At 38.3% G+C, this 122,501-nt stretch overlaps 2 pseudogenes; both read left to right on the forward strand.

The window, feature by feature from the left end:
• Positions 1 to 14,405: 14,405 nt before the first annotated feature.
• Positions 14,406 to 14,969, forward strand: LOC120236718 (annotated as a pseudogene).
• A 62,025-nt stretch (positions 14,970 to 76,994) lies between these two features.
• On the forward strand, positions 76,995 to 121,554 carry LOC120236719 (annotated as a pseudogene).
• Positions 121,555 to 122,501: the final 947 nt, after the last annotated feature.

The raw sequence follows: 122,501 nt of genomic DNA on the forward strand, positions 1-122,501 counted from the left end.
CAAGCAGCTGGGCATTTGTCTATTAGTCCATCTGCCAACCCCAAGCTAAATCACACAAGTATTTCCGAGGATAATACTGAGGCCAGTGCTAAGATAATGAGCTCAGATAATGAGGCACCACTTCCTCTCAGATATCTTAGTTTTACAAAAATGTTTTGATGAGAAAGTACTGTTTTGGCCTAATGGAAATACTGCTTATAAAATTTAACACAGAGACAATTCCTCCCAAAGAAAATACGATCTTAAGCTGGAAAATGCTCATAGAAAGATATGATCTCAAAATTGGAAGAGAAGATTTATGGTCATTTGGTTCAATTCCTCTGACATATAAATCGCTACTAGAACATTCCTGACAAGCGTTATCTAGTCTCCAGTATGAAGCTCTCCAGTGACAGAAACACAAGAAGTCATTCTTTTTTTGTTAGAGGTATATTGGGAAGAGAAGTAATCATGATGGCAATAACCACTTCAAATAAATGCTCCAGGAGACAGGGTAACAGGAAATCCATCACCACCCACCTTTCACCCCACCATGATTTAGGAAAAACTCCTCTTTCCTTGATATGAATGTTCTGAGGAAAGTTTGGGACAGAGTAAGCTTCGAGGTTTTCTGAAAGGAAAAGAGTCTAAGGCATCCAACAGCTTCTTCTTAAGATTTAAAATTAAGAAAAAAATAAGGAATTTTTGGGGTGCCTGGGTGGCTCAGTCGGTTAAGAATCTGACTTCAGCTCAGGTCATGATCTAATGGTTCGTGGGTTCAAGCCCCGCATCAGGGTCTGTGCTGACAGTTCAGGGTCTGGAGCCTGTTTTAGATTCTGTGTCTCCCTCTCTCTGCCCCTCCCCACTCATGCTTTCTTTCTCTCTCTCTTAAAAGTAAATGAACATTAAAAAAAATTAATTAGGACAAATTTTTATATGTGGATTCAAACAGCTCAGATCAAGACCTAGGGGAAAACATTACAATAATGGAGAGTCAACCTGTGCACATAGGTAGGTAAGTGGGGACTGGAAATGGTCACACTGGGTCTAGGAGCTGTTTATTCCAGAACTTGTTTCTGATGAGCTTTAGAACCAAGAGGAAAGCACTAAGCTGAGCACTAGGGATTTGAGTACATTATGGGATACATCTGGCAATGGAGGGTGGGAAGGGTGGGTAGGAGACACCATGAACCCCAACTTGAGGTATCTAAACTCTGGTTTCATTCAGATTAAGTCCTTTTCTATATTTTGAATCCACAGAAATCTGTCTGAACAGTGGCAGTCATTCATGAACTTGATGATGGCTCTACACTGACTTCTTCATTCTGAACTTTCTCAGCTCCTTCATCAAGGTCGTTCTTTTTATTAAGTCGTCTTCTCAGCACAGACCTTTTCTTCTTGATTCCTTACTTAAATACCTTTCCTTTGGCACTCAACATCCTTACTTAAATGTTGTTCTAGAGTCAAATCACAATGTGAACATTATCTTCTGGTCATGTGGAACATTTGGAATGTGACTGGAGAACACATTTTGTAGCCAGAGGCTCTGCTCCTTACTTGGTATGTGACTATCTTTAAATTACTGAACCTCTCTGAACATGATTCTTTCTTTATATTCTGGTTCACGGACTTTGGTAGATGTTGTCACTGTCCCACTCATATTCCTTGGCACTCAACTTTTAGAGTTCATGTCCAAGGCTTCCTTCTGCAAACCCCTGAGACTTTTACCCAAGGGCTTTCTTTCAGTGCAAGCGTGAGCTGGCCAGCAATGCTAAAACGTTAATATCTCTGGGGGTGGGCTTCAGGCGATAATGAAGAGAACTGGAGATTAAATACTTCAGCCTCCTCCCCCTACAGAGGATGCAGCTCTGGGTCAGGTGTCACAGTGTCTTCCAAAGTTGCCCAGCAGGCTGAGCCTCAGATGCCTCCACGGCAAAATGCACTGGAGAACACACCCTTTATTGGACTCCTTCCCTTTTCTCTCTCACCACTCACTTCCCTCCAATGTTGCTAGGTTACCTCCAAATTAATCAACATACACTTAAATACTCATTTCCAGGGCCTGCTTCTGCGGGGATACAAACTAAGATACCTAAGGTAGTGCCTGAAAATGTAAGGGAATGTAGATAGTCATCAGGAAAACCATTTTCTCTCCTGTGACAAGAAGAAATTATGTGTAATGTGCTTGAATGGAAAGCACCCTCACCTCTTCTGACTTGGGGAGCAGGAAATGACCCTACTAACATGCTAACATCTCTGTCAATATCCAGAGTCTTCTAATTTTCTCTACAACTTTGATAAGAGTGAGGGGTTAAGAGTCACGTATGACTTTTAGAACTCCCCTTTTACAATTCCTGTATCATAACCTTGCACTTCACTTTGAAATAAAGTATGCATTGACACGGAAACCATTTTAATATCCTGTTGTGTAGGGCACATGTTCTCTCTGCTCAAGATTCCTCAAACTTTCTGGAAATTCTATGTTCACACTTTCCCAGTATAAGTGGAAATCCTGAGCACTCTTGAAAATCATTAACAATATCTGAGAAATGCAAGCTGGGAAGGAAGGAGTTACATAGGACCTGCTAAATGGCTAAGCTGATGGTGGCATAGGCTTCAGACAGGAATCCCTCAATGTTACAAATGCCCTTATCAGACTAAATATTGATCGGATGCAAAGAACCAATAAAACAGTAAAATATACCCCCTATTGATTTTTAGAGCCTTCCTCAAATATGAACCCTTCTCTATTTCCTCCCCGAAGCACTTCCCCTCTGGTGTACGTAGGCAGTGTGAACGACAGAACCGTCTTATAAATAGCAACTTGAAAAAATGGATGCAATGATGGCAGTAATTGCCTTCGACAGAATCTAAGATTATTTAAATGGAAAATATAAGGTTTTGTGTTTCATATTTTACTTTGTACTTTGGATTAATTCTCATTTCTAGAGTTTACTACATTTTGGAAAAGAGGGGACTGCAAAGGCCACTTAATTCACGGTCCTCCACAGTGTCTTACTGCACTTCTGCTTTGACCCTCAGCCTCTGCTCAGACGCGATCGCGGTGAAGGTAATCATCATCTTGCTAGCCACCAACTCAGGTAACAGATAGAAGGAATTCAATCGTCGGATGAATGATTGGACTGGCTGGCTTTGGGGGTGCTCTACTGCTCTGGAATCTGCTTTCATACCCTTTGCATTTCCTACAGGAACTTTACTAGTTGAAAGATTATCTGGCATCTGCCGAGCATCATCGCTAATGATGATATTCTGCTATGCTACATACTTCCAAGGGAAATGTCACCAAAACATTTACATTCATAGAGGTCTGAAGCTATGGGATATTTAATATGAGATACGATAATCCAATAGAAATTTTCCACATGAGTGGGAAACATTGCAATGTAAATATGTTACCTTCAACAATTTGCACACATCCCAATACCCAAGTTTTGACCTTTAATCACAAACTCTGAGGTTCACAATAAGCAATTATGTCCTTATGTTTAGTTCATATATTTTATAAGCCAATAAATATATCTTTCTTTTAATCTAAATATGAGCTAATCTCCAAAACAGCATTTAGGGCACAAAGAAAGGCCAGAAGAGAGTCACCAGTGCAATGAGGAGATCAGGCGAGGAGTGGAGGAATGATTTCCTGGTTATTCTCATTTATTCATTTTCTAATTGGCTATATCAGCATTTTCTCCATTGTGTTCTACAGAACTCAGTTACTCCTCAAATTTTTTTTTTTGGATGTTAACAGATACTTTATGAAGAAAAAAAGAATTCTATTGTTTATTTTGAAACAAATACGCATACTATATCCGCACATAAAGGCAAAATGTCCTTGGCATATTGAAAGCATCGGACAGTCCTGAAGCAAAGAAATCTGTCTAATCTTCTGGTTGACCATGGAATCTCTTAGTCTCCGCCTGCCCCCAGAGCTATTAATAAGATATGTTTCGGGGCGCCTGGGTGGCTTAGTCGGTTAAGCGTCCGACTTTCGCTTAGGTCATGATCTCGCGGTTCGTGGGTTCGGGCCCCGCGTCAGGCTCTGTGATGACCGCCAGCTCAGAGCCTGGAGCCTGTTTCAGTCTGTGACTCCCTCTCTCTCTGACCCTCCCCTGCCCACACTGTCTCTCTCTCTCCTAGAAATAAATAAAACATTAAAAAAAAAATTAAAAAAAAAAAAAGATATGTTTCATGGAATAGTGCATAGGAACCCTGAGCTGCATCTTCTTTTTTTTTTTTTTTTTTTTAAATTTTTTTTTAATTTATTTCTAGGAGAGAGAGAGAGAGACAGCGTGAGCAGGGGAGGGTCAGAGAGAGAGGGAGATACAGACTCTGAAATAGGCTCCAGACTGAGCTGGCAGTCAGCACAGAGCCCGATGCGGGGCTCGAACCCACGAACCGCGAGATCATGACCTAAGCAAAAGTCGGACGCTTAACCGACTAAGCCACCCAGGCGCCCCTGCATGATTCTAAAATTTATATAGAAAGGCAATAGATCTAGAATAGCCAACATATTTTGAAGAAAAAGAGTAATCAAAATTAAACAGTATACTGTTATGGAATACAAATACAAATTTGGGTAGATAGTTTAGACAGATAGCGTTAATTAAAAAAAAATTTTTTTTTAAATTTATTTCTAGGAGAGAGAGAGAGAGACAGCGTGAGCAGGGGAGGGTCAGAGAGAGAGGGAGATACAGACTCTGAAATAGGCTCCAGACTGAGCTGGCAGTCAGCACAGAGCCCGATGCGGGGCTCGAACCCACGAACCGCGAGATCATGACCTAAGCAAAAGTCGGACGCTTAACCGACTAAGCCACCCAGGCGCCCCTGCATCTTCTTTTAAAAACATAAATTGTTCAGTTCTTGGGTGGCTCAGTGGGTTATCCAACTCTTAAACTCAGCTCAGGTCAAGATATTATGGTTTGTGAGATCAAGCCCTGCATCAGGCTCTGCACTGATGGCATGGAACCTGCTTGAGATTCTCTCTCTCTCTCTCTCTCTCTCTCTTTCTCTGACCCTCCCCTGCTCATGCTCTCTCTTTCTCTCAAATAAAAAAATTTAAAAATTAACAAAAAACATAAATTGTAATAATTAGATTAAGAAATACAGCAGGTGTGACCTAATCAGTAAAGAGAAGAGTGGATTATTTAGGACACAATTCTATTAATAGAGTAAAATAACACACTTTTTCAACTGCTCTAGTTGACTTGCACTAAGCCTAGTGTCTAATACAACTTCCAGGTCTTTTTTTCACAGGTTGTACTGTGTAGTTCTTGTTAAATAATTGTAAATATAAACAGAAAATCATTCATGTTAAATTCCAATCTACTAAACTTAGTTGATTCTTTACCTCAGCCACAGACACACACATTAAACAAGATGAAAAACACATATATAGTATGGTAGGTAATTTAATTACTTAATTATGAAAACTGTTCCATTTAATTTATATAGTCACATAAGATTTACTTTTAAAAGTGCCATGAAATGATATAAAACATTTAAAGATGCCATACTTTTCTTATTGAAAAAAGGAAATTATGTCCCAGAAAATTACTACAGTTAAGAAACTTATACTTGGCAGGGGCGCCTGGGTGGCTTAGTCGGTTAAGCGTCCGACTTTCGCTTGGGTCATGATCTCGAGGTTCGTGGGTTCGAGCCCCGCATAGGGCTCTGTGCTGACTGCCAGCTCAGTGCCTGGAGCCTGTTTCAGTCTGTGACTCCCTCTCTCTCTGACCCTCCCCTGCTCACGCTGTCTCTCTCTCTCTCTCTCCTAGAAATAAATAAATAAAACATTTAAAAAAAAAAAAAAAGAAACTTATACTTGGCAGTTACTGTCATAAAAGATGAAAGTCAGCCTCCCAGACTGAATTTGAGGAACAGCAGAAATGGAAATGATAGCACTGGTTTATTGATAAACTCTTTAATTTTCAGAAAGTAACCAGAGAAAATTCCAATTAACCCTAAGTGCTATCTAAAAGCCACACATTGTTAAAGCTAAAACAGAACTGTCATTTCTCATTTGGAAAGTGACATGGAAAATAGGACCTAAGAAAAGAAGGTGAAAGACATTCATATAGGCTGAAAAAAACTCAAGAGAAATTATTCATAACAATTAATTTACTTTTGCCCCACATAAGCGAAAGGATGTGGTGAGTAGGAAGTCCTTATGTTTAAATATATTAAATACTGGACATCAATGTAGAACAGTATTCTGGTAAGTTTGAGGAAACATTAGCAAATTATTTCCATATTGAGCATCCTTTTAAAACTTAATCATCTGAATGTGTACAACTTGACTTGTTGTTAGTGAAGAAATTATGTTCTACTGTTAGTTACCAGCAAGATGAAATTTCCTCAGATTCTCAGATGATCTTTAAGGATGAAATATTTTGTTGTATCAGTACCAGTTTAAACTTCTTTAAATTTTTAACTAAAGCGAGTTTACAATTACATTTTATATAAGGGAAATTAGGTTTTCAAAAGCAGTTAATTTGATGAGCTCCACTTTAATACTATTTTCTAGTTTAGTTGTCTGTATTTTAAAAATATGAGTCTATTATGATAAAAACAATCAGGTTATTTTGCACCCACAATTATTTAAATGTATGTCCTTTCGGTAGGAATGGAGCTTGGTTTTTAGGTAAACTTCTTACCTTAAATTATTATACTCAGAACCCTCAAAACAAAACTGTGTTACATGCACATTAAATAGGACTCTATTATTATTGTGATATAAAATCAAAATACACAATTAAACAAGAATAAGTTCAACGTACACTTGACCAAAAATATAGGGGGTGTTTATTTCCTTTTCCTGCAATAACCAAAGTAATGCTGTCATTGACACAATTATATTTTCACTCTGTGCAGATAAAGTTTATTTTTAAAAGATATACGTCAATTATTTGGAATTACTGGGAAAGAATATGAGCAAAATTACTTTGTGGGAGAACAGAGCAAAGAAAGACTCAATGGCAAAATGGAAAATGGAGAAAACGGGAAAGTGCCTAGAATTAAGGAAATTCTATTTTCAGGTCCTAAGCATCTGGTATGGAAAAGGCTGTGGAAAACAGAATGCGATTGTTAGGTTTAGGAACAGTGTTACTGCTTAAAAGGTTAGCTATAAATATCTGCAGCCAGGATGCAAAGATAGAATACAAGTTACACATTAGCCCATTCATTCCCATTTAACTACACAGGAAGTGAGATGAAAATGGCTTCAACATGATAGTATCTTTAAATATTAGAAAAATGCACTGGATTGATTGAAAAAAACCTTGATACCTCATTTCTGGAAAGTATTCTATATAGGAAATAAAAAGATGTGTATTCTATTTAGGGGTGGGGTGTGGAGTAATATAAAACAGGGAGAAAGGGAGATCATTTTTAACTTTTACTCTTGCCTTTAGAATGATAAAAAATGAAGAGAGAGAAAACAGTTTTCAGGGCATTCTAGAAAAATGAAGTAAAATGTCAGAATTTCCCAAGTTTTTCACGTTGCTCTAGGAAAACAAATTCTTTACTGCAATATCCCATCCAAAAATGTTACCTTCAGGAATGTACCTTCTCCAAAAGCACTTCTCCCAGGCTTACTGAAACCTTGTTGCATCTTCAGAAGACCTCAGTTGATGGCTACTGTTTACCTCTGAAGTCTAGATTTGTTTCTCAGCTTTGAAGCCTCAGAAACTTAACTCTTTAACATTCCTACCCACATCTCAGGGGCGGACCTGTATTAGACTTCAAAACCAACATATAAGACCTGAGTATTAACTTTTAATTTGAGGAGAGAAATAACTAATATAGGGATCAAAAATTAATTGTGAATGGCAAACACATTATTTTCTTGTAGGAAGAATTTTATAGAAAGCTAAAAATAATAATTAAAAGTCTGCTTAGTAAAACTAGATCAAAGCGAAGAAAGCTGGCTAGGTGAAATGATATTCAACAGAATCATGGACAGGTAGTCTCATGCACTTAGTCCCATGGCAGGGATGGTCTTGGGAATGATACCAAAATCCTTGGGATATTTTGGCTATGACACCTCCATTGGGCAGTGGTTAGATGGACACTACCAGTGCTGGATTCAGTGCCTCTCTGACTGGTTGCTCTGCTTTAAGAGAAAGCCTCAAGGACTGGTATGTTTACACAGGTCTTTGGTGAGTTGAATGGTATTCTTCTAGGGAGATCAGAAAAGGGCCAATAATCCCAGAGGGCAGGTAAGAAAAAAAAAAAATTGGCCAATGACCTATTCCATGACCTACCAGAACTACTGGATTGAAATAAAAAATTGTAATAAGTGTGCAGATGAATATCTACAATATGTCAGTCACTTGTGCAAGGTGCTCTAGTTATAGAATATTACAAATGAACATTAACCGTAATTCCCACCATCTAAGAAGGAGATCATTTCAACAAAGAGCTTAACAGAGGTAAATACAAAGAGAATCTGAAACAGCAATGGTCTACTGTAAGAAGAAAATTCTTACTTTTATATCCATTAAATCCAATCTTCTCCTTTCTACATGAAACCAAGTTTGGGTTCCTACGCACTTTTCTGAGCTTATCTCCTCCTAATCTTCAAGTTTAACAATCGAGGAAACAGAACAAGTCATACTGGGTAAACCCATTAGCTGTGTGCATATGAACCCAGAGTGTTAGAGCAGCCTGCGTTTGGTCTCTCACCCAGTGCTTCTTTCTGAGCTTAATCCAGTTCTGACAAGGCACATCTTCAGAGGAAATGATGCTCCTTTGCCTGACCTCTTACGCTCTTGCTTTGGGTTCTAAATAACTGAGTCAGAATAAGGTTGCTCTAGAAAGAAAACAAATCTATTTCTATTGAAAAAAAATGTATTATGTAGGGATTCTTTAATTAGCGAAAAGCCTGTGGCCCTGCTAGACAGACGCAGCGTGATTCACTTACTTATTCTGTGAACAGAGGGGACAGAGTTGCTCTCCACCCTACCCCCACCTTTTCCTCACTTTGTGGGAATATTGCTAAGAAGGCACAGCCATGACCTGCCACCTCGAAAAACTGCCCAGTGGGCTGACATCATGGGAATGCGCTGAGCCTGTTTTGAGGAGGTCATCTAATTCTTGGCATAAGGGTTCCGGGCAGGAAACCTATATTTCTTTGAAAATGAACCAAAAATCACCAGCCCAAGAAATTGAGACTGCATTTCATTAACACTGCTTCCCAGAAAATAGCGAGAGGCTAGGCTACCACTACTATTGCTTTTATGATCTAAGCTGGCTCGTACAACCTTTACGAAGTACTCTCCCACATGAGTCATTATCTAAAGCATACCTCCCTTCACCTGCAGTTTCAAGCAGTTTTCAAATTCTTCCCTAGAAAAAATGCTGCTGTTTCTGCATCTACTGTACATCACCTCTAAAGCCCTGAAATTGGGGAAACAGAGTTACAAATCCTCTAAGAAAGAGGCAAAATGAAAATTGTGAAATAGTGTGAAAACCTTATTATTAGTCATGGATTTAGAATACATTATTATTAGTATTATTGTGATTAGTATTTCTGTGTCAGTATCATATTGTGGGTAAATGTAAAACAACTCAAATCCTTTTTGTAACAAGGTTGAGTAGCTATAGCTATTATGTATTTATTAATAAATACATATCAGTCAATACTTTAATGCTTCATATATGTTAATTCATTTTATTCTTCCTTTTTATAAATGAGGACACTGACGAACAGACTGGTGAGGCAATCTGCCTATATCCCACAAATAGTAAGTAGAAGAACAGAATTCAAACTCAGATAATCTAGTTATGGACTCTGTATTCAATCTCTGTTATAATACTGTGTCAAAGTTCAGCATACACAGATTGCATAACAGAAAGAAAGTAGTAAGTTATTATTTGAGAAGTACAAACGAGTTTATAGAACACTGATGATACAGACATTCTCTTTAATATTTCTTTCAATGTTTATATTTAATATCCCCACTCCCCTTTTTTATTTGAGCACAGTTGACACACAATGTTACATTAGTTTCAGGTGTACAGTTTAGTGAAACGACAAGCTTAAACATTATGCTATGTTCCCCACAAGTGTAGCTACCATCTGTCTCGTTACAGAGCTATTAAAATATCGCTGACTGTATTCCTTATGCTGTGCCTTTTATTCCTATGATTTATTCATCCCATAACTGGACGGCTGTATCTCCCACTCTCCTTCCACGATTTTGCCACCCCCCACCCACTTCCCCTATGGCAACCATCAAATTTTTATTTGGAACCATTCACAGGGTTACAGAATAGTTGCAAGTCTAGTACAAAGAGTTTTATTTTTTTCCCTGAACGATTTGAATTGGGACCTGATGTCCTGCCATCCCTGAATAACTTAGTGTCTACTTCCTTCACTCTCCACCATATGTACAATATAGCCATCAAATTCAGTGAAACAGTTGGATGCAGAAATGCACTACTACTATATTTTCTAGGCTCCATTCAAATTCTGCCAGCAATGTCCTTCTTGGCAAAAGGACCCCGCTCAGGATCAGGTATTGAATTTAGTTATCATTGCTGTTTTTCATAAGATTTTTTGGTACCTATAGTCACAAGTAAAATTGGTTTAGATTTTTCTTTTCTTTTTTTAAAAAATTGTTTTACATTTATTTATTTTTGAGAGACAGAGCACAAGTGGGGGAGGCCAGAGAGAGAGGAAGAGATGATCAGAAGCAGGCTCCAGGCTCTGAGCTGTCAGCACAGAGCCCGACTCACCAACTGTGAGATCATGGCCTGAGCCAGTCAGATGCCCAACCGACTGAGCCATCCAGGCGCCCCATGATTTTTCTTTTCTTTACTTGACTGGCTTGGATGTTAATGACTAAACTTTCAATCTGGTTGCTGGCCCTGTTGTTCTAGGCTTTGAGGTTTTAAATTTAATATAAAGATTATTTGACTCATGAAAGTTGGTAAAATTCGTGAAATATACTGGCCTTATGTCTTTCGTGGTAAAAGACTGATTTCTACAAAGTGTTAGCTTTTTACTCTGTTGGTCATTTTTTTCCTGTTTCTGCAACATTGGCTTTGTACTTTTATTTCCTTCCTTCTTTCTACTTTATTACTTTTTTGTTTTGTTTTGCTTTGCTTTGTTAGCTTACTTAATAGAATGCTTAGCTTACTTCAAACTATGCTTTTGCTTTTCAGTGTGTCTTGCAATTTTTTTCTTGATAGTTGGACATGATATACTGCTAAAAGGAACTGCTGTCAGGTGGCCTTTGCTAATGTGGTGGAAAGGTATGCGTGTGGGGAGAAGTGTTCGATAGTCTTATGATGAGGTCTCCGTCTTACACCAGCCGGATGTAAGTGTGAACAAAAAGATAGATACCTGAGAAGCAATTGAAATTTTACATGAAGTGGACCTGAAAAGACGTAAAAGTAAGACTGAATTAGGTGAAAATATATCCTAAAGACTTCAAAGCTGCGTACCTCTACTACAGTTTGTCAATTCTCTATAGTTTGATATTTGTAGTTAACATGCAGATTAAAAACAAAAAAAAAACAAAAAAAAAAAAACAAAAAAAAACACCATGCACGTTAAGCTGCCTTAACAGAGGCCTAACAATGAAGGGGCTTAAATAAAATAGATGTTGGATTCTTTGTTATGTAACATCTCTTTCCATGAGGTTCCCGAAGACAGATGGGAGGCTCACCTTTGCCCTCCTCAAACAGTGGCTTCCAGCTCTAGGAAGTGGTGCTTCCAGTGCCTTCATCCCCTGTGCATCTCCAGCCCAGTCCACAGGAAAAGGGGAAAAAAGAGAGGACGTGGAGGTCCTGGTGCACAGATTCCTGCGTGGTGGGGATTTGGTGACAATGCCACAGCTGAATGCAGGTGAGTCCAGGGAATGCAGTCTAGCTGGGTGGTCTTGTGCCGGCTCAAACTTGTGTAAGGACTGTATGTGATTTACTAATAACAGGAAGAGCAGAGGGGCGCCTGGATGGCTTAGTCAAGTGTCTGACTTCAGCTCAGGTCATGATCTTGCGGTCTGTGAGTTGAGCCCCACGCCGGGCTCTGTGCTGGCAGCTCAGAGCCTGGAGCCTGCTTCAGATCCTGTGTCTCCCACTCTCTCGGCCCCTCTCCCACTCAAGCTCTGTCTCTCTCTCTCTCTCAAAAATAAAATAAGCATTAAAAAAAAAAGGAGGAGCAGAGAATAGTCCGAGGGTCCAATTAATGGTGTTTGTTATAATATTCATAAAGAATTTAGGATTTAAAAATACGCACACATGTGCACATGTACACAAACATACAAATAAATTGGGGGCTTATAAGTACCAGTTATAAGTAAAAGGAAGCGTGTTGCTAACCTGTAGAGATCGTTTAACTTTTAAAGGAACATAGAGAACCAGTTAACATAGAACTTGAGGTAGAGTCAAATAAAATGCAACAATGGGAAGAAACAAAAATGAATCTTTCTCTCATCTCTTCTTCCTGTTTTCCACATTCACTCCTCATCTCTCGCTCAATACAGAAACAAAAATAGGTCAGTAAAAACGTTTCCATGGTATCTGAATTTTGTCCTTTAAAATAAAACCCAAATACTGACCACTTTTGATGGTCAAGGTATCACCTACTTTAAGCAAAATGGTGTCAGATTTAAATTTACTGACATGTTGGTAGAGAGACCATCTGATAATCCTTTCCCTTCTCTCTCTCTCTCTCTATGTGTATGTGCATGTGTGCGGGTGTATGTGAGCGTGTGTGTCTGTCCTATAACACATTTTGTTGGATCAACTAACTATCTTTGCATACAATCTATGTATGTTTACAAGTAATCCATTTCCCCTAGGCTATGTGTTTCTGAAATACAATAAAGTATTTCTCTGGCTCCTTGTCTACATGCCTTTTTTTTTTTTTTTTTTAAGTCTCTAGTTTACCTTACATTTTTTCCAGGTAGTTCTGGGAGTTTTTAAATCATTGACAATGCATCTAAGCCCTTCTTTAATGGAAATTTTTGAAGTGCGCCCTCTCCTAAGAGATTGTTCCTGTTCTCTTATAACTAGTCTGCATATAGACCTATTATTTCCTTCCTTGTAAGCTAAGGCTTGCAGTCTCAAGTGTATCTTTCATAGACCATCATTAAGGAAAGATGAATCTGGAGGGCTCTGAAGGCTCATTTTCTCTCCCTTTCTAATAGCCTAGAAAAAAGCACAGCAGGTATGAGGTAGTTCAACTGATAAACAGGCTGAAACCAGCTACTGAACTCCAGAGACTTTCTTTTCCTAACAAGCTCTTTTTTGAGGGGTCAGAAAGCTTCTGCTGTAACATACTGGTCCAGATATATTCCAGTCCTATATACCCAGACCAGTGTCTGGGTAGGTTCCTCAAGGAGACTTTCTAATGACGTACATCCAATTATACCTGGCCTAAGCACGGCTCTATATGGGACCGTGATGGCTGAAAGGATCACGTCTGCTCTGCCATTTGGCTGTTTATAAGGTTCCCTCAAGTAAGATCCTCTTCTATTTATACACATTGGCATCAGCGGGATGTGTTTCTAAGGCTCCTTTGTGTGATAAACATCAACATGGCCACTCTCCACCAATGCCCATTAAACACACTACCATTTTCCTAGAATCTCCAGTCCAGGGTACTCTCTCGAGTGCAGAGGATCCTAAAAGCACCACCCTTGTGCTGATGTAGTTTTATCACAAAGAATAGCATTTATGTGATTGGAGACCACTAACACCTCTACTTTCATATTGATTGAAGTTATGGAAGGGAAGCACATTTAGATTTTATTCATTGTTTTTTAAAAGCCTTTTACCCAAGAACACAGAGTGGGTTCCAGAGGAGGCTGAGTCAGAGGATAATTGAGTAAATTGTTTCTTGGTGAAAACCATGATTATGCTTAGCCCCTCTATTCAAGGGTTCACTAGGACTTGTATATTCTACCTCCTAAGTATCCTTCCTATTTTCCTTCATTTCCTGTCTCCAACTCTCAAAGTTCTAGTTTAGGATATCACCATCTTACTAGTTTCTTTTCTATTTTATTTATTTATTTATTTATTTATTTATTTATTTATTTATTCCAGAGAGAAAGAGCATTAGCAGTAGGGAGGAGGGGCAAAGAGAGAGAGAGAGAGAGAGAGAGAGAGAGAGAGAGAATCTTAAGTAGGCTCTGTGCTGAGCACGAAGTGGGGGTTTAATCTCATGAACCATGAGAACATGACCTGAGCCAAAATCAAGAGTCTGATGCTTAACTGGTTAAGCCACCTAGGCACCCTGACCATCTTTCCAGTTTCTTACATAAACATATTTGACTAAAGAATAAAAGAAGTATACTTTTTAATACTGTGTTACTTGTTTTATTTGGGGATAGCCATCAAGGGCTGAGAGGCATCTTGGGAAGAAAGCAGGGCAAAGCCAGGGGGAAGGAGGGAAGGGGCTGATGAAGAGGCCCACAGGATTACTGAGTCAATTGGAGATAGAATTAGGAACCCTAGGGAGCCGTTTCATGAAGATGTTGTTGAAGATGAATAAGAAAGCCACCACCGCTCCCAAAGCCAAAGCCAAAGCCAAAGCCAAAGCCAAAGCCAAAGCAAAGGCTTTGAAGGCTAAGAAAGTGGTGCTGAAAGGCATTCAGTCATAAAAAAATGAAGATCCACAGATCACCTACATTCTGGCAGTCCAGGACACTGGTTCTCTGCTGGCAGCCCAAATATCATCAAAGAGCACCCCCAGGAGAAACGAGCTTGACCACTACACCATTATCAAGTTCCCCATGACAACCCAATCAACTATGAAGAAAATAGATCACAACAACACACTTGTGTTCATTGTGGATGTCAAAGCCAACATGCACCAGATCAAACAGACTGTGAAGAAGCTCTAGGGCACTGATGTGGCCAAGGTCAACATTCTGATCAGGCACGGTAGAGAAAAGAAGGCATATGTTCAATTGGCTCCTGACTATAATGCTTTGGATGTTGCCAACAAAATTAGTATCATCTAAACTAAGCCCAGCTGGCTAAATCTAAATTTTTTCAACAAAACAAAACAAAACAAAACAAAACAAAACAAAACAAAACAAAAAAACAGAAAACAAAAAACAAAACAAAACAAAAACAACTAACCAAACAAAAAATCCTGGGGAAAAGACCAGCCATTAGAGATCAAGTCCAGGAACCATATTTTTCATTTATGGCTTTATCTTTGGTTCATAAGATAGTACCTATCATATGGTAAGTGATCAATCAGTATTTCTTGATTGAGTTAATAAATTAACAAATGGTCAAGAAAATAAGAAAGTCATTTCTATAAGGTCCTTTAATAAAACTAAATTTCAATATTCCAGGCTTGGCTATTGCACCAATTGTCAACCTACTGCCTCTGAGCTCCAAACCCACCCTTCTTCACCCTGCTTTGTGGTACTGAAAGTCAAACTTGCAAATATGTCTTTGCCAGCAAGCACACTATTCGCATCACAAATAGAAAGCCCTGAGGGAAAAATGCAGGACGCAGGGGGCTTCTTGTCCTGGATATGGTATGTTTTCAGTTTTGTTTGTTTTTTCTGTATCATTCAGTGTGCAGCTGCAAGTGGCACTCAACCCTCCTCCCCCAATAAATCATACCACTACCCCAATCAGCAGCCATCCAGTGAGTTAGGAAGGCACTCAGTGCTTGGCTTTCCCATTGGAAAGCTTCATGGGCACCCCAGAGGGTGACTTTTTTTGCAAAACTCCTCATCGCCCCAGTAAGTGGCTTACAAGCAAGTTTTCAGTCCTTGCTAGTTCCCTGGGTGACTTTCCAATGAGTCTAATTCATGCTCCAGGGGCAGCTTCGTGGAGAGTGGAACCCTGGGTGCCAGGCTCATGCTGAGGAGTTCTGAAAAATTCTCTGCCATCTAGTGGGCCACATGGGTACCTTTTCCAATGGGGTCTAAACCTCCACCATGGATAGGGCTCTCTTCTCAGTTTTTTCCTTCCTGGGTGTTGTGTCTCCACCATAGAGTGGTAGCTCTCCCTATATCTGTTATTCCTGTAATCTTTAGAGTTCTCCTTGCCTCTGTAGGTAGTTAATATCCTGTTACTAGCTCACAGTTCTTTGTATTAAATTGCCCTGTTCAGATAACTAGAGTATTTTTTTCTTTCCTGGCAGGATGCCAATGACTCTAGCTATGGAGGGAGAATCTCCCACCACCATAGGAGGTCACCTGTGCCCGGTAGCCCTGGCTCTTGCTCTTTGCAGTGCATCTGCCCTGGAGAATCTTTTACAATTACTCAAGTCAACATCATACCAGCCTCAAGGCGATATCTCTTTAATAAGAGATCAATTATTAAAGATTAATTTCAGATCTGCTGATCGGAGGGGTAAATGTCAGTGATATACTGCCTGGCTGATGCTTCAGTGACTGCAGAAGAGAGGCAATGCAACCTATTAATAAATGGTTAGAGCTCCACCCCTCCAAACTGGGACCGAACTAGAATGGAGACACATCATCATCTTTCCAATAAAGTAATTCTCTCCATGCATGAGCTACTTAAACACATAGGAGTATGTCATTGTAGAACAAAGTAGCATTGCAATTTAAGGAAACAGAAAACACTCTTGCTATTGCAAATCTTGCTGCAGGGATGAAAGATAATTTAGTTGATAACATCCATTTTGTGCATTTAATTTATAAAGTCCTTACAGGAGACCAAGTTTAATACTAAAATAACAGAAATGGACCTTGCTATGTCCTTGATGCATTTGAAATAACAATTAGGTCATGCTAATGAGCAAGACTCAGGATGCTACCAAAGCAATCAATAGTACATGTACACTAAACTACTTTATTAATAATCTAACCGAATTTGTTTCCCATGCAGTCAAAATTCAGGACATGATTTTGTGTTGCATTTTCCTGATGGTTTTTAAATTAAGTTTTGTAGTCTGTCACAGCTGTCAGCATCCCCACCATTATCATTACCCACAAACATTTAATGCATACCCGCTGTGTACACAGCACTGTAGGGTTCGTTAAAGAGAAAGAGCAATAGGTCCCTTCCCTTGAGATAGCAGAGGGGTAATTATTTACTCTGAGTTCTCTAGTTCATTTAGCAGCGAATGAGCAGGAGGCCTTGGAACTGAATGACCTGGCATCTTTATACAGTTTTATCACCACTAGAACAATAACATTAAATTTTCTGGATTTGGTCCTCTTTATTTTAGATTATAAAATAAGGGTACCTGGGTGGCTCAATCGGTTGGGTGTCTGACTTTGGCTCAGGTTATGATCTCGCAGGCTGTGAATTCAAGCCCCAAACTGGGCTCTGTGCTGACAGCTCAGAGCCTGGAGCCTGCTTCAGATTCTGTGTCACCCTCTCTCTGCCCCTCTCCCACTCACATTCTGGCTCTCTCCCTTTCTCTCAAAGATGTATGAACATTAAAAAATATTCTTAAATGCTGACAAAAACTGAGGACTGATGGGTGTGGGGGGGAGGGGGGGATGGGCATGGAGGAGGGCACTTTGGGGATGAGCACTGAGTGTTATGTAGAAACTAATTTGACAATAAACTATTTGAAAAAAAAATAAAAAAAAATAAAAAAAAAATAAAAATTCACTGGATCTTGGGGCAAAAAAAAAATATATTCTTAAAAAATGCATTGCACAAGAGTTAAACAAAACAGCAGTTAAAGAGTAAAAACTAAAACTCTCCCTTAATTATAACAATGAATATTTCCTTCATGATTGGTAACTTATGTAATATTTATTATGTGCCAACTCTAAGCAATACTCACATGCATTCATACACTTTATAGATAAGGAAACTGAAAGATCTAGAGAGAATATACAGTAAGCAAGTGGTCAAGACCCACGCTTAGGAGGCCTGTCACCAAAGTCTATACAGTAGCACCCTTTATGCAACAGTGTCAGTTACCTGCGGTCAACTGCCATCCAGAAGCAGATGATCCTCCTACTGACAATATGGTCAGAAGGTCAGTCAGTGGTAGCCTAATGCTGTGTCATTCACCTCCCAGCATCCCATCACGTAGGCATTTTATCATCTCACATTGTCATCATAAAAGAGTGAATGTGGTGCAGTAAGGGATTTTGAAAGAGAGACAACATACACGTAATTGTTACAGTATATGGGTGTAAATTGTTCTATTTTCCTATTAGTTGCCGCTGTTAATCTCTTACTGTGCCTAATGTACAAATTAAACTTTATCATATGTGTGTACATATAGGAAGAAAGAGTATATATAGGGTTTGATACTACTTATAGTAACAGGCACCCACTGGGTATCTTGAAACGTGTTCCTCGCGGATGTGGAGAGGCTACTGTTCCCTTAACCACACTCCTCCATATGGCCCTTTTCAAATAATCCTCCCAGAGGTAATCACCACCAACAAGAGGTGTTTATTCTTATAGGGCCAATTCTATGCGTTGAATACACATTGTACATACGTGCATATCTTTTAAAAATTTAAGTGGGATCACGGTAACATTTAAAAATTGTTTTCATTAAAAAAATGTCATGGTTGTATTACCATATATACATTCAAGATTGTGTGTGTGTATATTTAGACAGATTTTAATATTCTGTAATACAGATGTACCATTTGGCATTTTAAATGTTTCCCTATTTTCACTCATATGTGATACGGCAGTCTACATCCTTCTGAAAATCTTTGTACATATGTGGGATTTGGGGGGGAAAGATTCCTAGTGGTGAGCTTGTTGGATCAAAACGTATGTATAGCAATGTTTTAGTCCTTATTTTTCTACTCCCTGAAATGCTATATTTTGATCACATACAATATAAATACAATACTATCAATAACATGTGTCATTCAATGGTTCACCTGAGATGCCCTTTCACTCTCTCACTCATGTAGTGGTGTCAGATTACAAATGGGAGAGAATAGTGACATTTTTTAAATGCATATATCAGTGTATTGCAAAACATGTTCTTAAGGTATTTTTTTTTTTAAGTATTTTAATTTATTTCTAGGAGAGAGAGAGAGCGAGAGACAGCGTGAGCAGGGGAGGGTCAGAGAGAGAGGGAGACACAGACTCTGAAATAGCCTCCAGGCTCTGAGCTGGCAGTCAGCACAGAGCCCGACGCGGGGCTCGAACCCATGAACCTCGAGATCATGACCTAAGCGAAAGCTGGACGCTTAACCGACTAAGCTACCCAGGCGCCCCAAGGTATTCTTGATAACTGTAATGACATTTTACATAAGGCCAGAGACCTACCTGCCTTTAATTATTTTTCAGTGCACTGAGTAAGATCTCGACTGATATAAAGTCTCAGTGTCTTAGTCCAGCTGGGCTGCTCTAACAGAACAAGCCTGGTTGGCTTACAAACAACAGAAATTTATTCTCACAGTTCTGAAGGCTGAAAGTCTAAGATCAACATGCCAGCATGATCAGGTGAGGACCCCCTTCTGGGTAGCAGTCTTTTCACTGTATCGTCACATGGCAGAAGGGGACAGGATCTCTGTGGGATCTCTGTGGGCACTACTCCCATTCATGAGGGCTCCACATCATCACCTAATCACCTCCCAAAAGCCCAACCTCCCACCTCCATCACACTGGGTGTTAGGATTCCAACATGTGAATTTGCGGGACACAGACACTCAGACCACAGCATTCTGTGATTTTGCTACAAGAATTCTGGAAGTCATCTTTGACTTTCTCTGTCCAAACTTATTACCATCTTTTTGCCATAAATTGATTGGTTTTATGACATATACTTGTGGTTTGTGATAGGTAAGGAATTTTTGCAGCTTGATTTCAGGATAAACAAATGATTCCAAATACAAATAAAATGTTTCCTAGACCAACCAGCGACCATAAGTAGTGAAGGTACTGCCTTCATTGGGTTCCTTGTGGATTTTTAGGCTGACTGCTCTGTTTCATTCTCTCATTATTTTCTCCTACTGTATGTTTCCCTCCGCCCCTGCTCCCCCAGATATCTTCCAGAAATAAAAGATTTTAATAGGCAGAGTTTTGGTATTAAAGCACTAGTACACTAGATATTTATATAGTTAGTTTGTGACCTTCAATGTCTCTTGGGGACATCAAAATCTTGGTACATTTTTTCTCCTGCAGCTTGTTGGATTATTAATATCTGTCACTTGAAATCTTCCTACATATATATAACTGTTTAGTAATGAATCTCTATTATAGCTAGCATCATACTTCAAGTCCCTAAAATTCAATAATCTCTTTAAGCTAGTTAAGAATGATGAAGAAAAAAAAATCAGTAGGCTTTTCCTCTCATTAGAAAGAATAGGCAATATCAAGAATAAAGCAACTGACAAATGAACAGCATGGATATTACGGAGCTTCCTTTTTTGTGTTTTGTTAAATTATTATTTTGGTCACAGATACACACAGATATAGGTTAAAGGTCAAATACTTTGCAAGTTTTATATTAAAAAAATAATAACAGAAACTCCCTACCCCAAACACACACACCTCTGTCTTTCACCACTTTAAGTAACTATTTTGGTATTTACCGCCATGTCCCTAAATAACATGCTTGCTTTGTCATTTCATGGTGTTTTAGTTTTAGGCTGTGCTTATTAACTTCTGTTTTGGGGATAAAAAGAAGGTTTTAACTCTCTTTGCTTTCCTTACCCTTACCTCCTAATGGTAGATATCCTGTTCATTCCTATTCCCCAGTGTAATTTTATTTTAATTTTAGATAAATAAGTATTTTGTTTTTATATAAGCATAATAATGCAAATACAATTTCCTTAAAGCTATGTGATAAGCCATGATCATTTTTGTCTTTCCTGCACATCTTTTGTTCTCTGGTATTTAGGGTTATTGTATCCTGTTACTATCTCTTTGCCTGGACTTCTAGGGACTTTCTCCTCGGCAAGTGTCTCACTCTGCTCTAAATGCATTCAGTGTCAGGTATTCTGTCAATTTTATTTATCTTTCTGAAGACATCACTTCGGGAACCTTTCGATAGGCTCCAAATGAGTCTGGGTGCCCCTGTGTTCAGTGCACATTTCTTATGCTAAAGCCCTCTTCACCTCTTGCGGGTTGGCTCTTCTATTTCCCACATTGCATTTCTTCCTCTGTACTTGCTCACTTTCTCATTCTGGTGGGGCACACTTCAGGAACTTCCTGAGATAGAATGAATAGGAGGTAAATATTCTGACATTTGCTTTACTGAAAATACCTTTATTCTATCCTGACCATGCTTTAGTGCCTTTTCGTTTCTTATGTTGATGCTGAGAAGTTTAAAGATACTGTGAATCCTAGTCCTTTACATGGATACATCTTCCTTTTCAAAAGCTTAGCTCTTACCTTTGTCTGGAGTTCTCTGAAATTTTCAAATTATATGTCTCCGTGTGGGTCTGTTTTCATCCATATAGCTCAACTAGTGGGCTCTAACAGTCTGAAAAATTACATGGACCACATATCTGGAAATTTATTTGAATTATTTGCTAATTCATTTCCTTTTCAATCTTGTTCTCTCTTGGGTCTTCCTGTTATATAAATGTTTGATTTTCTGAACTGGTTGTCAGATTTTCTTATTTCTGTTTTTATACTTCATAGTTCTATTTGTTAGCACTGTTTCTTAAAAGATTTCCTAAATTTTTTTTTTAATGTTTTATTTATTTCTGAGAGAGAGAGAGAGAGAGAACATGAGCAGCAGAGGGTCAGAGAGAGAGGGAGACACAGAATCTGAAACAGGCTCCAGGGTCTGAGCTGTCAGCACAGAGCCCGATGCGGGGCTCGAACCCACGAACCACAAGACCATGACCTGAGCCAAAGCCAGACACTTAACCAACTGAGCCACCCAGGCGCCCCATGATTTCCTAAATTTTTATATACCAACCTTTCTATTGAGTTTTTATTTACTGAAAATAATATATAGATATATTTAAAATGCCTCTTTATTTATTTGAGTATTACTTAAAAGACTTTTTTTTGTTTTATTTATTTTTGAGAGAGAGAGATCACGAGTGGGAGAAGGGCAGAGAGAGAGAGAGAGAGAGAGAGAGAGAGAGAAAGAGAGAGAGAGAGAGAGAGAGAGAGAGGGAGACACAGAATTGGAAGGAGGCTGCAGGCTCTGAGCTGTCAGCACAGAGCCCAATGTAGGGCTTGAACTCATGAACTGTGAGATCATGACCTGAGCCGAAGTCAGACGCTTGACTGACTGAGCCACCCAGGCACTGGGTATTGCTTTTTAAAATAGTATTATTGTTTCATGATTCAAATATCTTCTGTTACCTATTAAAATTTATGCTTGTTTGGTTCTCAAACTTTCATTTTAGTAGTTTTCCTCATGCCTGATAATCCTCATCTATTTGTTTATATTTATCGATAGGGAGTTGGTTGTAGACCCTGAGCTCATGGTAAGAAACAGTGGTTTTACTGCAGGTGATTGTCTGGGCCATGTAGTTGGGAAACCCTAATGTCAATAACTCTCTAAGTTTTTCCTGCTGAGTCTATCGGGATCTTCAGAGAAGAGTCCATCTTCTGTCTAGAAGGTGGAGTTTTGGCTGCATTATTGAGTTTTAGAGATGAAAGAGGGTTGGATGAGGAAGGACTCTTGTCTCAGCATCCCAGTATGTTGACAATTATCTATTAGTCCTCTTTTTGGTTATATCTGTTTGCATCATTAATTTGGGGGATAATTACATGTTTATCATAGAGCTGGGGTAAAGTTGAAATGAGTCAATAAATGTAAATGCTTAGAAAATACTGGGCACACAGCAAGTTCTATGCAAGTATAGCTGTTATTTTTTTTCTCACGTTTGGCAGTCTAAAGAGCCTACATTTGAAAATAAAATTCAATTATTTATTTGCTTATTTATTTACTTAGCTGGAGATGATGGATGTGAAGACCTATTTATTACTCACATAGATTCCTAACCATTTTCCACTTTCACAGGATGGTATCATTAATTTCCAAAACTTTAAAGGATTTAAAGATTGTTCTTGACTTTCCTTATGGCTAGTTTAGAGTTCATTTTTGGAGAGTTTGCTAAATCTTCTTATTCATCTTCTTTAGGCCTTCCAAACTTTTGTTACTGTTCTTTTTTTTTTCTGCTATTCATATCCTTGGGAGTATATATTTTTAAAAGTCTCCTTATTATTGTTTCCATGGGATTAGGAGGAAATAAAAGTAGATACTTGCATTCAATTACTTTTTTATTCAATAGTCCCTGAATAGTTTCTCTTAATGAATAAACTGACACCAATCTTGAGTGATTTAGGCCCAGCCATTCTTTTTCCAGATATTTTCAGATTACAGAAGCTGAGGATGTATATTACTATATTTATATGTGCTATGTACTATACAAGTATTATAAAGATACATGTGTGTATGCATGTGTGTATATATGATAATACATGTTATGTGAACATAAAAAAAGAACGTAAATGTTGAGATTGTTTGAGGTATGATAAGATTGATCTATAGATAGATATAGACAGATATAGATACAGATAGTAAAGATATATAGCTGCTACTGCCATAAATAGTATCCTGTTGGGGTACATTTAAGATAATTCTTCTCCTGCTTTCTCTTCAGTTTCAAAGAAACCATAAAAAATTTTTGGTTAAAATTTGGAGTCTTGAGGCAGATCAGTGGAAGAAACAAGGATAACATATTCCACCATCTGTAAACTGCTTCAACCTTTGTTTATACCACATTATAGCTCTGATCACACTGCAAAGCGAATTATTTTTACCATGTCTGTTTCTAGTCAAATGAGAGCTTCTCCAAGGTAGGGGAACTTTTTCCTTCAATTTTGAGTCTTCTGAATCTTGCACACTACTTAGCAGGAGGTTGGAGCACACTGAATCATGCTGACTGAAAAGAAAATCAACTGATGGTTACAGAGGGGAGGTGGATGGAGGATGGGTGAAATGGCTGATGGGGATTAAGAAGGGCACTTGCTGTGATGGGCACTGGGTATTGTATAGAAGTGTTGAATCACTACATTGTAGATCTGAAATGAATATCACTCTGTATGTTAACTAACAAGAACTTAAATAAAAACTTAAAAAAGAAAAAGACTGAATATGTAGCATCCCCAAATATATCGTTTGCAGGATTGGACAGTTGTCATTTTTTAACAAGTTGCTTGATGGCAACTGATATTGTCAATATCAATACGTGCTGAAGTGCATCAATTTCATTTTAGCCAATTCATCCACTTCAGAACATTTAAAAATTGGTATGACTTACCACATGACTGATTCAGATGTGACCATCATGATTTCTTTTATGGGTAACAAAAAAAGAATGGATTAAATGAGTCTACTTGAAATCTTGGTGAAAGAAATTTATGGGAGGAAGTAGTGGATGGGGAGAATTCTCCAACTATGACCTTGAATGCCTGGTCATATGATAACTTTCCATTCAAAGGAAGGGATATCATTAGAAGAGAAAAGCTAGAAAAAAATACATACAGGGTGGGGGGAGAATCAAATGATATGAAGAAAATATTTTGAATGAATTCTAAGAGTGATAATATACTTTTTGAAAAATGGAGGAACAGAATTCCTTCTGCAAAAAAAGGATAAATTCTCTTCCCGCCCCAACTCTCTCCTCCTTGGGTCCTCACAGAGGTTTCAACAAAACAATATCTAAAATCTAGAATGACACCAAGCGTTAACCTTGAGAAAATTCATGAGGAAAGATGCTTCCCCATGTAGTTAGAACAGATGCTAGTATGTGAGCTGGGAGCATTGCTTACTCAGTGGTTCAGCAAATGTCTTCCAGGCAGAAGATTCTTGGAGAGAGGAAGGTGGTATTGATTAAATATTAACTATTAGTTTTGTTCTCAGGAAGTTCAGCACTTTCTCATAAGATGAGAAAAGTAGACAACTAGTATGTAAACACAGGAATAAATGTAATACACCTAAGCCATAATTAAGGAGAAAAACCTAGTTTAGGAATTTTCTAATGCAACCTCTTCTGAATAAAGGAGTTCCTTTTTAAATTTTGGAGCGAGAATTTATCAATCTATTTTTCTTCTCTTTTTTTCCCTTTTAATAGTTTTATATAGCTGTCTATATACCAAACAATTTGCCCATTGTAAATACACAGTTTGATAGTTGTTGGTAAGGTTACACACTTGTACAATAATCACAGCCACGTTGCAGAACACTTTCATCACCACTTGGAAGATCCTTTGTACTTGTTTACAATCAATTGCAGCTCCTATTCCCAGCCACTGTTTTTTCTTTCTACAGAGTTAGAATTTGACTCTTCTAGAAATTGTAGGCAAACGGAATCACGCAGTATATAGATTTTGGGGTCTATCTTCTTTCACTTAACATGATTTTTGAGGTTCAGTCTATGGCTGTATGATCAGTTTATTCTTCTCACTGGTATTGTTCCACTTTATAACCGTTATACTGCAACCGTTATACAGTGTTGTGTTTATCCTTTCACAAACTGATGGATGTTTTGATATTTTTACCTAGGCTTTGGCCATGATGAATAATGCAGTGGTGAACATTTGTGCACAAGTCTTTGAACAGTCATATGTTACCACTGCTCTTTGGTAGATACTTAAGAGTGGAATTATATTCTTATTAAAAACTGGAAACTGGAATTACAAATTCCCATTCCAAGTTAGTTTTACCACATGTATATCAACTTCCTATTACTATTCTAGCAAATTACCATAAACTTAGTGGCTTTCCACAACACAGATGTATTACCTTACAGTTCTGGAGGTCAGAAGATGAAATGTGTCTTATGAGGCTAAAACCAAGGTGTCAGCAAGGGGCTGCCTTCCTTCTGTAGGCTCCAGGGGAAAACGTGTTCCTTGTCAAGGTGCCCGCCTTCCTTGACTCCTGGCCTCACACCATCCCAACCTCTCCTTCTGTTATCATGACTCTTTGACTCGAAGCCTCCTGCCTCCCTCTTATAAGGAACTTTGTGATTATATTGGGCCCACCTTGACCCAAGATAATTTTCCCATTTTAAGACCCTTAACTTGTCCATATCTGAAAAGTCTCTTTTGCCATACAACATAATACATATGCAGGTCCGGGGGATTAGACAAGAACATCTCTGGAGATGGGGGGGGAGATCATTTTCCTGCCTATCACAACATCCTGACTACCACTCGGTATTATCAGTCTTTTTGAATGGGGTGCCGGACCCATTCTCTGACTTCACTGTCATTTTGTTGTTTCCCTAGTGACTAGTGATGTTGAACATATTTTTATTTGCTTATTAATCACATATATATTTTTGATAAAATGCCCATTTAAATACCTTGTTGGTTTTTATTCGTTATTTTTTGTTATTTAAAAATGTTTATTTATTTATCTATTTATTGAGAGAGAAAGGGAGAGAGAGGGCGCCCACACACAAACAGGGGAGAGACAGAGAGCAAGGGGGAAAGAGAATCCCAAGCAGGCTTCTTACTGTCAGCGCAGAGCCTGACGTGGGGCTCGATCCTAGGAACTATGAGATCATGACTTAAGCTGAAATCAAGAGTCAGATTGAGCCACCCAGGCGCCTCCCCCCCCTTTTTTGTTATTATTAATTGATGTGCTCTTTATATATTTCAGATACAAGTCTTTATCAAATATGTGATTGCAAATCATTTCTCAAAGTCTTGTCTTTTTCTTTAATTTTTAATGTTTATTCTTGAGAGTCAGAAAGAAAGAGAATGAGAATGAGAATGAGAATGAATGGGGGACAGGCAGAGAGAGAAGGGGACAGAGGATCCGAAGCTGGCTCTGTGCTGACTGCGCTATGAGGGGCTGAAACTCATGAACCATGAGATCATGACCTGAGCTGAAGTTGGACATGTAACTGTGCCACTAAGGTGCCCTTCTTTTTATTTTCTTAATAAAGTCTTTAGAATAGCAAATATTTTAAATTTTGGCAAAGTCTAACTTCTCAATTTTGTCTTTTGTAGAACATGGTTTTGGTGCCCTATCTAAAAAGTCTTTGACTAACCTAAGATCAAAAATTTTTCTCCAGTGTTTCACTCTCAGAGTTTTATAGTTTTTAACGTCTATGATTCATTTTGAGTAAAATTTTTGTATGGTGCTTGAAACGTACTAAGTTCCCTTTCATAATGAATATCTAATTGTTTTAGAATGTTTTGTTGAAAAAAGAATCCTTTCTCCATTGAATCAGCTTGGCACTTGTATCAAAATTCAATTGACCATGAATGTGTAGGTTCATTTTTAGATTCTCTATTCTATTACAATGATCTGTATTCTTACCCTCAAAACAATACAATTCTGTTTTGATTGCTATAGCTTTATAGGACGTTTTGAAGTTAGATAGCATGAATTCTTTTTCTTTGTTCCACTTTTTCAAAATTGCTTTGTTTATTTTAAGTACTTTGTGCTCATATAAATGAATTTTAGCTTGTTCATTTATTTAAAAGAGTGGATGGGTCTTTGATAGGGACTCAATTGAATCTTCATATCTCTTTGAAAGGAACTGCCATATTACCATTATTGAAACTACTAATCCATGACCAGTTTGTCTTCTCTGAATACTTACGTCATTTTACTGACTTCTGATTTCTATAGTTTCAGCTGTTAATCATATTGCTGTTCCTTGCACATGATGAGTTATTTTGTTCTTGCTGCCTTCAAGATGTTCTTTTTGTGTCCAGCTTTCAGTAGTTTACTGTGATGTGTGGATCTCTGTGTTTATAAAGCTTAGAGTTTGATGAGCTTCTTTAATGTGTACATTAATGGTTTCCAACAAACTAGGGATGTTTTCAGGCATCATCTCTTCAAATATCTATTCTGTATTTTTTTTTTTAATTCTCTCCTCCTGGAGATGCAATTACATGTATATTTATGTGCTTCATGGAATTCAACAGATTTCTGAGACTTTTTTCATATTCTTCAATCTCTTCTAAGTGTCCTTTAAATAAGACAATTTCTGTTTATCTACTTTCCACTCCTGTTTCTATATTGTCCTATATTCTCTGATGTGCTTTCAAACCCATCTTGTGAAACTTCTATTTAAATCATTATACTTTTAAATCTAAATTTCAGTTTGATTTTCTTTCATATTTTTATTTCACTATTGAAATTCCTTATATATTAATTTTATTTTTTGAATATAATTGACTTTAATTCTTTGCACCTATTTATAATGGCTACTTTGAAATCTTGTGCTATTCTTACTTGAAGTGCTAGCAGTTTGTCAAGAATAAAAATTCAATTTATCTGCCTTTGGTTGATTTCAAGACCTTTGGCTATTTTTGTCGGAGTTTTTTTTCCAGATTTATTCTTATTTTTTATGGAGAGGATTTGATGACCTTTTCATGTTACAGTAACTGAAGGTTTCATCTGTTCCTTGTTGATTAATGGAACCCATGACTTACTCACTCTATAACTGATTTGGTTCTTTCCTGGGCCAGCCCATTACTTTAATTTACCATATAAGCCTTTGGTGGGGGAAAGAAGTATGTTCTTGCTTGTGGTCCTGCTTTACTGGCAGTGACATTGGCTGGAGAATGGGAAGCTAGAGAAACTCTAGCCATATTAGTCCTCCAACATCTCTAAATATTGGATGAGTCTTTTCCTTTGCACCTAAAAAACTATATGTATATAGTTTTTAATAATACATATAATAATATTACATATAATAATACATATTAATAATAATACATATTTTAAATTCTGAAACCACTAACTGAGGAAATAAAAATGTTTCCAAAAACATGAGAAGGGGGGAGAGAAACATAGTGAGGATATTAATAATAGGCAGTATGGCAGATTTAGGAACTCGTTGCAAAGTTCTATTTCATTACTCTGCTATGAATCACTGTCCTCATAAAAACATTGATAGATACATTTAATAAATTCCTTGAAATAGGATGATAGTGAATCATCATCCATCATCTCTGGTGGGGCCTACTAAAGTTCTTAGACTATAAATATAACAAATTACTCCCCTCAACTAATATAGAATCTTATTTTAAAATATGTGTGCCTACATCTCCTTTTTACATCATAAAATAACTTCCTGAAGGACAGGAACTTATGCTGTCAAATTTACTTTTTTAAAGCATCTAATAGTGCCATATACAACTGAGTGCTTTAGTTTTTTTTGATGATGACAGATTTAACAATACTTTTTTAATAGAAACTCAAGCATATATGGAAATACAGTACTTTATCAATAACAACAGTGTCATTATGGAGCATACAAAGTATTCTGGGCAAAAGAAAAAAATAAACATTGTTTCTAATGGGTAATCAAGAGATTATGCTTGGGAGTCAGCCTGGGGGGTATTAAATCAAAGATCTGGGTAATACCTTGGGAATATAAATATAGGAACAAAAGGTGAGATCTTCATTTGAGTCATGTATGAGAGTGTGATGGGGGCACAGTCAAGAAGAATAAACTGGGATACAGTGAGTGATACACAGGCAGAACTCAGTCCAGGATTCAGACCATCTACAAAGGTGAGACAAGAGTAGGTCATCATCAAGTAAAAGATCTAAGTGGAGATCCAGGCAGTGGATGGTCTAGAATGTAAGACAATATGTGCCAGAGTCACTGGCTGAGATTTAGGATCAGGAACACCGGTCACTGGAGATATTCTTTTGTTACAAGGACTGGAATCAGCCAGGAGCTTCACTAATTGAAGAATTATGGAACCTTGGGGTGCCTGAGTGGCTTAGTCGGTTAGGCATCCGTCTTTCGCTTAGGTCATGATCTCGCGGTTCGTGGGTTCGAGCCCCGCGTTGGGCTCTGTGCTGACTGCCAGCTCAGAGCCTGGAGCCTGTTTCAGTCTGTGACTCCCTCTCTCTCTGACCCTCCCCTGCTCACGCTGTCTCTCTCTCTCTCCTAGAAATAAATAAAACATTAAAAAAATTAAAAAAAAAAAGAATTATGGAACCAGATGAGTGAGCTTTGTGGCAAAAGTGATTTGATGCTGAACTGGGTATTACAGAAATACTTTTAAGTGAGTTCAGTCTCAGCAGCTATAAGGATGGATTTATGAGCTTACTCAGCTGGACAGGATATAACCACTACAATCCAATTTTCTCCACATTTTTAAACGTTGGTCCAGTCCATAGTATCAATTCCATCTCTCCAGCTAGTGTCATATATATTGTGTCTCAAAACTATTTTTGACATAACTCAACCTAATCATACCAAGACCTTCCTAAAATAGGAGTTTTGGTCATTTATCCCCACTTTTTGGTATTAATGGTGATGTCTAGTCATTTCTTTGAGAGGTAAGAGAGATCATGGGAAATTTTATGTGAAGCTAAATCTTGTAACCTAACATCATTTTGAGCCTTGGTTCAATTATTTTTCCTGAGCAGAAGCATCAGTGTCATCATATAATGATAATACCTTTGATTTGGCAAGGAACACAAGAAAAAATAGAAAGTTTTGAGTTCTAAGCTTTGAATCAAATAACCTGAACTACAGTACTAGTCTCTGGACTACTACTCAAAATCTTATGTAGTATATAGAGATATACTCTTTACTATATGTTACATAAGAACATTAGAGGGAATGACAGTTCTAATTATTACAACAACCGATAAATAGATTGCAATCCTTCTAAACAACTAGTATTGGCATTTAAGAATAATATCAATTTACTTTTTCCAAGGTTCACGATGTCTGTGTATACTAAAAAGGAACCTCTTATTAAGAATATTAGAAAACTTGTCTTTATTTGGAGTATTTTTATTAAATGTGAACTATGATTGACGAATTCACTTTTGACTTTATACAACTATAAGTGTTAAAATGATTTTGTGGCTTTTATTATCAGCAAAACAGATTTCCATTTTAAAAGTGACAACCACTGTATTCCCCCAAAGCAAATAAGGGAGAGTTTGACATGGCCTTGTCAGGAAGCCTGTCTAATCTAAATTGGATGTGGGAAACAGAAGGACAAAATGTAACAGTTAAAATACCACAGTTCATGAGAGTCCAAATATGTCAAAAAAGTGTCTGGTCTTCCTGATGGTTGATTTCCTGGCAGTGCATATAGTAATTTTTTTCCTTATGATATCATTCCTTAGCTTTCAGAAGATAATGACTCATGCAGAAACTATTCTGTTCATCACGATTTATAAATCACGGGGCTGTGGCCTAAAAGATGAGAGAAAAGATGACCAAGGACCTAAGTGTAACTATGTCTTTTCTACCAATTACAACTTTTGAAATTAAATGATAAAGTTCAGAGTAATAAGGAGACGGACTGTGTCTTGACTATATACTTAAATCATTTAAAACATGTTTCTTAAGATTTAAAAGGATTTGAACTAGAAGCAAAATTAGATTGTGAAGAGTATGCAAGTTATTAAGTTCCTTTTCAAACAAGTTTCTTAATATAAACTTCATCCTAAATATTTGCCTTCTTAGAATTTAAAGAATTAATTCCTTTGGAATTAGTCCAATGGCTACTATATAGGACTAATGATAATTTTTTATTACAAGTAGTAATCTGTGTATTCATAAACATACATTTCATTTTATTTTAAAAAATTTTAATATTTTATTTATTTTTGAGAGAGACAGAGACAGAGCATGACTGGGGAAGGGCAGTGAGAGAGAGAGAGACAGGCAGAATGCAAAGCAGGCTCCAGGCTCCAAGCTGTCAGTACAGAGCCTGATGTGGGGCTTGAACTTATGAACTATGAGATCACGACCTGAGCCGAAGTCGGATGCTTAACTGACTGAGCCACCCAGGCACTACTCAGGGAAACTTTTACCAGTTCTTCTGTCAGAAGGAGGCACAAAGGAGAGCTCTGATAACCCCCTGAAGAGTGAGCAAGCAGTGTCAGCACGTGTGGAACCCTTGGAGCTCCCGGCTTTTGGAGGTCACAGGTAAGTCCCTTTCAGATCCTGGATTCTAGCTGTGCACCTTTTGTATTATGAACTTTCAGACTCTGTTTGAACATTTCTTTTTCAGGACTGGGTCAAACCTAAAAACCAGACCAGAATGCGTCCAAGATAGACTGGGTCCAACATAAACTAGATTGGGTCCAGTGTGAGGCCTCAGGTGAATAAAATTTTGCTTTACGGTTGAACAAGTAGATTAACCTTCTAGAAGATACTCTTTGAATTACAGTGGCCACAGTGGAGAACATTTAACCATCTTAGATAAGCTTGTCCATTTACAAGATGCCTTAGAGGAAAAGGGTCTCAGCCAAGCACTCACTTTAAAAGGTACAGGGAAGATTACGTTTTCTTCTGTACAGTTTCTGGAGACCAGGATGAGACCTCCCGGACACCACCCGCTTCTGTCCAGAGTCCACAAACAGCATCCTGGGAAAACTGGCAGAAGCCAGCACAGGCTGAGAATTCTTATCAAAGTCAGCTTTCCCAGATCTCTATCTATAGTGCTTGGTCGAGAGAAAGGTAACATTTCACATTGTCCTTTCTTTTCCAAGTTCAGATATGCAGGAAAAAATGTTGGTAATTAATCCTTTCTCTCCCAGAACAGCTAATGGCTTCTTATTTGCTTCAGAACTTTGTTTGGAAACCACCGAGTTGGAGGCCCCAAAATCTGGCCGACAGAAATGTGACTCGCACCCCATTTGTGACTAGATATAGTTGGACAGACGTGGGTTGACTTCCACTGCAGCTAGATTTCCAACTGTTGTCAGCTCTCAGGAAGAGTTGTCTCAGTCCTTTTCTGTTTAGTTTAGTTTTTTTGTTTTGTTTTGTTTAAAATCTTTGGGCATAGTCCTAGATCTTGAAATGTCTTTTGTACCTTCTTTGGGTACCCCTCTTATGGCCACGTGGTAGTTCGATATTGGCAGGAATATTTACTGTTTGTCCCAGAAAACCTAGCAACACATTCTAAAGGATCCCCTCAATTTTATTGAGATACAGTTGATACACATCACTGTGTAAGATTAAGGTGTAGAGCATAATAGTTCAATCATATATTGTGAAATAATTATCCAATTTTAGTTAGCGTCCCTCATCTCATACAAATAACCAAAAAAGAGAGCAGAAAAGAACAGAACTTTTTTTCCTCATGATGAGAAGTCTTTAGATTTCCTCTCCTGACAATGTTCTTGTGTATCCTGCAACAGCGCTGGCTGTAGCCATCATGCTGCATGCTATATCTCTCGGACTTATTCATCTTATAACTGCAAGTTTGTACCTTTTAACCACATTCCTCCACTTCCCCTCACCCCGACCCCACTTCTTGGTATCATCCTCCTAATAGATACTCGAGTGTTCCTGGGGCTTGATGCTCCCTCAAAGGTCTTAAATGCATGCTCACAGCCATGAGCGGTTCATCAGATAGTCTCACCATGCTCGGAGGGACAGAAACGAGATGAGCAGCGAGATGAACAGCAAAAATAATTCTGCCAGGGATCTTACATCATAACCTACGAGTTTCACAATGGAACAAGAGCAATTTAACTCTGATGGTGACTGAGAGTGGTGCTAACACCAAATTTCTGGTCACTTTCTCATGTCTTGAGAGGGGGAATTGTTATGTTCATTAAACAAGGAGGCACTTAACTGCTCTGCCTCTAATGCTCCTGAGGTGGCCTACGGAAGCAAACCCAAATCTTTGTAACTTGAAGGTTACAAAATCAAAACCCTAAGGACAACCCATTGTAAAACAGCAAACTAGGCTTTCAGCTTTGGCCAATCAGTAACTGCCTTGCTTTGCTTCCACTTGTTCTCTAGAGAAAAGTCCCTCCCAGGGCTCCTGCTGGTAGAGCACTTCCAAACACTTGTAGTTTGGTGCTTCCCAAGTGGAACTGACTTTTGCTCAAATAAACTCTTAAAATTTAAAAACAACAATAACAAAGTCATTATTAAAACAATATTTCCCATAAAACTGATAGCTATCCCAAACAAAATGTTTCCTGATTGAAAAAAGTAGCCTCTAAGTAAGCAAGTAAGTAAATTGAATGGAGAAAATGGCAGAAATAGAAAACCCAAAACACGTATCATACACGTATTTCTTTTTTAAGCTTATTTGTTTATTTTGAGAGAGAGAGAGAGAGAGAGAGAATACCAGGCAGGCTCCATGCCACCAGAGCAGAATCAGACACAGGGTTTGAACTCATGAACCACATGGTCATGACCTGAGCCAAAATCAAGAGTCAAATGCTTAACTGACTGAACCACCCATGCTCCCCTCATTGGCCTATTAAGTATGGCCTCTGGCTGTTTAGAATTAGGGGTTGCAGAACTTTATTTAAAATACTTGTCAAGAAAATTACAAACATTATTTGTTTTGTTTAAATGAATATTGAGTAGAGAGAAAAGGATGCTTATAAAATTTATGTGAAATGTAAAGAATTACAATGCAACGGACCACCTATGTCTCTACCACTTAGTTTAAGAAGAACATAACTATAACCTTTGAGGTTTTCTGGCTTCTTATTACATCCCAGTCCTTCTCTCAGGGGTAAACACTATTCTGTCTTGTCTCCCTCCCCTCCCCCCCCCCCTCCCCTCCCCTCCCCTCCCTACCCTTCCACTTCCCTTCCCTTCCCCCTCTCCTTTTCACACAAATACATACAACGCCTTGGTGTTTTACCACATTAACCCCAGAGGAGTTGCAATTTCTGATGCTATTGACCTAGCATTTCCAGCTCACAGCTATTTCCTGGTATCTGTTTGATCTCTGGGATGCTTTCTCATGTGTTTCATGTTTTTACTTGTTTTTCTCCTGAAGTACAGCTGACTGATAAAATCAACTATGAGACCGCCTTGTATTTAGCACCAATACCTCAGTTCTAAAGCCTAAAGGGTAATAACAGCAGTTTACTGGTATAAACTCTTTTTCTGTCTTTCAGGAGAAAATATTTGGACTTTTTATTGTCATCCATTAAAATCACGAGTTTGAAATTAGTAGCACCTATAAATTCGGCAAATTTACGAGCTCCTTCTGTGTGCCAGTTTGTGCTAGGCATTTCCATATCTTCTCTTGTTTAATCTCATAAATATTCTTTGAGGTAACTATTCTTTCTAGCATTTTTTTTCTTACAAGAAAAATAATACCAAGAATATACCTGATGTTTGAGAGTCAAACAGTAGCTAGCAGAGTGGTGATTTGAATCTTAGGCTCCAGAAGCTAAATTTACTTTTTTTTTTTTTTTAATATATATTAGAGCAGTGGTTCTCAGATCAGCAGCATCAGCATCTCCTGGGCAATTGCTAGCAATGAGTTCTCAGTTCCTGCTGTGGGAGCCGGGATAGCAATCTGTGTGCATCCTCCAGATTATGCAAGCTGAAGTCTGAGAACCAGTGCACAACACACACATGTACATGATTTGGTCTAGCCAGGTGGATGGTTGAATGAGTTAAATGGAAACTATATAATTTCATCATTGGAAAATATATAATATTTATAACATTTTCAGTTGCACTTAAAAAATATAAGCCTCTGTTGTATCTATTTTTATAGTCTTGTTATAGTTTAATTTTTGCTCTAAATTCAGTTTTGACCTTTTTTTAGTCTAACTATATTCCCATCTTCACATGGCCAATATTATTTTCAATGTATTTCTGAAATTCCTTATTGCTAACTATTAATAGGCTACTGCTGACAGGAAGCTTTACCCATAACATAATAAGACATATTTTACCTGTTATGTGTATTGTATATTTTTTCTTACAATAAAGTAAGCTGGAGAAAAGAAATGTAATTAAGAAAATCCTAAGGAAGAAAAAATATATTTAGAGTACTGTTCTTGTCAAAAATAATCCTTAGAGGGGCACCTGGGTGGCTCAGTCAGTTAAGTGTCGGACTTCAGCTCAGGTCATGATCTCATGGTTCGTGGGTTCGAGCCCTGCGTCAGGCTCTGTGCTGGCCGCTAGCTCGGAGCCTGGAGCCTGCTTTGGATTCTGTGTCTCCTTCTCTCTCTGACCCTCCCCTGCTCACGCTGTCTCTATCTCTCTCCTCCCCCCCAAAAAATACTTAGATAAGTGGACCCATGCAGTTCAAACCTGTGTTGTTGAAGGGTCAGCTGTAATTGTGTTCTTTTAACCATCTCAACAAATATAAAAGTGCATCAATTTGGGGTTTTTTCCCCAAGAATCATAGAACTAAATCACTTGATTTTATACATTTAACAAATATTTATAAAACAATTACCGTAAGCCATGAACTATTTTTAAAGTGCTTTGTTATTAATACTATTTCTTTGGTTATTTATTAAAAGAATAAATAGTGTCTATGAATAATAGAAAGCATAATACCCACTGTCACTGTGAATATCATCTCATTTCTTAAAATTTCCCACAATTTTTGTTGTTTTATAAGGTCCTTACTTAATTTACAAAGTCTATTCATCTAGAATTTCTGACTCGTATCCCCTGTCTCTTTAAAAGCAATCCTATGTGCTTACCCTGTCTCAGTCTAAGACTGATGCTTTTCATTCCTTTACTTTTATACTGGCCCTTCTTTTTCATGAGGATTTGAATTATTTTCTTGTGTTGTTTGCTTTAAGTCTGAATAAATTATTTTAGTATTTGTTCTAAGACATGTGTGATATCAACAAACCCTCTTTGTTTTTTTTTTTTAAATCTGTCAATACCTTTATTTACCTTCTTTTATAAAAAATAGTTCTGCTAGACACAAGATTCTTGGTTGACAGCTATTTCCCTTCTAGCCCTCTGAGTATATTATCCCACTGGCTTCTGTCTTTACTGCTTTCGATAGAAAGTCAACTGTTGGGGCACCTGGGTGGCTCAGTCAGTTAAGCATCTGACTTTGGTTCAGATCATGACATTGTAGTTTATGAGTTCGAGCCCCACATCGGGGTCTCTGCTGTCAGCATGGAGGCTGCCTTGGATCCTCTCTCTTCTTCTCTCTTTCTGCACCTCCCCCACTTGTACTCTCTATCTCTCACAAAAAATAAATTAAACTTTTAAAAAAAGAAATCAACTGTTAATCTTCTCAGTTCCCTTGTATGTGCTCTCCAGATTTACTTTTAGTCTTTTAACATTTTGACTACGAAGGGTCTTCATGTGGACCCTTGTGGATATAATATAGTTGAAATTGGGCTCACCTTTTGGATGTACACATTAATGTTTTTCATCAAACTTGGAAATTTTTCAGCCATTATTTTTCTGATCATTTTTTCTATCCCTTTCTTCTCTTGGGATTCTCATTTATATATTATGGTGGACTTAATGGTTTCTTCCATTTCTCCAAGATTCTGTTCCTTTTTATTCATTCTTATTTCACACTGTTCTTTAGATTCACATCTCTATAAAGCTTCTTGATCTCTCTTTAAGTTTACCGATGGTTTTTTCTGCCAGATCAAGTCTGCTATTGAGTCTCCTTAGTGAATTTTTCATTTTGATTATTGTTCTTTCCAATTCCAGAATTTCTATTTGGCTCTTTTAGATATTTTTATCTCTTTATTGATATTCTTTATTTGAGGAGACATTGTAATCTTCCTTTGAGTTTTTAAGCATAATTTCTTTTGCCTTTTTGAATATATCTTTAATAGTTGGTTTGAAGTGATTGTTTGCTGGATCAATCATCTGGAGTCCTTTAATTTTTTTTTAAATGTTTTTTATTTATTTCTGAGAGAGAGAGAGACAGCATGAGCAGGGAGGGTCAGAGAGAGAGGGAGATACAGAATCTGAAACCGGCTCCAGGCTCTGAGCTGAGCTGGCAGTCAGCACAGAGCCCGACGCAGGGCTTGAACCCACGAACTGTGAGACCATGACCTGAGCCAAAGTCGGATGCTCAACTGACTGAGCCACCCAGGCGCCCCCATCTGGGGTCCTTTAAAGGTAGTTTCTGTTGCCTGCTTTTTTCTCTGTATATAGGTAACATTTTCCCATTTATCTGGATGCCTCATAATGTTTTTATTGACAACTGACATTTTAGAAAATATATTTTAGCAACTCTGGATGCTGATTCTTACCACTCCCATCCCAGGGTTGTTTTTGTTGTTGTTTGATTGAATGTTTATTTGCTGAGTGACCTGGCTGAACTAATTTTGTGAAGTCTATTTCCCTTGCTGTGTGCAAACCTTGATGTCCCTGCTCAGATTTTTTTTTTCTCGTTTTTATATGTTAGTCTAGTAAACTAGGATTTGCACCTGTGCTGGCATGAACCACTCACTGGCTAAAGGTTGTTCTTAAGCTCCCTTAATTTGTTATTTTTTACCCTTTAACGTTGGATGTAGATGTATGGCTTGGAAGCTGCTATTACAGTCAGGGATTTTATGTGTGTTTGCCCCATGTTCTTCCAAGACCTAGTACCTTGCTGGAGTTTCCCTTTCTGACCATTCCTTAGAGGCCACAGTCTTAGGTATGCCTACATTCTTCCAGGACGCTAAGGAGAACTATGATTTAAGTTTTAAGCCTGACTTCCACTCTTGGATCAGAATGGCCTAATTTTTAGCCAGTGTTTATTCTGAGGTTGTATTTAAGACCTTTGTGTCATTGAGGCTTATGTCCTGTGCTCATGGGGACTAGGGGACTAGAATGGCTTTTCAGAACTGTACCAAATTGAAGCCATCAGTCAAACACTGGCTATGTATCACCCACAGGTGCAATAGTGGTAACTGATACTATTGAACTACCTGAACCTGAAGTTTATTGCAGCATCTGGTTCTGTTCTTACCCAAATATTAATGTACCATTTCCATCTTATGAACAGTTGTTGTTGGATCCCACAGTCTCATGACTTGGTGGATCTGAATGAACCCAGACCTTACCCTTTGATTTTGGTCTCTGAGTTTCTATACTGTCAGATCACTGATGGAAGTAAAACATATTTTCTCTATCAGTTCTATTTTTTAGCAGAAATGGTGGTGATATATCTAGTGATATATCTTTCACCACAGTGAAAGATACGGAAATTGGAGACATGGGTTTACGACTGGGTACTGAAATTATAGGTTGTTTTAGTAGTACCATTAAGAGCTTTTTACTATTTTTCCCTGACAAAGTAAGTATTATCAGGTCACCTCCTGTGTCACTTCAAGTTCTCCAGGAGCAGACACTAGGACAGAACTAGAAATGCCAGAGATTTAAGTAGAAAAATGCCTGGGGCAAGCAGGAGTCAGCAAGGAGGGTTTTCAGATAACAACAGAGGTGAGACACTTGTGAAAAGAGAGGGAGGGAAGGAAGATTTGGTAAGAATGAGCTTAGACTGACTGCACTGCAGCTCTTAGAAAGTCTCAGCCAGGACCAGTGGGAGGGGGCGCTAAAATGATTTTCCACCAGAGGAGTGCTGTACTGAGCAGAAGTGGTCACCAACTCAGTTGTTGTCTGGGATCATCTGGGGAGAATATGGCCTCAGCACTTGCACTGCAGCAGATCCTGATGGCACAGCAGCTGGGTGTTGTCAGCTAACTACACTCCTCATAGCAGTCTCTCCCTCGGATGGAGATATGCATGGTAGACCTTGATGGTTGCAGGACCCTAGTCTATGCCATCGGGCTTGCACTGCTGCTTCTTCAGCTTATTTTACGGGAAGAGTGTAAGTGGTTTCTACACTAAATAACCCACATTTAAGATTCACTGACTGATCCCATCTTCTCTTCTCTGAGTAATATTACCCCTAAGTATCCACCGCAGTATATCACAGTCTGTCATTTCAAACAAACAAACAAACAAACAAACAAACAAACACCATTCTTATTAACATACAAGGGACTCTGGATTTAACATACATTCTTCAGTAGGAAATGAACAACTATGATATCTCCTACTTCTTATAGTAAAGCATTGGAATGCTGATGGATCTCTCTATGACTTCCTTTTCCCCTACCCTTCCTATCACAAACTGTACAAATCTCTTAGCTTCATTGATTGCTCTTGCTGGTTCAAACCACTTTCATTCTCACATCCATCTGATCCCTCTGTCATAAAAAATGTGAAATAAGACTTTTGCTCTTGTCCTGGAATTGACGTTAAGGCCCAAATTGGGAAGTATCAGACAACTATCCTCTCTACACTCTTTAGTTAATATGAGAAGAGGGAAAGGGATCAGTCCCGATAAAACTCTAGAGCCTCCTTACATTTAAGGTCAGAGAAGGAGAAAAGGACCTGAAATAGCATCAGAAGAAAGAAAGGCTAAAATCTGATTAATGGGGAGCAATTTCCCCTTTGCCTGATTTCACAATGACTGAGAAGTAAGGATAGCCCTCAGCTCTCTGGTGTTGATTTTATGTAAAAGAAAGTACAAGGTCATAATTCTTGCCCAGCTTGAGGATTCTTCCTCATAGATCTGGCACTTTGGCCTCAGTCTGAAATAAAATTGCCTACAGCCACATTAGCATAACAAAACTTAGCCTATTCTCATCGTACTTCCAGCATTTTTCCTGAAGCATTAGTAGAATACTGGAAACTCCACCATATACACATTAATCATACTTGCCTAAAAAATCTTCAAATCATTATTAATTTATAGGAACCTGAGAAAAGAAATCTGAGGGACTTTTTTCTCCCTATGCCATGGAACAGGTTCAGAAAAACTTACTATTTGGTATCATGGGTCAAATAATATATCACTATTTTAATACTGGCTCTCATAGTCATTGGACAGGCAGAGTTGATCACAGTTATGCAGTAAACTGTTCTTGGCACCAATCCATTACTTATTCTCTCTCCATTCACAAAACACAAAACCCAGCTTCATTATGTACTATAGCCATTAGCTACTTCTAATAATTTCCAGCTAAATTAGTTCAGAAGCCTAAATTCTATTTTAATCACAGAATGATTTACATTTTCCTTCATAGTTTTGGTTTCAAATGTCAAGCCAATTATATGAGTCATTTTAGATAGTTGTTTCTATTCACTACTAAATAATTGTCTCTAATCTATAACTCTTTGCAAAGAATTTTTCCTAATTACTTGCCATACAGTAGTTGTCTTGTGATAGAGCACCTTTTTTCTACTTGGCAGTCTTAGTGTATTAAAACCACCTGCTACTCATATATAACTTTTAAAATAAAAGACTTTATTTATTTATTTATTTATTTATTTATTTATTTATGGCTTTTAAGGCCAGAATCTGTAAAGAAAATAACTTTAGGAAAGAAAAGGACCTTCATTATTTTAACATGGTTTTCTTTTCTATTACATAATTATTCTTCTATTTATTTTCAGATGATCACTACAATGTTAAAAAAGGGGAAATCACTCATGTGGACATGAGATATATTCCCAATAAAGAGATCTGACCAAATAATGAAAAGTATATGTTTTCTAGGAAATAAATTTCACTCTTTCTACGTATCTTCTTCATGTGTAATGGGAGACTATTACATGAAAATGTTAATAATGTGAAGAACTTCCTCATATTAGCTGATCACTTTCATATTCCGTGTGCCGTAAGATCCACTTAGGGTCAATGTTCATCATCTCAGTTTCAAGTAAAACTTGCTATTTTCCTATTTCATAACTGTAGAGACGTGGTTAATAGTGAGTGATAGTGAGGGTGTGGGTAGAAGGGAACTCTCGGCTGGCCGGTGGGAGATTAAACTAAGAGAGGACATTTGACAAGCTCTGAAGGCTTGCAAAGTGACAGTGCACTGTGGAGTAAGGACTTTGATTGCTCCAGTCTCTGCAGCTGAGTTTCAAAACAAACAAAGTAATAGTACTAAATATAAAAAAGTTACCTAGGGAGGTATATAAGGAAATTATTTTATATGTGTCTTCCTTTTTTACTTGTTACAAAGGTGGATTTTCTAGGAGTGGTTAGAGATCACTTAGCATTTTCACTGGGCATGATAAGGGTCACTACGGCCAAGGTTAAAACTAGTTCAAAAATACAGCTTTTAGGGGGCATCTGGGTTTTCAATCGGTTGAGTGTCTGACTCCTGATTTCAGCTCAGATCATGATCCCAGGGTCATGAGATCAAGCTCAGTGTCAGGATGAGTGCTATGGGGCCTACTTGAGATTCTCTCTCTGTCCCTAAGCCCCTCCCTCACTCACGTACATGCATTCTTTCTCTCCTTCTAAAATTAAAACAATATAGATCCAGTTTTTCAATTTATAGAGGAGTTCTGGGTTTCCAAGAAATTAATTCATTTTGAAAAAAATCCCAGAGAAACAATGTATAAATGAAAATACACGTATACTTAATTATTATGTGTATTTATTATATTAGACTACATATGTGATATGAGGCAAAAATCATAGTTCAAAATGCATCTTCTATTGCTTTCTCAACCATTTTTTTCCATACTTTGAAACTCATTTTTAGTAGACTGGAGATTACAATGAGTAACATCATGTTAGTTAGAAGTTTCCTTATTTTAATTTTTCCCCATACTCTTAGCATTTGTCACAAGCAGTAGTGGAATTGTATCTCTATAATCCCTATCTTCTGGTAGACGGGAGTGTAGTGCTCGCTTCGGCAGCACATATACTAAAATTGGTAGATGGGAGTGTATACACATATACCTTCACAAAAGGAAGAAGTGAGGCTTAATTTGTGATGTGAATCAAAGAGTGATATGTGCACTCCACTACATGCCTAGATTACTTGCAGTGACTTCGATGAAATTAAGCCTATGACTTAGCTGCTCTGAAATGAGTAGAAAAGCTTCTTCTAGAATATAGGGTAGACAGGAAGTATCTTCAGAGTACAATAAATATTTTTAGAAGTATGTATCACTCAGGAACCCAACGTCATTCTTATAATTGAAAGGTGTTACCTTAGAATCTTTATGAAAATTCCAAATCTGTTCCCCATCACTGGTAGCAATATTGAAGTCAAATATCCACCATCATCATTCACCAATACTTAATTTTACACCCACTATGTATAGAGCAGAACAGATTATTTACCTACGTAGTATTATTCTACTGTAAAAATGGTTATAATTCAGTAGAAAGTTTAGTCAAGAGGCAAAGTTAAAACCTTCTTATGATATGTACTAATCCCATAACACTCTACTCAAGATTATTTTTTCAAAGGCATAACTTTTGTTACTCCATCTGTCAACAAGATTGCCTTCACTTTCTCAATTCAGTGACTTTTATGCTACCATGTAAATCAAGTGAAATGTCTTTAGGTGATAGGATAACTTTATATAGCTGTAAATATTTTATCTTTTAAGTTAGTAATAATTTAAGAATTATTCATGAATTCAAAGTTATCTATCAGGAAGTACTATATGCCTATCAGTACATTAGTTTATGTGTAGAATGATACACTCTTGTCAAAAAGATATGACAAGAGGCTTCTGGGTGGCTCAGTTGGTTAAGTATCCAACACTTGATTTTGGCTCAGGTCATGATCTCATGATTTGTGAGATCGAGCCCCACACTGCCTTCTGCAATGGCAGTTTGGGATTCTCTCTCACCCACCTCTCTGCACTGCCCCACTCCCTTTCTCTCTCTCAAAAATAAATAAACATTTAAAAATGTTTTTTTTTTTAATTTTTTAATGTTTTTTTTTATTTATTTCTAGGAGAAAGAGAGACAGCGTGAGCAGGGGAGGGTCAGAGAGAGAGGGAGACACAGACTCTGAAACAGGCTCCAGGCTCTGAGCTGGCAGTCAGCACAGAGCCCGACGCGGGGCTCGAACCCACGAACCGTGGGATCATGACCGAAGTGAAAGTCGGATGCTCAACCGACTAAGCCACCCAGGCGCCCCTAAAAATGTTTCAAAAAGATATGACCTCTAATGGTAAAATAATTTAAGGGCAGCACACATACATAGTACCTTGAAATAATTAGAGATCTGAATTTTTCCTTCTCCAAACTGAGATTTTTCTAAAACTCAAGGACTCTGTTTTACACATATTTTATATTCAACATCTAGTATAGTACTTGGCACAGGACAGATGTTCTAGGGAGGCTTGTAGAATGTATGGATACCACTTATAATCTGGTTGAGAGGGCAAAATTGAACATTAAAACAAAAACAACAAAGGGCTGAACTTACAAAGGTAGGCTGGAGAAAAACAGCAGAGGTTCATTTAGTTTTTAAAATATGCTACGGGGCGCCTGGGTGGCTTAGTCGGTCGAGCGTCCGGCTTTCGCTCGGGTCATGATCTCGCGGTTCGTGGGTTCGAGCCCCGCGTCGGGCTCTGTGCTGACTGCCAGCTCAGAGCCTGGAGCCTGTTTCAGTCTGTGACTCCCTCTCTCTCTGACCCTCCCCTGCTCATGCTGTCTCTCTCTCTCTCTCCTAGAAATAAATAAAAAAAAAAACATTAAAAAAAATAAAATAAAATATGCTACATAACTTGGATAAGATTCTTTTAAGAGAATCAAGAGAATAGACCAGAGAGTGCCTGACAGCTTAACTTGCTAGCAAATTTTCCCATTTTCTTGACTTGTTCCTTACTTGATATATTTTCAAAATTAAAAAGCAAGTGTTTGTTGCAACAGGGTAAACAATACAATAAATCATGTTTGAGGCAAAAATACTCATTTCTTCCTCTCCTTCCTATTCCCACCTATTCTAAAAACCTGTATTAATAGCCTGGCGCCTGTACCCTTCTGTGCTTTGGTCTTTGCTTATACAACCACATTCAGGCCTATAGATGTGGATGTAGATATAGACAGGTATGTGTATATGTGTATGTGTACACATATGTGTATATGTGATATTACTGGTTTGTATTTTATATTTTTATTGTAAGATATAAAAGCAAAACTACATAAAACACACAGAATAAAAGATAATTGGAATAAAAAGAAGAATAATAATAAAACCAACACCTATGTAAAAACTATCCACATAAAGATCAAAGATGCTTTCACAACTCAGCACTCCCAGTATGCCTTTTTCTATCCTGATCGAGATAACCATTATCCTAACTCAAAAAAAAAAATTGTTTTTTAATGTTTATTTATTTTTGAGAGACAGAGCATGAGTGGCGGAGGGGCAGAGAGAGGAAGACACAGAATCCATATCAGGCTCCGGGTTTTGAGCTGTCAGCACAAGAGACTGACGGAGCTTGAATGCACGAATGAACTGTGAGATCATGACCTGAGGCAAAGTTGGACACTTAACCCACTGAGCAACCCAGGTGCCCCATCCTAATTTTGTAATAATCATTTCTATGCTTTCTAAAGAAGTTTTGGCACTTATGATTACCTTCTTAAATATAATATAATTATGCATATTTGAATATTATATTTATTGCTTCATAATGTATGTAGCTTAAGGGTGTGTCTTGTACCTCCTATTCATTAGTTTGTGAGATTTATTATTATTGTTTCTACCTGCAGATGTTCACTTTTATTACTTTATAGCAGTGGTACTCAGAGTGTCAACCTTGGACCGTCCACATCAGCAGTATCCCAGAAACATGTCACACATGCAACTTTAGGTCTTCACCAAGATCTACTGATTCAGATTTTCCTGGGATGAAGACCAGGAATTGGTTTTAACAAGCCTTAATTCTAATTACCTCTCAAAGGTTCCATTTCCAAATACCATCACATTGAGTTTTAGGGCTCCAAAATATAATTTTGGGGGTACATAATTCAGTCCATAGTACTTAACATAGTGGCTTTTATTGAATGGGATAGATTTCCAAGAGTGCAGTGGCTATGTGGAATTATCTGGTAAATAGTACCAGGTCGATATCCACAGATGTAGTAACAATTCACATTTATGCCACCTATGTGAGAATATATGAGAGTAGTTTTTTCATCTAATCCCCACCAGCACTGGAACTGGCTATTTATATCCTTTTTCTATTTTTATATTGAGTTGTTTGCTTTTCTGGCCAATGTATAGTTCTATTTATATTATATATGGCATTATCCTTTATAATTCCTCTATACTGGAAATAATTTTCCCTATCATTTGTCCACTGCCTTTGTTTATAAGATTGTTGCCACATAGTTAAAAATTACATAAACAAATATGTCTATCATAACTTGGGTTCTATAGTCTTGATTAATAAAATATCTCTTATCCCTATATTTTCAAATCTAGGATTTATTTATGCTAATATATGATAGAAGTTCAACTATTTTCTTTTAGATAGTAGGCACTTATACCCCATCATTTAATAAATAAAACCCCTTCCTGACCTAAACTGAAGCACCAACTTTGTTGCATGCATATTAACTTCTCATATATTCTGGGATTTATATCTGGCTTTCTGATATTGTTTTTCTGATTTGTTTTTTTTCCAACAACAGCTTTTCACTTATTTGATTTCAGTGAAAGGTCTTCACTCCTTCCTGTCAACTCAGTTCAGTTGAGTAGTTGAGTGCCTTCCTCCCTTTCTCCCTTTGTTAGTTTTTGTATTTGCCTAGATTTTACTTTTTCTTCCATAAGAACTCTAAGATTATTGCAATTCAATACTTTTAAAAACTCTTGATCAAAATTGAATTGTACATGTATTGGATTTATGCAATAATTTTGGTGAAGCTGCCTTTTTAATGATTTACTTGATATACTTTATTCCTTCTGTTTTTATTATGTTATTACATGTTTTGCAGTGTAGCTTTCCTGTTTTTCTTTTTCTTTTTATGGGGAAGGTTGATTGAATCATCACTCATTTCTCTTCCTCTGTATTAAAGGCTAGAAAATACTCTTCCCTTGTCTGGATCTCAGAGGTTAGCATTCAGTTCTCTGATACAAGAAAACCAGCCCCAACTACTTTTCCAGCAAGATGCTCTCCTTTCCCACTGCTTTTACCCTCCCTCTGAGCAGTACGCACTTTGAAACACTTTCATTTCCCTCAACTCCCCCTCTGCTCTCCTCCCAAGTGTTGCTGAGATAGACTAGTATTTTTAGTTCTAGACTATTATTAGACTTTCCCTTGCTGTATTCCAAAAATTATCTTCTATTTCAAAAGTCCTTGTTTAGCAGTTACACTACATATTTTCCATACTCTACAAGTACCCAAGGTTTATGGCTTTTCATCTCCTAGTTGAAGACACTGTAGTGGGTTAAACACTGACACCCCCCCAAAAAAAAGATATGTCCAAATCCTACTCCCCACTCCCTGTGAATGTGACCTTATATGGAAACAGGGTCTTGGTAGAGGTGATTTGTTAAGAATCTAGAGATAAGATTATCCAGGATTTAACGTGGGACCTAAATCCAATAAGTGTCCTTAAAAGAGAAAAGGAAAGGGGGATTTGAGACACAAGGAAGAGGACCCTGGGTGAAAACAAAAGTGGAGATTGGGCTTATGCTGCTCTAAGCTAAGGAATGTGAGGAGCCACCAGAAGCTGGAAGCTGTCCCTGGGCAGATGTGACTGCTCCCAGACTACGGAGGCAGATGTCAGGGCCACATCTACGTGCATCGTTGTACTGAGGTCAGTGGGTCTACCGCTGGGTACTCAGAAGGTTGTGTGTTTTGGTAAGTCCCTGGGTGGACAGGAGTATTCCTGATTTGAGGCTGAGAGGGGCTGGAGCCAGGTCACAGGCCAATTCAGGGTCCCCAGCCAGGGTTGATGTTGGCTGGCCCATCAGGTGCGGCACAGGCAGGCACACTCCTGCTGAGTCCCTGATGGATGGTGGTGATGGCAGGGGCTGTTTTCAGGTCTGTTGCGGGGGCCTTGGGCTGGCCTGTCTGTTCCAGGGCATGGCCTGCCATCTCAAAACAGCCCTCTTTGGTCTGGTTTACACTGAGGTTTCACAGTCTCTTACCTGGATCTCAAAGCTCTTACAAAGGTACTTTTGTCCATGGACAGTTGCCAAATTATTGTTACTGGCAGGGGACATGAGCAAAAGACCTCCTTCTCCACTGTCTATTGATATAACTGCGAGGTTGATTCTCTCAGAGGGCTGTGAGAAATGGTCTGCTCTATATCTCTATCCTAGCTTTTGACAGGTTTCTGGCAATCTTTGATATCTCTTGGCTGATCTCTGCCCTCAGGTTCACATGGTTCTTGTCTGTGTGTGTGTGTGTGTGTGTGTGTGTGTGTGCGTGTCTGTGTGTCTGTGTCTCCAAATTATCCCTTTTTATGAGGACACCAGTCATATTGGAACACGAGCCCATCCTACTACAGTATGGCCTCATCTTAACTACTTTGATCCGCAATGACCCTATGTACAAATAAGCTCACATTGTAAGGTACTGCTGGCTAAGACTTCAACATATGAATTTTAGGGGGATGTGGAGCTTCCTGGAAAGCAAGTAGAGTTCTTTCTGAAGTGTAGGAAACTATGTTTTATGAAATCACTGGGAATATTATAGATAAATTTCTCAATTATATGTGTATGTGCTTTATATACTCATATCTTATGATACCAATATACTCAATGAACTTTATATTCTACAGCTGTTTTCAAAGTAAAAATGTTATTTTGCCCTTCTCTTTAACTTCTTTTGTAGTTACTACAATGACTCAGATCTGTACTCATATGTTACACAGAGAAAAGAAAATGTAGGTATTAATCATCACCAAAAAAGCCTTTCATAGTCTGCAAACTGTAAGTTAGTCTGGTTAGTGTAACAAGCACAAATGAACATGCAAAGACCCACACAATAATTGTAGCTGTCATTCAGCAAACGAGCCAAATTCCTTTTCTAATTGCAATAGAAAGGGAACAGAAAATGGAGAGCAAGTCTTCTCTGATGGTGTGGGTCAGATATGGAATACTGATACTTAGGAACAGTAATGTGATTGGAAGACCAAGAAGCTTGGATGGCAGGGGAAAACCAGGATCCAGGAATAAATAAGGTGAGGGAGAGTAGGATCCAAATAGTGATTGGCTTTGTGCCCCACATATCTGCCAAGGCCACATATCTGGATATGCTTTCTTCTAAGAATTTCTTAATTTAGTCCAACAATGTATCTTTCTAATAGCACAATTTTCTAATAAACAGAATCCACAGACCTCTGAGAAGACATTCTTTTAACGCATGGCCAAGGAAGGAAAATATATCTTCAATATTGCTATCTGTCTTAAATAGGTATATTTTAATATCATTTTTTACACATTTTAAATAGAAAAACTATACTAATTATTAATTTTTGAAGGCAGACTAACAACTGTAACAAATACGTCTTAAATCTCAACGATTTAATATAATCAGTTTGTCCCTTATGTTGTATCAGATCTGGGTCAGCAAGGAGTGGTGCCATTATTCAGGCACCTTTGATCTTTTTAATCTGGTCCTAAGGCCTCAGACTCCTCTACCAGATCCTGTTTAGCTGGTAAGACAAGACAGCAAAATTATCACCCAGGATGTTCTTTTCTTTTCTTTTCTTTTCTTTTTTTTAATGTTTATTTACTTATTTTGAGAGGGGGGAGAGTGCGCACGAGCAGAGGAGGGTGGTAGAGAGAACCCCATGCAGGATTCATGCCGTTAGCAGAGAGACTGATGTGGGGCTCTACCCCACGAACCATGAGATTATGCCTGGAGCTGAAATCGAGAGTCAGACACTTAACTGACTGAGTCATCCGGGTGCCCCTCAACCAGGATGTTCTTACAGGTCAGGCTAGAAGTGGCAGACATCACCCCACTTCATTCACGGACCAGAGATTGGCAACATGACCCCATGTCAGAGGAGGTTAGTTCCTAAAGTGCACCCCTTGTCTTTAGAAAGAAAAAGAAAAAGGAGTTTAACAGCCATAAAGTAGTGCCCCTGCCACACACCGGAATCACAATAATTCTAATCTGTCATTATCAAAATAGGTGAGAGGTAGATGGATACATGATACACACGCACACACACACACGCACACACACACGCACACGCACGCACATGCACACACGTGTGTGTGTGCATGTTGCTGCGTGTGTGTGAGTAGGGACTCTTAACACATTGACAGTTTAACTGCAATTCCAGGTAGAATGTTTGCCTCCTTAAGTTAACAATTCACTCGGGTATCAGAAATACTTGTACGTGTACAAAAATGTAATGAAAAACTGAAAACAAGAGGCTTACCATTGGTTAAGTCCATGCTTTGATAAGCCTTTTTACTTGAAAATAATGCAAATTTTTCTTGGGATGATTGATAATGCGGGCTTCAAATTATTTCAGGCAGACTTCTCCCAGTTCCTCAGTTCATGATTAGTAAAGTTATATGAGCCTGGGCTCTACTGAGATAGTAAAAATCAAGATTGTCTTAATTCTAAGAGTATTTATATTTGTACTGATAAATAGCCCAACCTGTTTTTCCCCCTTCACAATCCTTGTAAGTAATTAAATAATGTAGTTTTGGGGGAAACAACGTTGTTAATATTTTACTACGTTTGTGTCAGCACGTGGAAAATATAACAGGAGCAATACAGTCTACCTGAATGCTGTTTAAAGAAATGGAAAGATTAGAAATTCTGCCCTCATGCTAGGGCCCGCTATTACCTCTTGAAGGTCAAAAGTAATGCTTGGCACTTTGAAGAGAGGAGTCTTGCAGGATCTTGACTGATGGAAATGTTTATACGCAGAGATATGTTGCCATGTGTACTCCAGGGATACAGATCATATCCCACCTTGGCCATAGCCAATTACCAGTAGAAAAATAATGTCATGGAAGTCCTACCACTTTTCCTGGGAGGTGTCATGCCCCTCTGAGGCACTGCCGGAGATATTACAGTGCCATAATGAGACTCATAATTCATGTCAGCCCCGAGCCTTTTCATTCATCTATAAATGTTTTAGAGCCCTATGATTCATAGTGCCTCGAGCTGGTTTTCTTTCAGAACCGTCATGCTCCCATTAATACCAACCATTCTTGCTTCTTGCCAAGAGACAAGCCCCACAGTAATATATCACAAAGTTTAGTGCTTTCCTTGAATTGTTATAGTCAAAATTCTTTCCTAGGTACTCAGTTCATGCAAAAGAAAAGTTTTTAGAGAAATATTGAAATCTGAGAAAGAAATCAAGAAAGTGAGGAAAGGTCTCACCATCTAAGAAGCCCACCTAGAGTTATCCTCCATCATCAATATAATGCCCATTTTCTTTGTATGCCAGAATGATTATACCCTAAGAAAAGGGCTTCAATACTTAACTGACATAAAGCTAAAATGAAACTGGCCATCTAAACCAGAACACTTAAAATAAGTGTTTTGGGGCATCAATCTGATTTTTATTTTGTTTTTTATCTCCTTCCTAATCAATACTGTATACAATGTATTTTTTTTTTATCTCACTCAACAGTTCATTTTTCTAGAAAGAGTCAAACATTATTCTATTAAGCAAAGCAGTTTTAAAACTGTTTGAAGTCACATGGCATAAAACACATGTTGTCAAGGTGCAGGTCATCCCTTCATTGGTGAAGTCTTATCTCTGTGCTTGTTGTCTTTCTTGGCAACATTCTCTCCAAAGTTGTTTGCCATTCTACTTAGCATGGCTAATTTTTTATCACATGAATCACAATGTGGCACAGAACGGTGGCGCTGCAAAAATAATCTTTGATCCCTTTCCATTCAACATAGTTCTTTGGATCCGCCCATTGTTTGAAAGGTCCACTGAAGACGGCTCTATCCAACTCTGGTTCCTGAGCTAATTCTGATTCAGGTAGGAAGTAACAGCTACTGATGCCTCATACAACAGGACTTACAATTAGTTTCCTCTGCCAGATCTGGAATCACATTATCTAAAGATGACTTCTGCGAGTCTTTTGTTTTTGGTCTTCCCGCTGCCTTATATTGTTAGAAGAGAGGTTGGTTTGGGCGCCTTAGTCGCTCAGTTGGTTAAGCACCGAAATTCGGCTCAGGCCATGATCTCACAGTTTGTAAGTTTGAGACCTACATCAGGCTCTCTGCTGTCAGCATGGAGCTGGCTTTCGATCCTCTGTCTTGGCTCTCTGCCCCTACCCTGCTCTTTCTCTTTCTCTCTCTCTCTCTCTCTCTCTCAAAAATAAACATTTATGAGAAAAAGAAAAAAGAAAGTCTGGTTCCATTTCTTGAGTTTCAACCCACTACGTCTCTTTGAATCCTGGATTTATGGCTGAGGACTCTACTGCCCCAGAGTCTCCATGACTCTCACTGGGGAGGAGAAAAGGAAATAGGAGAAGCATGCATTCCAGAGAAAAGAAAGAGGGGGACAAATTAGAGGTCTGTTTCAGTATCTCTGAATGATTTCTAGTCAATTATTTTTTCCCTTAAAAACAAATAATTAAATATTAAAAAAAACTAACTCTAGGGGTTGCGTGGGTGGCTCAGTGGATTAAGCATCCAACTCTTGATTTTGACTCAGATCATGATCTCACAATTCATGGGATCAAGCCTGTGTCAGGCTCTGTGCTGACAGCGTGGAGCCTGCTTGGGATTCTCTCTTTCCTTCTTTCTCTGCCCCTCCCCTGCTTGTGCTTTCTCTCTCTCTCAAAATCAACTTTTTAAAAAGTTTTAAAAGTTTTAAATGTTTTATTTATTTCTGAGAGACAGAGAGAGACAGCATGAGCACGGGAGGGTCAGAGAGAGAGGAAGACACAAAATCTGAAGCAGGCTCCAGGCTCTGAGCTGTGAGCACAGAGCCCAATGCTGGGCTCGAACCCACAAGTTGGGAGGTCATGACCTGAGCCGAAGTCGGATGCCCAACCGACTGTACCACCCAGGCACCCCCTAAAAATTTTTTTAAATAAAAATAAAAAACCTAGGGGCGCCTGGGTGGCTTAGTCGGTTAAGCGTCCGACTTTCGCTTAGGTCATGATCTCGCGGTTCGTGGGTTCGGGCCCCGCGTCGGGCTCTGTGCTGACTGCCAGCTCAGAGCCTGGAGCCTGTTTCAGTCTGTGACTCCCTCTCTCTCTGACCCTCCCCTGCTCACGCTGTCTCTCTCTCCTGGAAAAAATAAAAACATTTAAAAAAAAATAAATAAATAAAAAAAATAAAAAACCTAACTCTAAGAGAAAATAAACCAATAAACAACTTGGGAGACAGATGACACTTAGGATCAGAGTACAGCCTTCATTCTAATTTTAACATTATTCTGTCTACTTCACTCTCCTTTTGGGCTCACATTTTAGGCTGAGCAGTAACCGTCTTCAATTCATCCCCAATCTGTCATTGCAAACCATCAGTTCAATTTATTTCAGCAGATCTCTATTAGGCAATGACTATAATAAGTAAATGGTTGAGGGCTTATGATTTAACAGAAACTTTTCTAGGAGTTTTATATGTATTAAATAATTCACTGTTCAATAATCTCCATGATGTAAATATTATCATCATTCTCATTTTACAGATAAAACATCTGAGGTACAATGAAGTTAAGAAACTTGCCCAAATTCACACACCCATTACATGATGGCGCCATGACCTCAACCCAGGCAGTCTGTCATCAGGGTCTACACTCAACACTATAGCCACACTCGTGTCATATATGCACATACAGAAATTTTCCCAGTGGTTCCAACACTGCAAGTCAGTTATTAAAGAAATGGAGTATGTGCTCTGTACAACATATGCAAAAACCTGCTTATAAATACTCAAAGCACAGCTGTTTACTTGTAGAACTTTGGTGATTCTGGCAAATAAAACAATGCTACATTTGACATTTCATGGTAATTTTCATTCATTTCTTCTTCTCCAAACCAACTCCTTTTCTTTTTTAACAGGAAATGATAAATGTGCCATACTATTTAGCAGTGTTTTTTTAAAAGTGTGTTCCATGGAACATCTGTCTTCAAATCAAATGCTCAGATTCAAGGTTTTTACCTCAAACTTTCTGCATCAGGATCTGGGGTGGGGGTTAGGAATCTATAGTTTCACAAGCTCCCCTGACACGCTCAGTGTTTCTAGAATTTGTGTTGGAAACTGCAGAGCTCCCTGGCCAGCTCTCAGTTTATCACTGGTAGCCTGCTCTAACACAGACTAATTAGTTAGAATATACTGATTGTCCACTCTCCAGTCCTAATTAGACATCTATAAAATATAACTTCTTTTAAGTTGTTTGCACAGCCTTGATCTCTCTTACACAGATCACAAAGAGAAATAAAGAAAACTCACAAGCTTGTGTCTCACCCATGAATATCTAGTCCTTACTAAGTGAACACGTTTTCCTCATTGCCTTATTAGCAGATGCATCATTTATACTTTCCTCCTTTAAGTGTTTCTTAAAAAATGTTAATTTACCTTGGGTCAATTCTTTGCTAAGCACTGGCTCTAAATATTTCATAACCTGCTTTCTGCACTTGTCTTAAATCCAGATTTCTACCTCCTAGTGAGCTTCTGAGGAAACTTTAAAACATTTTTTGAAATGTTTAAAAGTATTTTGAGCAGAATAATGTCCCACCAAATTCATGTCTCCCACTGCATATTACACTACCAAAATAATTCCATTCTTGCTCAGCCATAGTTAAAATTAGCTCTGAAGCCAGAGGCTATTGCTATCAGTGGAGTACTTTACCACAACCAGCTTAAGTTCCTCAGAGCAAGGCTTCCTAGGCCTTGCACAGCAGAGATGTGCAGCAAGTGAATGCCAGGATCCCAACAACAGCTGTGGGTCAGCTGAGACAGATGCTGTACTGCATCTGTGGGATGTGAACATCTGACTCTTAATTTCGGCTCAGGTCATGATCCCAGGGTCATGGGATTGAGCCCCGTGTTAGACTCTGGTGCTGAGCATGGAGGCTGCTTAAGATTTTCTCTTACTCTCCCTCTGCTGCTCTCCTCTGCTCACACTGTCTCTCTTTCTCAAAATAAATAAATACATAAATAATAAAAGTAACACTGCAGGGGCATACTGAGGGATCACTGTAAATGGTGTAGATTATTTATAAACTGTAAAGAAAGATCAAAAGAAGAGCAGGTCTCCTCGGTAATATTTAGAGTTATGATGATTAAGTTGGAAAAGGACCACTTGTCAAAAGCTGGTGCATGACTTGAATAAAACATAGAGTGGGATAGGAACACATTTCCCACCATCACTTAGAAAAGAACACAATATGAGAGGGGTGCCTGGGTGGCTCAGTGGGTTAGGCGTTCGACTTCGGCTCGGGTCGTGGTCTCATGGTTCATGAGCTCAAGCCCCGTGTCGGGCTCTGTGCTGACAGCTCGGAGCCTGGAGTCGGCTTCCAGTTATGTGTCTCCCTCTCTCTCTGCCCCTCCCCTGTTCACACTCTGTCTCTCTCTCAAGAATAAACACTAAAAAAAANAAAAAAAAAAAAAAAAAAAAAAAAAAAAAGAACACAATATGAGAATATACTTTATAAACTACAAAGCCTATACGGGCTTTATTATCATTCTTAAACACTGAAAGAACAAATAGTTGAATGTCAATCTTTTCAAATCTCTGCTAAATTTGTATTTCACTATTGGTCATAGTTGTAATTTATGTTTTCAACTACATTGAAATATCATGCTTACAAATATTAATTAAAATAGGGTGACCACTATCTGGCCCACATGAAAATCTTTTAGTTGGAGATTGGGGCAAGTAGGTATGACATTTATTTTTATATACATATAGTGCCACAAGAGGCTTTTTCTTGGTTGAAGTAAGCACGGTTTTTTTCAAAAGTCTTTACCTTTTACATCAGAGGTAAATGTAAAGTGTGTTACATCAACTTCAAAAATATTTCATTATACTGTTAACATTAACAATTTACATTCAAAGCCTAGAGGCTTGTGACAAAATAACTTAAGAATTCTAATTTCACCTCCTATATTTGAGTAAGTAAAATATTTTTGGCTATACCTAATAACATTAGAATGATATTGAATTACACTAAATCAATGTGGAATGGTCTTGTTAATTAACTGAATTATCTGTGTGTGTGTGTGTGTGTGTGTGTGTGTGTGTGTGTATACCCATAATTTTGAAACTAATGTTTGTGACTTACAAAAAATTATTTCCTGGTAAATTTGGCACCTATGCTTTGAGATCCACTCTAACACTCAGGTTCTCTAAAGGCCCAAATTTTAAAAGGTGCAACACTGACTTCCCTATTTAAAGCCCTCCTTCTTGTTGGAGGCTGCTTGCTTATTTTCTGATCTAAAGCTTCTTTGAAGTCATCAAGCTCATTCTTGGCATTTGCTGGGACTCAGGTTCAAGTAGCACATTTCAGAGTCTAATGCTCTGGTTCCTTTCAGCAACCTCAGATCACCACAACCCCATTCTACCATGGCCATTATACATACCGAACACTATTTCTGAGGGATCAGAGTTCCAACTGCAATGACCCCTACTCAAATATTTGGCTCCTTTATTTTGCATTGCCTTGTTCTTTGCTCTCCACTTCCGTTGTTTGGCTGAACTGTGACAAACTTCTCCCTGACAAGGAAATCTAGCACTGATCATGGTTTATTTAGTAAAAAAATGCTACTGTCTTCAATGGCCAGGATATCTGGGGGTTGTAAGACATGCCCTTAAGGCATGCCCTAGTCTTTCTTTAAGCCAGGGTTACTGAATTAAATAACAATTTGGTTATGTATCTCATACTACTGAAAAAATAAAGCAACTCTCAATTTAGATTTTTTAAACAATAATTTCTATTTTTCCTTCCTCCCTCCCTCCTTTCTTTCCTTTCTCTTTCCTCCTTCCTTCTCTTTTTTTTCCCTTTCTTCTTTCTTCCTTCCCTCCTTTCCTCTCCCTTTGTGTCACTGCACTTCTTATATTTTGCAAACTGACTTTCTAAACACTAATGAATGGAATAGGTATTTTCTCAAAATAATTAGCCATGAACCAAAAATAGTTCCAAACAAATCTTCCAAAGTGGCCCAAAAGAAGGAGTTTTTCCCTCATTTTATTTAAAGGCTAATGTTTGATAATGAGATTCTATGAAAAATTTAAAGGCTTTGTGATTTTTTCCCTCTATGCTTTGTGTATTTTACTTTTCAGTGGTATAACACATTCTCCCTTAATTTATATTAGAAAAATGTGTAACTTCAGTAAAATCTTTATCCTGCATGAGCTTGAAATAATTAGGAAGGCATGAAACTTTTGATAATGCATAGTAAACACACAGAAACCAGACTATCAGTAGATGTGCAGGGTTTTGCTCAGAAGGTAAGTAAGACTTAATGTGAGGAATGAAGAGTGCTTAGACTTCAGATGAATGGGTGGGTGGGTGGAGAAGATAAGGAACAGTTTTCAGAAAGGGGAACAGATATAGTAAAGATAGCAATGAAATGTTACCTATTGTTCTTTTTCAGAGTATTTGTATTTGGGGCAATTTCCATAAATGTATAAATGGAATCTTTTACCAGTGGTTGAGACATATTTAAAAATCTTGCTAGACCGACTCCCAATATATTACTGTTTACCTATTTTTTAGGCTATTCACTACATAGTTATATTTAATTTGTTAGTTTACATTATGTTTATCTGTTAACCCCAGATTTCAGAGATTTAACACAATACAAATTTATATTTCACTGACATTCCAGGCCAATTGCAGGGGTTCTAGTTGGCAATTAGGTGGCTTTCCTTCATCTTGAGATTTAGGTACACGGATCCTTCCGTCCGGCAGCTGCACCATTCTCCTAGTGTCTCTTAACAGGTGGGAGAAGAGAAGACATCCCAACCTCATCAAAATCTTGGCCAGAAATTGATCACTTCTGTTCATAGTCCATTAGGAAGAATTGGTCACACAGCCCTACTTAGATGGAAGGGAAGCTTGGGAATGTAATTTTTGTCCGGGCAACTGTGTTCCCACAACTGAAACTATGGGAAGCACCTGTTTTGATGGACAGTGACCTATCTCCAGCATACATACCAAAAGTGTCAGCTTTCTATAGATATACTTAACTACCACATTGCTTACTACTTTAATTCTGAATCTTGTGTTGAACAGATGTATATGTTAAAGTACTGTGGAAAATAAGAGGAAAATATTCAAGAATCCTTAGAGTTTATCCATTTCTTAGAAAAGACACTTCAACATGTAAATAATCGTTGAAAGTACCTCATATTCTGCATTTTGGTCCTAGAATCTTAGATTTTTGGATAATAGTTTGGCAACTAAGTTGTAATTTGCCATTCTAATTATTTTCTTATGATGTTCATCTCAGCTAGAATATGACACATATTCTCAGCTCATTAACATTTCCTGATTTTAAAGCATTTCCCATTCAACTTCCTTTCCCAGAGGTCAAGTCCCCAGGACTTTCACTGTGGTTGCCTGTGGATACCACACAGAACGGTCATGGGGAAAAATACATAGACTCTGAATTACTCTGCAAAGAGGCCCTAATTGGGTTCTCCCTCTCATAGAAATAGATCTTTCATCAATGACAATTCAGTGCAATTAGGGACAGTCTCCTGTAACTTGCCACGGGTGCAGTCAGTTGATACTAATGTTTCTTTGGGAAGCACTTGAATAAATGATGTCTCAGCGTTTTTATGTGAGAATTCCTTCTCATGAGAGCTGCCTTCCAATTCAATAATTAGGACTGAACTATTTTAATTCCAATGGCTGTACATTGAATTCTAATTTCTTTCTTCTTTTGTTTAATGTAAACTTTGCTGTATGGCTTCTTGAAGCATATTCCACATACTTATTTGATACCATCTAATAGCCCTCTTCTTTTTCTAACACTGTAAAGGATGTGTTTTTCTACACAAAAATAACATATTAACAACAATAATACTGGCACTGCATTTTGAGCTTACAAAATTACTTTCTATCTTATTCATTTAATATTTATAACAACTTTGTGAGACTCAGAGAATTTGTCAAAGGAAACACAGCTGATCAATAGCAGGACTGATTTTTTAAATTAAGTGATTAGATTTGCTACTACATTATGATGCCTAATTAAATTTATTATATTGCATGAAACTGAAATAATCTGAGTCATAAAACTATGTTATTGATAGTAAGAAAGAAAGAAAGATAGAAAGATATCAGTAAACATGTAAAGCTTCAAAATATATGTAAATATATTTGTAATATGTAAATATGCAAAACTATGAGTTCACATGTCATAGAGGGTGGAGAGACTGGATGGATGAGTGGATTGAGTGGACAGAGAAGATAAGAAAGCGCTATTCAGGGAGAGGAAGTGAATTCCTGCATAAAATCAGGAAAGAGAGGCTGTGTACAGACACTATGGGGAAAGTGAAATATATGGAAAGAGGGGGTTGGGGGAGGGGAGAAGAGTGATAAGGAAAGAGGCTAGCTAGATCAGCTAAGAAGGCCTGAGTCTGAAGAGCCTGAAAGTCTGGCAGAGAAATTTAGACTTTACTAACAGGGTGACGTGAACCAATGTTATTTCATGAGATAGGAATATTAGGAGAAAGTGCTTTAAAGGAGATATTTGGCAGAAGACTGCCTGATAGCTTGAAAATAGAAAAGCTGAAGTCAGTCAATCTGTTGCTGCCAGATCAAGAAAAAGATTTGGAGCCAGTGGCAATGAAGTGTGAAGCAAAACAGAGGTCACGGCTCAGGGCTGCATTGGACAAAAAGAATTGTCAAAGATAAAGCTTTAAGGTTTTTACCAAAGGGACTGGAAGAATGTGGAATTCAGGAATAACCTGTTTTCAAAAATGATAAGATAACTAAGTCTAGTTGTCAAATTACAACTTAATATGTCTAAATAAATACCTGTTTTCTAATATAAGTGTTTTCCTTATTTATTTTTATTTGAGAGAGAGAGAGAGGGAGAAAGAGAGGGAAGGACAGAGCACAGGGGAGAGGGCAGAAGGGGAGAGAGAGAGAATCCTAAGCAGACTCCATGCTCAGCACAGAGCCCAACAGAGCGCTCAATCCCATAACCGTGGGATCATGACTGAGCCCAAATCAAGAGTCAGATGCTGAACCAATTGAGCCACTCAGCCACCCCTTAATACAAGTGCTTTTCAGTTGACTGAAATATTTCTAAGCTATGCAATTTTGATTTTATTTCCCAATATCAGAAATTTCAAAAAGACTGCTTATTAGATAAATATTTAACAACAGAGCCACTTTATCTCTTATTTTGAAGTTTATTTATTTATTTTGAGAGAGTGAGAGACCGAGAGAGCATGCATGTGCATGTGCACGAGTAGGAGAGAGGCAGAGAGAAAGGAAGAGAGAGAATTCCAAGCAGGCTCCACACTGTCAGCACAGAGCCCCACGCAAGGCTCAATCACATAAACCAGGAGATCATGACCTGAGCCGAAATCAAGAGTCAGTTGCTCAACCAACTGAGCCACCCAGGCACCCTCCCACTTTGTCTCTTAAGAATAGGATTATCTGGGGTACCTGGGTGGCTCGGTCGGTTGATTTCAGCTTAGGGCATGATCTCATGGTTTGTGAGTTTGAGCCCTGCACTGGGCTCTCTGCTGTCGGCACAGAGCTTTTTTTGGATCCTCTGTTCCCTTCTCTCTCCGTAGCTCTCCTGCTCTCTCTCTCTCTCAAAAATAAAATAATTATAATAATAAAAATAAGTACAGGATTATTTTACTGTCCTGCTGTGGCTACTGTGTCAAACATAAGTCAAATACTGTCTTCATAGAACAAGCCGGTATATTGTTCATACTGTGAAGCTATTAATTCTGACCTTTAGAATAGCTTGCCAGTTTATACACAAAACAACACTCTGGCTATTGGAATTTGCAGTAAACATGCTTAAGACATTGTTCTTCAAAACAGTTGGTGTTTATAGAAACACAAAAAATTTTAGAGATTATATTTCAGTCTCCAATTTTACAGATGGTAAAACAGAATTTATCCAAAACACAGATCCAATTAGTAGCAGTGATGGATTGGGATTTAAGGGTTTGACTACGGATTCAGTGTTCTAGAATATTCTGTGTAGAACACTAACAGTGTTCTAAGTGCAAAACTTGGATGCCAGGAATAGTTCCAAATTACTTTACATTTATTACCCCAGAAATACAACTCAAAAGCCCAATGAATGGAGTACAATTATGACACCTCCCTTTCCAGGAGGAGCAAATGAGATGTGTAGAGGTGGAGTAGCCCAGGTAGATAGAGTCTGAGCAACTCACTCAAGATTACATACTAATGAAGATGGAATTTGAAACCAGGTAATCTGGTTCCAGCGGCTGCGCCCTTGCTGCCTCTCAGGTCTCAGCCCCAACTCTATTCTCTCCAAATACTTTATGTGCCAACTTGCAAACAGAGAATAGTAACTATAAGGAAATGAAATAATAGAACTCTCAATCATGTTCTGCCTTTTCAACCAAAGATAATCTGTAGTTTTTGGCGAGAGTTTATTCGATTATTAAAAGCCTGAGGCAATTACCATGACGGGCTCCAGTCAGCGTTGAGAGTAGTCGGGCATTCAACCAGGAAAAACAAACTGGAAAAAAAATCTTTCTTATTCCACTGTTCCTAAGACCCAAGGGGGAGTGAAGTCTGTGAAGGAGAGCCTGAGCATTAGGAGGCTATTGAGAAGGAGGACTCTAGAAGATGATAAAGTGCAAAGACGCTGTGTTTCAATAAGGAAGGAGGCAGACGTCAGCATGAAACACTGCAGCAAATTCAACTGAGAAGGGGATTAGCAAGTGGTTATTGGATTTAGGCCGTTAGTGAGTTTTGAGAGCAATTTCACTGGAACCTAGATTGCAGAAGACCAAGGAATGCACACCAAGAGATAAATGTATGCTGCACACATCCCTCCACTTTATAAATGTGTAACAAAACTCGATCACATTTCAGAAAGTTCAGCTTTGCAATAGTCAGACTGAGAATATTTATTTTAGCTTTAAAAATTATTTAATAAGTTGGTACTGTTTAATCAGCATGGAACAAGTATCAAAAGGTTTAAAAAAGTAAGCAGTGGAAAGTCGTCTTCCCTTCCCCATCCAATGTCTGCACTGTTCCCATCTTTTCACTTGAGTAACCACTCTACTGATTTCTTCATCTTTTTTTTTTTTTTGAGGTATTTTTCTTTAAGTAAGGAAAACAGACACACATATTTTAACATGATGGTTGTGTACTATATTGTTAGTAATTTCTTTTGTTCCCCATTAAATGCATCTTGAAGACTTTTCCCATCAATAAATGGGCTTCCCTACTAGTTTTTAAAGTTTGAACAATATTCCATTAGGGATGCAGTATAGTTTATTTAAATCATTCTGCACGGAGGAAAGTTAGTGTTATATGTTTGCTGTCACAAACAGAGTTGCTCTGCCGGGAGCTGCACTGGCCTCACTGGATGACAGTCACAGCGAGGAAATGGCAGCGTCTGCAGAGCTCCTGCCATGAGAAATGGAAACTGGTATCTCCTTCTGCTATTACTGGCTCAGGTTGGAAATGAGCCTGCGGGTATTGACCAGGCCTCACAATATTCCAGATCAGACTGATATTCCCCACACAGATTCCTCATAAGGAAAGGCATATTCCTGCCTTTTCCAAAGAGATTTCAGATGAAAACATTGTGGATGATTGTTAGGAAGAAAAGGCTCTTCCTAAGGGCCTTGCAGATCCAAGACTTACATAATAAAGGGGGCTAAGAACACAACTTATAATTGAGTCTGGCCCTGAGACAAAGAGCCTAATTTAGAGTTAAGGGCAGATATCCACCCCCACCCAAACGTTTCTGCCTGGAGCCCTAGCCGCCCCCCACCTCAAGGCATTTGTTACCAACTATTTGGAGTGACTTATTCTGGCCTTGAATATGCTGATTGCTCCCTGTGGAGGAACCTACTGAGGAACTTCTTCTTTTGTGATTATGGGAGCAGAGGTGTCTCCTGAAAGACCTGTTTGACCCCTGCTCACAGAGAAGTAACCTCACCCTTTTATGCTAAACACATTGTCTGATATGCTGCATCTAAATTACCTATCTCACTATTGATAAAGGTTATGCAGAAGTCTACAAATCTATGTTTTGGGAAATTCTTACATATCAAAGAAGTTTGTTATCAGAAATCATTGTCTAAGGCAAATGCCACTTCTGTGCCGTCCCCCAAACACTTATAAAATAAAGTTGAGTCAGATGCCTGCCTGGTGACCAGAAAGACTCTCGGGCCTCTCTCACCCCTCCCTCGCCGACACCGTCCATCCTTCAGGGACCCCTGAACCCCGGCTGGAGCCGGTCTCTGACACTGATCTGTTTCACATGTATATCTTCGTACATATTTCATTGATATAAATGTAGGTAAACCTCTTCGGTAAATCCCTGGAAGTGACTTGGTAGGACTGGTTTGTTTTTGTTAAACCATTACAATACTGTATTGTAAGGCCACAAATCTAAACGTCTAAACCAAACTGACTCCATGACAGGCTTTAAGTTTCCCCTCTAAACTAGAAGGCCTGAGTTTTGGCTTCCCCGAAACTATCAGGTAGTTACACATTACCCAAGGCAGGAGTAACCACCCTTGCAACACCCAATCAAGAAAGGCCAGCGACCACCCTCCACATTGTTAAGGGAGAGGCCTGGAGATAGAAACTATAGATAGGACCCTGTTACCTAATGTTAAAGTTAACCTGTTAGTCGTTGAACAAGACCCTAGGCTTGCTCTGTGATTGGTTGAATTTAAAGGTACTCTAAATGTTGTAATTGGATCCCACCAAAAGTAACGAATACTCTAGACAATGTGTATGGTCAAACCCACTGTCAATGATGTTGAATAATTATGATTGGATCACTGTTCCCATGTCACAACTTCTGTAACTCCCCCGTCTCAAACCCCATAAAAACCCTACTCTGCCCTTGTTCGGGGCTCTCAGCACGGATCCATGCGCTAGTGAAGTCTGTGAGCCCGGGCTCGAGCCCGTAATAAAGCCCTTTGCCTTTGCATGTGTGACTCGGTCTCCCTGGTGGTCTCTGGTCGGTGAGGATACTGCGATCTGGGTATAACAGTTATACACTGTCAAAGTGCTAGCTATTCATGGATACCATGCCAAGTTGCCACTTCTTAATCGATTCATGAGAATACCTGTTTTCTATATCTTTACCAATTCTGTGTTATCAAATTTTCACATTTTAGTTTGCAAATCTTATAGGTAAAATATGAGATTCCAATATAGTTTTCAATTATATACTCCTTATGAGTGAAAAGTATTATTTTATATGTTCAAGAACCATTTGTAGGTAGGGTTTTTTTTTTTAATGTTTATTTATTTTTGAGAGAGACAGAGAGAGAGAGAGACAAGGCATGAGAGGGGAAAGGCAGAGAGAGAGGGAGACACAGAATCTGAAGCAGGCTCCAGGCTCCGAGCTGTAGCACAGAGCTGGATGCGGGGCTCACACTCACAAACTGTGAGGTCATGACCTGAGCCAAAGTTGGTCGCTTAACCAAAAGAGTCACACAGGCGCCCCAGGGATTTTTTTTTTTTTTTTAATTTGGATCTTGTTTTAGTGCACTAGGATTGTAATTGCTATTTTTGGGAAACCATTGCTGTTTAATTCATGGTGAATATTTCTTAGGCATTTGAGAAAAAGGCATAATCTCTGTTTTTAGGATACAATATTTGATATTTATCTATTAATTGTATTATTTAGCATCTATATACTAATTTTATACTGTTAAAAATAATTTGTAAATTAAAAATTGATAAATCACAAAATGTACCTAGTTGTATTATTTAGTATACACACACATATATACACATATACAGACACACACACTAGCTTTTTGTCTAATTGATCTGTTATGGAAAAGTAGTAGTAAATTTTTCTCCTATTACTAGTATGTTTCTATTTATCCTTGGTATTTTCTGTAGTTCTTGACAAATGATGAAATGATGATGTCCTGTTGTTTCGTTGATAGATATTCGTCACTATTTTATTTTCATCTTGAAATGCATGCTCGAGCATTGTAATGTGTCTTTTCATTTTTAACAGCATACTTTAGCATCATAACACATCTTTCTTAACTTGTTTAATGCTTTTTGTCCTAAATTCAACTTGGTCTGACATTAACATCATGACCTCTGCTTTTTCGTTTGCATTTGTGTAATATAGTTTTGGCCATCCTTTTATTTTCGACTTTTGCTATGTGTTGTCTGTATTAGAATCATGTACTTCACCTACATTAACGATCGTTATGTACCACATAATCTTGGATTTCATTCGCATAGACTACTGGTATCTTTAGCGTTGTTCAGTGTACCACATACTTTTGTCTATTTGCCGTGTTCAGATTAGAACTGGGTTTTGTTTTATGATCTAATCTGAAATTACTTCCCTTAATAAGTGGATTCAGTAATCAAAAACACAGGTATGTTTAGCCTTACATTTATTACGTTACTTTTAATTATATTTCCTGCAATCATAACTATCATATCATCATCATTTTATCTTTCAATATGTGGTTGATCTTCTTTCAGGGTGTGTGTGTGTGTGTGTGTGTGTGTTTCATTAGTTTCCCAGTAATAAAAAAATAATAAAGTTGAAAAATATTTCCTTCCTATTCATCTTCCCTCTCCCCTGCACAACTTTATATTAGTCAGTAATATTATCTGTTGTTTTTATTTTCATGCAATGCATATCATGTTATGATAGGCCTATAATTCTATTAGTTTGTCATCCAGTGATTAGGAATGAGACAATCAGTATATTTAGTGTCTCCTTCCTTCTTTACCCTTTCAATTTTTGTCAGTGGTATTTTTAATTTATAGGACATATAATACTTACATTCTGAGGTGTCACCATAGACCCTTAGTTCTACTGTTTAAGGATATTCAGTGTGCCTTATCTCACAGTGCTTTATCCTCCTATAGTTTCCTTAAGGAGGGATCATGGGAATAAAAATCTCTGGTTTCTTGCATGTTGCAAACTATTTGTGTGTTTTATACCTGGAAGTCAGTTTGGCCGTTTCGAAGAATCTTTGACTCACATTTTTTTCTTTAGAGGCTTGCTGAGATCATGGTCTTTGGATATTACACACTATAGTGGAGGCTGAGGAAGCCCAATTTTTGCCACTTTTTAAGTGATGTGATCAGGTTGCTTGATTATGCAGAAAGATCTTTATCTTTGTAATCTGGTATATTTCCTAGATTATATTTCAATATTGACTTTTTTAGATTACTTTCCCTGGAAATGTGATATGTCCTTTCAATATATATGCATAAGTCATTCTTCAGAATAATTTCAAAAAAATTTCTTGAATTATATCTATAATATTTGTTTTGTAATTTTATCTTGGTTTCTTTAGGAACTCCAATTATATGTATGTTACATCATCTTTGTCTTCTATTTACTTACTATTTTCTATTTAACTTTGTCTTTAGTTTTATCTCACTTTCTTTACTTTTTTCATTTCTATTCCCTGCTTTTTACTACATTTTCTGAAGTGTTTATTTGCTTATTCCTTCTAATATTCATTTTTATTTTTTTGCTTATTTTATTTTTTCCCCTTTTTAACCTAAGTTCACTGAGCCCAACGTCATCTCATTTGCTCTTTTGCCATCTCCTTCCTTAGATCTGCATTTTTGTTCTAGAAACAACTGTTTCATTAAATGTTATTGTTTGTTGTTTTGCTTTAATTCAGGGAAAATTTGTGGTCCACTTTTTCATAGGTTCCATGTCAACTTTTGTTTGTTTGGGTTTTGGAGGGAGCATCCATTTGTTTTTAAACTTTCTGACGTTTTCCCTTCTTTTTCCATGTTAGCTTCTTTATATGAATAATGTGCTAATCACACAAGTGCACAAATTCTTTGCAGATTGTTATTACTTGTCTTTTGATGAGATGGACAGCTATTTGCCAGAAATTCTTACCTGCGGGGCAGAACAGAACTGTAGTATATTTATATTTCAAAACCTAAGGGCTTTCTTCTAAGCTGCCACAAAGACAAACTTCTTTCTGAAAATGTGATTTTCATGTAATACATCTCCTCGGCTTCTCTGAATGTAACTTGTTCCTGAGGGGCTTTTGGCATCAAGCTGCTCACCCCTTTTCTCTCACCTGCTATTCCAGTGTACAGCACAGTCTGTGTGTGCATGCGCATGGAGAAAAGCATTTCCCTTGCCTTTAGGAAATGCATTCTTTGGGGGGCTTTCTGAAATCTGCAGTTGGTAGGTTTTCTCCTCAGCTTTTCTTCATCCATCTGCTTATTTCCCGAATTCTGCCGGAAGCCTTAGATACTCTTCAAACTATCTTGTAGTCTGTCTTCTAATTTCACGACAAATAGAATTCTTGCTTTTCTCATCAGTTCTCCTGGTTATTTTGGGAGGAGAAGAAAGGGGCCTTAGTTTATGCAGCTACATTTGTCTTGTAAATCTTTATCTCACTTATCCATTCCAAATGATAAAGGGCATTAAAGCATTACAACTTCCCTGTCTTTCTCTGAGTTTTGCGATTTTTGGAACTGTGGAGAGCAATACAAAATAACCAAAAAAAGAGTCTATTTCTAGTTTCACATCACTGTTTTTGATGATAATAACAGTTCCCTTCTCTTTCATGGTTCATGTTACATCTGTACCATGGGCACAAAGATAAATCTCACTTCCATTTCTTTTCTGTATTATTTCCTTCCCAAGAGCCTGTGTCTTCCTGCTTTTCAGGGGTCCAGAGCCATAAAGACTCTTGGGGGGTTGGTTGTTTCCAGCCATTGCCACGACAGATGTGTTGTGCCTGTGCTCTACAGCGGATACTAGCCACTGGCTCAGCTCTGTGCAGGACTCAAATTTCTGAATTTATTATATAAAATTATGCAGGCTCTGATTCTTGGCTAGTTTAGAAATTGACTTCTGTTCCTCTATTTCATTCATGCAGGCAAGAACAGCTGGGGCATCTTCGCTGACAGTCTCCAGGTTTGAACCGCAGAGCCATGGAAGCCAAGTCATCCTCCGTAGTCTGGGACACATTTTCTCCCAGGATCTTTGACACATGCTGAACACTGCTGACATTCAGGGCAGGGAAGACTCACCCGAGCACATAGCTATCTCCCTAGGGAACCACCAAATACAGGACTTTTTAACGCTGCTATTTTATTTCTATTGGATGCCATTAAAATATTGGTCTATGAACCAGAAAAAGAAAACATTTCAAGTAAACAGAAAATTTCTCCCCAAATGGCTGAGTCTCTGGGGCAGGCATTTAAATAGAACAGATACTAAAAACAGAAAGTACAGAAATGACACAATGTGGTTATACCATATGAATTTTCCTTTCAACTTTAAGTCTTGTTACCTTCGTATCCTAATCATATTTTTAATAAAGTGTAAAAGCACACCTATTAGCCAGTGTTTAGCTAAGCTCATAACTCTATTGTGTATGAGACTATCTTTTATTCTTACTCTTAGGGCATTCTGATAAATGAAAAGCAGAAGATGCTACTTATTCACATATGCTGTTCCTTGCCAATTTTTAGCATTAGAAAACTGTAGGCAATCCCTCAAACCCACTACAGAAATTTGTCAATCTAAAATGTATATCCTTCGGGGGCACATGGGTGGTGGCTCAGTTGGCTATGCATCTGACCCTTGAGTTTGGCTCAAGTCATGATCTCACAATCATGAGATCAAGCCCCGCATTGGTCCCACTTTGGTCCTCCATGCCCACCATGGAGCCTGCTTAAGACTCTTTCTTTCTCCCTCTGTCCCTCCCTTACTTGTGTGTGTGCACACACATGCACACACTAAATAAATAAACAAAATGTATGTATTTTAAAAATCATGTACACTTAATAAAATTAACATTTCCCAAATTTGCAGAGATTTACTTTTTATCTTTTTTCAAAATATAAATAAAATTCCATTCGGTCACAGTCTCTGTCTCATCATTCTTATTTGTCATTCCCTTTCTTGCCGGCTACCTCAATCTGCTTTTTGTATGCATCGCCCAACTTGCTTGTCTTTGTTTTCCATCTCCAACACACCAATCTTCCTTCAGTATTGCCAGTGTAGCCAAGAATACTCTTCAGGAGAGCATTATGTCATTTATACATATAATACTCATATCACTGTTATGTCCTGGAGAATGTGTCAATCAGTTATTGGGGGCCTAATGTTTGGGAACTTATTGAACACTAATTTGTTTAAGATACATTACTATATAACAGAAGCTGATTTAGGCTGATTCAGCAGAAGTTTGTTAAAAGAATATTGGATAGGTCACAGAATTGTTGAAGGAACTAGAGAACAATACTTGAGGTTAAGCTTCCAGGCAGAATGGTCAAGACTGTCTCAGAATTGAGTTAATGAAAATCTGCCACAATAGCGCTGACCCACAAAACATTACACAAAACTGCTGCTAATGTTGCTGCCCAACAGTGCAATTTCTGCATGAGCAAACTGAACTTTCAGGCCCTGGGAAATCACTACCCCTTCCACCCTGGTCACCATCAGAACCACTGCCACCAAGCGATATCCCAAGTTGAGTTTCCTCTAAGGTAGAATTTAATATGCAGGATTTCCCCTGTGCAAGAGACGGGAAAGAATTAGGACTAACCAAGGCCAGAAGTCAGGCTATCATATAGACCCAAAGTAGACCTCAGCTGACACTATAGCAAACTTTGGGGCCAAAGGTTGTTGCTAGTTGGGCCAAGATGGCAAGATTTTTTAAGATGCTAACAAATAGTATTCAACAGCATATAAGAAGAATTATACTTATATCAAACAATCATTGGGTATGAGCTACACAGAGAAGGGGCATGACCTCGGGAAAGATAGCTCTCTCTAGCTAAGGCAATCAATGCCTGTAGTTTTCCAACTGTATCCTCAACATCGAGGGAAACAAGCACAGTCCACACATTGCAGTGGTTAGATTATACCCATGGTGCAGTTCTGTGACCTCTGTTTCCTGATTTTAGAACATAGGTATAATAATATCTATCTCATTAGGATTCCTGTAAGGCTTAATAAAATAATCCATGTGAACGTGGCATCCCTTACAGGGATCCAAATAAGATAATACTACTATTCCTTGTTCTAAATCAGGAAACTGAGGTCACAGAATGATTGCTTGTCTGAACGGGGATTTCAATCTTTTTGCTAGACTATTCTGAAGTGAGGAGCTAACTACATTAAGCACAATATTTTTCTAAATAACAGACCCAGAGATTTGTCTTCAGTGAAGACTATGGATATGTAATACTGTACACACATTGAGATATTTAAAAAATTTTTTTAATGTTTTTATTTTATTTTTGAGATAGAGACACGGAACAAGAGCAGGGGAAGGGCAGAGAGAGCGGGAGACACAGAATCTGAAGCAGGGTCCAGGCTCTGAGCTGTCAGCACAGAGTCCGGTGCAGGGCCGGAACTCACAAACTGTGAGATAACTGAAGAAGACACACAGGTGCCCCGAGATGTTAACTGGGTATACACATACGTGTTTTGTGTGTAAAATGCACATACGTGATGCTCTCCATAATCTATTACCAACATACCTCTCCAATACCCTTATACCTAATGACTTCAGTCATTTTGTATCATCTGCCTGGAGTCTCATCCCAGTAACCTTAGCCTAAAATTCTACTGCAACTTCCTGACAGCCAGTCTCTCACCTCCACCTAAGCTTTCTTTTGGTGTTCCCTTTGTATTTTTATTTTACTCCTCTTTTAAAACTTACCACAGTATAGCTTTCATTAGAGGTAATCATGTACCTTCCTTAGGTTTCCAGTAGTCTATGAGGTCCTTCAAGAGTGTGATTAGACTTTACTCATTTTTTTCTAGCTTTTACCATAATACCTTGTTTATAGTAGGCTCCAAATAAGTGTGTGTTCTACTAAGCTCCCAACTTTCCCAAAACTTTTCAGTAAGTGAACTAGATGTTTATATATGCAGATAATGTTATTTTACAATTAGTTCATGTGGGCTGGTTGTACTGATTTGTTAGTGCTACTCTGGTAGACTGGAGATGAAGTTTATTGGAAAAAATTGTCTTTTGTGAGTCAGCTCCACCCCAATCTCATTTCTGGAGTTAATGATGCTGCTCAAGGGACATTCTCTATGTTCTGACATCAAATTCGTTTCATTGGGGATACTTAATGCTTTTTAAGAAGAATAATTGGTTCTCCTGGTGTTTTCGTCACAAGCAGTAGATCATGGTGGGTAAATGCATGAACTTCAGAGCCAAAGTCTCTGGGTCTGAATCCTGGCTCTGACATTTGCTAGTCATGTAACCTTGGGAAACTGACTTATCTGTGCCTTAATTTATTTGTAAAATAGGGATATTCAAAATACCCACCTAATTGAATTCATATGAGAATTGAATGGGTGAATATAAGCAAATCACACTAAACATTTCCCTGACATGATAAAGCATATGAAAGTGTTGGCTATTACTGATGGGGTTTTTAAACTTTAAAAAATGTTTACTTATTTTTAAAAGAAAGAGAAAGAAAGAGAGCATACATACTTGGGGCGGAGGGGAGGAGCAGAGAGAGGGAGACAGGTTCCAAAGCAGGTTCCATGACCACAGCAGAGAGCCTAATGAAAGTCTGATGTGGGGCTCGAATTCATGAACCATGAGATCATGTCCTGACCTGAAGTCAGATGCTTAACCAACTGAGCCAAACAGGCGCCCCTGACCATTGCTGATGGTTGGTATACTTTCCTAAGCTTCCCTTCTCTTAAATGGTAAATTCTTTTGAAACAACAGTCAACTATAAAACATTCTTCCACTTCCAAAAACTCTCAGAATAGCTCGAAAGAATATAACTATTTCTTAAAACATCTGAATTTTGGAAACACAAACTATTTCAAATAAAATATCAGACCTAACAAAACTATGCAAGTTCTAGAAACATAAAAAGTAAAAAAACAAAACAAACAAACAAAAAAACGCTTAAGAAGCAAGTTAACCTACCTACATGCACGTTATCTACCCTTGAAGGTAAAGCTTTTACTTTAAGGCCTCTCAATCATAACCTGTGGGCTGCTACCTGATGTCAGTATACCTATAGTCAGGTGACACAATGGGGAGGAAAAAATGCCTTCTTAAAGAGCTCCTGGGAAAACCTGACGCTGAGGAGAGATTGCCATGTCACGAGAGTCAGATACGGTCCTTCTTTGTTCCATCTTCAATGCCGCTACTCTAGTCCCTCATACCTCTTGCCTGGACTAATGCAGCCATCTCCACGCTTAAATACATGCTTATTCTGGTCGTCTTCCCACCTAGTTTCCACACATGACCAGAATGGTCTCCTATTTATTTATTTATCAAATATAATTAACAGACAGTGTTATATCGGTTTTAGGTGTATAATATTCAACAATTCAACAATTGAATATACATTTCATTATGTATATATATTCAATTGACTATACATATTCAACAACTCTATACATTTCTCAGTGCTCATCAAGAGAAGTGTACTTTTAATACCCTTATCTATTTCACTCATCTCCCCACCCACCTCCCCTCTGGCAACCATCAGTTTGTTCTATTTAAGAGTCTGTTTTTAGTTTATCTCTTTTTTCTTTGTTCATTTGTTTATTAAATTCCACAAATCAGTGAAGAAAAAAATGCTTAGGGAGGGGCCCCTGGGTGGCTCAGTTGGTTAAGCTTACAACTTTGGCTCAAGTCATGATCTCCCGGTTCATGAGTTTCAGCCCTGCTTCAGATTCTGTGTCTCCCTCTCTCTCTGTCCCCCACCATTCATATTCTGTCTCTCTCTCTCAAAAATAAAATAAATATTAAAATTTTTTTAAAAAGCTCAGGGAAATGTATAAAAGGGACATCCCAATTTCATAATTATTGTTGTATTCTAATGCAATTTATACTTGTCTGCTATCTAAGTTACATTTTAAACTCTACAGATCCGGCTCATACCAACCAAAACCTCTTTTATGCGTACGTGCCTGTGTGTCTACTATCATAGCGATGTTATAATATCTAAGTGTCATAAAATCAAATTGAAATGTCAGATTAGGTTAAAAAAAAAAATGTTCTCCTTTAATAAGCCAGAAAGGCAATGCCAGTTAACATATCTAAATTTTCTTGGGTAATATCATTAGTAATTTTATTATCTCATAATTTGCCATTTTTAAACCACAGTTCTGAATTTATTGTACAATTATCTTACTTCATTTACCCATAAAATGCTACAGTTTCTAAAGTAAGATAGTTGCCTTGTGGAATATACTAGCAATAATACATGGTATCTTTAGAACAGAATTGAATGGGTGTCCTCCAACTGAAGTGATGGGGAAGGTGGGCAAGCTGAATGTAATTATCAAAGATGGCACGTGCCCAGCATCCTGCAAATGACAGCCAGATGCTCTCATGAATGATGAGTTGCTAGGCTTGTTGCTAGATGGATTGTATGTCATTGGCCTTGCAGAACCATAAAATTATCTTCTTTTTCATTATGCAAACTTGTAAAGATTACTCAGGGTTTTTGAAATGAAATTAGAGCAGCTAATGGTAGGTCATATCAAGGATGTTACAGCAATCTGACAGTGACATCTGTCACTCCACTGTGTGCCAGGTTGGATTCGAGGGATTTGGCTAGCAGGAAAATGTCCAGTGATTCCTCACCATGCTATATTTGTCATCCTGCTTTTGGCACTGGCCACATCTTCAGGATGTCACTCAAGTCAAAGAGGGTGATACTCCCAGATGGAGGAGGACCAATGTGTAGTCCAAGCAATAGAAATAGCTGAACACTCTTGCTAAAACCTCCAAATAGGTCTGCAAGGTTCACATTGAACTCAGAATTTAAGCTTTAGTTGGTGAAACACTGAACATATTTTAAAATGTAGTGAAATTGTTCAACTGAAAGTAAATGGATTCAAAAAATCTGCCGGTTGATGGGTCTTTAATGTACTCTGTTCTGGGAAAATGTTACTCAATTAGTCATTAATTCAACAAATATTTAGCAATTTCATTCCATGCAAACAGAACAGTATTTGAAAGGGCCTGGAAATGAGAAGGGATATGGCAATTTCAAGAAGGAAAAGAGGTAATTCTGGCAAGGACAGGTTGGGACTAAGAAGAAGACATTTACTAGTTTTAAACAAGGATTTGCTTATCATACTGCATTTTCTGGTATATTATTTTGGTACACAATGTAGGAGCATATTGGAGGGGAAGGGAAGGAAAAAGTGTGGGGAGAACCACTAGGAGATTATTACAGAAATTGCTGGGAGCCGCACTGGCCTCACTGGATGACAGTCACAGCGAGGAAATGGCAGCGTTTGCACAGCTCCTGCCATGAGAAACGGAAACTCATATCTCCTTCTGCTACTACTGGCTCATGTTGGAATGAGCCTGCTGGTATTGACCAGGCCTCACAATATTCCAGATCAGACCGATATTCCCCACACAGATTGCTCATAAGGAAAGGCATGTCCCTGCCTTTTCCAAAGAGACTTCAGATGAAAACACTTTGGATGAAAGGCTCTTCCTAAGGGCCTTGCAGATCCAAGACTTAGATAATAAAGGAGGCTTGAGTCTGGCCCTGAGACAAAGAGCCTAATTTAGAGTTAAGGGCAGATATCCACCCCCACCCAACTGTTTCTGCCTGGAGCCCTGGCCGCCCCCCACCTCAAGGCATTTGTTACCAACTATTTGGAGTGACTTATTCTGGCCTTGAATATGCTGATTGCTCCCTGTGGAGGAACCTATTGAGGAACTTCTTCTTTTGTGATTATGGGAGTAGAGGTGTCTCCTGAAAGACCTGTTTGACCCCTGCTCACAGAGAAGTAACCTCACCCTTTTATGCTAAACACATTGTCTGATATGCTAAAGATACCTTCTTCCCCATAGGATAAGCATCTAAATCACCTATCTCACTACTGATAAAGGTTATGCAGAAGTCTTCTACAAATCTATGTTCTGGGAAATTCTTACATATCAAAGAAATTTGTTATCAGAAATCATTGTCTAAGGCAAATGCCACTTCTGTGCCATCCCCTACACACTGATAAAATAAAGTTGAGCTCTAGTCAGGGCAGAGATGCCTGCCAGGTGACCAGAAAGACTCTCGGGCCTCTCTCACCCTTCCCTTGCCGACACTGTCCATCCTTCAGGGACCCCTGGACCCCAGCCAGAGCCGGTCTCCGACAAGAAATCTAGCAAGAGGTGATGCCGTGACATAAGATGGTGGAAATGAAACCAAGCGGATCGTTTTAAAAGACATTTAGAGAAAGAATGAAGTTAGTAAGGAAATGGGTATGGGTGGTGGCAAGATTGAGAAGAGAAGACAAAAAATGCCCAGGTGGCTGACACAGGTAAGTAGGTAGAAAGCAGTCTTATTTATTGAGACAGGAAACTAAGATGGGAGATCAGGGGAGATGATGAGTTCAATTTAGACATTCAGAGTTTAAAGAAGATGTGGGATATCTAATAGAAATATCCAGTAGGCAATTGCAAATATAAGTAGAAGGTCAAGAAGAAAGACTGGAGAAATCATCATTGGAGCCTAAGATGTGCTCACTGCAGCCATTTTGAATAAAGGAATGGAAACTTCCTAGGAAAGTACTCAACTAAGACAAGAAAGAGAGAGGGTGATTTTGGATAATGGACAATGAGAGAAGTATTGTAGAGATGGAATAGTCCTTTCCATGGTACGTTGTCTACTTTCAACATATCTCTTGGTTAAGCTCTCATGAGTTTTACTTTAAAAAGTCAACATTAAAAATGTAATAGCTGGGGTACTTGGGTGGCTCAGTCAGTTAAGCGTCTGACGCTTGATTTTGGCTCAGGTCATGATCGCAGTTAAAAGATTGAATCCCATGTTGGGCACCATGCTGGGGGAGGAGCCTGCTTGATATTTTCTCTCTCCCTCTCTCTACCCTTCCCCCTACTGTCTCAAAAAAAAACAAAACAAAACATAGTACTAAAAAGGGTGATTTTAATAAACGTTTCATGATACCCTGAAATCAGGGTGTTGGCAGTCTTGGTAACAGCTGGGTATGCTGGACTGACAAACTGAAGACTTCATGAGACCTAGCATAAATCCCTGAAACATCAGGCATTAGCAGGTCTTGGCTCACATACCCGCAGGCATCACCAGCAGAGGGGTAAATTTACAGAGAGCTTCAGGGATGGCAGAGCCTTGGTAGACATGGGTAGCCTTGACTGGAACTACCACCAAGAAAACAGCAAGTGCTATAGAGTCATCACAATGACTGATTGGGGAAGGACATGTGAAGTTGGGTATGTAGAACTAATTTAAAAGAGAGTTGGCATGCTCTTAGGATGTGGTGGTGATAGAACCAGACACACTCTCTTTTTACTGTTTTGAGGACCTTATTTTTTTAACGCCAAGCTGGGGCAACCTAAGGTGGGGAGAGACAACCTCCTTGTTGCCTATCTGTAGTACATATTAGAAAGCCATGCTTTTAAATGTGTTCTTAAGGATGACTTTTATATCTTATATTTCTATTTTAATAATCTAGTCAATTGTTTAAAATCTGAATCCTATATTTCATTATCCCCCTAGATTGGTAATTTTAAATGGAAAAGTGTGTCTCAGCTTCTCTTTACAGTCAAATGGAAGGAATTTTGCTAATTATAGTCATGTGATTATATTTTATATCAGGGATAATACTCAATTGAAACAAGTCTCCCCACCATGAGTGAAAAGTAAAGATGTGCTTCTCTAATTTAGATTTTAATTTCACCTGATCATTAGTTCATTTTCACACATAAAGTATGTTTTGTCAAATTAATTAATTAGGGCAATTGCTTCTGGTCTCATGTGTCAAACATTATATGAGGTTGGAGAAGTTCTATCAAATTATGTTTTTAATTTGTTAAGAAGCAGTATCTGGTGATAAAACTTGCGAAGACAAATAAGAAGCTGCTAACTTTGAATTAAAATACTCAAAACTTCAAATTGCATCATGCTATCATTAAACATTACAGCTGGGCTTTGAGGCTAGGCTCTGCTACTTTGCAATGAAGTTACTTTAACCTCTTTGAGCTTTAGCTTTCTCTTGGGTAAAATGAATAAATACTTGGAAAATATTAAATCAATGTGCTTTTATTTCTTTCTATAAATCAAGTTCCCTTGATGCTACCTCCATTAGGAAGAGGATAGGACACTGGGGGAAAATCCCTGACATATAATAATGAGAAAGAAAAGAAAGCTTTTCTGGCCCCAGAGGAGAAGGTGGGAAAGGGAACAGGTTGTGAAAGAAGGGATCAGGCAGTCAACTATATTCCAAACCACTCCCCCCACCCCATGTGTACAGCCAAGTTCAATTCTCAAGTATTTATGGGAAAGCAGTGATTCATTTTAAAAAGAAGCATGGAGCAGTATATAGGATAAAGTTTCAATCCAACTTCCTTGTTCAGTCTCTGGAAGGAGATCACCTGATGAGAAACCAAAATGGAGCAGTACCTCAGAATAAAAAATGGTGGCCAGATGATGAGATGCCTGAAATGAATGCACTGAATGAGACATTTATCCAAGCCATGGGGAGATTCCAGACACAGTGAAAGACAAGATTAGGCTGAGGCAGCAGAGGAGATGGATGGCCAAACAGCCTGAGAGCTTTGCCAATATTTCACCACCACAGACTTTCAGCACCACAGCCCATGATGCCTTAGAGCTTATAAGTGCTTCCTCACCAATGAGTTCCCATCCCCATCACAAGAAGGTACATAAAACTTAACTTCCTTCTTTATCTGGAGGCCATCTTGAAAAGGATGAGATGGAAGAAACTATGCAATACACATATTTATAGTGTCCATGAAGGTGGATTGGGAATGTACTAGAAAAGACTGACTTTCTTTTATTTGGTAAGTTATCTCTATTCCCCTCCCCACTACAGTTTGAGGCTCACAAAGAAGATAAAATCAGTTATGAAACATTTTCAAAATTATATACATGTTAGCACTGAGTTACAGGTATAAATTTCCAACCACAATTACTTTTAAAACGTGCAAGCGAAGCTCAGCCAATATTTTTTCCCCTTTTTTTAAATGTTTATTCATTTCTGAGAGACATTCATTTTTCTTTCCTTTTTTTAAATGTTTATTCATTTCTGAGAAACAGACAATGCACGAGCCGGGGGAGGAGCAGAGAGAGAGACACACAGAATCAGAAGCAGGCTCCAGGCTCCAGCTGTCAGACACAGGGCTCAAACTCATGAACTGTGAGATCATGACCTGAACTGAAGTGGGATGCTTAACCGACTGAGCCACCCAGATGCTCCCAGCCAATATTTCAAATATTTAAAATATTTGTTAAAACATCTAAGAAAGCATTTTTCATTCACATTTTTTCCAGTATTATTGAGACCTAATTGACATATAACACTGTGTCACTGTGTAAGTTTAAGGTGTACAACATAGTGATTTGATATATGTATATATAGTGAACTAGTCATCACAGTAAGTTTAGTTAGCATCCATCACCTCATATAGTTATTTTTTTTCTTGTGATGAAAACCTTTAAGAGCTACTCTCTTAGCAAATTTCAAATATACAATACAGTACTGTTGACTATCAGTTGCCATGCTGTGCATTACAACACATCCCTAGAACTTATTTATCTTATAACTGGAAGTTTGTACCCCTGCCCCATCCCATTCACACATAACAAATATTTGTTGAGTTATTAAATGTAATACGGCAGGCTCTCTGCTGGACATAGAGACAGGTGAGCAGGCACAGTGACATGTCCTTGACTACAGTAGTTTGTAACATTGCAGATGGGGAGAATTAATTCAAGTTGACCATCAGAATGAATTAATGCCTCTGGCTGTACTGGCAAACCTAAGTATATCAATGAAAAAGAAATTATATGAAAAGAAGGGAGGTGAAGAGAGGCAAAAGTGTAGATAAGATAGCACGTCATCAACAATTATCCCAACTATCATTCAAGGACATTTTAAACTTCACACCGCCTATGCTCAGGCTTGACCTAATTCTGAAAAGGAGTTTAATGGGGTTGAAACTATGAAGGGCAACAGCCCGGCTCACTGGCTCTTCATGAACTGACTCAATATACCCCAAGGAGATTTGCTTTGCTCATGAAATCACATGCATCTCTTGAGCACTAAGCATATTCAAGGCTTTTGCTGCTTGTAATGCTAGATACTAAAAGCTAGTCCTAGTTTTGATTTTCTAAATTGAACACGATCTCACAATCTTATAAATCAAAAATGTTATACTTAACAGCAATATTCTCACTCAATTATTTAAGGAGAACAAGAGAGAGGATGTTTATTTTTCTGCAATGCAACAAAATTCATTGACAGGGGCTGTTATTAATGCTTTGGGGTATTTCACCTACCTAACTGCAAACCACTTAATATTTTAATGAGGTTCTTAGATAGAGATTAAGTGACCAGGGATCATTATTAATTTAATGATTTTAAGTTTAAATATTACAAAAACCTTTCAAACATCAAGAAAGGATCTCAATTCCATAAAATATCTGTAATAAAATTTTATTGAGTTTATTTAAAATTTCTAAAGGAAATGTTGGGGTCCAACCCAGCAGACTGTGGGGTGTGTAGTGTTGAAATTTTCATAGTTTGAGCCAAGGAACGGGTCAAGAGAACCTGTAAACAAAGAACTTGTTCTAACACAAGACCTTGGTTTGTGCAGATGGTCCTTAAATGTGGATGTAGACTAGAGATGAGAAAAGCATTATTTATCTACTGAGTCAGTAAGGGCTTCAGCTAAGAGGCTCATCCCTCATCCCAGGAATACTCAGGAAAATGATTTTAGGGCCAAGTTCCATATACACTATAGCATGGGGAACAGTAATAACTCAACACTAGTTGTCACCTAAATATTGTTATGAATCTGTACTGTAGGAAACAACATGACTTTCTCTGAATTTGCCAGACTTTCTTATATCAATATGTTGATTCCTCTACTTGAAATTCCTCTTCCTTCTGCCTGAAATGGCTTCCCTTCCTTCTGCCCCATCCATCTCATCCTTCCACTTCATGTTACGTATTTCCTCTGAAAAGTGTTCCTCGGCCTTTATCTGTCTATTCTCCTAGGCATCCTCTAAGAAGCTCCATTAAAGCACTTTTTAATGCTGTATTTCAGTTGTTTGATGGCATATCAGCTCTAGGTTGTGAGCAATGTGAACACAGAGACAAACCATGCTTTCAATTTTCATAACTGCAGTGCCTCACAGAGTGCCTGGCACAGGAGTGCCCCAAATATATTTATTGAATTGATTTTTAAAATACCAAAAGTGAGTCTGCATTACCTGGGTGCTTCAATTGGTTAAAGCATCCAACTCTTGATTTTGGCTCAGGTCACGTTCTTGCAGTGTCTGGGATGGAGCACATTATTGGACAGTGTGGAGCCTGCTTGGTATTCTCTCTTTCCCTCTCTTCTCTCTCTCTGCCGCTTCCCTGCTCACACACACATGAACGCACTCTCTCTCTCTGTCTCAAAAAAAAAAAAAAAAAAAAATACAAGTAAAATAAAATATTGGGGTGCCTGGTGGCTCAGTCAGTTAAGTGTTTGACTTCGGCACAGGTCATCATTTCAGGGTTCAAGAGTTTGAGCCCCATGTCAGGCTCTGTGCTGACAACTCAGAGCCTGGAAGCTGCTTCGGATTCTGTGTGTTCCTCTCTCTCTCTGACCCTCCCCTGCTCATGCTCTGTCTCTGTCTCCCAAAAATAAGCTAAAAAAAGTTAATAAAATAAAATATCAAAAGTGAGTCAAACCAGATCACTAGGTAATAGATGACAAAATAGATTTGTATTTATGTACTTCACTTGCACTCTATTCTGGTTAACTGCACAACCAGCACATCCTTCACTGAGCAGGCTCCACACAGCAGGCAACAGTTCAGTGGCTGCTGGTAAGGGGACGGGCAATGACTACCCAGTGTTTAAGGGAATACTCGGCAAATTTAAAATTCAGAGAATTTCACATAAAAATCCAGATTTCCGAAATCTCTTTAAAGTTGTGGAGATTTGGTGAGGCTTTGTTCACATGTGCACATGGCAACATCCTTGAGGAAGCAGCAGCCTGGAGCAGGAAAGGCTATGGGCAATGGGGCCAAACCGCTAAGATTTATTTTATGAGTTCTTAAACTTAGAACTAAAGTTTTTCTTTAGTTCTTTTAGCATATATGCTAAAAGAAATGTTAAGATTACTAAATGTATACTTTAATCCCTATATTGAATAGCAGATAGATATTCTAGTGTTCTTGTCCCCTACTGGCCCCTTTGGTTTTTAAGCACCTTCTTCAACTACCATACACCAAAAACTGTTACTAAGGACACACCCCTCCCTTCTCCTTACCAAATCATTTCAAATGTAGCTATGAAAGAAAGAGTTCTCTTTGGAAGCAGAGAGGTGAATTACCTCACATAATCTCTTCTTGTCTATCATTGTGAAACCCATCCTCCATGTGAACAAATGTCATCCTAGAGCTTAGACAATCAACCAGAAAATAATTCTTAGTCTTAATTCTTAATCATGACCTCTAACCACCCATCGAAAAACTGAAAGAAAGTAGGCATGAATAAAAGCCTTTCAACGTCTTAGAGAGAGGTTTCATGTAAATAAATACAAGGTACTATTCATAGATACCACACCTTAAATAACTTTCTCCTTTCAATAGAAAAGAAAATGAAATAGAGCCCAACCCCTGAAAAGCCTGCTGATCAACTTGACTACAACGTGACACTGATTATAGACTTAGGAGGGTTAACACAGCTATTTGGAACCATTAGGGTTTTCATCATTCAGTGAATAGTTTAAACAAGATTTAGCTCTGAGTTAAACTTGTATCTATTTAAAATACAACTTTTGAGACTCTTCACTTACTATGAATATAATAGCCTCTGTGCCTACCAGCCAAGGGAAAATTAACAGCCCATCTCACTCCACACCTACTGAAAGTAAATCCTTTGTGGTCCAGTTCTTTTCTGACCCCCCAATAAATCATCATTCAACTAAGAGTCAACTCAGGCGTGGTCAGTTGAGCATTCTTTTTAATGGAACCATACACCTGTCTGGATAGTGACATTAAACGAGCACATACTCGAGTCTAGCTGTCCATGTTCATTACTTGGCCAAATTACTTAACCTTTGTGACTCAGTTTATTTATTTGCAAAAGGAGAAGGATACCATCACCTACCACTTAGGACTGTATGGATTAATCGGGTCATCTTTGCTAAAGGTCTTAGTGCATGTGCCTGCCAAGTGCATGTGTGCTTCCACGAAATTCCTCCAGCAGAAGCAAGCATCATGCACCTTGGGGCCTCTGCCCAGCACACAGTGGCTGTTTGCTAAATACTTGCTAGATGACTATCTGCTACTTTTCTATGGCCTCTATATATTTAGGAAGACACTTCTATAGTATTTATTACATGCTAAATACTGTTCTAGGTCTTGTATAAATATTCACTCATCAAATTCTCAAAACATCCCCAGGAGGGAGGCACTAATATTATCCTTTTTTTCAGAAGAGGAAACTGAGGCATAGCATAGATAACTTGTCTGAGTTGCCCTGCTCTTACTAGGGATTTACGCTCAGTCTAATCCCTAAGCCATGCAGAACTTCAGTGTAAGAACTTTACTCAGGCCCAGTGTGTAAGAGTCTCCTGGAGAACCTGTTAAAAGATACAGATTCCAGAGCCCCATCTTTGATGCTCAAGTATGTAAGGTTGAAGGTGGGATCCAGGAAGGACCACTTCTGCCAGCACCTGGAAGTCTCTGGTGCAGGGAATCACTTTAAAAAATACTGGGCCATACTGATGACAAAACATTAATCTGACTAACTGGCCACTACATTAAATGAATGACAGGAATGAGAATAAGTCAACTTTTAGATCAACGTGATACTTAAATAATACCACTGAATCCCAAATAATACTTTTGTTCCATTTTTGGAATGAAGTCTGGGCTTTGACACACTTCTGGATAAAATAGGATACCCAAGAAAATGCACTCGAGTCAAATAATGGACTGGTAGCAAAATACCAATACTGAAACGCTCAGCCCCCGAGACAGTGTAACCCGTATTGAATTGCAGATGGAAAAGTAGTTCAGCTTTGACAAGAGTCATCTGAAGTACTGTCATTTCTTCATTGTAGAGAAATTACGTCTTTCATTTAGTCATATTTAGAAGGCAGCTGAAATTCTCTGTGTCTGCTCTACACATTTAGATAGAAAAATGTAGAATATACTTGTATAGCAAGGACCACATAATCAAGCTTGATTTCTGGAAGAATGAAAAAATACATGGGCTATCTTTGATTTCGAAGTGCTCATTTTTATGCACTTAATGTTCTAAAACTGGGAATATATCTTACAATCAGTACATTCACTAAATGAATTTTACCTCTCTATCTAAAATGGGATCTTAGAATTGAAGAAATATAGTCACTTACTACTGAGTCGGTTTTTAAATGGTACAGATTGCAATATATATGTATGCAAATATGTATCTTTTATGAAATAAAGTTAATCTTAAGTTGTAATCAAAGAACATGGTTTGTAACTACTATTTTTTAAGTTTATTTTAAGAGAGAGAGTGAGCACAGGGGGAGGGGAAGAGAGAGAGGGAGAGAGAGAATCCCAAGCAGACTCTACCCTGTCAGTGCCAAACCCAACGTGGGGCTGATCTTACGAACTGTGAGATCATGACCGGAGCTAAAATCAAGAGTCGGACACTTAACTGACTGAGCCACCCAGGTGCCCTTATATATGTATATAAATAATATATATAATATAATACATATATAATAGATATATTTTTTAAATCCAAATAAATCTGATATTTTTTAACATATAGATCAAGATTCAAATTTCAAAATTAGGATAACCAGCCCCAAAACAAGTTCTTTAATTAAAGCAATTTAAATGTTTCTGGTGGTGGCCATTTACAAACTATAAATAATTTCTTTCTCACATTCTCTCTCCACCCCCTACCCTTTCTGCAAAGCTGTATAGTAGATGCTCCTTGGAACATGTTTTAACAGAGAAAGTAAGTGGTGATATTAAGAGATATATTTTTTCTTCTTGTTTATGCTTTTTGATTTTTGGATGAGTCCCAATACAAAGTAACTTGAAATAAAGAATAATAAGAAAGCGATGATGAAGACAAGACATTCTCTAAATACAGTTCTGAAAAATCACCAATGAATCACTGAGCTATGTAAGACTGTTATTAAACAGTTCACGAATGAATGAATGCTAAAAAATTATAATTAACAGGAGGGAATTTTTAAAGTTTATTTATTCATTTTAGGAGAGAGAGACAGAGAGAAAGAGACAGAGAGGGGTAGAGAGACAGAGACTCCCAAGCAGGCCAAGCACTGTCTGCACAGAGACTGATGCAGGGCTTGAACCCACGAATTGTGACATCATGACCTGAGCTGAAGTCGGATGCTCAACTGACTGAGCCACCCAGGTGCCCCTACAAAGAAGGAATTTAAGATCTCCCTAAATTCAAGACCATAATTATATATAAATGATATTTGCAGAGCAGCAAAATTCTAAATATTCAGAAAGAAATTACTGGTGCCAAAACATGGACAGCAAGAGTGAAGTTTGTGAAATACAAAGGGGTGAGAAGAAACTCCTAGTCCCATGCATTAAAATAGAATTAATGAAGTGCTCGTTTTATTCATTCATTTTTATGATCATTGAACAAATATTTTTGGAGGATGGAGTTTACAGGCAGTTTCAGTCCTATGAGATCAATGACCATGGCTGGTGGAGTCCTGTAAGTCATGAAGGAAAAGTAACATTTAACCAGGTGGAGGGAGGTAGTGTCATGAGGAGCTAGCATCACCGGTGAAGGGAACGACAGAGCCTGTCTCCAGGGGGAGGGAAAGAGTGGCTCATTCTCCAGGCTGCAAGTTTTCAGGAAGGCTTGAGCCCAGGAAGCAGCAGGGATGAAGGATGTTGAGGAGGAAGGTGAGGGGACCAGGCAAGCACAACAGTAGTTCGATTTGGGACCAGCTGGGTGGCCACTGAAGCCTTTAAAACAGGAGAAAGCAATGATAATATACGCATGTAAAAACACCCCACAGGCTTACTTTCGAATTATAGAAAAAGCTGCCACTTTAATTTTTTCTAGAGTATTATTTTTATAATACTTCAAATTTAATGTTTAACTCCAAAGAACTCCAACTCAATACAACTGACTGTTTAGTACAAAACAAAAAAGACTTTCATCTTGGGCATCTTAACAAGAGTATGCTAAAACAAACAAAACAGGGCACACAAACAAAACAATAAAAATGATTTGTTCCTTTTTTACTGTGGTTCTTTCTTGAAACAAAGTAAAGAAAGCAGACGAGTATCATAATGCATCTTGAAAACATAGTTAAATTTAGAGGCGAAAACCCCTAAAGAGGATATCATATTTCAAAGACTAAGCAAATAATCAGAGCATGGTGGAATAAAACTGATTTAACAGAGGTTTTCTAAATGCACGCATGATCTTCAAAAATAGGTTACTTGCAGCTCGGGGATTTCATGAAAGTATTTACCCTTCTTTTCTAATTAATTTTCAAGGCTCTTTCCACTACATTTTCTCCCCTTTCATCTCTAGTCATGATGTCTGCTGTTGAGGGAGAATAAAAGCATGGGGCTTAGTGATGGAGTTCTGGGGAAGAGGAGAGGGCAAAGCATTTCTTCCTGCAGGACTGGACTGACACTAAAGGCAACATGGCATATGGTTTCCAGGTCCCTACATTCTTTCCCATGATTCACTCCTTGATTCATACTTGGTTGTTGGGTATAATCTCTCCCCTTTGACAGTAAGGAAACTCACTCAGAACATCAGGTGTGGACTAGTGCATGAGTTCCAAGCCTTTGATGGTGGTGCCAGGTTACCTTGGTTTCTAAAGACACCCCTGCCTTTCTTTGACCACTTTAAAAAAACTAGTTCTTTCCAAAACTAGTAGAAGCATTCACTCACTAATTCAACAGCTATTTACTGATGCCTATACATGTCGCTAGTAAACGCTATTCTCCTAAACTTTCACTTCTAGTATCACGAGATATTTATGCTTTTCTTTTGTGTTGATGAGAAGAATATCACTAGCTACCAGTGATATGTGCAACAAGATGTGCCTACAATAATTCATTCTGTCAGACATAAAGTTGCCATGTGAGTTGAACCATAAAATCGATAAATGGCTCAAACAGATATGCAAAGTCACTGGGCTCCAAGAGCCATCGGACTTTATTTTGACCAGCGTAAAGATGTTCTTACTTCTAAAGAAGGGATATGTCTTGTAGAAGGAAAGTTTCTTTGTCATGAAAGCATTAAAAAAGGAGATTTCCAGAGACAAAATCATTTCTCATCCAGATCCATGGGGGTGAGCATCAAGTTATCTGTTGGATCAAGACAAAGAAACAGTCCCCTTGGCAGCCATATCCCTATAATAGAAACTCATCAGCTTGGCAGAACAGAATGGTATAAACATTTACATCATATCGCCAAACCCTTCTGTTGTGGTCCCTTGTTCAATCTGATTTTCACCAAGGGAGAAGATACACTGGTCAAATTAACGTTAGTATTAGGTCCACCTGGCAATTGTGGTTTTTACTGTGAATTAAAACTTTTCCAGTATTTATCAGTCACTTGATTGCTTATTTACCATCAGTAGTTGTCCCTAAATCAATCCATTCAAGAGCACTGGCAAATTTAAATTCTGAGCCTCTTAGCCTAAAAGTCAGTCTCTGGTCTTCAAGGAGTTCAACATGATAAATATTGGCTGATTAGAAACAGCAGTGGTTACCGCTTGTGATACCCCAGACTCTTTGCTAAATGTACTTTTTAAACACTAATACCAAACTTAGAGAGAGATGTGTTAAGGTGAGAAAAGTTTTTCTTCTCCTCTGGCTAGGGGGATACTAGCACAAATCACCAATTAACTGACTGAGGGTGGCAGAGAAGGGTGCTACATGACATAAAGGAGTTGACTTTGTGAGATCAGTTCTATATTTAAAATAATATTTGAAAACAACAAAGATTTCTATTTCTATCTCCTCCCACATGCGCACATTCAAAGCTATTATTATTTATTCTATTGCGTGAACAAAAATTTGAGAGTAGGTTTTAATGACTCACGAAAATGAGCATTTTGATGGAACAAGGAGGCTAGTTGTTGAATTATCTGCATTCACTTTAAAATATTTTGAACAGTGTGATGTATATGTACATAAGTTAATTGTATGTATATCCTGGGTGGGGGGTAAGTTAGCAGACATTTTAAGGACTCTCATCAGATAGACATACTTCAAGGATGGTTTGTTACTATCTATGAAGCTCTGATCAGATTCCAGAGACAGCTTCTAAAAGTTTCAACACTCCAAATCCAGGTCTTCATTAGAGGGTTCTTAACAGCATGAAGGATATTGGGAATAGTTTTTAACTGGTGAAATAAATGGTGTCTGAGATTTGTAAATTGGCATGAAATAGTGTATAAGCACTTCCACTGGATAAACTATTCGAATGCTTGAGGCTAAGGATTTCAGTTTAGTGCTGGGTCTAACCACCTATGGATACTGTAGATCTCACCAAGGTTCCTGGACCTCAGTTCTGACCAAAAGGCTAGCTACATCCTGCTTCTAGAATAGTATCACATCTGTCTCTAATGAATGCTTCATACAACATACCCAAGTATGCATAAAAGGCCTGAGACCTGCAATTTTCCTCAAATGTTAAAAAAAAAAAAAAAAAAAAAAGCATAATGTGTTGGGGTCTGCTGACTCGTAAATCTTTGCACTGGGATATATTTGTTCTGACACTTGCTTTGATTTGACATTCCACGTGAACGCATAGAAAAGGAGATTTATAGACTTTCCCATTTTTAAAGTTAGTTCTTCTCTATCTCACATTGGCAAGTAACCAACTGGGCTTAGGTTAGGTCCTAACACTTCGGCTCCAAATGAGAATATACCCATTTTCCAAGTTTAATTGTAGAGCCAGAATCTGTCCTAGTTAATCACTCTAACTCTAATAAATCACATGTATTAGTGATCATCTAGGCATTCTTAGACTTTAATTTTTGCTGTTAAGATACAGAAATTGAGTAGCATGGTAGGTGCCAGGAAGTTTTTCCTCCTCTCATGTTTTATTGCTCAGACTCTTTTCAGGAGTTACTATTTTCAGGGAATGAAAACAAAATGCTAAAACTCCATTGGCTCTGTGTTGCTAGGAAACTAACTCAAAAGATTCCCTTGCTGGTGTTGCCATCTCGGGCCACAAAATTTGCATGTCTTAGTTTTTCTCTCCCTCGGAGAATCTCCTCTCACTTCTGAGTAACAGCTTTGTGAGGGGTATGTGTTGGGTGTGTGTTGGGGGTATGTTTCTTTCCAGGAGGCTAAACGTTCCTTTCATTGATCTGTCTCAAATCCCCTTCCTATGATGTAACAGGGTGGATACTGACACGTTACTCACTTCCCTCTCTTAAAGGCATCCAGGCTCATAACTAGGCCCTTCTTCAGGGGAAGAAACCAACTGTCTAGTATACTCTTTAACTAACCTTGAGAAACAACAAGGGATTCAGCTTATTAGCTGAAGTCCCAGAGAATCACTGGGTGTTGGGGGCTTTCTTTGTTTGCTTACACTTCAGTTCCCAAGGTAGGAAAAGTCCCAGAACAGCTTTCTAGGGAATTGTTGGCCATCTTTCAACTAGCAAGATTTTTTAATTAGCTTTTTCATTTTGTTTCATTTCTTTTCCATTTCTACTAAAGATATTGGAGATCAGGAGAAACCTTTTCAGAGGTTATTGGGACAAGGGGGAAGAGAAAGAGAATGGGAAAGCTGGGGAAAGGCAGGAGACAGGAAGAAGAGTAGAAAGTCTTGAGGAAAGCAGGAACTGAACAGTGTCCCATTTCCATTTCCCCCAAAGGCCTGAGAAAAGTCCCATCTGTTGGGCTTCTTCAGCTATGCTGGAAGCTACCATATGCATCTTCTGCAAGGAGAGTCCAACCTCCATTAAGCTCCTAGGTCAACTTCAAGCCACAGGTCAATATCTTTGTATTTTTACATGTATCAGTACATTTTACATTTATCAGTTGTCTGTGCTTTCTTGGCACCAGTCCTATGAGCAATAAGAAAGTTTTCCATTTTTAATTTTTCTTTTTTTTTAGTTTTTAAACTAATTTTCTAGGACTGCTGTAGCAAAGCACCAAGATGTGATGTTTTAAAGCAACAGAAATTTATTCCTTCACAGTTTGGGAGTTCAGAAGTCTGAAATCAAGTTGTTGGTGGGGCCACGCTTCCTGTGATGTTTCTAGTGGAGGATCCTTCTTGCCATTTCCAGCCCCCGATAGCTCCAGCACTCCTAGGCTTTAGCAGCATAACCTCAGAATTTACTTCCGGTGTCACACACTTTTCCCCTGTGTGTGTTTCTCTCGGTGTCTCTTCTCTTCTTATAAAGGCATCAGTTACATTGGATTAGGTCCCATTCTAATGATCTTATCTTAATTTGATTGCATCTGCCAGATCCTTCCTCCAAATAAAGTCACTCACAAATGCTGGGGTTTCGGACATGCACATATATTTTTGGGGAATAACAGTCCTCTAGATATGGAAATTTAAGAAGCACAAAGTGAGGCAAGAAGGACAACAGTTGCCTAGGGCACTTAATCTATCTGACATCAAATTGCCAGCCTATGATAATAATTGTAATATGTACTACTCAGAATACCTTTATCAGTATTATTATTATTTTATTTTGTTCTTTTCAAGAAAGCTGTTATTTCATTTGACTCCTACAACAAACCACGAATTCTCACAAATGAGGGAGGCCAATATGATCATGTCTTTTATTTTCTAAGTAATGACAAAAGGTCCTGTCCGCCTTACTTTCAGGCATCTCACTTTTCAGGGTTATGTCTTTCTCACCCATGAATTGTCAAATGCCACACAGTGGATAGTAGTTGAAAGGAAGGGGTCAATCCAACTTTTATATGGAAGTGGGGAGAACACCGGAGGCTCAGGCAAGGCTGTTTCTCCTTTGGCCACATGGTGTCACTGTTGAGAACTGGTGCTACTCGAACTGGTGATCCTTCCCAGGACCCTGTGGATCTTTGTAGATGGAGGATCTCATTCTCTTAGGCCAAGTTAGCCTAGAGGACTCCGCAGTTGAACAAGTTTGCATCACTGAGCCTTAATTTTCTGGCCCTCCACCATTATTCTCAGGTTACAATCTGGTCCCAGGAAGGTTGTTGAGCCTAACAATATATTCATCCAGAACCTTTGCCTTCCCCTCTCTCCTTGGGGATGCCTTGCTCAGGCTTCACAGGTCACCTTGTCTCCAAGGTTAAGGTTTTTTGGACTCCTGTCTTGCTACAAACACAAGGAAGGGTTTGGAGAGTGTATCATAAAGAAACCTAGGGATCTGGACTTGGAATGCAAAGATGGCGGCCCAATCCTCAACTCTGGTCCTGTCATGTGCCACCTTGCTTTTGGTTCACTCTCAAAGCCACATGCTGAGCCTCCCATTGGCCTTGAGAACACTGTGTCAGAACTGGTTCAGCAGTTCTTCACTTTTAGGATCCTGAATCTCATTTCTTTTTCCCCAAAGGAAATCTTTCTTACTCAGATCTGCTAATTTTTCCATTTTAAATCCTGAGAACCTTTTCACATTCTACAAAGTTATGTTCTGTAATTGCCAGCTACAAAGGGCCTCATTATATGTCCACATTGTCAACAAAAGAACTAGTTGCCCTAATCCTGCCCTTCTGAACACAGCAACACAAAATGACCCAAAATGTTCTTCAGTAGCTTCTCTCCATAAATCTCAGATGGCTTCCTCCTACTTTCCTTTAGAAGAAAGATGCTAATCTTTGGCAGGGCCACCTGTGCTATAAAGATAACAATGTTTATTTATGTGGCAAACTGTCCGAGGCCAATTTGGCCATTCACGACTGTTAGGTTTGGGAAATGGAAAGTGGATGGAGTTATGCATCTCTTCCCCCACAACCTCACTAAGCAATGGAAAACAAGTCTTGCACTATATCTTGCCCTTTATGCGAATATTTCTTAGCAGGCAGACACCAAGATCATCATACAGCCTGTTCCGTAAGCTAGGTGAAGTCCCAGTCCTTGTCCTTGAAGGGACTCTTGACAAAACCTGGCAGTAGAAAGAAAGTCCTGCCATTTGTGAAAGATGCTGGTATTCTTGCCACCGCTGCTGGGGACTGTGACCCCCTAAGTCTAAGCCCTTCACAGCTGAGTACTGTTACGACACAGATAGGACAGCCCACAAACCCTAAAATATTTAGTATCAGACCTTTACGAAAAACTCATGTTGACCCTTTGTCTAAAGTGGTGCTTTTCAAACTCTCTGTGTTGAAGGGCCTGTTTTTTCTCTTTCCTTCTAATTCCCAATGTGTAGTGGACCAATGCTTTTACTTAAGTAGAAAGAAATGAATTTTTATAAAACATAAAGATACAAAAGTATAAGGCCTGATGTTTTTTAGATATTAGTTTCCACAAACATAAATTACTCTGTCAAGTTGCTAAGGACATTTGTTAAGAGCTTACTCTTGATGTCTGTACCTATCACAGACTGAGCCCTGCTTGCAGAAGCGCTCTGGCCTGTGGACGGCACCCTGAGAAGCTGGGAGGCTACAGGAGCACAGTCAGCTCCTTGTGTTTCCCAGCAGCTCCCCCAGCCTGCCTTCGGTAACTTGTTTAGTTGCACAACAATGAGACCTAGGAATTATAAATCCTTCCTCGGTATAAGATGCCATCACTCTTTGGTAAGATATTTCTTTCAAGAACTTCAGCTGATGTTTTATTTACCACTCTCTCGTCACAGCTGCTAGTTTCCATCTGCCTTCTCATTTCAGAAATGTATGCAGCCGACGCTGCTGCTTTGCATTAAGTGGTGTTCACTAACTTACTCCTGAGCTTTCAAATTTAAATATAGTATCTATGCTCACACTGCTGAAGGAACAGAACCCCCAAAGGGTATCACTCTGCATACAGGGAGAACTCACTAGAGTTTGTTGTCTAATTGACATGCAGAGAAAATGAAAGACTCCAGGTTAAAAAAAAAAAAAAGGTACAGGAACACACTTTCCAAACTCCCCGTGGGAAAATTACCTGTAGTCTAAGAAAATAAAAAGCCTCTGACTCCCCTTTATTAGCGGGTGTCATGTTGCTAGGCGACAAGCTCTCACTAGCTCTTGGCTTGTGTCTGCAACCAGGATTTTAGGAGTCAAGCCTGTGTCTCCCAAGTCCCTTAGAGTCCTCAACTCTGACTCCTGTCTCTTCTACCTCCTGTTCAGTTGCTTTTTCAAGACTACCTGATTCTGGGATCCTAGCAGGATCCCTCACTGACAGCCCAATAGAGCTTTGTCCCTCAGGAATCACAGGTGGGAGGGGACTGAACGGAGCATCTGCCCTGTGTTTGTGGCCTGGAAGAAACACCGCAGGCCATCACGCTGCACTGCGGGCTGACCAAATGCTTTCATGCCGACCTCTTGGAAGCTCAGATGTGCACATGAAACAGACAGAGAGTATATATAGGACAGGGATAGAAAGCACATTGGGCCAGAGTAGCACCCCCTACCAGCACACGACTGTTCTCTACTTTTTACTCTTCAAGGCCATGAACAGAGCTGTCCATCATTGTAATAATTTCCCAAAGCCCAGGAAGTGGGCACTTTTGCATTATCTGCATAGCACACACCACTAGGGAGGCACATAAATAATCGTTAAATATTAATAAATGTTACTTTCTAAGACACAAATGAACAGAATAAGGGTCGGCTGCCAAGTAAAGTTGCCATAATAATAGTCAGTGAATTTCAAGAATATGTTCCATTTATCACCACACATAAGAACAGGGAAAAAATGGTCCAGGACCTTCCATCAGCACATCACCGTTCTGAGCATAAATTGGCCCAAATGAGAAATCCAGGAGACAGAGAGGACTGAAATCACATAATTTTCCTGATGAAGGTCAAGGCAGGTACAAGATGAAAGAAACTGCTCATTGCTCTGGTAAAATGCAACTATTCACTGAGAGCTCACAGTGCACCAGGCCACTTATTTTGAATCCTGACAATAGTTAAATAGTAACTACCTTAAATGGTTAAGGTAAGTAAACCTTTTTCTCACTTTAAAAACAAGGACACAGAAGCTCAATTAAGTCTCTTGTCCAAGTTGGAGTTTTTAAGTGGCACAGACAGGATTTGAACTTGGGTTTGTTTTTGTTCATTCTCTTCCTACTAACTGCAACGCCTCTATCAGTGCCTCCTTGGTGGTGAATCCTAGTGCTCAGACAATTACAGGGTCTGAAAAATATAGTTGGAGTTAGAAAATAAATAATAAAAACTTCTTGACCACCAATATCTGAGACCATGATAAAGAGGAATCCTCTGTTAGGCTTTCAATAACAAGTGTAAAATGGAGGTGGGGTGGGGGTGAGAGGGAAGACTAGAGACTGGAGAAAATGCATCAACAGGAATTTGAAACTCTCGTTGAAGCTTTTTGTGCTTTGTTTCTCAGTCTCAACTGGCATTTAAAGTGTTAAATATACTAAAATAATAGCTTCTAAGAATAGATTCAGTACACGGTGTTTTCCAGTTATGTTGTACTTGTACATCAAAGGGTAAACATATAAAGCTAAATTATTCAGTGAGGATTTAGTATTCATCTCTAGCTGCTGAATACTAATGAGGAAATGAAAACATGGTTTATCATTTTCTATTACAATAGAGAAAGCCATTGGCAGAATCCCTGAGAAATGTCTTTCGTAGGTCCCTATTAGCCTTTAAATATTTTGGACCATCAAGCAAGAAGCAAATGTTTATGAAGTATCAATTATGTATGGTGACTTTTGTATGGTACACTTTTTTTTTGCTCCCATCCGCACTGTCAGTTCTTTGACATCTTCTTCTCAACTTCTTTTGCTGGCTTCTACCCTAACCAATTTTCAAAGGTTGGCACTGCCAGAGACTTTTCTCTTCTTGTATATTTTTTCTACCTCTCAGCTACTCAGATGGGTTTAATTATTCCCCACCTATATGACCTCTAACCATATGCAAATTATTTCCAAATTTGTATTTGGCGTTCATACCTTGTTTTTCCTGAATTCCAGGTACAAATACATTTCTCTAATCAGCACCTCGACTTTAATGTCTCCCAGGTGCCTCAACTCAACATATTCTACAGTGGATTCGGATTCTTTCTTTCTGCTTTCCTCCACAAATGAAAATGAAAATGCAGCATTCTGAAATTTATGGATGCAGCAAAAGCAGTGTTCAGAGGAAAGTATTAGCTGAAAATTAAACAAGAAGAAAGATCTCAGAAAACCCACCTAACTTTACACTGTAAAGAACTATAAAAGAAGAGTTAATTAAACCCAAAATTAGTAGAAGGAAAAAATAAAGATTAGAACAGAGATCAATGAAATAGCAAATAGAAAAACAACAGACTGAATTAACCTTTGAAAAGATTAACAAAATTAACACATCTTTTGCTAGACTAAGGGAAAAAAATAACCAAAATCAGAAGTGAAAATGAGGACATTACTACAGTCCTACAGAAATAAGAAGTATTATAAAAGAATGCTGTGAACAACTGCTCACCAACAAAATAGATAACCTAGATGAAATGGAAAAATTCCTAGAAATACACAAATTACCAAAACTGACATAAGAAGAAACAGAGCTATAAAAGACCTATAATAATTAAAGATTGAATTTAAAATATCCAGTGAAAACTATAGTTTCATCTACATTTTTCTCTCTGGATGGCCCTAGAAGGTTACCATCTATACCATCTATCACAATCTCTGTTCTTGAGACATCTTTGAGAAAATGTCAGTCAGCACACAGAATGGGCCCAGCACAAGTCCTTGACCCCGCCTTTGGAAGTTGACTGAGGAGGAACACCATTGCTTTGTAGAAGAGGCTGCCACTTTGGCCTCTACTCAGTTGCAAAGTATCCAGTAGTGCCTGAACTAGGCAGATATGCCGCCTTTCCTCTATGACCTGTAATTCCAAAAGCAAGGGTCAGCCCATGCTTCTTGGCATGACAAACCCGTACATCTATGGCCAACTGATTTTTGAGAAGGGTACCAAGACCATTCAATGGAGAATGAATAATCTCAAAAAATGGTGCTCAGACAATTGGATAGCCATGTGCAAAGGAATGAAGTTGGACATTTCAGCTATGGAAAATGAATAAGTTCTGGAGACCTAATGTACAATATGGTAATGATAGTTAATGACACTGTATTATATACTTGAAATTTGCTAAGAGGGTAGATCCAAAGTGTTCTCAGAACAGAAAAAGAAAAAAAGAAAGAGAGAGAAAGAAAGGAAATAGTAACTATGTGAATATGTTAATTAGCCTGATTGTAGTGATCATTTTACAATGTATACATATGTCAATGTACACATATATCATGAACTATTATGCCAGAAAAAAACACAGAAGAACCTTAAAGGCATGCTATTAAATGAAAGAAGGTAATCTGAAAAAGCTACACACTAAATGATTCCAAACATGCAACATTCTGGAAAAGGCACAAATATGGAGAGGGTAAAAAGAATAGTGGGTGCCAGGGTTTTGAGGGGAGGAGATGGAAATAAGTAGAGTATAGATTTTTAGGGCACTGAAAATACTCTATATGATACTATAATGATGCATACATGTCATTATATATTTGTTCAAATCTATACAACACACAACACCAAGAGCTAATGGAAGCTATGGGCTTTGGGTGATTATGATGTGTCAGTGTAGGTGCATCAATTATAACAAATGTATCACTTTGGTGGGGGAAATGGTGATAATGGGAGAGGTTATGCATGTGTAGGAACAAGGGATATATAGGAAATCCTTATACCTTCCTTTTTATAGTAAAACTTAAAACTGCTCTAAAAAAACAAGTCTTTAAATTTTTAGAAAAGGAGAGAAAATAGTTACTATGTAAAGTGTTGGGGATACTATTTAGCTTGATTGTGACAATTATTTCACAATATATATGTATAATCAGAACATTAATTTGAAAATCTTAAATATATACAATTTTCATCAGTAATACCTCAGTAAAGCTGAAAACTATAAAAATTAACTCAAGATGCATCAGTGACTCAAATACAAGAGCTAATAATATAAAACTCTTAGAAGAAAACAGAGGTAAATCTTTATGACTTTGAATTTGGCAATATGAAATATTAGATATGTGCTTAGATATGAAACCAAAAGCACAGCAACACAAGAAAAAAACTCATAAATAGTACTTTATCAAAACTAAAAACTTTTATGCATCAAAGGACATAATCAATAAAGTGAAAAGATACCTACCAAATGGGAGAAAACATTTTCAAATCATATATTTGATAAGGGTCAAGTGTCCTGAATATATAAAGAACTCTTACAATTCAACAACAAAAAGATAAACAACCCAATTTAAACATGGGCAAAAGAATGGAGACATTTTTCCAAAGATATATAATGGCCAAGAAGCACACAAAAAGATGGTCAACGTTATTAGTCACTGGGGAAATGCAAATCAAAACCACAATGAGATACCACTTTATGTGCACTAAGATGCTATAATTTTTTTTACAAAAAGGAAAATAAGCATTGGGGAGGATGTAGAGAAACTGGAACCTTCATACATTGCTGGTGGGAATGGAAAATGCTGTTGCTGCTGCTGCTATGGAAAACTGGCAGTTCCTCAAAAGGTTAAACATAAAATTACCATGTGACCCAGACATTCTACCCCTAGATATACACCCACAAAATTGAAAACCATTCTCAAACAAATACTTACCCACCTAGGTTCATAGCAGCCCTATTCACAATAGCTTAAAGGTAGAAACAACCCAAATGTCCATCAAAAGATGAATGAATAAGTGAATTGTGGCGTATACACACAATGGAATAACTGCATGAATAAAGCGTTGATACATGCTACAACATAATGGAACCTTGAAAACATTTTACGAAGTGAAAGAAAACTGACACGAAGGATTGATTATTGAATTATTCTACTCATATGAAATATCCAGAATAGATAAATGCTTAGAGACAGAAAGCAGCATGGAGGTTCCCAGGGACTGGGAGAGGGGTCACAGGGAGTGACTGCCTAATGGGTATGGGTTTTTGTATGAGGTGATGAAAGTATTTTGGAACCAGACATAGGTGATGGTTTGTACAATATTGTGAATGTACTAAATGCCACCGAATGTACATTTTAAATGGTTGATTTTATTTTATATGAATTTTACCTGAATTAAAAAACAAAACCAAACCAGAGGTATTATATAATCAACAGTGTCTTCCTTCTTTCCCAAACTTCCTTTAGAGTCAATAGTTCAGTTATTATACTTAATATGATAGTAAAATTTATAATGTTTCCATCACCTTGAAATAAATACATGATTAAAGAAACTAAATATTTTAATTGCACAGTTATGTCTTTTCTTATTAATTCAATGGCTCGTTGCCAAATTATATTTCTTTTAACCCACAAAGTCAAGACTTTTTTGATGTAGTTTAAATTAAGATGATAGAAAGCCTAGTATTTTAAATTTCTTGGGATGTCATATATCTTCCATTTGTTTAGTTTTGTTAGCAAGCCAAAGAAAAAGTAATTTTTCTTTTTGTCCTTTCTTTTGTTAAGAGTGAAAGTAAAAGTAAAATAAAATGATTCAAGGAAAACAAGTGTAATAGCATACAAACTGAAAACTTATAATCTATACATCTTATCTCCCTTACGAATAAAAGTTATGAAAATATTCAGAGTAAAAACACATTTCATTGCAATCAGCAAAATGGGTGCTTCCTTTGGTATCTTGATTAGAGAGCTTTAAATGGAAACTTCTACAATGGGTTTTCTTAAAAATTTTTTTATCTGACTACAGTTGACACAATGGATTTTCTTTAAATATTATATTCATAATGTTCGGTACAGATGAACTGAGACCAGGTGCAACAGAACTATTAAAACAACCCTCCTACAGCCCAAGTGCTATTTTCATAGTCTGTATGTGAAGTCCTATACTATTCTTTTTGAGTGTTATATATTATTTATGACTTAAATTATTTAAACTTCCAACAATAATAAAGGAAGGTGAGAGAGACACAATAACAATGTGCACAGATCAAAAGGGAGTCAACTATGAACTACAAATCATTAGATCTTGTCTTAGTTTGGAGTACCCAAAGCAGACCCCAGAAAGGTTTGGATGCAGTTAACTCATTTGGGCATGAACCTAGGAAGGCAGGCAGAGGGAATTAGGAGGTTAAGCCATGAAAGGGTGAGTGGTTATAAACCGACCGTATGAATGAACACGTTACTACTGAAGGCAACTGGAAGTAAATCTCTCTGAGAACCTCTGAGAGACTGTAGTGCCTTCCTCCCTCCCAGTCTTCCCTCTGAGATGTGAGAAGGATGTGATATTTGTCCACCAGTCCCCCACCATCCCCATCCTCTTTAGGTTGGGCACTGCTCCTGGGAATTACCTCCCACCTTCTCTCTGAACCCAAAAGAACTGAGCATGCCTCCACAGCTAGAGAACACCTTTAGGCAGAGACATACAAGAAGCTACTATATGGTCAGGAGCTGTCTGCACGAGACCTCTGAGGGGGGCCGAAGGGTTACTAGCAGGACACCATTACAGACTGGGTTCTCCTGGAAGTGCACTCTGACATGAGGCATAATGTGCAGGATGCTACCTAATGAGTGCCCTGGGGATCGAAACTATGAATTCAAAGAGAAGGAAGAGACATTAATCAGAGGACAAAGTCAAGCTTCTAAGACGTAACATAACTTAGACATAGAATGAGAGCAAAGTCTACCTAGAAGACTGAAAAATCTTTACCACAGGATATTATTAAAAGAATATGGCCAAACAGGATTTTTCTACCCTTCTGTAAATGATAAATTGTATTCTATGGCAACTTGCCCCATTATTAAGTGTGCTCAAATGCAAATAATTAACATTAAAGAAAGTAAAAATTAATTTATAACACTCCTTATATGTTACTACTAATTGACTTAATTTTAAATTCTTAAAATTAGGGGCGCCTGGGTGGCTCAGTCGGTTAAGCGTCCAACTTTAGCTCAGATCATGATCTCACGGTTCTTGGGTTTGAGCCCCATGTCAGGCTCTGTGCTGACAGCTAGCTCAGAGCCTGAAGCCTGCTTCACATTCTGTGTCTCCCTCTCTCTCTGACTCTCCCCTGCTCACGCTGTCTCTCTCTCTCAGAAATAAATAAAAACATTAAAAAATTTTTTTAAATTAAAAAAAATAAATTCTTCAAATTAAAATGATGAACTATTTATTTTAAATGATGAACCTTTCAACACAATGTGTGTCTTAGAAACATTAAATTAATATATGGTCCCCACAGAATTCATCAGTGCCTTTCTAGGTTGCATGAGCATAGGAATAAAAGTGGAGCACATACATACACATTTATACAGGTTTTTAGACCAAGGTGATGATTGTGTCAATGTGGAGCAGATTTTAATGTGCCAAAGAAGGGATCCTGGGCGGCTTAGTTCGTTCAGCATCTGACTTTGGCTTAGCTCATGATCTCATGTTTTGTGAGTCCCAGCCCTGCATTGGGCTCTATGATGATGGCTTGGAGCTTGGAGCCTACTTTGGATTCTGTGTCTCCCTCTCTCTTTGTCCCGCCCCTGTTCACACTCACTCTCTCTTTCTCTCTCTCTCTCAAATAAAATAAAATAAAATAAAATACATAAATAAATAAATAAATAAAATAAACATTAAACAAAAGATAATGTGCCAAAGACTCCATTTGGCATATCTGTTTAATTTTCAGATGTTGTCATTCTTCAAAAAAAAAAAACAAAAAAGCTTTGTTGGGGTCTAATGGACACACACAAAATTGCACATATTTAATGTAAACAATTTGAGGCATACTCTATGAAACTCTCACCACAATCATAGACACAATAATAGACATATCTGTCACATCCAAAAGTTTCCTTGTACCTTTTTCTTGTTTTGTTGGGGTAAAGATGTTTACCATGTGATATACCCTCTTAAAAAAATTTTAAGTGGAGAGAAGTTTCCCCGTGAAGAAGGCGGCGCTGGAGATGTGCAAGTTCAGGGAAGCAGGTGCCCTCTAGGCCTGGGCACAGCTGCGTGAAATCTCAAGCTAAGGGGGGGCGGGGGGAGCACCGGAGCCCTAGGGGTAGAGGCAGCCGATTTGTAAGGAGAAAAGAGAAGAGCAGACCTAATGAGAGGCAAACCCTGTGCCCCCATTCCCCCTCCCCTCCCCCTCCCCCACACCGGAGAGAAAGGGCTGCCATCTTGGTCATTCACACACTCCTCTTTCAACATCTTCCCATTTCTGGGTCGCCCTGTGGCCTGGCTGGTCCTTTCCCCACCAGATGATACCCTAGCTTTCCACCCTCACTTTTCCCTTTAGTGATCTGAATGCAGCTCTGTTCCTTGCAACCTGGTGACTCTGACTTACGTAGACCCCTCAGGAGGTCTGCCCTCACATCTCCCCACCCCCGGCCTCTGTGACACATTGGTCGCCCTTGGGCCAATGATGGCCTCGATGGCCTTGCTGTCCTGCACACGGGTCTTGCCCATGAAGGTCCAAGGATGCCCCCAACCACCTAGCAAGACCCTTCCGGGCCGTCAGTTCGCATGCCAGCCTGGGAGGGAACGTCCATCCTACTTTCCCCTCCACTCCTGTCCCCCTTTCAGAGGTAGTTTGCTGAACTCAACTCTTGGCTCAGTGGAGTATCACCTCAACGAAGCAAACACAACATTAGACCAAGGTGGTTCTCACGTCTTCTAGCCCATTTATGCAAACTAAATCCTAAGCCTATAAATGCTTCAAGGTTAAGAAATCAAAACCTAAGGACAATGAGTCACAGTCACTTAGGCTCTGACACACAAAGCCAAGTCTTCAGCTACAGCCAAATACTTTCCTTGAGTTTTATCTGCTTTTCTCTCTAAACGCCTTTCCCCAGGGTCCCCCGTCCGCAGAGTGCTCCTACTCAATGCTGGTCTGGCCCTGCCTGATTCGAATAGATGTCCACTCAAATAAACCCTTAACTGTGGGGGGAAAAAAAACAATTTTAAGTGTCTAATAAAATATTGTTAACTATAGACACCATGCTGTACACCCACCCTACATGTGTCATCGTCAGATGATCAGAATTTTATGAGTGGGTTGTACATACAATGGAATATTATTCAGCTTTTAAAAAAGAAGCAAATTCTACGATTACAAAAAATGCTGGTATTCTTACCACCACCTCCAGGGATTCTGATTAATTAAGTCTGAACAAAGTGCAATTAAATAAATATTCCACATCATTTTCAGTCAGTATTCCAGGTACCAAAGTCATGAAACACTGAGTTAGTGGAATGTTTAGAAGAGCTAATCATTTTTATAGACAAGGTGAAGGAGATCCTTAGAATATTTTTTACATTGTTTACCTTTGAATCACTGTTCTTTTCAGCCCAAATGAAGCATTTTAAAAAGCAGCTTTATTTTGCTCTCTTGAATCTTCCTGATAATGAGTCAGGGAACAATGAAACATAATGGTCAACAGCCTAAATTAACAAACCACAAACAAGCAAGTAAGTGAACAAGTCTTTAATTTTCCGAATCAAACTTTTTTGTTTAGATTCCTTATGCTAAAAACTGGTAATTGGGAATATGTGCAAAAAGGTTTATTTATGTTTAGAAATGTATTTAGGTTTAGTATTGTTATGTATAAGTAAGTAAATAATATAGAGAAGTTCTCAAAAATGTTATTTTTATCACCCAAACTTTTCCTCTGTAATTTTGTCATTGTATTTAATTTTCTTCCTTCTTAGCATTTTCTTACAAAGTACAATGAAATGTAAGCTCCAGTCCAAATCCCAATTTCCAAATATAGTCTAACTTTTAAACTAATTATTAAAAATAACTATTTCCAATAAGCTCTAAATTATTAATTATAATTTCAGTGCTAAACATATTTACATCCATTATCTTTTGATCCACCCAAGAGTTCAATGTGGAAAGTAGGAGAACATTTATAATCCTTATAATTCATATTGAAAAAGTTTTAAGAGATGTGTCCATGGTTAAGACAGCAAATGGAGTAAATGGCATTAGAAACTAGATCTCTGGGCTTTCAATTCTATTCTCTTTCAAATATACCACCTTGACTGTCAATTTAAAATTATTTCTGACTATGGATCACATCAACGTACAATTAAATTCAAGTTCAAAATGACCAGAGAATACTATTTTACAATTAGTAATGGAGACAGGCATGTAGCAAGCTAGAAAAAAATGAAAAGCCAGTTCTAATCAAGCCAACATCCATGGATCCATTCTCAAATTTCATAGCCGAGCAAGGCTGGCTGTCTTGAAGGGGACCTGAAAGAGACCGAGATCTCTCTCTGTAAGACGGGCGGAGAAACAATGCAATGACTTAGCTGAAATTAACAACAAAATCTGCCAGTGGCAGAAGTTAGTGCCATGCTGTGAAAAGCTATTTTCTTTCCAAATATCATTTCATAGCATAGTTTGTGATCCTTAAATTTTATGTATTTTAATGAATATTACAAACTATTATAGTTTCACATAATTTTTTATTCTGCTCATTTTCTTTATGGCTATCCGCAAGTCAAAAGGACTTAATAGGTATATAAGAGAAAACGAACAAATCAAGATTTTTAATAAAAGTTATAAATGAAATGCAATTTTTTTAATGTTTATTTTTGAGAGAGAGAGAGACAAAGACAGAGCATGAGTGGGGGAGGGATAGAGAGAGAGGGAGACACAGAATCCCAAGCAGGTTCCAGGTTGTGAAGTGTCATCATAGAGCTCAATGCTGGGTGCGAACTCACAAACTGTGAGATCATAACCTGAGCTAAAGTCAGATACTTAACCGACTGAGCCATCCAGCCACCTTGAAATGCAATGTTTTAATCCCTATACTTCTTTACATCAAGTGAGGAAGTCATGCTTAACTCAACACTCTCTTGCACCTGGGAGTTGCAAGGGAGAGACTCTCAGCCAGCAGAGAATCTCAGGGTACACATGACCAAGTGTCAGATCGAAGGGCCTGAGCATTTCACCATGGCGGGACTCTGTGTTTCCAGTCTACCGCAATGAACACTGCAACAGCACTGCCTCCAGGATGCATAAGAGCTAAAGAAGAAAAACCTTGCTCTGAACATTTCACACTGACCTTTTTAAATAAATTAAAATCTGCTTTTCTGTACACTTCCTGTATTTCAAATAAAGATTTCAAAAGGGCAGAGAATAAAAATTTTCCTTCTCCTCTTTCTCATATACCAGTAAAATGACTTTATTTTTTTAAGTAGGCTCCATGCCCAATGTGGGGCTTGAAATCATGACCCTGAGATTAAAAGTTCCATTTTCTACCAACTGAGCCACCAACGCACCTCACCAGTAAGATGATTTCAAAAGATTTAGATTATCGAAGAAATAAATACTTTAATATCAGGTACAAATAATAAGTTCCAGAAATACTGTGGTTAAGATAAAAAGATACAAGAGGAAATTTTCAAGAATTTTAAATGTCTAGATTTTGGTCATTTTTATGATTCTTTCGTAGTATAATTATATACTTGCTGGGTCATTTAAAACATAAAGAGAGTGTAATCATCCATCTCAAGAATAATCTGTCATAGAACAAAGAGGCAACAAACCATAGGTGATAAAGACAATTAAACTATGGAATTAAATGCATTTGTATACAATGAATTGGCAAACACCAATGCCTGAAATGAGCGCTCTGGGGAAAAAAAAAGTTTCAAGCAAATTCTGTCCTGAAAACCCATTGCCATGTGAGCTGCTAATAAAAAGGGACCATGTGCTATTCAGCTCATATCCTTAGTACCTGGAACATAGTACCCAATGCTTAGTCAGTATCTGTTATCTCTAAGGAGAAAAGCTAGGTTTTGTTTATCTAGAAACAGGAAAATCTCCTAAGTCCAACTTTGGCTGAGGTTGTAGACTGCAGGCTTTTGGAAGCATCCTTCAAAAATATACTAACACATTTCCATATTTTCATAACAGATGTTCAAAACATTATAGTGAGTCACACAGGATATCATGGGTTTATGGTCCAAAATTAGAAGTTTATCTCTTATTACATTAGAAGAAGAAAGACTACAGGAATCAGCAAGAACAAAGAAATTTTGTGTGAAGGAATGGATAAAGAGAAGAAACAAAGAGAAATAAAAAGTTAAAAATCATGGACTACAAGTAAATATACATAAAATTAGAAGTCATGAATTGTTAAGCAGGTACTGAAATAATAATATGGTGTATGAATTAAACTTAAACCAATTTTTTTTTATATTTTTATTTATTTCTAGGAGAGAGAGAGACAGCGTGAGCAGGGGAGGGTCAGAGAGGGAGTCACAACCTGAAACAGGCTCCAGGCTCTGAGCTGGCAGTCAGCACAGAGCCCGACGCGGGGCTCGAACCCACGATCCGCGAGATCATGACCTAAGCGAAAGCTGGACGCTCAACCGACTAAGCCACCCAGGCGCCCCAACTTAAACCAATTTTTAAAACTGGATTTATCTATGATAGAGGTTATTGGAATTACTGAAGGGCTTATTCACTTATTCTCAAAGCATCACTGTCACTACTGTGTGGATTACTCCCAAATTACTGAAGCCTGACCACTTCTCTAGATATCAGGACCAGGTTTTCAACCCTCAGATGACTTCCCAGAAAATCCAGCCAGTGTTTTTTAAACTGACTATGGCTAAAGCTGACATGGTTATCACCTGCTGCACCAAACCTTCATTGATTCTTTCTTTTTAATGGCATCATTAATATTTCAGGCGTATAAGGCTAAAGAATCAGGGTCGACTTCACCTCCTCCTTTTTCCTTCACATTCTATTAGTTCTGAAGCCCTACGACTTCGGTCTCTACCAAGTTTCCCTTAGCTGCCCCTACCTCTCCACCCCCACTGCTGCCATGAGCATATTACTCCTGCCCTCTACCTTTTGGGTCTGGACACGACCGGTCTTGAGATGTGCTCCAACCTTTCAACATTTATTCCCCTTTTCTTGCCATGCGTCAGTACCAAACACCTGATGTTTTCCCTGCACATGCTATGCACATTCATGCGTGATGCCTTTGCTTTCATTGTTCCTCTGCCTGCAATGTTCTTCCTGAACCAAAATTCTACTAATATCTGAAGTTCTTCCATGTTCTAACAGTGAATTCTGTATCTTGTCTGCTTTCTTAAACATTTTGATCTGTATTTCTCTTTTTTTTTAAATTATTTTTTTATTTATTTCTGAGAGAGAGAGAGAGAGACAGCGTGAGCAGGGGAGGGTCAGAGAGAGAGGGAGACACAGAAGCCGAAGCAGGCCCCAGAGTCCGAGCTAGCCATCAGCACAGAGCCCGACGCAGGGCCTGAACCCACGAACCGTGAGATCATGACCTGAGCCGAAGTTGGACGCGCAACGGACTAAGCCACCCAGGCGCCCCTGATCTATATTTCTCTTAAAGCATTTTCCCACTCTGCTTTATAATATACTTGCTTTTAATATACTTATCCTTGCCAATAAATTCTAAGTACTTAAGGGAAATGATAGTGTTTTTATGTTTAAGTCTCTCACAGAGCCTTGAAATGTACTTGGCTCATAGCAGGCATTCAAAAACCATTGATTACTTATACTACAACAGAAAAGTAGTTTTTTTGGAGAAATTAAAACAATGATTCTAAAAATGTAATTGTTCATACTGACATTTATTTTAAGTCTTAAAAACAAAAGTATCCTATCAAAAATATGAGATTTTATGTACTTGTCTTAAATAATCATAATGGCTGACATTTACAAAATGCTCTCTATGTGCCATGTATATAGATTAAATTACTTGATCTTTAAAACCATCCCATTTAACAGATGAGCAAACTAAGATGTAGACAAACTAAGAATTTTCCCAATGTGTAAAAGACAGTAAACAACAACAAAAGGGTCTGGAAAAAAAAGAATAATACAGATGTAGAAAAATCACATCCTATTTTATTGAGTTTTTTTTCACTGAATTTCTTAGGGTAATTGGTGTTGCTGTGGTTAAGAAATCCACCAATGATTTCCACTGCCAACTGTTCAACAGATTCTTACTGTTTTAAAAGTAAAAATTTCTGGGGCATCTGAGTGGCTCAGTTGGTTAAGCCTCCAACTCCAGCTCAGTTCATGATCTTACAGTTCCTGGGTTTGAGCCCAGTGTTGGGCTCTGTGCTAACAGTTCAGAGCCTGGAGCCTGCTTTTGATTCTGTGATTGTCTCTCTCTCTGCTCCTCCCTCACTGTGTTCTGTCTCTCAAAAATAAATAAATGTAAATAAATTTTAATAATAAAAATAACTAATAAAAATTTCTAAATCATATGACACACTCAATGTATATTTAAGAAATACTACTGCTCAGCCCATTTAGCAGTTAAAGTAAGTTGGAAATTTTACAAAGCATTATGATAATACAGATACTTAAGGAAATGTTTGATTCTGAATATAATTTTCTACTCTTAGATGAATTTCCTGGAGGTCAAAACATTATATTTGGGAGGCATTTATTTGCATTTTTACCACTGCTTCTTCAGAGTTAAATGCTAGTGCTTGGCTAAAATGACCCCAAGCATTAAAGTAAAATACGAATAATGTGAAATGATTCTTTATCTTATAAAAGCAATGCTCACCAGCAGTCCACATATAAGCTACATAAGTTCTGTATTTGACTCAAGGCAAACGTCTGTAGTACAACATTAGGCATGACATTTTCCAAAGCAAGCCCAGGGAGTTTCAAGTCTTCCATCAGACACTAATGGAGGCCTGAGTTATAACTCAGACTTTCAGTGAAGGGAAATGGAATGAAGAGACAGAGGTTCAATCCACTCCTGCAATACCATGGCTTCAGCATAATTTAATATTTAAGCCCTGTGAGATAAGTAAGGGGATAAAACGACACACGTTTGCACAAGATTGTGATTCCTGACATGACTCCCATCAAGTGTGAACCCCCATCAGCCTGTCAGTTTCCATGGACATGGGTCAGTTAAACAATGTAATTGAAGAGAATCATAGCATCACCATGTTCAGATACTCATTCATTCTCAGCTTTCCCGCTTTTACAAATTCCCATCTTTTTCCTTCATTGCTCATGATTCCACCAACAAAAATAGTTCCTTATATGAAAGGAGAATTTTATTTTCTAGGACGAAAATGGCTGAACTTCACAAAAATATAACAACCAGAAGTATTTACCTAAGCTTCACTTTAAGTTTTTATTGCACACCTTAGTAACAGAATCATGTGTCAACAAACATTGTTTCCTTAGTGTGTAGCACTGCCTTTTTTAGTAGGAGTCCATGAACATCTGGGCAGCAGTCCACCAGAATCATCCTTATATTTGTACACGTTTTACCAGTTATCAAATTCTTTCACACATATTTAGCTTTGGCTTCATAACAAGCCTGTGAGAAACAAGGCCACATTATCATCACTTTATTTTAAAGAGATGCAGAAATTGTAGCTGAAGACATTGTTTCCTTAGGTCTCATGGATGGTGAGGGTGACAACACAGGACTAGAACTCACACCTTATTTGGCAAGATTCAAGGATGGCTATAGGCAAGATTCATGGTCACACAAACAAGCATGAACTAAAGAGAGAGCAGGATGTGTTTATCAAAATGGCAGGTGTCAAACAGGGATGTATTAAGAAATATAGAGCTCAAAAGCAAGGCGTGGTCTGGGCAGAGTTGGATGAGCATATATTTTAAACTATTTTGACAATAAGAGTGATATTGGAATATTGTGATTATTGTTTGTAAGAAATATGTCTTTGCTCTTTGTCCCCATTTCATACACAAAGCTCCTAAAACCCTTAGAATTTTCTTTGATGAAGAGTAATAAAGGTATCTTTTGTTGTTAACGAGGTGACTTTGGGAAAGCAGTTAAAGATGGGGGCTGGGTGCCAGTGGTGCCAACCATATGATTAGAGGGTTGGAGCTTTCACTCACACCCCCCTCCCTCCAGTGAGGGAAGACAGTGGCTGGGGGTTGAATTGAACACCAGTAGCCAATTAATTAATCAATCTTGCCTCTATGGTAAAGTCTCCATAAAAATCCCAAAAGATCAGAGTTTGAAGAGCTTCTGGGTTGGTGAAAATGTGGGCATCTGAGGCAAGTGGTGTGCCTGGAGGGGGTAGAAGTTTGTGTCCCTTCCCACATGCCTTACAAAATGCATCTCTTCCATCTTGCTGTTCCTGAATTATATCCTTTTATAATAAACTGATGATCTAGTCAGTAAAAAGTTTCTCTGAATTCTGTGAGCAACTCTGACAAATTAATCAAATCTAAGGAGGGGGTTGTGGGCACCTCTGATTCATAGGCAGTTGGTCAGAAGCACAGGTGACAACTTGCATTTGTGACCAGTGTCTATGGGGTGAGGCAATCTTGTATGACTAAGCTTTCAACCTGTGGAATCTGATGCTATCTCTCTGGGTAGGTAGTGTCAGAATCAAGTTGAATTGCAGGACATCTAATCTGTGTCAAAGCAATGCCTGAATGTATGTGGAAGCCCCCACTCCACACTTTGGAAATTGAGCACAGGAACTCAAAAAAAGGTATGTTAATAATATGCCAAGACAAAAGAAACTTACCAGGATTGTAGCAGGAAATAGGAAGCAAATCACTCCCAGCCAGAAGATTACTGTGAGTGAGCTCTCACAGAAAAGTGGAGCCCAAAGCTGTTCATTATAACTTAAAGTTGCTGGGGGTAAGTAAGGAACAAATAGTGAGAGAAGGAAAGAGTACAGCGCCAAAAAGAACTGAACACTGTTTCTGGAGACAGGTAGTAAATGGAGATGCAGAGCATCATAATACAAATGATTACAATAATGTAATGTCTGCCATTTACTGAGTTTCTGCTAATGCCTCAAAAACCCTGAAACTTACCCATTGCCATCCTTATTTTACACACAAAAGAACTAAAGTTCATAAGGGGTAGGTTATCCACATTCCTTGAGCTAGTAAAAAGCACAAAGTGGATTTGAACCCAGATCAGTCTGAATCTTACAAAATATTTTAACTACGAGATAAAAAGATCAATGCAAAACAAATTATTATTTGTGATCTAGAAACCAGGAACTCAAGAGGTAGCCTGTCAGAGCCAAGAACAAATAAAAGAAAAGGGCTACTAGCCAAGGTCAAACTAGGTCATCTAGAGGCGAGACAGAGTCCTATAAGTTAAAAAGATGAGTTTGTCAATTTAAATAGTCAAGGTGCTATAAAGCAGAAACTCCACTAAAGTTTTCAGCTTCATCTCCTGCATCTTTCCTCATCATAAGACTTTACGATACAACCTATTAACACATGAGACCTAGTACTGAGAAAAGGGTATCTGAATCTCTAACTCAATTTGATACTGCTTCTCCAGGGTGTGAGGTCAAGAGAAGAAAAGAAGGTTCATCTAGAAATGAATGTGAGTATGTAGTGATCTTCAGGCACAGAAAGAGGAATAAAATGAGTATGGAAGGAGGTTCCTGTCCATAGTAATATACTTGAGCCAAATAAAGAAAGTATCATGAGAATTTGGGTTAGTTAGATTAACGGTGTGATTACAACCCATAGTTTTGCCTATGACTGGAGTTTTTAGACTAAGGTTATGTATAGAGTGGATTCTGTTTATCCCTGCTCTTAAGAAAAGGGACACTTAAGTCCAAATCTTTTTCCCAAGATTTGTAGGGCCATGACAATCGTTTCTACAGTAAAGGATTAAAATGGGATGGAGAGCAGGCAAGTCATAATGAGCAGGATTGGGAAATGTGTCCAAAGGTCATCAGATGCTAAGGGGGTACTTTTGAGACACATGTAAATAGACAATGAGCAATTAATGTCATAAACCAGTCTGCTTAACAACCCTAAACTCTCTCAGTTTTTAGTAACGCTTAGTGCACATTTGAAGAGACCATGAGAGGACCATTTAGTAGACACTGTGTTATAGGAAGAGGTATGATCAAGGAACACCAGCAGAAAAGACCTTGATATCAAGGATGTAATCTCCCATGGGGGATTCCCCACAGTCCCTAAGATCCTGCTATGGTGGGATTTGAGTTGGGGATACGGAAGCCTTGAGAGGGCCCAATTCTTCCCAAGAATGATGGTATTTGCATACTCTTGGGTAAGGCTGGTCACAGGGAGAATGAAGTGTTTTGTTAACTTCTTACTTCCACATTCACATTTCCTTGAATGGGGCTTATACCTTGTGCCTCATGTCCTCCCCAGAATGGCCCTTCTGGAGCCTGCAGAGAATCAGAAAAAAGGAGCATTCTGAATTCCTGAAGTGGTATTTTTGATGTTAATATTTGTAATATGTCCCACTGATTAGGAGATGCTAACATTAATAAAACCTTGTTATTCCTTTGCAATTGGCAGTAATTGGTAGGGACAAGTGTCATGACTTGCATGAATGGGCTGGACAATAAATAATCATATTTTGATCGAGGTATTAATTACTGGTTCTTCATTAATTCCTAAACCACATGGGTCTTTGAAGTGTCCCTGTTTAGTGATGCCATCTCATGTCACTCTCAGTGGGGGAAAAAGTCCTGATTAATTTTTTTCACTCTCTCACGGTCAATCAGTAGAATCAACTTTAATGTAAGCTACTAAACTTTATACAGTGAAGGGTGGTAAGGAAAGAACTGGAACAAAAAGGATGTTTTTCAAAGACTGTTATTGTTGTTGTTCTGATGACATTTCATTTTACCCACGGGTTGCTATAGTTCCAGTAACCTTTATCACTTTGACTTTATTCTTGGACAAATTCCTAACAACAGTTCCTTTATATTCCCCTCTCAACTAATTATTACTTTTTATTTGTTTTAGTTCTTTTTTTAAGAAACTTCAGATCATCATTATGTTTACTATTCATAATTTTAAACATTTATCATAATTTTTAATATTCATTTATATATGTCAACATATTTACTCTCCTTGCTGTGTCCTTTCCTATTCTTAGACTTCTGATTTCCTTAGACTGAGATAATTTTCCTTCTGCCCAAATCAGATTTTTATAATTTCTCTTGAAATTTTGTGTTTTTTTTTTCCTCACCTCCATTGTGGAAAATACTTTTCTCAGTATGGAACTCAAAGTTGGAAATTATTTTCTGCCAGCCAGCACACTGAGATTTTTATTTCATTCTCCTTTGGCTTTCTTTATTAGGGGCTATATTAGAAACTGGTTCCATAAATGAATCTCTAAGTTCATGCTTAATTATTTCCTTAGGATAAATTTCTAGAACTTAATTGGTTATGCCAAAGGATTTGTACCATTTTAAAGCTTTTGGTATATATTGTTCATATCCTCCTATTAATATTCCCAACCATGTGCAAACTTCCCCCACACTTTCTGTAACACTGGAGTTTATAAATGTGCTATATCTGCAATACTTTTCATAATTTTAATAATTTAATTTAGGTCTTTCACAGGAAGGGAATACATCCTGGAAAAATTAATAATTAATAAATATGTTTTTTTTAAGAATATAAATGTACATAAGAGTTTGCTTTAGGCCAAAGTATAAATTAAGAAATTCCAAGAGGTTGCCCAAATTATTTCATGGGCTAGAATATTACTGAACAGAATACTACTTGAAGTAATAAGAAATTAAACAGATTAGAAAATACAGGGACACTTGGGTCGTTCTGTCATTTAAGCGTCCGACTCTTGATTTCAGCTCAGGTCATGATCTCACCAGTATGAGATTGAGCCCTGCGTCTGGCTCCAAGTTGGAATCTGCTTGGGATTCTCTTGCTCTCTCTCTCTCTCTCTCCGCCCCCCTCTGCCCCTCCCTATGTGCTCTCTCTCTTTCTGAAACAACGAAAGAAAGAAATAAAGAAAGAAACAAAGAAAGAAAAAACAAATAATTTGTAGTGTTGTTATAATGGAAATGAAATGAAGTAATCCTTTTTCAAAGAGATTCTTTCTGAAAGTATCCTGCAAGTTTTAAGCTTGTCTTCCTGAAGAAAATTCTTCATAACTGCTAATATTTATAGAATACCTACTGTATGCCAAGCATCTTGAAGGACTTTTCTTCCTTTATTATAAGGGAGTGTGTCTTACATATATAACCTGTTGCCATGCTCCATGTGACTGAGTACAACATGCCCCAAACACAAACTCTAATCATGAGGAGTTCACTTTGAAAACATTAAGCAATCCAGGACGTGTTCGAGATGATGCTAATCATAATTCTGTCTCTTTTTGTAACATCTTGAAATGCCCAGATACCTGTGACATCATTAATGCAAAAGAACTCACTTCTCTCTATGATCTAGTTGCCTAGACCATTTCTCTCCTCTCTACCAGAGCCTCTTCCACATTGCGTTCCCAGCACGTCATACTTCCTTCTGCCTGTACATCCCTCTTGGGGAATGCAGTTAGTGTCTCTGTGACAGCTTCACTCAAGAGAACTGCACACTTCTTTTTAGAGAGTAGGAGAGGGAGACAAGATAAGCTGGCAATACCTGTTCTTTCCCAAGGGGAGTGAGAGGGAAGGCTGTGAACTCCCAATCCCCCTCCAAAACACACACACACACACCACTACCACCACCACCACCACCACTTCTGCTCAGCCACCGTATATACCAAAGAAGAAACTTCTTATCAGGGCTTTTCAAGACCTTGAAATTTAATGATCATGTAAGTGTGTCTTTGTTTTAAGCAAGAAGCAATGTATGAAATCTGCACTTACTCAAAATTGATTTGATATTATGTTTCATTTCATACAAGGGTACTTCACATATTTCTTTTAAGTACTAGCTGTTCTGGTACAATTTTAACTTAAGTCCAGATATAGAATAAATATATCCATGATTTTAGAAACACTGGTAATAACATAACAAATTTGAGCTGCAACTCTAAAAAATAATTTTAAAATATATGTATCATACAATCACATCATATACTTGACCCATATAAGTGGGTGAAGAATTCTTATAGTTAAAGGATAATCTGGGAGAGGGGATAGGAAAAATAGAAAAGGAATTAAGAAATACAAATTTTCTGTTAGAAAATAAATAAGTCACAGAGATGAAAAAAGATGCAGAATAGAGAATATTGTCAATAATATTGTAATAATATTATATGGTGACAAATGGTGACTAATCATGGTAGGCACTGAGTAATGTATAGAATTATCAAATCAATATATTGTACACCTCAAGCTAATATAATATTGTATTGTAATTATACTTCAAGTAAACAAAAGATCATCTTCTCTTCTGGAACTTAAAATTTTCCAACACTGAAATTTCAGCACATATTTGAATATAGAACGCCTTGATGGTTATAATTTAAAGTCTTACCACAGTGGTACAGTAACATTTGAGCATTTTTTTAAAAAAACATTATTGCTTAAGAAATTTGTAATGTTTATTTTCAAGAGAGAGACAGTAAGACACAGAGCATGAGCCAGGGAGGTTCAGAGAGAGAGGAAGATGCAGAATCTGAATCAGGTCCCAGGCTCCAAGCTGTCAGCACAGAGCCCAACACAGGGCTTGAACTCAGGGACTGTGAGAACATGACCTAATCTGAAGCTGAACGCTTAACTAACTGAGCCACGCAAGTGCTCAATTAAAAAATTATTATTATTGCAAGGATGCAGTGGCTCAGTCAGTTAAGCGTCTGATTCTTGATTTTGGCTCAGGTTATGGGTTTGGGTTTGAGCCCCGCATCAGGCTCTGTGGTGGCAACTTGGAACCTGCTTGGGATTCTCTCTCTCCTTCTCCTTCTGCCGCGCCCCTGCTCACGCACTTTCTCTCTCTCAAAATAAATAAATATTTTTTAAAAGTTTGTAATTATTATTATTGAAGGTTTTGGTATATCACCAAGCTCTTTAAGTAGGGGTTCTCAGGTGACTATGCACAAACTGTGTCTCTTCCTATGTTTGAAATGCAGAGCTAGGATCCTTGATGAAATATTGAAGAAGAAAAGCAAAAGCCTCCACTTTAGTGTTAACTCTAAAGAGCTATTTTAATGAACTAATGCACGTGTCAGGCATTAGGTCAAAATCCAGTAAAAGAAAAACAAATATTCATTTTTACTAAGTATCAAAAATTTTCAAGTTGGGGTGCCTGGGTGGTTCAGTCAGTCAAGCATCCGACTTTGGCTCAGGTCATGATCTCACAGTTCGTGGGTTCGAGCTCCTCATTGGGCTCTGGGCTGACAGCCCAGAGTCCGGAGCCTGCTTCAGATTCTGTCTCCCTCTCTCTCTGCCCCTCCCCTGCTCATGCTCTGTCTCTTTCTGTCTCTCAACACATGAATAAACATTAAAAAATTAAAAAAATTTTTTCAAGTTAATATTTTCTTTTCATCCCCCCAAAAATATGCAAATGGTTTTGAAAAAATGTTATTTTAAATTCAAGGTTTTTCTGTAAGACAGTTTTCATCCAGAATACCGATCTATAAAAGCTATCTACTCTGCAATGTCATTTCCCTCCTCAAGTAGGAAAAAAGAAATGCTCCTTCTGGCAGTTTCACTAAGTACTTTATTAATCTCAGTTGCAGACTTTATTTCTTACTGGCACTGACATTTTACTCCTTCTAACTCACTGAGGACAGGACTAGCCCTTCTTTACCCCATTCTCTCCCCAGAGCAGCACTGAGTTTTACACATTTTTCACCTGTATTGAATTAGTTTGGGGAATATTAAATATATTGTTTATAAATTAATATGTCATAAAATATGTTAATTGACTAGAACTAGAAATAAGACTTTAATGAGTTAAGTTATTAAAGGTCAATTAAAGGCCAGTTAATGGTAAAAATAGATCTAAATCCCAAGCCTTCTAATGCTCTATACAAGATTCTTTCTTTAACCAACGTTTCTCGAATATTTATTCAAATATTAAAAATGTGCCATTTGAAATTTATTAAAAAAATTTTATGTTATGGATACACAATATAATTGCCATATTTTCACTTATTAATAGTAGCATTTAAGAACAGTCTAGGCGTCCCTGGGTGGCTCAGTTGGTTAAGTGTCCGACTTCAGTCCAGGTCACAATCTCACAGTTTGTGGGTTTGAGCTCTGCATCAGGGTCTCTGCTGTCAGTGCAGAGCCCTCATCTGTCTCCCTCCCTCTTTGCCCCTTTCCATTCTCTCTCTCTCTCAAAATAAATAAACATTTAAAAAAAGAGCAGTCTATATTGGGTTGTTTTGATACTCTTCCTTTACTTTTGTTGTTCTCATATATAAAAATAAGTTCTAGCAATTTTAATGTTTTAAAACATACTGTGTTAAAATACTAACACATTAAAATTAACATTACATTTCATTACCAGAGAGTATACGCCAGATATTTATGATGATGCTGATGTTTTACATTAAGAGAACCAAATGAAGAACACTAAGAAGAGCTAGTAACATTTTCTCCAGTACGGTCTTCCTCATTCTATACAAAAATGAATGTTTTCATTACTGGAAGACATTTCTCCTGTATCAGATTAAGAATTAAATTAACTTGTATTTATAAAACACTTTATTGTATAGAAAGCACTTAGCATCTGGCATCATGTGGATGTTGAATGAATATTTATCGAATATGACCTGTGTGAATCTTCATGTCAACTTTATAAAGTAGGCATGTGTGTGTTCACTTTACAAATGAGCTTATATATGTCAGAGCTGAGATTTTCATTCAGGTTATCCTATTTAAGTTTTCTTTCTCTCTAGGAACATCCAAATATGCAAATTTCATAAGATGATATGTGTAAATCCCATTTTTGCTTTAAAATATTTACAGTATAGACTTGTTGAGATTGTGATTATTATTCATTTCAGTCAGAGGCATGACAGAGCACACATGGCACATTCTTTTTCCTTTTTTTTTAACAAATAGTTTATTGTCAAGCTGGTTTCCATATAACAACCAGTGCTCATCCCCACAAGTGCTCTCCTCCATGCCCATCTCCCCACTCCCCCCACACCCATCAGTCCTCAGTTTGTTTCCCAGCATTCAAGAGTCTCTCATGGTTTGCCTCCCTCCCTTTCCCCCACCATTTCCCCCCTTCTTCTCCCCCATGGTCCTCCGTTAAGTTCCTCCTAATCCTCCAATACGTGCAAACATATGGTATCTGTCCTTCTCTGCCTGACTTGTTTCACTCAGCATAACACCCTCAAGGTCCATCCATGTTGCTACACGTGGCCAGATTTCATTGTTTCTCATTGACAGATGGAACATTCTAATAGGATATGAAGGGGGCTTAATAAAAGAACAATGTGCAAGGGTGTAAACAGGAGGAAGAGAAGCCAACAGTTTCTAAGATCTAGGGAGCTAGGGAGCTAGCCACAGTAGGTGGAGAGCTATTGCCATCTCTTGCCTGAAGGGCAAACTGAAACGATTAGGTGATTCCATTCTTTCAGCCACCATAAGCCAAGTGATGAGAAAAAAGTGGGGAATGCTTCTAATGTCCCCTTGGGGAACAGGATTGGGATCTGCCTTCAGGGCCTACTTGGTTAAAAAAAAATGAATTGGAGGATAGCAGTAGGGGATGCATACTGGGCAGTCTGTCCTTCTCAGATAGAAATTGCCAGGGGGCATCCATGCTTGAGCTGTCTTGCTAGTATTATGAACACGAGGACCACAGCAACAAGACAATATGAGAGGTGCCCTAGAGTAGGAACCTGGGTAGAACTCTTCAAAAACAAATACTTGCATTTCAGGTAAGAGAGCCAGCCTTGGAATGCAGGTATGACCATTTGGCCTTTCTCATATTTCTCTTCCCTGGCTCCAACGTAGAAGGAGAAAAGAAACCCAGAAAGGGATGGGGCAGAATTAGAAAGGGAGAAGAGGGGCGCCTGGGTGGCTCAGTCAGTTAAGCGTCTGACTTCAGCTCAGGTCATGATCTCACAGTTCCTGGGTTCAAGCTCAATGTCGGGCTCTGTGCTGACAGCTCAGAGCCTGGAGCCTGCTTCAAATTCTGTCTCCCTCTCTCTCTGCCCCCTCCCCAATCACACTTTGTCTCTCAAAAATAAATAAACATTTAAAAACTTTTTACATAGCAGCACTCTCAACAACAGCTAAAACATGGAAAGAGCCTAAGTGTCCATCAACGGACAAATGGATCAAGAAGATGTGGTTTATCTATATGATGGAATACTACATGACAATGAGAAAGAATGAAATCTGGCCTGTGTAGCAACATGGATGGACCTTGAGGGTGTTATGCTTAGCGAAATAAGTCAGGCAGAGAAGGACAGATACCATATGTTTGCACTTATAAGTGGAACAGGAGAAACTTAATAGAGGACCATGGGGGAGGGAAAGGGGGGAAATGGTGGGAGAGAGGCAAACCATGAGAGACTTGAATGCTGGGAAACAAACTGAGGACTGATGGATGTGGGGGGGAGGGGGGAGATGGGCATGGAGGAGGGCACTTGTGGGGATGAGCACTGGGTGTTATATAGAAACCAATTTGACAATAAACTGTTTGTAAAAAAAAAAAAAGCTTTTTTAGAAAAAGGGAGAAAAACTGAAAGAACAGGACCCACAATGCAGTTTCCATATACTACTAAGCACAAGACATAGAGTAACTATGTTAATTTGGCATGTTGCTGAACTTACGTCATTCCAGAATGGAATTGATTTTTTAAATACCCTGGAATGGAGTAAAAGTTACAGAAACCACCTGAGATAATTTTAAGAGGACTAGAAAGAGTGATTTAACAGAGCATGGTTGAAAACAGCAATTGGGAGAAAAAATATAATCACTTTATGCTTATACCTTACCAGGGTAAAACTGTTTACTAAACCAGTTGCCTATGTAAGCATTGAGCACCATGAAATATCTATTTGACAGTGGTACTGCAAAGAGTTAACTGCAAATATCTTTCAGCTTTGTGAGCTTTACATTACCAATAAGCTTGGGTAAGAAAACTGACCATAAATCTTCAGCATAGTAGGAACTCATGTTTCACCGTGTACTACAAAAATGTATTCAAACATGATTTACTGTTTGTCATCAAAAGCATATAGACTCCTATTTTTTTTTTAAGTTTATTTCTGTCTCACCTCCTCTGTGAATGTCAAAGTCACAGAGCCAGGAGTCTAATTGTCAACTTCAACTTCTGACTTGTTTTCATATCCCTCCCCTATGTATTTTGAGTGAGCATAGAAATCAGTTTTTTTTTTCCATTTTCCACAAGATTAAATTTCTTACTATTTTCCACTTCCATCCCTTTGAAAACTAAGCAAAGAGACAGAAACATCCACCAGCTTCTGTAACAAGTCACTAAGAACAGTCTAACCCTTTTAAAATGACTCATCCTCCTAATGTGTAGTCAATTCTTCCAGTTGGAAGTTGGGTTGAACTGCTTATCTTCAGCATCTGAGGATTAGAATTATCTGATTTTTTTGAACCATATAGCTTTCAGCAGCAAAACTCTAAGAATCAAGTCTGTATATCACTATGTTCCTCCCCAAATTAAAATTAGTATTAATCTCCTTGAAAACATTAATAATACAATATCCACCCTCAAATTTTTCAGTAAAATATCAGAAAGTTTGTTTAAAAAAAAATTTTTCCCCTTTCTCTGCCCCTAAATGAATGAATTTCCCCCTGAGCTTTCCCATGTCCCATGGTTTTGGTTTCTTTGATTAGAGTTGACCCACTTGGTCACTGTCTCCCTGAAATCTGCCTTCTCCTCTGAAAACAGGATATTCCTATTTCCTCAGCTATAGTTTCACTCTTTCCCATCTCCTCCTCTCTTCTTGACCCATCCTGTGAGGTCAATCAGAGCTCACTTTAATATTTTGTTCTTTTTTTTTCTATGGATTCTCTATATTACCTATTCTTGTAGTTTTTATGTTACAGTCATGTTGGCAATTCCTGAAGATAACAATTTATGTCTTAACATTTCATCCATTCCCATCATCTATGTCAGAGGGCATGTCTTAGGGAGCCTGTGACATCTGAAATGTAAATAAGCCTTGAATCCAGCCAAATGACCCCACTCCTTTAACTGGCACCCTGAATCTGCCCCTAGTCACTGCTGCCCTGCCCCCACCTCTCCTGCATTTATAGCTTCCTTTCCCTTTCCTAGAAGCCTCTCAAGAGCACACCTTCATCTTACTGGGATATGCTAAGCCTCTAGCTTCTGAACCTGTCATTCTATGCTGCACACAGCTGTCAGCATTATGTCTTTCAAACACTTCTCTTATCATGCTTGTGTCTTAGAATCCTTGTCTGTGACATCTCATCTGAATTCTTGAGTCTGGCATTTAAGGCCCTTCATCAATGGAGTCCACAATCCCCATATTTACTAGCCAAATACCTCATTACTCTTCAACATACCATTGCTTTAGCTTCATCAGGTAAACTCTCACTTCCCACATATATCCTAATCATCCCCTTTGTGTTTTTTTCACAACCTCAAATTCCATCTTTTGTCCTTTTTACTGGCCCATGCTCATTACTTGCCATACTTACTATCCTTGGCCATATAATTACTGTAGCATTGTCATTCCTGGGACTATAAAATTTCCTCTACTTCTCATCTAGCCGATTTTTTTTTTTAATTTTCCTGGAGGGTCTCAAGCTTAGCACTCATCAGAGAGAACTTCTATATTTGCTGACAATCTCCTATCATTTACATAAATAAACTGTCAATCTGAATCTAAACAAATTATGTATAATTTTAGATGAGTGGACTAACCCTTAAAATGTCTCCTTTATCTGTGATTTCAATAAACATTTATTTAGTATCTACTATGTGGCAGCAACTATACCAGCAGCTAGGAATAAAATGATATATATATTTTTTTTTTTAATATTTTTTTTTGATATTTTTATTTATTTCTAGGAGAGAGAGAGAGAGACAGCGTGAGCAGGGGAGGGTCAGAGAGAGAGGGAGATACAGACTCTGAAATAGGCTCCAGGCTCTGGGCTGGCAGTCAGCACAGAGCCCGACGCAGGGCTCGAACCCACGAACTGCGAGATCATGACCTAAGCGAAAGTCGGACACTCAACCGACTAAGGCACCCAGGAGCCCCAAAATGATATATTTTTTAAAAAACTCAAATAAAAATGTGTTCAATAGTTTGAAAAGCTCCTCTTAAAAATTATTTTCCCATCTATAACCAGGCACTAGTCATTTTTAGGGTTTAATTACAATTGGGTCATTTTAAAATATATGCACTTTATTTCTAGAAAGCATTTATCTAATAGTTAAAATAATTCCTTCATTCAACAAATATTTATTGAGTATTTACCTGGTGCAGAGTGTACTGATGAGCGAGCTCCTTAATGAGGGGGATGTTTTTTATCTTACTGTATCCTTTGTCAAGGGAAACACATTTTACATTTTATTTTTTTAATTTTCTTTAATGTCTTTTATTTATTTCTGAGAGAGAGAGAGAGACAGTGTGAGCAAGGGAGGGTCAGAGAGAGAGGGAGATACAGAATCTGAAACAAGCTCCAGGCTCTGAGCTGTCAGCACAGAGCCCAATACGGGGCTCGAACCCACGAACCATGAGATCATACCTGAGCCAAAGTCGGATGCTTAACCGACTGAGCCACCCAGGCACCTCTTAAAAATACTGACAAAATATATAAGAATGTAGAATTCTTGCATTTAGGAGCATTAAAAATTACTCTCCATATTTAATAATATCATGCTAAATGAAAACTCCAAACATCATCCTTATAATAACATCAATGATCTAAATATCAACTATTCTATCTTCAAAGGCAGACCAAAACTTTACCCACTCTCCACTGTAAAATTCTCTAGGAACATGCAAGTATGATTTTCTTAACTTCTGAAAGAAAAAGGTATTTTAAACCAAAAACAAAAATGCCATATTTATTTTACACAGTTGAACTGTTTACAGAATTAAACCAATTAAGATTCCAACTAATTGTTATGGGAAGAAATCCTTTGGGTACTGAAATATGCTCTTAAAATAAAATTATCACAATTTCTCAGTGAATGCAAAATACTTTGTATTTTGTACATATGAATTACCCTCTTAGGTTTCTAGACTCTTTCTTTTATACTTTCTTGGTACAGATCTGTTGGTTTCCCTTACATAATTCCCTTTATCAGTTTTGCCATGGAGTCATCCAGCAGCTATAAACCTATGAACTCCACACTGACCCCAAAGGTTTTAGCCATACATCCAAGTGTCAGTGACCTGGATGTGTCCAGCTGCTGCCCATTAGTGTGGTGTCATTTTCTCTTACATAATAATATGATGAACAGGTTCTTCTTTTTACCTCTTAATAGCTATGTATTGGAAAACTAAGTAACAGCATTTGTGCAATCAAAACTGTTAGAAGGCAGTCTCGTATGGAAAACCTCTTCTCTGTTCCTGACCTTGTCTCTGAGATGGGTCTTTCTAAGACAATTGCTCTGACATGAGTAGCAAACACTACAGTTGTTCCATAAACCATCTGTTTACAGGATATGTATTTCTAAGTGTCAAGAAAGAGTCCAGCTGCCTGTCTGAAATTGTGAACAAGCCACAAAGTAAGGGCCAGTCCAGATTTTGTTCGGCCTGAAGCCTATTCAATATTGGGAGCACTTCCACAAAGAAATACAGAAATGCAAAGGCAACATTGGGTACAAAAGTGGACATTTCACTCTGTCTTCTCTGCACCGGGAGCAGCTCTCCAGCCACCCCTCATCCCCTGAAAGTGTCCCCCTGTGCAAAAAGAGTCTCCGCCCCCTTCTTGGTCAGCAGCCCCTCAGCTGCTGAGCTGATCACTGTCTGCGTGGTGCTGAAACCACTGGAGACACTGACAGAAGGAGCATTAGCAGCTTGGCGGCCCCACGCCCCCTGACCTCACTATTCCCAGCCGCAGTTTCCGAACCAGCGCCATTTCAAGGGCACAACAGAGCAGCCACGTGCACTGGGGCAAGGGCTGCCATGGTAGGGGCGGCTGGCTTTGGGCTGGACCCGGGACTGTGTTTGGGAGCCTCATCATTGGTTATGCCAGAAACCCCTCTCTCAGGCAGCAGCTCTTCTCCTACACCATTCTGGGCTTTGCCCTCCCGGAGGCCATGGGACTCTTCTGCCTGATGTTGGCCTTTCTCTTCCTCTTCTCCATGTGACAGAACTGTCTCCACTTCTCATAGGTCTTTCTCCAGTGTCTCATCTGCCCTGTATGCTCCTTTTCCCATACCTCCCCAGGCAGCCTGGGGACCATTGCTGGCTTAGGGTTTGACAGAGGGAAGACAAATAAATACTGTATCAATAAGAAAATAAAGTAAATATTTATTTAGAATGAGAAAATAAACCACCAAAAATGAATGTAGATGCAGGTCCTTTTCTTGGGAGAGTTCTGCTCTTGGGTTATTTACCAGAGATATCAACAGAGAAATGCTTCTTTATGGCAACCTGGCTTCTCCTCTCTACCTAAAACTCACAATAACTCTCAGAAACATTCAGCACCCACCAGGTGAGGCATACTGAAGTTTCGATTCATAAGCTGCACAGTAGATTTGCTTCTGAATAGTTGAAACAAACAAATGAACAAACAAAACCTTAATACTTAATACTCTTTTAGATGGTTTCTTCAATCCTAGTCTTGGCCTTCTATCAAGCTTCTGGCCTTTTCTGGGTTTCCTATGATATGATCGCCATCTTTATTAAAAAAGGCAATTTTTATGCTTCAGAACATGGTGTCCAGGGACCACTAGATCCATGTCTCAACAAAGCTGTAACCACTCTCTGTCATCCCCATCACACAAAGGAGACTGGCATGACTACTATGCAGGTTTCACTTTTCGCTCCCCCAGATTTGGTCTGTGTTTTCCAGACAAACATCCAAGCATTTCAATTTTTTGTTGATTTTTCTTGAGTTTCTCCATGTCCACGATCAGCATGACATTCAGGGCCACATACTAGGCAAGCAAAGTGTACTAAGTTCTTAGGTTTTCCAGTTTTCTGGAGCACCTGTAACATAGCAGCTGGGCCAAGACATATGCTGAAGCCAAAGAGAAACATTTCCAAAAGATATTTCACGTAATAAAACAAAACAAGGCAAAATTTCCCTACA

Source organism: Hyaena hyaena, unplaced genomic scaffold, assembly GCF_003009895.1.
Source record: "Hyaena hyaena isolate Hyena2069 unplaced genomic scaffold, ASM300989v1 scaffold_161, whole genome shotgun sequence".
Lineage (NCBI taxonomy): Eukaryota > Metazoa > Chordata > Mammalia > Carnivora > Hyaenidae > Hyaena > Hyaena hyaena.